We start from the raw sequence: 144,179 nt of genomic DNA, 5'->3' as shown, positions 1-144,179 counted from the left end.
CCTTCCTTTGAACAAGATTTATTGAGGTTAAATATAAAAAGCAACCTGAAAATGGTCACATATAAAGATATATTGAGCAATATGAGTTGCAACCAGCTTATTTTTACATATTTAGGCATATATATAACTTAAATGCACATCCAATATTATGTCCTACAGAAGTTTTTGCAGCACTTTGTGACACACACTCCTGATTTGGATGTAATGAAGGCTGCGAATGGTAGCAAACATGGTATTAGCATAAGGGGGATGTAATGTGGGCTTGAGTCATTAATCAGACTATGTTCTATGATGTAAACAGTAATATAAATCAAACATTCAATAGCAACTCCTTTAAAACACCATAATAAGAATATGTAGACTTGATTTAGAAAAAGGTCAATTAGTAAACACAGGAGCGTTTTCTGGTCTAGTTCAGTTTTTCTTAAGTGAGAATTAATGCACAAGAGTCCAATTTGTGGTCCAGTGACATTTAATATCCTATCATATCCTGAGCCTAAATGATTCACAGGGGGAAATGGTAAAATAATTTACAATAATGTATGGCATGGTGTTTCATTTAGAGTAATTAGCTCATTCAGTAGAGCTGTGAATCTATGCTTTCCTCACGGTTCGACTTGATTACATTTGACTCGTTAATGGTTCGATGCATTTAAAGATCCATCCTGTTATAATGACTGTGTCAGCAAACGGGACTCTGATATGAGATACATCATCTTTCCATTAATTCTATTTATGTTTCTTTAAATCTCACTTTTTCCTTTGTAAATACTAGATTTTTTATTCAGTACTGCAACATTATAATTTCCCTTTGGATTAACAAAGTGTTCAATTCAATCTCACTGTCTTGCATCTTTAAATTAGTTTATGAAAGCACATACCTACATGTTCATTAATGAATATAAGCAGTAAGATCAGTATGAATTCAAGGGCTGTTTTACATTATGATAACACTGTTAAACTATCTGTATACTGAAGATAATTTTCTTTACTCTACTTGGTTGTTTTTCTCAAAAGGCAGCTGACAACCTTTGCAGAAATCCTCTTACATTTCAGTTGCCTCAGTGTTTTATTTCAACTCTGTGCTTTTCTTAACATAAATCAGTATATGCAGTGTAATTCACAACAAAACATAACATACAAGAACCATATAACGCATTTTGCAGTCGGTGCAGTCGGAAAGAACATCAAAAAACAAAATGTGGACAATAACATGCCTGCAGGCTAACATCACTGTGTTGGTAGATTCAGGATTCAGCCATATGGTGCCTATGACTGCTGCCCATGGGCCCAGATGAAGTATGGGAAGGAGAGTAATTGTTTTCTTAATGGCAAAAGACAGAGGAGGAATGCTCAACATGCTATCGTGGAGACAATGTACGAGTCTCACAGCCTCTCAGCTTAGCACAGTGAGAATGAGAGCTGATTTTCTGGTTGGATACATGTGTAACCAGTCTTACCTTCAGGCTATCAAGACTTTATTTCATAACAACACTATGTTGTAAATCTATTGTGGCGGATGTGTGTACTCTCTGTTTGCTATAGGTTATATCATATGCTCTATAACTTGGTCTTTATATATACATGACTGGTAAACGAATTCCTTCAAAGGCACAACCACTAATTTCCCACATTGTCACACCTCAAACTTCCTCCATCACATTATATCTAATTCATTCAGATGAGTTATGATCTATTCAGTTCAATGTGAGGTTTTTTTTAACATTTCCCATTTGTAATAAATAAAAATCAGCACATGAAACGTATTTCAAATGAACAGCTGTGGTTATTATAAAGACTTCCAATGCAATTTGGGCACCTCCATGCCTGTTCTTTAGTTCTGCATCTCTACCGTCCACTTAAGAAAGAGCCTCAGGGATATTGGTGACCACACTATCAGCATCCGTTCCACAACAAGCCAGTCTAGATAACCAGATGACCATCAAACTGCGGCCTCAGACCTCCCTGACCTGACTTCCATTAACCCAGACACAGACTGACTGAGACATGGAGAAAGAGAGATCACAATCATTACCCTCTATCAGCGCTATCTTCATCTCCCATCACTCATGTCTGGCTAGCAACGAAATTTATCCCTTTTTCTCTCTCTTCCCCCACCAATCTCTCTAACCTCTGCATGACTCTGTAAAATCAGGCCAGGTGGCCGGGCCATTACACTGGGGCAATTCATAACCCCTCCCACCCCTCTTGTTTATTTCTCTGTATCAGCAGTAAATTGCTGTCAGCCAAATCCTAATCTCCTCCAGGTTTCAGCTTTTCTGTACGTGGCTGTTGGCCTGTGTGTTTTCTTGTTGTGCGTCTTTTAAAAGAGGATTGACGCTGGGTCGGTAGCACTATGAACTCAGTGAACTCGGTGTGTCATCCATGAGTGCGTGTGTGTGAACGCAGGACTGAATACTGTTTATGCCTCCTACACATTTTTCTTTTTACAGTAAAGGCCAAGCATCTGAAACTGTGCTGTACCCAAGTGAGCCTGCTGCAGTGTGTTACGAAGGCACACATATGATGCAAGTGTAAACAAGCTTTCAGGTCATCAGACAGCACAAATGTAATAGCATACCTGGATCACTTTCATTTCAATCCAGTTCTGAGGGAGTGAGGATCACTATAGCTTTCATATCTCTGGGCGGGATTTAGATTAACAGGTTGGAAATATTTCACCAAAGACCACCCCCCCCCCCATATCAGTGGAAATGCATATCACCAGTTACATTTGAATGTTGTCATCACCGAAAAAACATACACACCTCAACAGAATGCCGATTTATTGGTTTTTGTTAAACACGCAGACTGCCCACACAACTGAGGATAAACCATTATGTTTATGTACTGTGAACGAACACAGCCTTTGTTCTTCTCCTCACTGACCCCACTTAACTTGCAAAAGGTCAGTGCTAATGAACAGGCAGATGGCAGCACTCCACGACTTAGCACACAAGTTGTTTGACCTTTAACCCCACTGAGGAAGTGAAGGAGGGAGTGCAAATGAGGGACGCCGATTCTCAGTGGCGTCCTCGGTCCTAGACACCCTTAGGAAGGAGCGAATCTGGACCGAGTCTGGTGTGGTCTGACTGGTGTGGTCTGACAGCCACATGTATGTGCGTACAAGCGCTTTGTTCTTGTGAAGAAGGAAAACACGTTTTTTATTTCAACTGAACAGATGTGACCATACTTTGTTCATTTCCATACACACTAAAGAAAGAATAAATGTAATCACCTGAATTTAAAAAAGCAGATTATCTGGGGTTATTGAGCTGATGGCAGGGTTTAATACAGTATGTCCATTAATAAAAAGTAAAGGTGGTTCCACAATATTTTAGAATCTCTGACTTTTTCTTGGCTAGACAGTGTTTTTTGTTAGTATTCAATTAGATATCATAACAATAATCACCATTTCATATCATTATGATGGTCCTCATTATTATTGGTGCTATTATGAAAAGAATAATACACAGAAACAAATTATCTAGAATACTGTACTGTGACTTACTGGATAATCCTTGAGGTGACGCTACTGCTTAAAATTTTAATGAGCAACCAACAACTAAGAAATAAGCTTCCTAATCTTGCCTCACAAGAGGGCAAGTAGTAGAGCGGGGATGAAAAATAAGGACTTTTCAGTCTTGTTATTTTTAATGTTCAACATAGAAAAAAAAAATATTATTTTTGTTAAACCTGCAGGATGTTTTCTTGACTGACCCATTTATGGTTTCTTCTAAAAAATAAAAAAAAATAAAAACCCATTTAAGAGTGAAAATGTTCAAAAATCTTTTAAATATCCTGATCCAAGGATGAAGTCTAAAAAGGGTTCAAACTGGTGACTGACTCTCCAAAAAGGTAACAACATTGTCAAATAAGTAGAAAAGCAGCAAATGATCTAATCTCAGAAGCTGTAGAGTACTGTAGGATGCAGCTGTAATTCTTATCTACAAGCTCTCCAGCTAAAATGTCTGTGAGAGCATGCATAGATGCTATCACATGACAAAAGCTCAATTAAAGCAACAAAGTTAGATTCCCTTAAAAAAGTGCAAATAAGTGCAGTCTATCGTCACACTTTTCAGCGCTATTTGAAACAATACAACAGCTCTGAGCTGCATCCTCACATACTGAACAGAATAAATCATCATAAAAATCATCAGAGACAAGGTTTTAGTTCTAAATCTACAGGATGTAGATCCAGCAATGCAAAACACAAAAACAGGCACTGTAAGAATGTGTTAGTTTGTCTACAAAATTCCTATTAAATGCCTTCACCAAATTAAAAGTGTTCACTCAAAAACGTTCCCATGGTGCTAAATTTGAGTAACAGTTTATCGCCGTTCATTCTAAAGTGTGAAGATTTTTTCTGGCTGTTGCCATGTGTTTGCTCATCATGTTTGGCAAATAAATCAACCAACAAATATGGAGCGATGTGTGACATAGATGAAAAACAACAAGCAAACAAAAAGGCAGAGATATTGAATTAAAGAAAAGTTCATGAGTAGTGTCATTGAGTCAGAGAAGACATTTGTGAAACAGCAGTGCCGCATCCATGGATAGCAGTAGGAGTAACGAGGAGTGGGAGATCTTTACTTCAGGAGCCACAGGTCTGTGACGCAGAGTTCTGCAGCAGGATGAGTCGTATAATTTGTCTGTGGTCAACATGCTCCGTTCGAGCAGCCAAGAGCACACTCACGCACGCCGCACACCACAACCAGCTTTAAACATGCCAGGTCACATTGATTGTGACCCCGCATCGTTACAGCTGTAGTGATAACCCAACAGCAGGTGTTTCCTGATGAATACATTTGTCATCCTCCAGTTCATCTTTAGATTGATTTGGAATTGTACAAATTAAAGAATGAGACTGTGCCCTGCCTAATTGGCTAATTGGATTGACTGTTAATGGCTGCTAAAGAAACGTCAAGTTTAATTTTGCATTCAATGACATGCAGTTGGTGTAGATGACATTAATCTAATGATTATTTATATGAATTTCCTATGATCACGTCTTTCCCTCACTCACTGCCATTTCTCTCACCAGGCGTATCATTAAGCTGGAGCACAATCATTAACCAGCATGGTTGCCATGGAAAATTCTCTTGATGATTTTCTACCGACTGTTGAGATGGAAGGGCACTTGTGTTGCACTGGCTGCTCACCACATTTTTTAGAGAAAATGCTGCATTAAAACCACTTAGTGAACGCACCAATTTCTGCCCATGTCTCCATGGGAAAAGCTTGTTAAAGAATTCTACTTCAAACAATCGCCTTGACAATTTTCACTGGCAGAAGAGGGTTTAATAAGTAAAACAATGCACTTGATCAAATATTTATCATAAAAAGGTACACAAAGCAGTGCCACAATAAAACGTTGACAACAACCATTTCTGGAAACCATGAATGTGTATCTTCTCAGCCTCTCATCACATACTGATGCTTTGTGAGAAGACCCTGGGACACACATCAGGCTACCTTTTGTGTATCCAAATAAGGACGTTTCAGGAAGTTGTGGAAAAAGTATGTTTTAAGCCAAGCCAAGGTCTTTTTCTAACCTTACCCAAACAGTTTTAATGCCTCAGGCTAAGCAAGTCATGCTGGTGCTTACACCTCACAAACCGTGTTACTCACATAGGACTCAAACTATAGAGTTCAATGAAAAACTAAGTGAAAAAAACATGTGTGTCCCACACAATTTATTTCATCACCTTCCCTTCAACCTCCTCAAGTAGACTGCCATTCAATCATGAATCAAACAAGCTTGCATGTTGCCAGAGTGTTTGCTCTGGTAATGTATAAACTCGACAATATAAAAATATATGATCAAAACTGAAAATGATTAGTCTCTTTATTGTAATTTAAAAAATAAAACATCTAACAAAACCACACAGCAATGGGGTCTTAGTGGGTCAGTTTTCAGAAGATCTGCCACATCTCTAGCTCCACAGACCTAAACCATTTCAAAAGAGCTGTGTGACTCCAGGATAGAACAAAACTTCAGATGATGTGCTGTCTAACTAAATCTGCAGAGTTTGTCTTTATGCGGCAAACCTTCAGTGACAATAAGAAGATGTTGAATGAAAACGCTCAAATCTTTTCACTTCCACTGGTTTTCATTTTACTCACAGAACAAAGTATTGTTTTATGCTTTATGATCAAGGGTTCCCACAATGAAACCAAGACTCTGATGCAGCATCAATGCCCTGCTTTTGAAGGATTATGGGAACAGTTAGAAAGCACAAAGGATGGATATCTCTCACAGAATTAAGAAGCGCTTATTCATGAGAGTGTTGGCTGTACTGGTTCTTTATTATCTCATACATTTTAAAACTCAGTGCTGAAGTCCCTTTCAGTCCTAATACCAACCCTAACACTTGGAAATAGAGGGGGTTTGCCGGTGAGAATAGGTGAGTGCCATGAGTGTGCTGTGCTTGCTCAAAGAGATAGAACAATAGCCTGCAGTCAGTTTATCAGACTGAGGTGCTTCAGCATGTAAACTCTTGAGTCCCTGGTGGTTTGAGGGATTAGGTTTGGACACTGGAGTGAGATATGGGGACCTTAAAGTGCGGGGGGACCATCCTGAGCGGATGGCAGATGAGTGGAGAAAAAACAGGGAGTCAATTCTATGTGTTACACTCCAAAAACATCCATCGTAAAAGCTTATTTTCTCTTGCATTGGAAAGGAAAATCTTATTTTTCAAGTAACAAGCTAAGCAGAGCTAGTGGGGTAAGAAAATTCAACTTTATTCTAAAGCAAATAAACACCCATGGTTGAAGTGACGTACAAAAAAGCAGTGCATTTATTGCACTCCAAAGGCATATTTTGGTTGACTGATTTAGATCAATGACAACAACTTCCTAATTAATCAATAAACTCATTGATGAACCACTTATTGATGATTAATTAAACATCCAGCCAAGGATACTTGCACGTCTCCATGTGTTGCTACAATACACCATCCAGTCTTTAAAAGCAGGCACACAGGTAAACACCTGTAAATAATGAGCGTGCACAGTATTCTGACTGAGTGAATCAATGCATAATAAAATGATTTTTGTCTAGCTTTGTATACCTAACCAAAGGAAGAGCTTTTAAAACAACAGCTGTCTTACGATAAATCACAGGAGGTGAGGCCTTTGTGCTGCAGAGGCAATAAGGATTTTGTGTTTTTATATGGGACGAGGTTTATGGAACAGATGGACTTCTCTCCTAGAGGAGTTAGAGGACTATTCGTTTTTATTAAACTCTTTAATACTTTAATGACAGAGAATTAAGTGACCAGAGCAGGTGATCAAACACTGGTTAGTGACAATCCATCTGTCTGGTCTACTGAATGTTCAAGTTTTTCATTGGAGTTGCACATAACATCATCTGAAATCAAACTCTGAGAGGGCAGGAATTCCTACCAGTCAGCCAGAACATTAAAACCGCTAGCTTCTGAGATACATAAAATGACAGATTAAATTCGAAAATTAAAAGTATATCAGAGAAGCAGAGATAATCACAGGCACACAACAAGCTGAAGAAAGGCAAAGTCCAAAATGCATGTGGAAACCTAGAGGAAAACCAGCAAAAACAGGGAACAAAATCATTGGGAACTCTTAGAATGTAAAACAACAAGAGTGGTAAGAAAAGACTAAAAACACAAAGTTTAAAGAAAAACTGAACAGAATAGAAGAGGAAGGGAAGAACATATTAACACACACACACAAAAGAGGAAACACATGGGGAAACAATCACCCAAGAGCAGAAAAACAAAACACAAGACCAAAACAACATAAGAACTGAAAACCTAAAGCCTTTAAGAAACATCCGCTGTGATGGTACATGGGGTCCTGGCATTCAAGTTGAAGTTATGCAGAAATCATGCACTTATACATCCCTGAGAGCAGACAGATGTTTTCTGCCATCCAGAATTGCTGTAACTAGGAATTACGGTGGATTCTATTTATCCCAGAAGTCAGAGCTGGCAATGGCATCAGTCCCAAGTTGAGTGTTCCAGTTGCAGGTCGTAAAAAACAGTCCATTTGCTGAATGTGCAAACTGACTGGGCAGCCTATAATGAGCAGGACAAGCAACATTATATAATACTTTGTATTTTGCAAATAGAATCACGAAAGCACTATGTCGCCTGATAAAGGTTGGCGAAGTTCAAAAGGAGTACAGCATCAAACAAAACAGCAACTGAAAACAAGTGTATATGTAAAACAAAAATGAAGAAAAAGACAATTAAAAAATAGACTAGAGATAATGTAAACACAGATTCTGTCAGAAAATAAAACAAGGTCTTTTCATTAATTTTAATTCATTTTTTTCTCTGGTGACAAACTTTCTTCTGCGTTTGTTTCCGTGGTGCCAGCATAACTCCTCTCATTGCGTTATGTGCCTCCACCACATAAAGAGCTGTAAAAGAGATTGCACCTTTTTTTTTTTTTATATGCCTCTCTGTGATTCCGTTGGATGAACTATAAATGCACTTTTACAGTTAAATGCACCATGAATGTCTTCCAAAATATACATGATGATCCTGGTATCTGAAAAGGTATGCCCCTGCTGCCTGTTACATATAAACCAGCTCTTTATTCTTAACTGTCTTGTACACAGTTAACTTACTGATGAATTAACTTACTGTATTGCAAAACATTAGGAAAAACCTCATCAAGGGTAAGTATGCTATTGAGTCATGGGTAATGAGCAATGGCATCAAACGAACCCTTTATCGTTAAAAATACTGAACAAAATGTTAAAAACCATGACTCTTGTGTAATAATACTGGCAAATCTACAGAGAGATCATTTTGTTTCCGGCAATTACATACACTATGTTGAATAATCTTACAGCCACATGACGAGCAAGATAAAGGTTAATTGCTTTCTTCAAAAAAAGAAATACAAAAGAAATCCTTTAACAGGCTATAAAACATAGCACTCCTATCTGAACTCAAGTGGAATGTGATTCTAAGCCAGTGGAAAACTTAAAACAGTGATGTATGCATCTTTAATGTCCCAGGAGGAAAACTCTTCCACAACGGGCTGAAGACTGCACGCAGGACAAATTATGTCATGGCTTTTCAGGATAGGAAAGATGATCACTTAAATCCCTTAAGTTGTTAGAAGGTACTGTGCCTTGATTGAAATACGTTAACACGGGAAAAAAGGTCATGGAGGAAACTCGTAGGATTTCATGGCCTTTTGAACAGTAACAATCTCCATGTGTCTGTGTTTCAAGGCGCTTGCAGCAGAGAAATGTAGGGAATGAGATCCAGCAGTGACTTTTCACCACAGGAATGTTGGGGTTCCCAACAAGAACAATTCAGCAGTGATGGCTTGAAGACAAAGATCAGAAAGGGAGGAAAAAGTGTCAGAAGATACGATCATGTGCAGCGCTTGCAAACATTTGTTCATTTACGACACATGCTTAAAACAGACGAATGTCTACAGCTTTTTCACTTATGACTTACGTTCAGTTTATAACCCAACAACCCTTTCAAAGAATTTGTAACTTTGTCGTCAAATTTAGGTATTGACATTACTTGTTTAGGTTAAGAAAAAGATCATGGTTCTTTTTACAATGCCACAATTTCCCCTAATGGATCCCATTTTGCTGGCTGCCTTCGTTACATGTAAACACAATATGCTAGCATGAAACTTTGTCCCTATCTGGTTGGGTTTAGCCAATAACGTTACTTAATTAAGGTTAGAAAAAAAAAAAACAGGATTAGGACTCACAACAAAACTTTCACCTTCATGGACACCATTTTTACAGTTCCATATTCTTCAAATGTAATTACAAGGTGCCTCGGTCTGCATGAAAAAAAAATCTCCATGGAGATGTGTTTTAGTGGAGGACAGGCTCAGCAAAGACAGGGTATTAGTCTTCCACTCAGCAGATGAAAAATACCTCACAAAAGTCTGAGAATGCACTTTATGTGAGCCGTGGTAATCAGTTTAATCTGAGACAACTGAATGTCATTTGTTCTGATATGCCTCTCTTTGTTGATTCCCCTCTCAGGAATGTCTTTGAAAGAGGTTAAAAATGACTCTCTATTCCAGTCCAAGCAGACGTAATTTAACTGCAATGCTTGGCACAACCTAAAGTTATAAGATATACAACAATCCCATGACATCTTTATTCAGTATGACAGTCAAAAATCAATAAAGATACTAGTATTAAGTATTCTTTTAGTTTATGAGTTGGATATAAATCATGACCATGTAATAAAGAGGATATCCATCACAGGCTGCATAATGCTTCAAAGGAATATTAAGTGAGAAATATTTCCTGCTCATTTAGCAAACATCCCTTCTCTCATTAGGATCCAGATGTACAGATGCTAAGGCTTCTTCCAAATCAATTTGTTTGCATCCAGCACCATGAAAACAAATGTAGATGCTGTCTATAGGACCTGCCTCTTCTGCATGGCACTGAGGTCATGTTTAATGGAACAAAGAACACTCCTCTACAGATAGCTGCTGCCAGAGTGGGCTAAGTAAGCAAAAGTGACACAAACAACTTCAGCTCACAAATGAATAGATATTGGGAACCCCAGAGACCCCACTGTGATGCACTGACCCTCACTGCACTCCAACCTGTTGAACAGACTCATGTAAATGGGACACAGTGGCTTAATATAGGCATCTTTGGCATCAATGGATTTGTTTGACTCCAGGGCACCGTTTGAATAAATCAGACCAGCATGCTGTTCTCAACAGTTCTCGCTCTTCTCATATAGATAAATCATTGGAAGCCTTTACAACCTTCATAATAACTAAATAATAACTCAGTTGAGCCCTGTGTGATTAAATTTAGCTTGCTTTAAGTTGTGCAGGTGGTGACTGACTGATGGATGCATTTCTCTAAGGCTTTTTCAAAGCAGTAAATGTTCGCTGCTGCACTGCAGAGACTGTTCAAACCAGACGTGCAACACTACCCAGCTGGCGCGGACAAACTGACAAACACCAAACGGACTAGTGTGGGTCTTCAGGGTTCACCAGATTTATTCATGTTCCAGAGTCAGACAGCAGAGTTGTCCTGCCAATACATTAAGATAAACTGCAAGCCAAAAGTCTCATTTTCTGTTGGTTCCTTCATGACTCCACATTGAGCTTTACAATGCTAACATCAGTTTCATAATTTTACTACTAAGCATGTTTAGATGACCCTAGAAAAAAATAATGATTGGGTTACTCTGAACAAAATCCTACGAAATCAAGCTTCTCAAAGCCTAAACTAACACATCCAGATAATGCAGTTGGGGGATCAAATCAGTCCTACATGCATCTGCTCAACAAGACTTGAATGAACCTTGTTGTACTGCACACTCTCCAAATTCCCTCCTTTTGCTTCTTTTTGTAAAACAGCAAAGATTTAAGTGTATTTTAATTCACACGTTATTTTCTTTTCTTTTGTCAGGCGGCTAAACGGGTAAGAAATTGTGATTGAAATTCGGCCCATCAGGACTTCGTGTCAAGCACCATTCAAGTAACTGAAACACGATGTTTGTGCAGGGAATTCAGCTGTGCTTTCATGTAAGATGATCTCACAGAGAAACTTAGAAGCGACAGAATGTCTTGAATGATTCCCCACACAGTCCACAGTGCTGCGGCGTTGGACATACTTTAGTCAATAACTCATGAGCATGGGACAAGGTTGGTGGTCCAATTACTTGGACAAGTCTAACTATAACTACAGCTTGAATCATCCATGCTTCTTTATTTCCAGTTAATGTGCGTAAACATCAAATTACGTTAGCCGGTTGCTTGGTGCCAAGTCTGTTTCAGTGACATTTTGTACAGCTACAGGTAAATCTAACACTTGAACATTTAATTGAGATAATGACAACAATGGAATATGATTTTTGATAAATCCCACGCACAGTATATTTTGATCTTGAATCATAAACACGTCAGTTTTTGTACATTGCACATCTAAGAAACTGAAATGATTGTGCATGGAAATAACTAAGTATGGGCTTCAGGGATATGACCCTGCTGGTTGTAAATCCTGCAGCTTTTTCCTTTCAAACAGCCATAGAGAGATTTCAAGCTAGCAAAACGAACAATAAAAACCCTAAATGTCAAATCTGACATTTAATCTGGATCATTTGTTTATCTTTGAACAGAAAACCGGACTTAGTGCCATTTTCCTCTCCTTTAAAGTATTAGGAGTTGTGGAACCTCGTCTCTATTTGAGTCATCTGTCATCAGCGAGAGGATGAGGAGGACATGAGGAGAGTCAGAGCAGAGGACGCTCATCTGCTGCATGCATCTGCAGTAAAGGTAGATGACGAACACATCGGCAAGGTGGGGGACGGTGATGGGACTGGAGGATGGTGCGTGTCAAGTGGTGCAACACTGCCCCCATGTGAGGAGAGGTTTAGACGGTACAGCATATTTTAGCTCGTCCCCTTTATTTTCTCATGGAAATGCAGTGACTGTCTCTCAGTTTGACTCAAAAAGCCACACCGTGCATCCTTCAACAGGGAGCCATGCCCTTTTATGAGTGAGATGTAATGTGGCTATAAACCTGGATCTTATGTCAAGTTTAAATCTCATCTCTTCAACCTTTGACACTTCCTCCTGTTAAAGCAGAGAGCCTTTTGTCAGCAATTACCTGTCAGTCAGCAAAATAAAAGCAATAAAGATGCCAAGGATCTGTCAGGAAGGAAAGACAACAACCAGATTACTGGAGAAGGTCTGCGGATCTGCTTCTTGCCTTAAGATTATCTGAGGAGGAGAGGAGTGGATTGATGTCTTGTTTGGATGGTACGGATGGCTGGTAAAAAGGCAGTGGAGATGGTTAATGTTATTCAGATCCCACTGACCTTTCTTGTGGCATGTTTGCTGGCTTTTATGAAAAGGGCAGCCATGAAATATAAGAACAAGTCTTCCCATGTAAGCTGCAAGCAAAGGGAAAAAGCTTTTGAAATGCAAGAATGTTTGTAATGCTTGTAGAGCTGATTACAACGCTGATCCCAAGTGACACAGCACCGTGAGTGCAAGCAAAACTATAAAGAAACATGGTATGCTAGAAACAAGAGACAATGTATTAAATAACCATTATAAATAAAGATATATAGAAAAGATTACTTGTACTCTCAGATATAATTACATTAATAACTAGACTCTGCAGTTTCAGAAAAACAATTACTGAAACTACCCATCTGTTGTCTCTTGCTAACTAATAAAAAGTTAAAGCCTAATCTTTATGTAAATTGAGCAGAGATGAAAGAAGCTGTTTATTATCAAATGTCCACCAGCAGCAGTTGAGGTTGCCATGGTGATGTTACGTGCAACGCGATCCAACTCAGCCTGAAAATGCACCTTTTTGCCAAAACGCAGTTTCATTAAAGAAAAAACGGAACACCCCTTGTGAGAACTGCCAGGCTTTCACACACACACACACACACACACACACACACACACACACACACACACACACACACGTCTGTGTGATGATCGCCTTCCTACAAAATGGGGATTTGAGGAAGAGTTAAATACAGAGTCACTTGTGGTTGTCACAGAAAATCTAGATTAGCTGATCTAGTTTAATCTAGTTTAAACTCACAGAACTTGTATGTCCTGTAGGAATGTAGTTGCATAGATCCAATGAAAGGGACCAGTGCTAACACAGGGCAAAACAAACCCAACGAGACAGAGCAGTTCCTGCATATGTAGCCTACACTGTATACAGTAAGTAAGCATTCTCTGAAGCCAATGCACTGAATGGAGATACATTTTCCCATTAAGCCACATACTACAAATGTTGGCAGAAAGCTTGTAACACTGCATAGAACTTTAAACATCACATCATCTGTCAGCAAATCTCATTTTTCATAGAGCCATGTAATTGATTCAAATGGCAGTCGCTAATAAGCACATTTCCCCTCCTGTCTACCAAATTTTGTTCTGACAGGGTAGTTCAAGAGCTAAAATTGAGCTCCTCTTTTTCGTTGTTCAGCGCGGCGAACAGCTTTGTTCTTAAAATAGTCGGCCTTGTGATTTAAATTCAGTCTGGAGCATCGAGAGCAATGAGACAAGATCAAAGAGGTCTCTTTAGACTCACTTACCGCAGAAAAGAGAGGAGGAGAGAGAAGAGGCAAGAGAAAATACAAGTCTCGCTGGATCACACGGGGAAATTGTTCGCTCCACATTTCCAGCAAATCATATTAGATAGAGTCACTGTGGCAACTGGAGAAGATAATCTTTAATGTGCTCTTTAATGAGAGGGAAAATGTTTGTCTCCTGTGATTGAAGCTCTCGCTGTGCAAATTATATCTGAATCAGTTCACCAGCATGGGTCTTCCCTGATGAAAAGTGTCTGAGGGATAGCATTCAATTAGTGCATTAGATTGACACAATCAGAACATGTAATGGGTTTTAAGACCCTGGCTGCAGGCTCAAAACTGAGTGATGGTGAATGGCTCCTAAAAGGTCATTATAAGCTAAACGAGGGGAGGCTTTCCCTTGGCGTCACTACTGGGAGATGAGCCTTCTCGTCTGGTTCTATATCTACAATTTACAATGATGTGTTTCCATTTCGAGCCGTCACACATGCTGAGAGGCCGAGACAGATTTGTTCTGTGTTTACCTCACAGGACTCTAGCTGCTGGTTCACTGGACAGTGACAAGTGTTCGAGAAAACATCTAGAGGGACCTTTTTCCCCCCATTTTAGACATGGAACTCGACTGTAGGGACCACTGTGCTTCTTGTAGATTGTTCACGTGTAACGCTGCTCTGTACAAAACTGAAATGTTACATGTAGTGTCTGACTTTTCACTAGTTTATTGTAATGTGAAATGCATGTCACATTTTATATGAAATTCATGCTTGTAAGCTAGCAGCTAAGTAAATGCCAGTGTTTACTACACTGGATAGAGATAAAAAGGAGAATAATGAATAATGAATCAAAGGACATTCTTGAGTAACTTAAGTTGAAGTACTATTTCCAGACAAAGATATTCAAAGCAATCTCAACATTGAACCAGACTGCAAACATTTCTACGCACCTGAAAAGAGTTATGAGGTGTACTTTAAAAAAAGTCTAAGAGGAAAAACATTATTTTACTATTATTGAACTTGGCATCTAATCGCTGTGTTAAATTTATCTTTATGTATCAATCTTAGAAAGAACCATTTCTATCTAGTTGTACAGCAGGTCCTTCTACATCCAGAAAACAGCCATATTACAGCCATGAAAGGAACAAAGAAGAAGAGAAGGGTTCACAGGGTGAGGAAGAAGAACAAAGTGTTTGGGACCGCTGTTTCATGAAAAGCTTAAAGAAATGGAGCATCAAACCTGTTACTCTATGTGAGAACAGGCAATGGAGTGTGAATACACCTCACATGAGAAGCAAAAATCAAGAAGAAGCAAAGCAAATCTGGAACAGGAAAAGGCAGAACTCAAGGAAAGAACATTGCTTTTGCCAGGTGGAAACGGCTGATTAGGAATAAAGAACTCCTTTTTTGTTGTTGTTTTCTCCTGAACATGCATGGACGGCATTTGATAATGGTTGCCATCTTGAACATAGACGTCAGAATTGTTCACACACTGTCCTTTTAAGACAAAATGGGAGAGATAGAAATAGAAAAATGAAAATGCAACGGAAAAATGGCCAAACACATGATGCAAGTCTGTGGTGGAAACGTGTTTGGAGAAATTTGACCAGCCATTTCATCTCGCCTTAAAATCAATACTAAACAAACACTCTGTTGACAGGGATGTGGGGATGATGAATCACAACTCACACACGCTTATTTAGGGAAAGTCTCAAACTACAGTCTTCTCTGGGAAAAATGCAACTTAATGATGGTACTGTAAACCAGCCGCCCCATGAGGCCGTTTAAAATAACAAAATCCTACCCAATAAACTTACAGGTTGAGAGAATAGCCATTCATTTTCCATGTGTTGGTGGATAAAGGAATAACAAATGCAATAATAAGTATAATGGATAATAGCCCCAAAATTCAAATGACACTAGTTCCTACCATTCCCATCATACAATTAATTTGTTGTAGGTGTTGAAATTAAACTAAACTAATGAAACTAAAGCTTTCTATGAGTGAAGAATGACATAGTTGCCCATGAAAAATACTGATAATTTGACATTTAATTTGAACGAACCGCTTTATATTCATAGTGGGACTCCCACATCATAACAGAATACATACTGTAAACAGCATTTCAGTTTTGATAGCAGGAGCCTTAAATGACAATGAGATCTGCTCCTAATGCGGCTGGCAAAACACTACAATTACCCCAAAATCTATCTGAAAGTGTGGTTGAACAGATGTGCACACACGGACACACAGACCCACTCGTGTTCGCAGTAACACCGAAGCTACGGCAAATACGGCGCATCTTCACACACCTAATTAAGGCTCTTAAACAGTTGTTCTGTTTGTTTTTTTCCATTTTCCTCCTCCAAAATGCAAATTAAACTATTGTGTAAAAATTAAACACCTTTTCAAATATATCATGAAAATGCTTTCAAAGAGAAAGACTATTCTTCCAATACATATCTGTTCTGCTTTTTACTTCAGGTGTTACATAATGTGCTTTATATACTGTATGTGCAGGCATCAGTGCTCACTTAACTGGCTTACTATGGATTCAAATAACTAAGTTTAGTTTGATACAAAGCCATTCTCTGAACTTTTTAAGTCTTCACCACAAAGTCGAGCAGGATTGTGACTTTAACAACACTTCAACTAGATGAAATTTTGAAAAGCACTCCAGCAGTTATAAATCTACAAAAACTGATCTGTATACATCCAAATTGTACATTTTCATGGAATTAAAATGGCTTGGGATCTGACTGTACCTCTCCTCTACCCACCGGCAGCTGACACCAGCCTTTCCCATCTCTCCTAAATGGTAAATGGACTGTACTTATATCGTCAATCTGACCGCTCAAAGCGCTTTCACACTACATGTCATTTTGTTTTTAAAAGAAAAGAAATTCAGGAAATTCAACCATGTCTCTTTGAACCAGAGAGCTATTCTCAAGAAAGCTGAAGAAACTGTAAGGTTACATGCATGTGGAAGTATCATAATTATAATGTATTAAACTCTTCATATTTTCAGCTATTAAAGTGTTGCTACCTCCAAATTCAAAGCAGAAATCCTCAGCCTTGGTACTGATGGCAGATTTTGAACATGATATGTCTAGTAACACATGAAAAAGGTCTTATGAACATGTTAGAAAGGGCATCTTTAAGTCCTTATTTCAGGCAAACAGGGTGGGAGTAAAGTTGGAACAACTTACAAGTTACACCAGACATTAAAATTCTTTTCTTTCTCCTTCTTTTTTGATTTGTTATTAAGATGACTTAACACTGTTTGCAATTAGGTAGAATCCCAAAATACTGTGTTAACATTTCTTTGTTTCCATATGATCCCTGCTGGGATGATAGAGCCTGAAGCTGGACTTTTCTACTTCAGACTGAGGCAGGAATAAGCAAATGAAAATAAATAAGAGATAAATAAGAAAAAAGCAATTTCTGCTACAAAGATTGAGCATATCAGTGCTTAAATGAATATCATCATGCCAGCAGTTTTAGCCATCACTACTAATAATATCCACTTTTCATAAAGCTGCTGATTTCTCTTATTTACGCTCAGCCATCTCTGTCGACTGCCAGTGGAAAGCGGGCCTGCATAATCACTGCTAATAAATTAAGCCCAACAGAACTGTCATATCTCATTTGGGCTCATTTGCACATGATTGTGTTTGTTTATGTTCAGTCTCGTAGAGAAAAAAAAGCAGAAGCTTTGACTGGCAAATCGCTGGAATTAATGAATTTCACTGGTGCCGCTCTCCACCCTCCCCTCCGTCTCCCCCCCCCCGACGCTGCATGAGAAATCAAACACTTTCTCTCCGTTTCCTTTGGCAGAAACCCAACATGTTGAGTGATCCTGAGACGAAAACAGCTGTCAAACGCTAACAGACAACCTACTTTGATATGCTGCATGTGTGTGTGTCTTGTATGGATTATTATTGCGGTAAAAAAAAGCAATCAGCTGCCAGAGGAAAATTATTAGGCTAAGGATGATGACAGACACTGAGCTGAACAGTGAGTGACAGTCTGATCGGCAGCTTCACACCATACTCCCTTTGTTTCCACCCTCATAAACATCCTGATCACACGCTTGCTGTGTTAATGTAGAAAAACACTGACATACTTATAATGTCAAGGGTTTCGAGGATGGAAGATAAAACATCGTGAACATAAATTTGTGGATTACAAAAATTTGAGTTGCAAAAACTCCTCATTGGGATATTGGATTAAACCGTCAGCCAACTGAATTTTGTTCTAAGAAGCTACATTAAAGTCTTGTCAATAAATAATGCATCAAAAGATCAAAAAGATTTTAGGATTTAGATGTTTGATCTTTGAAAATTCTGAATTTGTTGACATTTTTCATTGTTAAAGAAATCATTCTGTTTCGTATTAGGGCAAAAACTCTGGTATGGCGTGTGTAGAGAGAATATTTGATGCTTAATTTTTTTTCTATTTTTCCAAAGTAATTCAGTACTAATCATTCAGTTGCAAAAGCAAATAGTCATAACATTACTTGTCTTTCTTTCATCAAAGTTGCTCACAGAGTACAGCAACAGTGTTTTATTCCATGATGTCAGCAGTGCCGGTTAGAGCACATACGGTGCCCAAGGCGATCCTCATCACTCACAACCCAAATACTCAACTAATAAACTGAAGCAACCAACACTTAGATATAAGTGATGGTTATTAAAAAGAAGATGTAAGAATATGATCATGCAAAGAAGAGAACATCTAAAATATCTATGTATATGAAACATTACATAACTGGTGACTTAGTTCTAGCCTCAAAAATCAATTATAAAAACAGATTTTGGTCAATTTCACTAAATACAGAATTTCATACAGTTTAATTTTTTTTTACAACAGTGAAGTTTCAAATAAAAAAGTAGTTTATGTGCCTCCTCATCAGTTATGTTCGGGTAAAGTATCTTTGAATTTTAAAAGCAAATCTAAAATGATAAATAGAAAAACTATAAAACGCAGCCACAGATATACGGTTTTCACTATAATGCTTCAATTTTATGGCAGTTCAACATCATTGGACATTTACTGGATTAACGTTACTGATACAAAATTAAACTAATTAAATATGACTTTATATATGAAAATTAATGATAACTTATCCTGTTAAACAACTTTAAAAAAAAACTGCAGTCTCTCCCTCGACACTGTACAACACAGATCAGCCGCAACATTAAAACCACTGACAGGAACAGTGAGTAACACTGTTAATATTGTTACACCCACCTCCCAACTCAATCACCACAGGAAATATAGTTCTAAATGATCCTAACTGTAACAAACCTTGTACTAACCCACCTGTCTGCACAGCTTAACTATTCAGGTCGAGAGGAAGAGGGAGGCTTCAGCTGTACAAATAAAGTACTGCTTCACAAGGTGAGACATGTTTCCTGCCTAATCAACATGACTTTCTTTGATTGCAGAGTGTGTCAACATCCTTGGCCTTCACTATATGTCTCGTTGAGCTGCTACATCTTCCTACGCAGAGCCCTCCAACGCGGCACGTCAGAGACAGAGAGGATGAAAGAGTTTGAGGAGAAAGGAAGCAGCGTTTTCCCTTCAAGGAAAGAGATCTGCATTAATGAGCAGAGCACTGACAGTGGATTTTAATTAGGATGTTGAAATCTCTCTAGCTTGTGAAGCACTCTAAACATCCTGTACTCCATTTTCTGGCTTACATCTTCTTGATTTCACCCCGGCAATGGCTCCTGGTGGAGTCATCTTAGGTGCCACAGTTGAGAATGAACTCCGAGCCAAAATTACAATCCACCCAAAAGAATGACATGAAGATACTCTGCTGATATAAAACTGAGGGTACAAGAATCTGTGTCTGAAAGGTGTCTGGACTTGTCCTTAAAGGGATAGTTTGCCTCTTTTGACATAAAGCTGTATGACAGCCCATACTACCAATATCATTTATGAACATTGACTTACCCCCTACTGCGTACTGTGAGCCGAGTTCAGGCCTCATTTTGCCATTGATGAAAGTAGTCCGGCTAGTTGGTTGGGGTTTAAAAAATAAAGAGTTTTGCTTCTCAAAACAATATGCAATCAAAAGAGTAATACATTTGCATCACAAAATCGTTCTCCAGGAAAAAGTCAGACCTCACAATCGCTTGGCGCTATTTTCTCTCCCTTCGTATCACTGCGTGCTGTGTAGACCATGCAGACCGAAGTGCAGACCTGCTGCAGGAGACCCCTCCTGCTGGTGCCCAGAGTCAGGACTAAACAAGGTGAGGCTGCGTTTCAGTTTTATGCTCCTAAAATCTGGAACAGCCTTCCAGAAGATGTGAGACAGACCTCAACTCTGACAATGTTTAAATCCAGGCTGAAAACAGTTCTATTTAGCTGTGCATATGACACCTGAAAGTATTTTATCTGCACTCTTCACTTTTAAATTAATTAATTAATAATTATTTTTTATGTTTTGTTTTTTTTAATGATTTTATTGCCTTCTTGTGATTTTATGTAGCTGTAAAGCACTTTGAATTACCTTGTGTACGAATTGTGCTCTACAAATAAAATTACCTTGCCTTGCCTTGCCTTGCCTTGCCAGACCAAGCAGTCCCCTGCTTCCGAGCAGTAAACACCGTAACAGGCGAGGCTGTCACTTTATTAAGAAACAGTAATGGCCCTGTCACACTGTTGCGTATGAGAGAAACATATGAGTTGCGTATGAAAATTATCACTCATACGCTGGTATACGCTGACATACGCTAGGGGAACGTTAGGCATAGGTTGTATACGTTTCAAGCACGCTGGCATACGTTGACATACGCTGAGGCAGAAATAAATTTTTGAACATGCTCAAAACTTTTGTGCGTATGGTTAATACGCTAAGCATACGCTAGGCATACGCTGAATACGCTAGAGGTACGATATAGGTACGTTACTGATAGGTCGAGAACGCTGGACATAAATTGCCATATGTTGGCATGAAGGTGTACCGTACAGCTAGCATATTTATAGCCTCCGCCCGTCTGCCGCCTCCATCTCCGCCCGTCTGGCGGAGATGGAGGCGGCAGGCAACCGACGATTCACGGGAGCGGTCAGGAGGAGGAGCTGGGGATCTTGATCGCTCAGAAGCATGTAACTCATCAGCCGCAGGTGCATCAGGCATTTCAGCAGGTTTGGGTGAGAATGATTCTTGTGGTTTTTTTGCCTTTTCCTCGACCCAGGGCCCGGGCAAACGACGATTGCTTCTTGGGAGGCATGATCGAGATGAATGTCTCGAGAGATGTTGATAGCGCATCGTCTACTGCAATAATGGAGCAAATTAATGTGGAAAGGCTGCTGATATAGGCGCGTTGAAACGTACGCTGGGCATGCGCAGTTCATATGCTACTCATACGCTAGTCATTCTTTATTTTCAAGGACTTTTCGTGCGTATGAAAATTATATTATTAATTTTCATACGCAACTCGTACGCTTCTCTCATCCGCAACAGTGTGACAGGGCCATACAGTAAAGTAATAAGTAATGAAGTTCCTTTTCAAATGCAGTAACTAATAAATTAATTTCATTACAATTTTCAGAAGTAACTAGTAATAAGTAACTAATTACTTTTTTTGAGTAGTGGCCGAATCACCTGAGGTTGCGGAGCCTCTAAAGACACGGCTCCTTTAAATGGCTCCTTGATAAGATGCAGTGGTCCCGTTAAAATGAGTCCGCTTTGAAACAACAGGCAAGAGTTCTGCTTCAAAAAAAATGTTCCAGCAAGAAAAACTAAATAACAGTCATTACTAAATACAAGTCTAGTTCTATGGCAATTTGCATAGCTGTTGATGGGGATCAGACTGCACAGTGCAGCCAGTCTTATGTCAGAAGTAGCTGTGGCACCCTTGCCACCCCCTTAGCTCTGCCCTGGTTGTGTGTCACTAAATGCCACGTGTCGTAAGTCTAATAAACTTGGGTAGCTTTCCCGTCTTGAGCAATTAATTCAATAATTTTTTTTACATGCCCACTCCCTTACATTTAACTGAAAACAGCTGCTCACAGCATCTGAAGACAGAACTAATATGAGAAGTGAGTTCATCAAAAACAAAAAATGATTTAGCTGCAAAAGGCTTATTTTTGTCATTAAAAGGAACCCCTTTGATAAATGTATCAGACCCGCTGTCATAAATATTAACCAGTACACTTTTAAGTAAATAAATCTGTCTTAGTGTGAAACAAACACTGGAGTAAGCATGCATATTCAAACAATAACATGGATTTTGGCCCATTTTTCTAATGTAGCTTCGAGTTAAGTAGCATTATGCAACATCATGCCTGTACACTGCATTAAAATACTGTAATGAGGGGACAAGATAGATAATATGCATTCTATACAATATGTATGAAAGACTTGCAGATATGAATAAGGAGGCCCATATATTATTTAAATTGGTAAAATAACTCTGCAACAACATAAATACTCCAACAACTACCTCCACTGATAAAGAAGCACTTGTTCTTCTGAGGATGTGTGTTCTTCCCATAGGTTTGAATTGTACAGTTGTGAGTAAAAGACATATTGAAGGACACTTTGGTAAAAGAAGAGGAGAGGAAATATTGATCCAGCTTCACAGCAAGTAACAACATATTGTCTTTTACTTACATTTAGTGAGAAAAAGTATTGTGGGTATCGACCTGTGTTCCTCTAAAGATACTTGAGGAGAGAGACATAATCTGGCAGACAGATTGCTCTGGCTCTGATTTTAACAGGCTTACAGACAAACGGAAGAGCAGAAAACATTCTCTTTTCCACATTTTTAGAGTGATGCATTTGTAAATCACAGCTCTAATGGATAAGATACTATCAAAGCATGCTTGTAGTCAATTTCCTGTGTCAGCTCAGTGTTAGATGGCAGTTCAACTACTGATATACATTACAAGTCAATTTATAGAACTGAACTCTCACAAAGACTCGAAGGTTTTGGACGGAGGGAGAAGGAGGGTGTAGTCCTAACACTGGAACAACTGACCGAGTGGAAAGAAGTGAAAGATCGGTATCTACACTCTGGCAGCAGTCAGCAAATCTCCTTGGAACCAAGACATTTTGTTACTGTGGTTAAGAAAATATGATGAAGATCATCACTAGGCTAACGACATCTATTCACGAGACAGCTATGCAATGTTACTGTGAAAAGTTCCTGTTCGTCAAACAATATAACATCCAGATTAACTTTAAAAAATACTCCATAGACTAATACTTATAACCAAGGCTGGCCAAGCAACCTCTGATCTGAATGGAAAATTTCTATTAAGTTCCATTTCGTGCCTTCCAACATCTGCTGCTCATTTTGTGCTACATTAAAATATGAACACATGGGATGAGCTATAGTCGAAGCATAATTGTAGATATCATCATTATGAGATCACAGCAGCCTCAGCTGAACTGTCGAGGCTTGAAATTTGCTTAACAACAGATCAAACATAGTAAAAGCAGTCTTCACACAAAACTAATTAAGGCTGCTGTGTTTGTGGTTTTGTGGCACAAGCTATGTCTGTCTAAAAATGAGCCAATGTTGACAACAAATGCTGTTACTCTCTTTAATCATGATAACTTAAAACCCACACACACACAACAAGAAAAAAGGCAGATGCTCGCTACTGTTTTCATTAGAAACTAAACAAAAACATGTTCCTAAGATTTGTGGAGCAAAAAAAGGATCTAACTTCTCAAAATGGTGGACAGTGGAAACAGTGTATGGGGAATATTGTTCAATCAAATAAAAACCCACCGTTTGGTTTGTGAGTGTCTGACCAATTATTGTTCAATAATGGGAGCTTCATACACGCAGAGGATGGCAGGTGTGAGTTTCTGTGGGAAGTCACAACATGAAACCTCAGCCCTGAGCTTCTTTAACAAGCTAATAGTCATCATCACAGCATGTTTGCTTGTTAAGTTGGAAAGCAACTTTTTCTATAATTAATGATGCACCAGAGTAAAGTGATTGTAAAGTGAGACAGTATTCAAAGGTGAACACCACCACCATGTGGCCAAGAGCAACTTTCACTCTTCTAAAAAGACAGGCAAGTGATCTTGGACAAAATGGTTCACGGTACCATTTCCCCTGCACTGATAGTGAGTGGCAGTGTGGGAGTTCATTTACGACAACCAGCTTTTGTCTGAGTATGATTCTGATGGACACAAGAGAACAGTTTTGTTTGGCAGCCATCAATAAACATCAATGCAACTTTAAACTGACTGTGCTGTCAGAGCTTCTGATGTCTTGGGCTATGAATCAGTACCATCGGCACAGCCACTTCACAGGAAGGGAGACGTGGGTTAATGGCAGCATTTTTATAGCTATTGAAGACACACTACTAAAGAATAATTTAAACAATGACTCATTTTATGAGTCTGAGCGGTGCTCATTGGCTGTCTTAAGTGGATGTATTTAACAACTCTGTGATCTGAGAGATGAATTCAACTATTGATTTTGTTTCTCCACATCTCTCAATTTAATCCCAGGCTAAGCCACCACAAAGCAGCCTGGCACTGTAAGCTGTGGTTCTCATTCATCCACACACTAGTTTCTACACGGGCTCAACCCATGCTTTGGATTAGTGAACTCATCAATCAACAGTGTTAGAGATTTTTCAGCCATTTGGAATATAACATGAATAAATTGGGATTTAAAAGAGAGCCCGAGGTCTTTTTTTAAAAAAAATTTAATTCTGCCTCTTTCATGCCATCATATCCTGTTTCTTTCTTTTTCTTTTGCACAACTCCTGATAGACCAAACCAGGAGAGAATTGTGGCTCTGACTTCTGAAATGTGTGTTGTGGCCTTTGACGTAAACACCGTTTTAAAGTTACAGAAGAGCATGAACATTTAAAAAGATTAAAGTCATCCACAGAAATCCCTTGTAAATCCACTGCCAGTTGAAAGAGAGATAATGAGTTTTCCTATTAAGAGCTATGGCCATCTTGGGATACGTTAAATCATATCTCATTCTCAAAAAAATCACAGTCATCTTAATATATTTCCATGTCAAGCCTTTAGATTTATCGAAACTATAAGCACTGAACAATCCAACTGTAATCATTAAGAAAATACTAAAAGTGCATTTAGAAAATGAAAATTGAAATTCCACAGCTTTCTCATGTCCTTGTATGTGTAAAATTATTTAAAACCTCACAGTATGCAGCAGATACTGTAACGGAAACCTAATTCCATCCAAAGTGACAAGTGCTTCAGCTCTAAACACGCCTTCAACCCACAATTTGTTAAAAAAAGGACAAAGTTCTCTTTGACTAAATTAGCTGCGAGTGCTTCCTTAGAGCTGACAAACATCCTCTCCCTTATCCCTCTGCACCAGCCCTGTGATAAAGCTCCTTACTCACACAAAGCTGATTCTAACAGAAACCACAATTAACTTCATTTGTGTGGTGAACTGAAAGATGATGGCACTCCAATTAGCGCCGTCACCATATCTTCTTCTCACCATACCATTAACGTGGCCAACAGCATTCATGAACACGATTTTGTGATATCAATAGAAAACAAAACAAATTTACTATCAGACTACTTAATCTTTGTCTTTTTAATTTGTTTGGTATCTTTTTGCAGCAATTGAATTTGAAACAAAAGAGGATTTTATTATCAACACAATAATATCATCTTCAATATCGGTATATCTCAGCGTAATGTGGGCCTGTTAGGGTAGAAATTTTAAAGTGGTTTATGGTCACCATTTGGTCAGTCTGGAAAAGGATGAATTTTGTTAATTTGCCTATGGCCTCATCTATCCATCTATTGGTGCAAAAAAAAGGAATCTTTTTTTGGATGGGCTGGATCACCCCTGGATCGCTGTGTCCTTACACACATCAAGCCGGCGACATAGAATCAGCTGAGTGACGTGTGGATCTGAACAATGGTTAGAGTGGCGAGTTCTGCTATGCTGGCGTGACGTGTGTAAGCACACATGAGGTGGGATCGTTTCACCTGTGTTTCATCCTCCCTTGCTAGTTCAGAGGCAAATCAGCGGTAGATCGACTTCGACCCCTCGTTCCGCCCCTGTACTTTCACACATGACACGATGTGCAACAAAGGCACATCAGTCCCAGCTTGAAAAGGTATACGTGAAAGAGGTTATTGAGACAAAAAAAAAAAAAAATGGAAAAAAGGCCAGTGGATGTTTTTTTGTCTCGACAGACACTAAACCAAAGAGCCCCCCAATCATAATGGCCAAACTTTTTGTGCTGTGGACCAGTGTGGACTGAGAAAAGTCCCAAAATGGCAACAGCTGCGTCTAACCCATGTCCGGAAGACTCGGTTAAAACTTGACAGATGTGAATAAGTAATAAATGCAAAATAAAACCATAAGACTTCAGCAGAAAAAAAATTTCAAAGGGAAAACATACACATCACATCAAAGCTTGCGCATTAAACTCACGTAGATCAATATCCTGTATGAACAAGCCTTAAACAAACACACAAGTATATATTTGTTTCTGTTCATAAAAAGGGTACAAAAGCTAAATTCTCCAAAGGATAGAAACAATTTGATGTATGCAGAGTGTATCTCTCTGATCTGGATGAAAGGGGCCTCGGGTGAAGACAGCTGTCAGCCTGATCTACAGCCTCCAACAGCCTAATGTGGGCCAAATTGCCTGAGTTGCTGGAAATGATGCAGTCATTGAGGAGGAAATTGGAAATCAATTCTTGTCATCACTGAACATAACTCCCTTTTTAACAGAGCCAGGGCTCAAATATATTTGTGTAGGCTATGGCAGCTCAGACGAAGATACCACTGTGTGTAAAAATGAAACTGGACAGGAGGAAGATAAAAGGATGAGAAAAGGCTATGGCTGGAGGAGCAGCACCGCTGGCACCGTTTAACCAAAGTCTTCCTTCAAATTTCAAAATGGATCATGGGTGAGTGAACATGTCAGATGTAATAAACCTAACAGTAACAATAGTGTACATTGAAGATGAACTGGAATATATATGTGTGGTTCTATTTTCTGTATAACCCTGAAGCAACATCTGACCCCTGGAATATTAATTCATAAATATAGACAAACTAAATAAAGAGTCCTTTGTGGCTCTGCCATCTCTGTCTTCCAGGTAATAATTGCTCATTAAAGAGGTATTTCTCGCCAGTAATTCTCATTAATGAGTTTTCTTAACAGATTTGCGGAAGGCAAGAAAGGTTTGACTTCCTGGAACTTATCTTGACATTGTTGACGACTCAGTTTATGTCCTCGAGGAGACTTTTACTGTCACAGGCAGAGTGTGAAACGAAAGGCACCAACAATGCACTACAGAACTGTAAATCAAGGCTCTTTCTGAGGACAGATTGTGCATTGATATACCGTGTGTAACTCATGTAGGTCATAGCACGAGCCGTGACACAGTACAGTGCTTCTGCATGCTGAGTGCCTCATAACGACAGTCCCGAAGGCACTCGCACTCAATAAGAAGCAATCACGCCCCCTTCGGCTAAACTCCATCTTCCCACAAGGCACTGCTCTGAGTCAGACGCCATCTATTATGCATCAAAACCTGCGCTACAAATCTTCTCAAATAGAACAGGGTGTCAGGCATGATAAAGAACAATCGACTAAGGGGAGGGAATCAAAGCACAGAAATTCCCAGGATGAAAGATATTCTGTTTTGCTCTCTGATGTCGTTCTTTGTTTTTCTTTGTTTGTCTTGTTATTCGAGTTGTATGTTCACGTCTCTCGTGGGATGCTTGCCGAGGCCAAAGTCATTCGTCAACCTAATTGCTTGTGTTTAGAGAGCAACTGCTGGGTTTGATGGAGAAGCTATTCCACTCCTTCTGGTCAAAACAAAGCTGCAGTTCTGCTATCAAAGATTGATCACTACATAAATGGGAGTAGCCACAGATGTGATTATCCCAGCCTTGTCTGTTCATCTGAAAGTTTTTCACCGCAGTGTATTCAGCTGTTGTAATAAAGCAACCTTTATCTCCATATGCCTGGAGCACATGTAGACGAGCCTGAGTGGAGGCCAGCACCCACTGCCTCTGGTCTTAATGGGATTACATTAGCTATTTGCTTGTTGTACTTGAAAATACAAGGAAAATGGCAGGTGATATTCTCAGAGGAAATAGTCTCTACTCTCTTTTGATCAAGAAAATTCATGATAACTGCAGATTTTTGGCAATGGAGAAAAACCTGTGTCTAAAGACTTAATGCCTTACAACAGGCCAAGGTGATTGAAAGTAAAACTAATCTAAACATATGAAATATGTTGTACTCTGTAAAAGAGCACACAAAGAAGTACAGAGAGAGCCAGCAGTTAGACCTACCTACTAAAAAACAAAACAAGGGGACATTATTATAGATGAGAAAGCACTTTTACCAGAACAAATCTGTCTAAATATGCGATCTGAAATGTAATTAACAAACTGGCTTCGGGGCGGTCTGTGGCGTAGTGGGTACAGCAGACGCCCCATGTACAGAAGCTACAGTCCTCGATGCAGCTGGCCCCGGTTCAAATCCCGCATCGGACGGCCCTTTGCTGCGTGTTATTCCCCCTCTCTCTGCCCCCTGCTTCCTGTCTCTCTCCACTGTCCTATACAATAAAGGCATAAAAAGCCCCCCCAAAAAATATATAATAATAATACAAACTGACTTCTCTTGTTTTTGAGTCAAATGGGCTGATTATGTATTATACTGTATTATATTAGGTTTTGATGGGTCATCCGGATGCCTGGAGAGACGAACCTGCTTGCACACTCTTCCCATTAACCCTTTGTTGATTGAACATGCCAATCGACGGATATGTGACAAGTTAGAAAAAAAACAGGAGGTGCATGAGCAGTAGAAACTGCACTGAAACACCTGAGACGCCAGGTACTGTGACGTCAAGTTTTGAGCAATGACGAGGTCGACAACAGGAAGCACACAATACAATGAGGGACTTCCTTGAACTGTACTCCAGCAACTGTTTGAGGTAGACAGCACTTATCAGGGTTTACAGTGAAGGACAAAGCCAGTCCTGGTGATGTATTAGACAGCAGGGAACTATTGGAAATCCATCTCTGTCACTCCGGTACTTTACATGGTAACAGTAATTTTCACAACGGCCCATTTTTCACTTCATCTAATCTCATCACATCTTCCATTTCCTCCAACCCTCTCCTGTCAGATGGAAATTTAATGGCACAGAGTGACCATCAGTCAAATTAATGTGTATTATCCAAGAAATCACATCACATTTTACATCCTGATTGACTCTGGTCCCAAAGATTTCCATTTCGATCAGGTTTTTAAAAAGTTTTACAATGAACTCTTTTAGCTCACAATAGAGGCAGGACAAGGTGAGAAGTGACTCGCCTCAGTCGGCATAATATTTGTGGAAAGCCCCTTTTCCTGAAGTCGCTAATAAAAAAAATTATAACAATATACAGAATTTAAAAAAATGCTTAAACTCCCAGTCACTAATTCATTTCCTATGAATAGTTACCATAAAAACTTGTGTGAGTCCATTTGAAAATGTTAAGCTTTGTAAATCTAAGCTTTGTTTGTTTCATGACATGCTTAAGATGACCTACTTCACGTTGACATGAATATGGCTTTTTAAAAACGTGTGGATGAATGGTGGCTACAGAGGTGACGTTTCTCATGCCCTGCCTTTGAATCTTAGGCTCTGTTTACATTAATTCATTTCACCATTTCTTCGTGTCGGCGTCTTGCAAACTATTTACATTTACTCTGAAACGGGGATCGGCTGAGTCGCTAGTCACATGACTAATCAGCCATCACATCACATGATCGCCCTTGCATCTGGAGCATGAGCAACTGCTTTATATTAACAGATTCATCAGGGCTGCTCTGGACATTCGAAAGTTCTCGCGCCATTCTTCGGCGACAACAACTTGGTCCACGAAATTGTCCCACCATGCGCTGCTTCTTCCCGGTCTAACCCAAAAGCGGCACTCCATGTACGGCTTGCGTTGCTGCTGTGGCTGGGTTCTCATTATAAAAGCCGAGTGTCTAGAGCTCAGCACTGCGGATCCTCGTTTCTCCCCGTTTACAACTGCTAAAATCAGCTTCGTATGCGAATGCTTACGTGGGCTCCGGCGTATTTGAATCCTTCCACCTATGAAGTCGTATTCCAGTATTTTAATGTAAATGGACAGTGCATCCGCGATAGAAACGATATAGAAACAGATTAGTATAAACGGACCCTTAGACTGTAACTGGGTCCACTGGCTTCACGGCCATTTGCTTACGGATGCCATCGTTCACTCAGCCGTCCAGCTCCACTTTGATTTATCCAATGATAGACTACTTGACTTAAGAATTGCAACTGACTCTGTCTTGCAAGTGAAATAAAAAAGTTGACTTATTGTTGTCAGAGAATACACTTCTGTCTGTCTGTGACATCAGCAGCTAACAACAACCACCTGGCAACACTAAATCTCAATTCATGGTTTCTGCAGACATGCACACTGTTACATTCTTACTGCATTTTGGGTCAGCTGTGCCAAAGTTTCCCACAGATGGGGATGTAATCCCACCACATTGTAAAAGTGCACATAACAGCAATTTCTCCGCAAAGTCTCCAAATAAGCATTCTCCTGCTGAACGTCCTCTTTTCACTGAATGGGAGGCTGATGCAGGCACTGGTGTACTTGGCGCACTAAGTCCAAACATTTGGGTTGCACACAATTAACCGCAGAGCAAACCAGTGGACCCTGGCAAACTGAGGCAAATAATGAAAATGACTTCACACATGCCTCAAGTACACCATGACCAGGACTTTTTGTTATATGTAACTTGGTACAGTATATAAAAGGTACCAATATTTATAATTAATAATTAATCATTTAAGAAATCCTTAACTCATATTTACATACATCATGAATTAGCTCAGGCTGTATCGTTAATTCTAGTTGCTTAAGGTTAACCAATAGTCCAGTTTCTATGACAGATATATCATCTATTAAGCATCTTTATGAATGATATAATAAGCTGTGTTGGATTTCAGCTGCATAAAACCTTATTTCAGCTGACTCCTGAAATAAAACCCTGAAATTTGAGGAATTTATTTTCAAACTTGACATTTATCCAAGATGAGCTAGGTTTAAATTAAAATAGTTCAATTTGCTTTTCTTAAAAAATTCAGTGATTTAGATTTCTGATGGAATCTACTTGCATCTTGTCTTTTAAGTCATACTGTTTTATTTATTTATTGTATCGTTTCTTGACTCGGTCACTTGTAGAGACAGGCATGTAAACAGGGAAACATTACGGTGTCACACAGATCCAAAGCAGAGCATCTGGAAGCCCGCAAGAGCTCAGCCAAGTCAGCGTGGCAGGTGTGCATGAAAATGCACATATAAAACAGAAAGAGAGGCTTAAGTCGCTCGCTCCTCACTGTTGAGCCTACCTTTCCAGGCTGTCCTCCATCTGCTTGGCCTCTACTGCAACTGAAGAGAGGGACTGAGCAGCATATGTTGGTGTTGGGATTGAAGAAGTGGCTTGACATCATTATGTCTGTCTTTCATCTGGTCCTTTGATGAGGCTCCCTGGCTCTGCAGCTGTGTGTGAGAAGGTGGACGGCGTTACACTTGCTTTTGCATTAGGATTATATTAAAGGGGATAGAGAATCAAAATCGTCTTTTTCACGTTTTTGGTGTTAGTTCTGAGTCTCCCCGCTGTGGGGAGTACACACGAAGTGCCAGCAAGTGTCAGAACCTCTGTTTCAAGTACTCCCCTTTTTTGAATATCCCCCAGAAAAAGTGCCAATCCGTGAAAAAGTGATGTCACTTTTTCAGCAATTGCATATTGAGGATTCATCTCCTCTCAGAAGAATTCTTCTATTTAATGTGATTATCTTCCTCTTTTTTGGTGAAGTTCAATGCATCAGTAAATGTAATCACATACAAAATCGATAGACTGTATATAATGATATTCAATTCAAGATATAGTTACATACATAAAATAACAAAGGCTTTTTCTCAAGCACAGATTATTTGTTGGCATTCCAATTCATCAGAAAACCATTCCCAAAATATCATACATTTGCAACTCCACTGTAATACAATCTGTTTAAGCTCTACTGACAGTGAAAATAGATGTTAATCAAGGCTACTTATGAGCAGTTACACTGAGAATTTCCATAGTTTTTGCTAGCCCAAATCATAGCTATATGCCTTGGGTTAAAATATGAGTGAGTGTGTATGAAGGGAATCATGAGAAGTCAATGTCATGACATCAGTGTCAAAACAGCAATTATACGCTGGCCTGATTTATAACGATAAACACAGAGTACTCACAGAAACCATGAAACACTGTCTCATTGCAGCAAGGTCCCTGAATTCAATTAGTGACAGTACCTCACACACACACACACATGCGCGCCCACACATGATCTGAATGTGCTGGCAGCCAAATCAGGTGCAGAAACCTTGAAATTTCCAATTTAATTGGAAGACATATCAAGTTTCCCCTCAGTACTTGTGTGTGTGCCAGTCTGTCTCCAAATCTGCTCGACTGCCCACTGAGCCGTCACTCGAGGCCTCTTCTGGACCGACAGTGAAGTCCTGTGGCGCGTTGACTCTGGTCTCAGGTCTACCTCAGACTTCTCTGCCTTTTCTGCAGCTGCATTCCAGCCGATCCGAGTTAGAGTTGGGGAATAAAATCCGACACAAACCCTTTAGCAAGGTATGTAGACTGTAGTCTTCTTTCACTTTCAGGTCGTCTCACAGATACTCCGGTGCCATAATAAATGCTTTCTATAAGCCTACCGATTTTTCCCAATTATGCACTTCTGCTGGCTTCATCAGGTGGCGATCTCGCGGGGAGATCAGTGGGAACGGATTTTCATAAAGGTCTTCAAGTGCCGAAATCCAATTTACATCAAACATTTAGAACTTTTTCCTGAAACTACCCTATAAATGACTGGGAGCCCACCATTTAATGATAGGTTACAGGCTACAGAGTGTTTACTGTACATGATCCAAAACCCTGATCACAGCTAAGCCCGAATGCTGTAGGTCAAAGAAAAAGACATAAATAGAAAAGTTTTGGGAATTAATTAAGCCTTCTTTTAATTTCTCTGTAATCCTCCACTCAAGACGGACTGTGATCCATTGTCTTCCCTGAGGGAGGCAGAGAATAAAGTCCTACTGGGCCTATCAGCTAGATGCCATGATGAAAAGCACCGTCTGATTTACTCTCGTAGCTAATTGGAGCTCCACTGTGCTAATTAAATCAAGGAGCCACCTGTTGTGTGAAGGGTAGTGTGGTGTGTGTGTGTGTGTGTGTGTGTGTGTGTGTGTGGCCAAACAGAGATGAAAAGCTCCAGCCTAACTTGATGTAGACATTCCAGATAATTCAAGTAGATTTTTTTTTTCCCCCTTTCCATCTGTACAAACAGGTTGTGCCTTGTCTCGTTTGTAAGCCACCGACGTTTGCTTTTAAAACTGCTTTGGTCTCCAACGCTCCCTCTGCAAAATCGGGACCATTTGAAAATGTCAGGCCCCCTTGTTAGCGATTCAGGCGGGCAATTACGCTATTTTCATGTTTCCACCCAGGCCCTGCTGCCTCCGACACTTTTCTGACACAGGGACCGTGTGTTTTAACACCGCCGACAGGAACATCACGTTTCTCAGTTGCTTTGAAAAACTAACCAAATCATATTAATGCCCTTGCCTCCCATGCTTCCATTCCCACCCGCCTCCATCTCGTATCTCTCTCAATCACCCTTATCTTTCTCTCCCCAGCCCTCACCTCCTCTTTCATTTCCGAGACAGTCTATCATTTGGGCAACGCAGCGGCATGATTGTGGCTTCCGCTGGAGGGGGAGAGCAGAACGCTATCATCACTCCCAGGGCCATAATCAATAGTGTCAGTAATGGCGGTGGCGGGAGGAGAACAGTGGATTGCTGCAGAGTCCCTAGAGATCATATTGGAGGGCTTTGTCTTTTCTCTGGCTCTCCCCATAGTGCTGTTAAATTATTCTGCAGGCGTTCCCTCTGTCAGCCTAGCTTAACTGAAGTCTGCGGGAAGGGAGAGTATACTGTTAGAAAAGGTATGGAGCTCGTGTTGCCTGTTGAGTGGCTTCTAAATTTCTTGTTATTTGCAAGGTTGTGATAAGATGTCAAACACATCTATTCTAACAGTGGTTCCAGTCATGCTACAAGCTCAGTCTGATGTGCATTTCAAATCCTCTGATTTACCCCAGGTAAAGTAGTGTGGAACATTCAACCCTGTGTTTATTACTCAGTGACCCTCTTTTCTTCTACATTTTGACAAAGCTTGCAATAATCTTCCTTTTCTGAAAGATTCTAAATTTATTTATTGGACTTCATGCACAGGAATGGTTACCAGGACTTAAATTTAGGTAGATGCAACCTCAAATGAACAACACATGACGAGTGCAATTTACTTTCGCCAAAGTTCTGACCTGTCGATTTCAAGTCCAGCAGATTCTGATTTTACTCTTTGTTAAGAACTAGAATTAACAGCATGCAAAATCATTTCTGTTCCATTATAAAGCCCTGACTTTTTTTTTCATTTTACGATCACTGAATTACATTTTAAGTGTTTCACAGCTTTATATGATGGTAAAAAACTTTTACTGCCCCAGATTACAGATCATCTCAGTGTTTCACTGAAAAAACTAAAACGAAAGTTCCCCAGGTCACAACACAGAGGTCCTGCTCAAACAACATGCCATAAATATGACAAATGCAACAGTGACCAATACAAAAGTTTACACTACAGACCAAAATCCAATATACAGTACATCTATCTATCTAACTAGATATATTGACATTTCACATCTAATGTCACTTTTCCATCATACAACCTGACTGCAAACTTAACTGGATCAAATATGATGATATAATCAAACACACTCTCTAAAACGTGAGGCATCTGGCATTAGTTTGCCTTGTTGGTCAATGGCAGACAACCCAAAACTCAGGTATATGTACATTTCACTTGTTACTGTCAAAAAGCAGCCTGCTGGGTCATTTTTGATACGTCTAAGAGAATCCTCAAACTTTAAAGGTAATTTCATCATCTGGGAAATGGTTTCAGGTAACTTTTGTCATCATTACGTCATTGCCACGGATATTTTCCGTCGTAACCTAACTAATTGTAGGAGGAACCCCAAGTCTGTGCATTTCATGCATTTTTCCTGCGTTTTTATTAATTTGCCATCACTGTTCGGTAGCTGAAGAAAACTAAACTTGCAGGAAACTCAGCTGAGCACAAACACAAAGCACGGCGAATTAGAGCATTTAGTCATTAAACTATCGAGCCACTACAGGACTCATAAAGTAAACAGCTGGACTCAATTGGGTAATTAGCTGTTAAAGAGGCAGCAGGCGCTAATGGAAAACTCAGAATATGTCACTAAAAAGTTCCCTACCTTCCTTGTGCAGCCTCTCGCACTTTTTCTGTCGTTATTTTTTAGCACCTCCAAGTTATTGGGTGCCAATTACAGCTTTGGGTCTTCCTCAATTAGTAAAAACGTGCTCACTGCAGACATGCTAACGAGACATGATGCGTTCACTTGACAAGTCGGAATTCCAAAATTCAGAAGCAAAAGCGTTGAAAGCTTGTAGAACCACCTTTAGCAACGTTATAATGAGGTTACTTTTATTCTTCATGCCGTATCCGTCTCTCACATTATTGTGGCAGAATTCGGCACAGTTTTCTTTAATGGATCACTAAAGAATTTGACAGTTTTTCTTTTGCTCTGTAAAAACAAACTGTCTGAGCCCTGTACGTGCGCAACTATACCAATGAATTTGATGTCCTGTTTTTTTGGAGGCTGACATAGGACACACCCAGAGGCCACCGAGTATGTCAGAGTAAAGATTAAAAGGTTAAGAATACAGACTGCATATTTTTTATATAGGAGGATATAAGTGATTAACAAACATGCTCAGAAAATGCTTATCTTTAATAAGAAGTTTATATAAACTTTTCATCAACTTACTTCCATGTTAGTCTGAAACAGAACCATAAGGCGGCTATCTGAGGTTTCATCTGCGAGGCCTAGGTGATAATGATTTCAATGTCTGATAAATGTCAAGGACGAACACGCTGCTGTTTTAATGTTGTGTATTTCCTGTAGTCGTGACACCGAGCACTAAAGTAAATGTTTGGAACTTATATACAAATTGCATTAGTTTTAATAGAGGACTCGACAATGGCTTCAATCACACCTCTAATTTACAGCCTACACAAAGTAGAGGGAGAAATGATCATAACTGAATTCTTTTCAGAGCCGAGCAAAGCAAACGCGACAGAACAACAGATCAAATCGATTAAGTACTGACTTAGAGCAACAATGGGCCTCAATCACCAACAGTTCTTCAGAACAAATTTGTTCTTAAGTCCTACTTGCGCACTTTTTACGAAGATTGTGGCATTCCCAAATGTTTTCACATACAGGACTTGTTCTTACCTTTACCCACATTTGAGTGCTGACATGTTTGAACAAAATAAGCGTTTGTGTTGTCTTCCTTCGTGCAATTAATTAAAATACAAAAATAGAATTACAGTAATATTTTTGTCAGATATTTTAAAATGTGTTAACACACACCTGAGTGGTCCACACCAGCAAACTGACAGCAAGAAACTTCTGTTTTTATAGAAGTCCTCACACTTACTGATGATCAATTAATCAAGTGTACTTGATTTGCAGCCACCATGTGACAGATGTCACATGTTGTTGTCCATCTGAGGTTGCAATTACCCAATTTTAAAGACTTGGGAAGGCCAAAATTGTTGGTTTTTTTGTGTTGCTGCTGGGTTTTTATTTGTTTAAAGTAGGTCCAATTGTAAAGACTTTAGAACTGAAAGATTAAAGATTAGATAACAACTTCAACCTGACTGACTAATTCTCCCATAATCCCTAATACAATTAGCTAAGACATGTATTACACCTTGTTTTCTGAATCAATAAAAGCAAGTGAGTTTCTGTGGTGCGTGAAGGAGTCTGGGTTGTTTGTTTCTGCTCTTCGACATGTCACGGGCCAGTGCGACTGATGCTCTCTCTCCCCCCTGGCAGTGTTAGAGGTTCAGTAGAGGAATCAGTTCTCACAAAGGAAACATAGAGAAAATGGGGCCACACTACCATGACATTAGGGAAGCCACAGAGGACCTACAAAATATAAAGCAAGCCACCTGGCTCCACTAGCCTAGCGTAGCAGAATCTGTTTAAAATATGGTTAAACCACCTTCTAATGTTAACAGATGGCACCTTTTTGCCGTGCCTTCGTTACATCTTGGTTCAAAAGGCCCCCTGATGAAGCTTTTCCAGCCCATAGTGGGGCTCATTTCCTCTGAGAGCTCTTACAAAGTGACGGTAGCCCATTCGCACAGTAATGTGAGAAATGAGCCGTCTTAACTCATGACAGCTGTTGTACCGCCGCTGTGTCAAGGTGTTCCTGGGGTTTCTGAGCCCCTCATTATTACCTGCACGAGAGTCATGCAGAAGAAGGCACCTGATTATGCAGCTGTGGAGCCGAAGGGCTTCACCTTAAAGAAGCAGAGTTCTGCTTTCTTTAGCGGGGGGGTCAGAGGGAGTAGAAAGTAGCACGCCCGCTTGCTTATCCAGCATGATGGGGGGGGTTTCACACCGGTGGTAATAACACAGTGGAGGTAGAAGATGGGATCAGACTCTTTTAGCACTGATACCCTCCATTTCTCTTCATCAGGAAAGAGGGTCTTAAACTAGCAGATGCTTTAAACTAGCAACATAGCGTCTTACATTCACTTAGGTTCACTTGGGCTTTCCCTTTAGCCATTATTCCTCTGACAAGATTACACTGTACAAGACTTTGTCACTGTCAGTTCTCCTAATTGAATGAAATATGTGATATCCGGACTTCTCTGAACTTAACTTTTACAAGGTCTTTTATTATCAAATGTCATCATTTGACAATGAAGTATTGTAATTTCCTAAATGCTTTCATTTGAATCTGCCTTGTCCATTTGTTGTTTTCACAGTTTGCATTTAGGTATCATGTGTACCATGTCAGCCATCTTAGGTTAGTTTTTCATGGCTTACTTGTGCTAATTTCATTAATCCTGTTTGTATTTGGACATGAAGATAAAACTACTGTAGTTTTGCATCTCCTCCTCCTCTTTCATGTGGTCATTCTTGCTTCGTCAAGCCTGTGCTGTCAGGTCCAAGCCCGCAGGTTCATGAGGTCAAACTGGATCAGGATTACTGTAAAGTACAAAGTTAAACAACAATTCCAGAAAAGATTAATCGGGGTCCAGTAACCAAATAAAAGTGTCACTTTATTTTGATTGTGTGCAATTAATGACCTTGAAACCAAAGAATAAAATCGACCTGAAATTTTCACCTGTCCATCACATACACTCATAAACTTACACTTAAACACCAAGAATCCAGCATAATGCATTAAGGACCACCTCTCACTCTTTAATCCTGTCCCGTTCCATTGTGATGCAGATACCACATCAGCCATTAGGTATCAGCCAGTCATGAGGTTAAACGCATTCCTCAGCTTAGGAACCAATCTGCTGTTTTAATGGGCCCCATCTCAATAGTAAAGCAACACATTCACACCTTATGGTAGAGGATAATCAAAACCCACAATGGCTTTTTAAATCACAACATTAATGACAAGACTTCTCAATTGCAATGCATTGTAATCATGCCATTAATATGGATATGATGGCAGCACTGGGCGCCATCTGCTTTGCTTAGCGGCGCTGGATGTTTTCCAACAGACATACTCATTTCAAGGTCTGTATTTTGGCCAGCGACCATTGGCAGCATAATCTATGTGAATGCCACCACCAGCGCTGGGAATCGAAGGACCCAAATTGATCCGTCAATCAGCTATTCAGACGAATGTTTATTCAGCTTTGCCTCACACCGCAGTTATTCACACTCACAGATGAAAGCGGCAATAAAAAAATGATGGCGGGGAATGGAGAGAAAATAAAACAGGCGCTCCTTACACAGGGCTTCAGTACTCGCTTCATGGTGAGGTGACTGCCTTGGGTTACCTCTGGGTGGAATCAATTATACAAGCTTCTTAAAAGGCCCTCTTTGGTCTTCACAGGAAAGTGTGAAGCGAGCAAGCTCCTGAGGTATCTACCATTATTCCTTTTTATGTCCCAACATCAAACTTTCTATTTCTTTTAAAACTTTTCCTTGCTTACTGCCAGAGTGAAAATGTGGGGCATTTGAGTTGTTATTGCCATCTTCCCGTTTCCTCCCCTCATGACTAATGTATTTCCAGTACAAAAAGCGCATGTTGCTTTTAAAGAAGCTCTGCAGCAACTCCTGGGTGCTGTCGCTGTTTTCGTGGTTGCTGGAGGGAGCGGGGCATGAAACAAAAACACTTTTTCTTTTTGGCTCAGGGCATTTCTGACTGCTTCCCTATGTGTTTTAGTAAGACAGCACAACCCTGACTTTGTTGTGACATGGGCTTCTCCTTAGCATTGTTGCACCTGTGTGCTCTCTTTACAAGTCTGGGGAGACCAGAGGCCGGTTGGGCTTATTTGTATGGGTTATCAGGGGAATCACTGGGAAAAAAACTTATTTGAGCCATAAGATTTAGATTGGTAAAATCTATAAATGAAAAAGGCAGACAGCAGAGCTTAACTGATCAATTTACTGAATGTCTACTTGTATTACTTCCAGTAGTATCAACTGTCTCAACCTGGAGTTCTGACAGGGTACAACTTGGGATGCTATAACTGCTGCAATGATGATGATGATGGATGCAAGACTGACTTTATATGGAAACATCTACGCTCCCTGGTTAGTTGTATTACAAAGAAAACCTCATTTGGCACAAAGCAGAAGCATTATAAGACCTCAGCTTATTACATCCAGCATTTACAGTGTTTCCCTGCATCTAATTTGAAGTAGTTTCTGACAGTTACAAAACTCTTGAAAGTGAACATTTTTCTTACATATTCTTTAGCTCAAAGCATCAGTGCATGCAAACTCCATGCCACTGTCTTTCTATTACATTGCTCACCAGCCAATTTAAATTTGGGCCTTTTTTACCTGCTGAAACATTGAAGCTTTGGGTCTTTTTTAGTCTGTGGTTAATTGGCAAGTCTGACTACACTCCCTCAGAGCAGAAGACAGTCTGCAGGGAGGAGAGCAACCAACGCAACACATCTCATCTCTCTGCAGATTTCTTCATCTCTTGTAATTAATTGCATCTTTAAAAGAACAAAATGTAAATACACCGCTGACATGCCGTCAATTAATTTTCAATCGCCGTCTTCCTGTGGGGGAAATCAAAAGTTTTAGAGGGTGTTATGAAAGCTCTAATAGTGTCCCTTTGTTCCTGGCAACACATTGTGAAAAATGCATTCGGGCCTGACAAAGTGTTCCTTCTCCGTGTAATCAATTCCCTCAGCTTCTCCCAGCAAAAGACGACAGGGTGGAGGGGATCAGAGAAAAACCAGCAACTCACTCGTCTCCCCTTTTTGTTTGGTTAAGGAAAAAAAAAAAGCTCCTTTTTCATTATGAAGAAACATAGATAAAAAAATAACTCATCTGTGCAGCACAAATATTTCTTCACTTAGTCATGTAGCTGGTAATTCAAAGGACATCCGTCTTCACTCAGTGATCCCTTTAAAGCCAATAAGCAAACCAACATGTTGATGTTTTTTTTTATACCCTGAAGCACTGATGCACAGTGTAGTTGGGTTTCTGTAACCACTGTGTACATACACTGCTGTTGTACAGTGTTATTTCTCCCGCTCAGAGGGAGGTGTAAATATCTCTCTAATCTACAATATCAGCACAGTTATTTTACATTAGAGCAGATACAAAGATCCGAAGGCTAATAGCCATGCTGCATGTGTTTTCATGTCAGGAATAAACACAAATTACAATGAGGGTTTAAGAGAATTATTTTGGATTTCTCAAGGTGTAAGGCTGAAGAGGACCCAAATGACAGAACCCACAGGAAGCCGGAAGAAGGGCAGAAAAAACCCTGAACAAGCTGGGTAGACAAGATGAAACAGACAGTAGAAAAAGAAAGATTTCTCTGTAAGCCCCTCAAAAGATCTTCAGCTTAAAGGTGTTGCTGAGATAAAAAGTGGAGTGATCACCAGTTTATTCAGAATTCATGAAAGTAATGGCCTCGTTGTAAAAAAAATTATTTATTTTAGCCCCAACCATGAAAATTTTTAACCCATAACCATGTAGTTTTGATTTCCATCCTGCACTGCGTGATGTAATTGCTTTAAAGAAACCAAGGAGGTTTTCTTGCCCTCACTAAAAAAAAATATGGTATGAACAAAAGTTCAGAAAAATACAACAAGAACACAATGATTCATACTTTTTTAAGGCAGTATTAATGCAGTTTTTACACACAAAATAGCATTTAAACCATTCTTTTCTTCTTTCAGTGTGGGTACACTCGCTAAAACAAGCCAATTAAATCCTTTCTCATTACCAGTTGCAGCTTGTTGACTCTCAGTACTCTGAACTTGGATTGTACACAAGACAGAAGTAATGTTCAGTAACTACAACTGCCTCCCAAGGAACAAGCCTGTAAGCTTTCTGAGATCATTAAGTTGGTTTCTCATTTTCGAATGGACCACTGAAGTCAGCCCACTTCAGTGAGACTGAGCGAGCGCTTGATGGGTCAAATCAATTAAGCTCGCCTCTTTTTGTCTGAATGTTGATGCTGTCACACCTTAGAGTCTGGTGTGAGGGTGAAACATTACAGTTGGGAAATGCACGTTTATGTAAAGAATAAGTTAGCTGTGCGCACTCTTGTAGCCCAGAGAGCAGCATTTCCAGTTAAAAGTAGCACATACACCCAGGTGTTGCTTTTCCATCAATGCTGATCAGAGCTGGAGCAGACAAGGCAGACTGATTATACGAGACTGAATTCCATTTTGGATTATAGCGTATTATAGCATATGACAACAGGAGGATTTTGGTTAGTTTAGTATCTAGTAAAGGTGCATGCTCGTGCATGTGAGATTGTTTGCTAAAAAGCATTTAGATTTCATTCATATATGGCATACTGATTTTTCTTGTCGTGGTCAAAATTGTACAAACTTTGGCTGCATGAAAGCCGTACCCTGCATTGATTATTTTCAATATGGTCTGCATAAAAAGTTAGTTTTTAATAATACACAAGATCCAATCTCTTAGATTAATACGTGTGTATTAATGTACTGTACGGTTTGAAGGACCCACTATTCAGATTCAAACAGCAGTCAAGTCAAACATAATCTTTTACATGGTTGATTTTTCAGAAATCCCAGCAGTATGTGGGAGTCGAACCTCTTTTTAACTGAAGCACCATTCTGTCAAAGAGCAACCGAGACCACAAAGGGAAAGAATGGCTTACTAACTGAACGACTTCAGTAAAAACCTGAAGTGGGATTTTTGGCGACCTCTTAAGCCTTTTATCACCAACAAGTAAACAGAGGCAAATAGACCTGCAATGTGAAGTGGAACAAGCTGAAGTGCAGCAGTAATGAACAACTTGCGACACCGTCTAAGTGATAACCTTAGATGATCTCAGGGAGGGTTTTTAAGGAGGGAAAAGCGCTGTTGTGAAACTTTACCAATTTAGACTGATGTCTATACATCAGCAGTCAACACATGAGGCCCAGGAAGGAAAAGAGACACAATAAGTAAGAGATTCAGAATTCAGTTCAACGGTAATAAATACTGTTACACTGAATCCCAGTTACCACCATGAGGGAGCCTGGTTTCATCTGTCGCCCTGAAAAAAAGGAGTCTGTTCTGGTTTCTATTCGTTACCGTCTGGCTAACCAACAAAATGTTCTTGCATTTTATTGAATCAACTGCAAAATATCTCCCACACTTCTCAGCGAGAGAATTTAAGTTCTGTCTTACATTCACAACTCAATCAGCTTAAACCGTCAACAAAAAAAAGATGTCTCATTTCACTCTATGCACCTTTAAAAGATCACGAGGGTCACTCGTGCCTGTCTTCGTGTTGAGCAGGGTGGATGCATCCCCTGAACCTCGGTCCATCTCCTTCACAGCTTCGTTTTCCCCCCACCCTCTTTTTTTTTTTCTGAAAAGTTGTATATTTGGAAGCTACATGTTGGAAGCTCAGTGGAAATGTCGGTGCAAACAAATCTGTTTGTGATTTCGCCCCGACTTGCTTAAGGCATCTCTCACAGCATCTTAAAAATGCTGCAGCCCAACAAAATATTGCAGAGAAGCTTGTTAAATGCCTCCGATGAGATATGAGAAACAGAGCTCTGGATGCAAGTTACTCCAATCTCTTCACATTAAAGACTACTGAGCATATCCCACATCATTTTGCCATTTGTTTGTATCTTTTTTTTCTTTATCCGTATCTTTCTGTCATTATTCACCAGAGTCTCTGTCAGTTCCATCTTATATATACGATCATTCTGGTTCCTCGTGAGAGAATAAGTCGCTCAAAGTCACTGTGTAGCGAGGCACATAAAATATGAAAGTCAAAACAATTCCTCTGGCAACATTTAACTGTTCATAAAAACTGTAAATCACGTCAGCAATGTAACTTGTAAAAGTAGTGGTTTTATATTTGTGCTCATCTATTTTACAAGCTCGTTTAACCATTCTGTGGCTCATCGTTACTTCAGGTTGTCTTTAAATAAATGAATGGATTTAATCCGAAAGGACAGGTTTGTTGTTAAAGTGTGGCAAGACTGCCCTCTGGTGAATTACCAGGATATGTGTGTCATGATATCAGGTTGTGGTATCATGGTAGTGTTTAAACTTTATAAAAATATACATGTATGTGTGTGTATGTCCAATTTATGAACAAAAATGACAATGGCAGCTACCTAATACATAGAAAGGTAAATTAAAATGCTGACAACCTGACTGTTTGGGGTAAATGAATATTGAGATCACACCAGAGAAATGCTGCCTTCATTGTCTAGAAAAAGACAAAGCATTGCGTAGGAAAACATGCACTTATAATCAAACCAAGTAAAGCAGTATCTTAGATAAAAGTTTGGCCTTACTAACAAAGCAAACCTCTTGAAAAACCGTCAAAAATGGACCAAGTTCTCATGATTTTAAGACAAAGCGAAACACAATTTAATGGGGCGGAGAAAATGCGTTACAATTGTAACATGATTTACTCGAAGTACGCGGGAAATGGTCGACAGGTCCCTTGTTTTAACTTAGTCTTTACGTGTTGGTTACTGATATATGGGAACCGCCAGCACTGAAGTGAGGTGGGAAGTCGCTAACTCCGCACAGCTCAATTAGTTATTAATAATACGTTTAAATCTTATTCAAATATCCAAAAGATACATTGTAGATTACAATATTTCATGGAGATGCAATTGAAGAAAGAAGAGAGATTTTGGGTGAAATCTGGGGGAGTTTTTAGAATAACTTGTTGCGGTTTCCTACTCCTCAGCTGGACAACTGCCAAATTAAACAATGTCTAATGAAATAAGTGCTCCTGAGGACTACATGGAAGAGCGTCATGGTGACACACAGAGTCAAGAATAAAAATTAAAAACTCAACCAGGACCAGACAACAGAAAAACCACAACAAGGCCAAGAACTCAGATTTCTGACCAAAGGATTAATTAACTCTGCAGAATACGAATTACAATCAAACACTTCCATTGTTTTATTACAAACAAATACAGTACAAAAGCTCTACACATTTCAAAGCAACATTTTTACTGAGCAGTTTGAGAAAGAAATGGTCACAACACATTAGAAAAATAGACTTGCAAGGTTAAAAAAAATTCTGACCCGTTTAACAGTTTCAATATTTTACTTTCTACAAGTTGTGACAAAGCACATTTATACATTTCCCCAAATACTCTTCAAATCCCGACATATTTATTTTCACAACAAAGGCTGTACCCTGGGTTATTCAGTACTTTAGTCCAGACAGGGCTTACTACAACGGATAGAGCCAACATGTGACATCGTGTGCACAGAGTGAGAGGAAGACACAACATGTCATTACCTGAAAGCCCTTTAAAAGGGACAGAAGAGTCTGTTTGTTGATGATGACTGATATCTGTTGAGCCTCTTAGGAGAATCTCTCAAAGGCAGTGTTTGGAGTTGTTGCTTCAAGGGAAGTCCCTCTGCTCCCACTAGATATCTACATGTGTTTCTACTCTATTTTCCATGAAGGGTGGAGCTGATAATGTCCATGAATGTTGCTTCGATGCAGTAGCAAAGCCGGACATCGGGGTCAGCGCCAACCAGCTCCTCTGCTGTCTTGTTGGGTAAAGTCAACTTAGCGGAGCCTCCTCCTGGAACCAAAGCCTCCCGAGGTTTCTCCTTTAGATTCTGCAGGCCTGATATTGGAGAGTTGAATTTAAATTATAATCTTTATTAGCTGTCATTCTTTACATTTTCATGAATTTCTCTGGTTTGTAAAAAAAATAAATAAATAATGCATAATGCATTTAACCTGGACAAAGAGATCTGAACACATCACAGCAGTTTTAATATCTTTACACTGGCTTCCAGTCAGTCACAGAATAGATTTTAAAGGCCTGCTGATGGTTTACAAATCCCAGAACGGTTTAGGCCCAAAATACATCTGTGATATGTTCAGAGAATATAAACCCAGCAGAGCTCTTAGATCCAAGGACTCAGGCCAGCTGGTCCAGTCCAGAGTCCAGACTAAACATGGAGAAGCAGCATTTAGCTGTTATGCTGCAAACAAGTGGAACAAACTGCCAGTGGAGATTAAACTTTCACCAAATGTAGACATTTTTAAATCCAGGTTAAAAACATTTCTTTTCTCATGTGTCTATGCATGAAGTCTGCATGGTACCTTTTAATTTATCTAGACTGTTGCTTGTTTTTAAATTCATTTAAGTTATTTTTTTATTTGTTTCTCTTTATCTTATTTTATGTATTTTTAATGCTTCTTACACTCCCTGCTGCAATGCTTTTATTTTATGTAAAGCACTTTGAATTGTTTTGTACATGAAATGTGCTATACAAATAAATTTGATTTGATAATGACACCAAATAAAATCAGTTAATCAAATAAACACATCCAGCTGTACGGTTGCCCTGTCTTTGTTTGTTTTGCTTTTATCCAGATGGAAAACCATCTTTTCCTTAGTTTCTTTTAATTTAATAATCCGGTGTAAGACTGTTTGTGGTTTTCCAAAATACCACTTCTTAAAACTTATATGCCACCTAATAAAACAACTATACTTACGGGCTATGAGTGGGTCAATGTCCCTGGCCTTGGTGGCCACATCAGAAGCACAAACCTGACCCACTTGTACCAACAGAGCTGCCACATCATCGTAAAGAGGAGGGAAGGCCTGGCAGAAAGCCACCAGACACGGCAGGGTGGGCATGAAGAAGGAGAAGCGCTTGGTACGAGTCAGCACTATTGAGTAAAAACAACAACCAAAAACAAACACACACAGTTATAGTATACACATAAAAAGTATGCAAACATTGGTTTCAGTGTCTAATAGACTGGGACACAGTTCACGTTTTAGAAGTAAGGAAAGAATGCTGCACTAACATCTAAAGACCAGATGGTGGCACCCAAATAAAGGGATACACATTTCAAGGCTGGGATTTATAGTACAGTCAGTCAGTTTGCTGCGACCGTAACGAATGATTAAGAAGCACAGACAGAATGTAAGAGCCAACAAGCAAGACTGTGAGTCGAACAAGATGTAAGGATAAGAAAAGATGTTTGCTGACCTGTTAGAAGGGTTCCCATGACACTAATGGCCAACCTGGCCACACTCAGGGATTTGGGTAAGGCGTACTGGGTACACAGGTATGACAGCAACTGAATTGCAAATATCTGTGGGAACAAACACAAGAGCTACAAATGTTACCCCAATTATTTACAGAGCAAAAGCTCAATAAAGAGCCCCAGTAGAGCTCATAAAAAAAAGGCCCAAAACTGTAAAAGCGGCTCCTGCACAAAAGCAAGTTTAGAATTGAATGCCAGAAAACAGAGGGGAGGGAAAGTTGGAAGGCCTCACCTGCTTCTCCAGCTGGGGCTGGGCCAGCAGCTCTGGGATGAAGTCCAGACAGATATGGATGGAGGGGATGCCCGCCACGGTTAGAGGCAGAAGGGCCTGAGGATAACCCTGACAGACAGACAGACAGACAGACAGACAGACAGACAGACAGACAGACAGACAGACAGACAGACAGACAGACAGACAGACAGACAGAGAGAGAGGAAAGGGAAAATTAAACTTATAATTAAACCACAAAGACGAGGGAGTACACAGGAAATTTATTCCTGTATTCGTTAACCCACGCACGTGCTATCTTAGACATGTGTGAGCGCATGCATTCACCCTGCAGCTTCTGCTCAGCAGTGTGGATAAGGGTGGATTAGTGTGACAGGAAGGATTGGTTTGATGAAGTCCACCATATGTGCGTCTGATAAGTCTGGGAGAGCTGCAGTCACTTATTACTGATGCTGTGACAGAATGTGATGACTAATGGGGTCAACATGACTTGGCTATTCATGGAGAACTCATAAGGTTTCATCTACGATGTGGCATTAATGATGAGTTTGCTTTCAAGTGAGACGATGCGGTCATGTAGGGAAAGCACAATTCATCTCTTGTATTTACCTGAAAGTGAACTAATTTGGCAATGTTGGGGTCGGCAATGAACATCTGATGCAACAGACAGCAGATGAGACACTGCACCTCCCTCAAGTCGCTTAACAGGCCTCCCTCGGGCTCAGGGTCCTCCACATCCTCCCTGGCAGTCGGCCCCACACTTCCCCGTTTCGATTTCCCAGGCACGGGGCCCCGAATGCTCCTCAAAAGGCTCTCTGTGGTGGCCCCCAGCTGCTGCTCTTCAGAGGTTGGTAGACAAACCTCCAAGAGTATCTGGACTGCTGCGCTGTCCTGGATTTAATCACACACATGTGGTTGCCATGTTTTTTACCTCATGCCATATTTTCATTAATACTCACATAATCATGAAACTTCCATAACGCGTGACATCAGTAACGTCTGTGAAAGTGTGTTTTTTTTAGTAATTAAAATACCTGTGCAGCAAGAAGGGCGTTCTTCAGCTCCTCCCTGGTGACTTCAGGTGTATCTGGCTGTCCCGGAACTCCCAGGTTTGAAACAGTCTGACTCTGCCGATCAAAGTCTGCCGTCTCCTTCAGGTGAGACTGCAGGTGGGCTTTGGAGGCCAGCAGGTAGCCATTCAGCATGTGAAGGACAATGTCCATTAAAGGAGGACACCTGACCCAAAAAAAAAGTAGTCAGCATCTGTCGGGCCATGATGGTCCACATTACCCTGATCACTATTATTCTGTATGTCCACTCTATAGTCCATATCAGCCTAACTTAGAGTGGGATACTATTAAGTTACCTGTAAACTCTCTGATCACAGCGCAGCACAATCAGAGGATCAATCATCAGGTCATTCTGAGTGTATTTCTGCTGCCTGAGCAGCTTAGCTGAAGGCTGGAGGGCATTTACCGTCATCACCCACAACCTGCAACATACACACACATTAGTTGTCATTTCTATTTATACCACAGATCACAAGTTTTTTTCAGAGTAAGATGTACTCTGCCTGACTTCAAGCACTGTTTTTATCCCTTGTAAGTGGTTTGATTTTGGAAGAAAAATATTGAAATACATCAAATATCATGGTATAAGCACAGTTCTGTTTGGGTTTAATGACCTAATGTACTCCAAGATTGGCCTATGGTAGCATTTCAACCTCAGTCCCTCTTATCAGACAAATATGGATCTCTGAACAACAGGTTCCTTTGGAGCTCCAAGCCTTCAGGCAGCCTGCACAATAACATCAATCAGTGGATCTATGTGAAATCTGACATTGCTGCCCTCCCTCTAGATTCACCAGGGCCTCCATTTGTCTTTGTCTGCAACACTCAGCATAGGAAAGAAAGCCAAAGAAGAGTCAAAGGGAGGCAACAATCCCCTACATCTACCCTGTGAAGACTTTGTTCTGCCCTGAGCTCTTTTTGTTCTCGGCCTCTTCAGGATCGATAGAAGGTCTGCTCAGAGCGGAGGCTCCTTCAAGCCTTGGGGCAGAGTGAGGGTGACCCTCATTTCTTAAGAGAATTCACACAGGCTTCCAGAGCCGCTTTGCTCAATACTACTAATCTATGCATAAAATAAAAATCATTGCGCGAGCAGCCTTCAGTTAAGACCAGACATAAATCTGCCAGCTAGTTTTCACAGTCCTGGGAGACTGAATTGGAAAAAACTATAAAAGTAATCAGCACAATATAATAAGAAATAATATATATTAAGTAAGAATTTGATACTTTTTAAACCCCTTTAATAAACTGATGTCATTCATGCATTAAGGTACAAATTAAAGGATAAATTCAGCAACCACAAATTCAGCAAATCTGATAGCTTCCTTGATAGTCACTTATCCATAAGATGTAGTTAGGTACCTGCGTGGCATCACAGTGTTAAGGCCCATCCAGAGCTTGTTGAGGGTCTGCAGTATGCGGCGAGGCACAGCGGGCTCCAGCAGCAGAGCCACACTGGCTGTAAGGGCCTCCGCATACGGGATCAGGTCTCCGGGTGACAGCAGTGTTAAATGCTCCAGGATCCGCATGAGCCTGGGGCTGCTGGACGGCAGCTTCTGGAAGGCTGGGGAAACAATACGAACAACTTATCGAACAATCACAGAGCATCTTGTTGCATTTTTCTTTCCCGTTGAGACATTTCTGGATCGACTTTGTCCCTCTGAAACGTTGTACCCCAACACAGCCCCATAGTTCCCAACCTGCTCACCCTGGTGGAGCTGGCTCTGAGTGTATCTACAGGTGTTGGTGGGAAGCATCATCCTCCTTAGCAGAGGCAGGGTGCCAGTCACCTCCTCTTCACATACCCAGTCCTCCACTAGACATAGGTGGGGGTAGTTGGTGGCAAGCAGTCTCAGCAGCGCCGAGTGCAGACCTGAAATAAGCCACAGGTTGTTTTTCAGTCGATTACCCAAAATAATTAGCTTTTGAGAAAACGGTTCACTTAGGCTCTTATCATTCATTTGGTCGACTGAACTTGGATATAGATTTTTAACCTCACCTCCCAGCTCCTGCTGCAGCCCCTGGGCCTGAGTAACCAAGTACTTTATGGGGATTTGGTCCATCAAAGCTGCAGAGTAGGACTTTGGCTTCCTCTGCATGAGTGCTTAAAAGTGCATACAAGTGAGTGAGGCACAGATGGTGAAGGAGTAAACAGAGTAAGAGAGTACATAAAACAGAACAAGGACGAGTATTCTATTTGGTTGTGTAAGGACACCAGAGCCACTGTGCAAATGCTTGAAAGAAACGCAGAAGTGATTTTTCATTGGTGTGGGTTCATTACCACTGCTGATGGGCTTCATTACTCCCTCCTCGAAGGCTAAGGGAGCACTTGGGTTAACACAGCAATTAAAGAGATGAGCATAAACTCTCAAATAAATCTAACCTAATGAAGGGCAAGAAGAGAGCTCGTTGTGTGAGCGGATAAACACAGAGTCGGCTTACTGTTAATGCTCATCTAACCTGCGACTGTCCCAGTTAGCTTTGCTCCCGCAGCCATTGTACTTGGCTTTTTGTCAGCTCTCCATTTATTGTCTATGAAGCAGCCAACATTCAGTGCCAAGAGACAAAAAGATGAATGACTGCTCATCCAGAGTGAGAGTGTCTCCTACAACTTAACAGAGGACAAGAGCTTCCCTTCTCTTCTCGCTGCCTGACAAATTCTCTCCAAATTGCATATAAAACATTCTTCGGTGAAAGAAATGACAATGCGTTCGCTTCAGAGACGCACAGAGAGAGAAAAGAGATTTTTTTTGGAGCAAAGTTATTGTCTCATACATACCCAGCTGTTTAGTGCTAGCCAGCAGGTTCTCCTCAAAAGACAGGATGTAGTAAAGGATAAGCAGCTGTGTGGTGATGGAATAGCGCTGCCGTCCTCCTCGAGTACTGTCCCCTTGCTAACCACGACAGAAGTAAAAATAACATCTATGGGTCAAGGGCGCTCAGCATAATAAGGCTCTGTATCATCAGTAAATGGGTATTTTAAAAATAGTTCCTCTAATACAGAATCCCAATTTACATCTCTCTTCAGACTGAAAGAGAGATCATTTCAGACATTAATAAATTTAACTTTATTTGTTTCTAAATTTAAATTGAACAAATTAACAGATTTCACAACAAAATACATTCAAAATGATTTTCCTGTGACTTTACTGTTGTGTTTATAGTGCTCTAACTATAATTCCCATCAGGCTCATGTTGTTTTTAATATGGTTACATAATGCTAAACACCCGTAACTCCTTAATTGTATACAGACTAAAAACATTTATTCAGCCTTTAAACATCAAAGCAAAAGTAAGTATTAAGTATAGATTGTGGTTCCCAAATTCCAGCTATAAAAAAAAAGGTGTAAACATTGGGGACCATTAAATTATGAACGGGGAAAATAAAGATGAAAATTAAACCACATGGAAGAGGAAGTATAAAGGATGACTCACCCCTGCAGAGCTCTGGAAGACATTAAGAATTTCCTGCTCAGTGATAGGCTGATTGGTGGCCTCAGGGTTGGCTTTGGATGCTGGAGTGAGGATGGAGTTGATATAGGCATCAATTAGAGGAATCAACTGGGTGTGGATGGGTGTGGTTGTCTCACAGAGTTGACGATAAATCCAGTCCTGAAAGATTCACACGTGCACAGCACCAGGGGGCAACATTTTTCAATCAAATAAATAAACTTTGGTCTATCTTGTTCCTTTTAAGGGGGGCGAATTATGTCATGAAGTGTGTCGTACCTTGATGGACACTTTGTGCTTGGTGAAGGCTCTGCTTCGAAGCAGCTGGTATATACAGTGAATGGGGAGAAATCCTGTGATGTTGGCACTTAAGTTGTTGGTCACAGCAACCCTAACCGCATGGGCTGTAACCACCTTCGCAGCAAAAGAATTAGACACGCCATCAACACAGCAACAATGAATAAAGGACAAAGATCAACTTCAGACTCTTTACAGTTTGATACCACTTCACGTCTCCAGCCATTTACCAACAAGCTTCCTGTGATTTTTAAAGTGTCAGCACTTTCACTGCAACATCTATGTGAACCAACTTTCTGCATCAAACATAATGCTTTTTTTTTTTCCCTTTGTTGTTACATAAAGACCATTTTGAGACTTTTTAAACTATTACACCACCTAAAGATGATGCAAAATTTTCCAAAAACAGGTATATCCAGTTGTGTTTCTCCATGTAACACACTGTGAAATATTATCTTTTAATTAGATTGCATATATGATGATTAATATATTATATTTCACAGCCATATAACACAAAATATAGAGTGGAAAAACTTATTGTGAGCTTAAAAGCTTACAATCAAATGATTGAAATTAGCAAGATGGCTAATAAGTCAAAGTGAGCAGAAACCTCTCATGGATGGATTCTTTATGTACCTGTTCAGTAAAAATCTCCTGTGTGAAGATGGTCTTCATCTTGCTCAGAGAGCTGGGCTTGATGGCAATCTGTAAGAAGTTAAAGCCCCCACCCCCCAGAAATAAATAAACAATGACAATCATGGACAGTGGTAGGCTTGCTGCGAGTGAAAACAACCTGCAGGCAGTGGCGCTGGTATTTTGTAATTCCCTCCTTTCATATTTCATAAGAAAATTCTACATGGCAGGCACAACACTCAATTGAAAGGATTGCCTTTGGGGTGGAAACAAACAGGCTCTGAATCCAATTACCTTACACATCTTAGTGGAAAATACACTGAGACAGGAAAACTACTTAGCACACAGCATGGAAATAATAGTGCACTTAATAAGTAATAAAATGGCAAATTGGCCGCAGGGTATGGAGTGTCTCACTAGATATGTGTGTGGTGCAAGTGTTTCATTAGTGTTACGGTGCTTATATGCGCCACTGCTGTAGTGGGGAAGTGTGTCCAAGACCTGGTCAGCCAGACAGATGTATTGATCAATGTCTCCCTCCCACCTACCACCTTACCTTCATCCCCAAAGTAGAGCACACCAACTCAATAATGGAGCTGAGCTGGTTGCTATGGAAATACATGGCAACCAGTAATAGCATCTCTCCAAAAGAAGCAGATACGCCTGCAGCACTATAAGGAGAAAGACACGCATACGGAGAGACATTTAGGCTTGTTGACAATCCAGCATCTAACATCGTCGCATTGCTCTTTTCTAGATCTCTAGAAGCTCAATTTTACTCCCGGGGCACAAGAGCAATGACCAACTCATCGAGTGTAATGTTAGGCTCAACAATAGAGAAAAAAAACTTACCAAGAACAACAAAAATGCTTGAAACAAACAGTTATCCGACGGCTGTTGTAAGTGTGTAATACAATATAAAATACAATAATCTAAGACGTTTTGCTCAGTGAGTTTGCTGTAAGAACTACACGTTATGGACTAAATATACATGTGAAACATTAAAAAAATGACCTCACATATGAACCACTGTTGAATTAAGGGATAATTACTACTTCTGTTAGAGCATCATTGTGATTGCTCTGATGACATAAAATGTTAATGTAAAAACATTTGCCCAAATATAAGATACAATATGCATCAATGGGGTGGCTGTAGCTTAGGAGTCGGTGTGGTTGTTTGCTAATTGGAAGGCCAGTGGTTTGATTCTTGGTCTCAAATCTTTCATTATCACAGAGATTTTCCTACCTCTCAAAGTATTCTTCCTCTTTGATCATCCAACTGAGCCACATAACCATCAGCTGTTCCTGCTCCGGAGTGCTGCACAAACACACGGATGAGAATACATATCAAAGGATAAATCTCTCCAATGCCGAAAGACACAGAGAGGGCTTTAGATCGGCAGCGTCCATCACCAGTAAATCAAAATTCAGGACCACCAGTGGCTGAAAAGGCTTTGCGAACCTCAACCTTTTTGTGTACTGACTAACAACAAAAGCAAATACAAGCAGCAGATAATAAGACCACCTTTATGTACCTGACCAGGGTAGGGAAGGCCAGAAGCTTGCAGAAGGACAGAGAGACAAAGCGAACACCAGCAGGAGTGGCTGGGGGCCGGCTCGTCATCAGCTGCAAAAGCTGCTCTGCCTCTTCATCTGTAGGTCTACAGGGTAAAATCACACTCATTACTTTAACTTTTTTTTAAATGAAGCTAGCAAATTAAAAGAATCTGTGTAAGAAATATGAGGCAAAACATTTACTCAGAAACCAGGCTTCAAAAAACAATCTAATACAAATCAAAATAATGATCCCACAAGTCTGAACAGTTAGGAAGGTGACCCATCCTACCTGAGGCCTGCAATGCCCATGAGCGCACAGTACAGTCGGAGCAAAGCGCTGGCCTTCACCACATGCTCCTCCCTGAGGCCGGAGTACCCCGAACTGCCTTCAGTGTCCATGCCGTCGTCATTAGGACAGTGGGTGCTGCGTGAGCGTGGCAGGATGGCTACCAACTCCAGCAGCAGCTGTCTGCGCATCTGCCACAGCACTGAGCTGCTTTCTCTCTTACGCTGGCAGCACAGAAAGAAAGAGAAAGGAAGACAGGAGTCAAGGGTTTCCATACAAGGGTTGATATTATGGCTCCCATCAGTAAAATGTTTGGCTTTCGTATTTCGTCAATAGACTTAAACAAAGTCCTTTACGGTGCAGCAGACAAGCCATTACTAGTCTTTGCAGCATCTTTAAACACACATTATAATGCAAAACAAGATCATCTAAATGGGGATGAAGCGTCTCTGCACATTTCTTCAATACTACAGAGGCCTGTCCTCGCAGCTCAAGGAGAGCTTTACTTTCTGAGGGAAAAGTAGACTGTAATTATCTGTGTGTGAAGCACATAACTGTGGAAATGTTAGCAGGCACTCAAACCTTTAATAGTTTTTTTTTTTTTATAAATGTTAGCTTAAACTTATGACATTTAATTCCAGAGCTGACAACCCAGAAAGGAATGTGGGTGACATTAAACAAAACCTCCACCTGTACATGATGGGGAACTCTGAAGACAGACATGTATGTGTGAGTGTGTGACTGCACTGCGATATTTGCTCGGGTTCTGCTGTGGTTTTCAGCCATATAAGCATCCTAAGGACATTTTGGCAGGTACTATAAGACAAAGGGCTGTCTAAAGGACCTGTCTAAAGTTGGCATTTTAATTACATTTGGACAAATATTTTGTTGCTATGTTTGGAAGTAAATTACACCTGTTAGGGGACTGACAACCAAAGAGTCAAGCATGGCTTTATGCAGGAGAATCATCCCATCATTTTTAATCACAGGTTAATTATAAGACATGCTCATTAAAAAAAGTCTTAATCCAACCAACCTGTGTTTTTTTTTTTTAAGATTTAAATTCTGCATTTTATTGATAATTTTATACATTTCTTAATGGTTACTAACTTCCTCATGTTCATGCCTTTACTTCTACCATTTGTCTTCTACTGTACGGCACACCAAGTTTGCGAGCTCTATCAATAAAATGACCATTGCACACGTGCAGTACTGTGTCCGATTTGTGTCGAACACATGAAAATATTTCTATTTGATCAGTAGCAACAACGCAGATGAAAACCCCTTGAACATTTACCTGTTGTCCATTGCGAATGAACATGCCAAACCAGGTGCGCACTTTGCTGTTGGTGCCCAGCAACAGGCCGCTGACATAGGACACAAGAGGGCTGACCGCCTCATCTGCTGCATCGGGTTTGTAGTCCAAAGTAAGAGCCACACCCAGACCAGGTAGGTGACACTCCTCTACCTGGGAACACACAGATTAATCTCACATGGTTATTCATAAAAAATAAAAATAAAACTCATATTTATATGTATGTTTACTATTACTGTGATCATTGCATCTTTGAAATCATTCTTTGTATAATCCACTTTTCAATGTTGGTGTTTTTCTAAAATATTCATTATATTTGAGGACTCCAGAATAACTCTTTCCACTCGTGCTCTTAAAGTGGAAATTACAGAAGCATCAGCGCAAGATTTAGAAGCACCGCTTAAATCAACTTCACAGCAGCCTGTTCACATGTTTTCCCATCTTGACTTCTTACCGATAAATACGGGATTTGGGTATATAAAGAATTACCGATCTTCTATCGAGTGATGTTGTGCTTTATGAGGAAGAAAAATAAATCAGTGGGCAGAGTTCATTTTTACATAAATGCCATAAAACGATCCCATAATATTAATGTACTCCTTTGAAATAAAACATTTTATTGATTAGTTGATTCCCGTCTTAAAAATGCTACATGCAGGCAGGCTTGCTGTTGTTGGAGATTAAAAAAAGAAAGAATTTTCTGACTTATGTTCAGCCCATCTTTCTTGGCAAGATTTTCCCCTTATAAACCGCATAAATATTTAATGTCGGGAGAGTAGATCACATCTCTATCGCCTGCTCATTCCACATCTTATTGTCATCATATTTATTGAGCTGTTGTCTGAGAGGAGGGTCTAAATGGGTCTTCTGTTTTCAAATACGTATATAAAAATAATCAACGGATAGTTTAAAAGGCCCCACAAAGCGAGAGTGACAGTAAGCTGCTTATTAACCCGACTACGGAAGATGACAACCCACGCAGCTTTGACCTGGCCGAGTGGTAGCAACAGGCTCACAATGCATCTCCAGCCTCTCACAAAACACACAAACACACACACTATTCTCACTCCCTCTGGGTGTTTCACAGCATATAAAATGAAATATTAACTGGGGGGGGGGGGGCACAATCCGAAGTCGCTCTGATGGTTCTAGCTGCATTGACCCAAAACCAGGTCACAGTCTAGAGCTTTTGTAATCCTTCTATACCAGGTATGGTTACACCTCCTTTGTCTTTTGTCTGAGATTAGAAAACATCTCAGACAATAGAGACATAAAGAATAAAAGGCATAAGCTTAGTGGCACAAGATCCATATGGTAGCAAACACCAGAAACCAACAGTCTTGCTGACAAGTCCATGCTCTGAAATATTTTCAGCTCTGCAGCACATCAACAATCAAGCCCCACTGTCCGAGCATTGCCATGTAAGAGTCCTGCTGATGCATCGTTCCACAAGGCAATGAATTTCCACCGCCTCCTGGGGCCTTGTTCAATAACTGACCCAGTGCTGTAACCTCCTTGAGAGAAGGAGGAAAGCGAAAAGACAAATTTCTCCCCTCAGGGTTACCACCACAAAATATATTACAAAATAAATCAGTGAAGAGAAAAAAAAATCTCTTTCACCAAGCATTATGATGTGAATTGATCCTGGTAAGGCTGCAATGCTGCCTTGAATTAATATGTTAATGGGAAAAACTGTAAAACCACTAAAGATGTGTGTTAACAATAAATAATTATGTTGACATCACACTCAATATTTAATTCATCCATGTTTCTACAAACACAGGCATCCTCCGCGGCAAACATTTCCTCTTTGAAGCATTTTACTACAAAGAAGAAGGTGCTGACAAATGTATTAATTTGTAGTTTACACATGCATAATTAATGGTGTGTGTGTGTGGGGGGGGGGGGGTAGCAGGGAGACAAATATATCTCAAATTGAAACAGGCAGTTCAAAGATTAAAGAATCCATTTCTTATCTAAAATAAATTCATTTTTGGCACACTGAGGATAAAGTCTGACTCTGGCCTCACTTTGGAGCCCTGTGATTATATTGACAGTGCAACTTACCGCCATGGCTCTGATGTTGAGGGCTTGTGAGGGGTTCATCTGACACAGCTGCCTGAGGGCCTCGGTCCTGCGCCGACCACCCACACTCTCCTCATCCTGACGCTCTCCATTCTTGATCAGACCTCTACAAACTGCAGCGAAAGATAGACACATTTACAGACCTAACCCTTAGGACGTTCGCTGGAAATTTACACATTTTCCGTCAGGTGGTTTGCTGACAACCAGCAACATGTTCAGTCAACACAAATTTTACACACGTAACTGACAGTAATGCTATCAGTCCTCTATTGCTATGGCTGGGTCTTTTCCTCGATTAGAACTCGACCCCTCGGAGTCATGACTTGCCAGGGAACAGAATCCATATCTTATCAGGGAAGTATTAGCAGGCTGACCGATGTTTAAAAACTGTATTAGTTTCTATCTATTAAGATCTCTTTTGTAAGTTTTGTAAAAAAAATAAAAAATCCGGTCAAGTTAAAATTGGTTAACAGTTCAAAATGACTGACCTTGATGCCTCCTTTAGACACAGCCATTCCTCACACGTTGTCCTTGGATCCATTCATTTCACATTCAATTCAATGTAACAAGGTCTCTTGTCGGAATGAAACTAAAAGGATTCATTGATGTTGACTGCTATGTAACACATAAATACACTATTGACTTAATGCTGACCCTGCGTGTGATAAGGAGGCAGCAGTAGGTGTAGGTGACGACAGGCATTATTTTCTATTTCGTCTCTCAAAGCGCACACACAGCACTCTTTGTGACTCAGAGACACGAGTGTTTATCATCAAAGACGAGTGCGTTGACCCTTGGGCCAGATGCATGGCTATAATTAAGAGGAGCAATAGCTGAAGCTAAAAGCATGAGGTCTCGCCTCAATAACTACCTGCCTATAATCATAATAATGCCATCACAGAAAGTTTCTGAGATAATTTGAGTCAAATCATGTCTCCACAGCAGCGAGCACCAACCATGACTAACCATGTGAAATTAGTACTGCCAATTAACCAGCCAGCTTATCTTACACTGTCTGCCGACAGCCTGTGCAGTGCCGTGGGGCAGATGAATTACCTTCATTGAAGCTGTCGGGCACGTTGGCAACGAGCAGACATAGAAACCAGTCGCCATTGCGCACATGAAGCAACGCCTCTGCCACATCCACGATGGGCAGCAGAGAAGGCAGCTCTAACATGGGGACAAAAAAAACATACAAGATATCAGCAGCGTAAAACAACACCTAATTTGATTATTTTCCAACCTGGCTTCCCAGAAATGATAAGTATTTATGGAATTTAATATAGAGTTGGTAGGTATTGTGCGTAGGTATGTACTCTGTATCAAACATCATCCCAACTGTGCATCTTCTCACATACGATGAAGAATTGTTCTTCAACTGCACAAAAGGTCCAGTGACATTTTAAATGTGGCACACTGCTGATGACTGACGGTTACTACCACACAAAGTCTAAAATCTCAGCATATCACATAAAACCATGACAGCAAACTGTATCTGAGCTTGTTAATCTCGCGCATGCTAGCCACTCTCACTGAGCATTCTGCACATTTCAGGGCTAATACTTAAATATTTCACCAGTGTATTTTAACTGGAACAGTCGTAACTTAAAACAAAGTACCAGTAAAGCCCTCATCTTCTATCATTAACGGGTTTTATTCATTATCTCCAGTCTCCTCCAGACTGCTAAATAGGTTCAGTAGTTTGGCGGAGAGGAGATGTAGATAAGAAGCTAAACTGTTACAAAAGAAGGAAAGTTTTATAGCAAAACACTTCAAGATAACAGCTTTTTTCAAGAGTCCATTACCCTAATGCACAATTAAATGAGTGCCCTGTCATGTCTTAAACACTACATCAGTGAGATTTTCATTTAGTCATCTTTATTTGTCTGCACATATGTTATAAAAACTTGTACATATTGTTCTGTGGCTACCTTCACTTGCATATAATTATCACCATAACATTTTTTCCCACTAATATTTTAATATAACTCTACTTTTACAGTGACTTAAACTCTTATCATCAATATAAGATTTTGGCATATAAATCAATGCATGTTTCTTTTTGGGGGAGGCAAGCAGTGAAGATACAAATACAAAAATGAGCCTTCTTGCTGTCTTTGTCTCTCTTACTGGCAGTTTGGCACTGAAGGATCAGACAGTTTGTTGTTGTCAAAGTGAATAAACTGTAACCCTAAACCAATCTCGTTTTCTCCCCGTGGAGCTCAGCTCTATGGATAACGGACCAGAGAGGAAAGAAGAAAAGACCACTCATAAACTACCTTTTAAGTGACATCTTTGCTACCGCCTAACGCATATAATAACTTGACATGACACTTTCAACAGCCCATAAATTCAGTCACTAATATAGTGGGCTCTATTACCTTTAATAAGCTCACCTGTGTACAAAATCAACTGATTTCAAAACAATCTCCCTGTAAAACACCTCTAAAATAACTGAAGAAAAAAACAAAAAAAAACAAAACAGAGGAGTTGCGTACCTGCTTGTAGAATGCAGAGGACATCTGCCACCTCTTCCAGATACACAGGGCTTTCAAAGAGTTCAGAGGACTTTAAAAAAAACTCCCCATTGGAGTCTGTCACCTGAAAAAAAACAAGGGAATAGAAAACAGATTGTGTGGATCTGTCACTGAATGTCATCCTAATAAATGAAGATGAAGCTGCTGAGAAATATCCAATTTCAGTCAATGAGAGAGCAGCTGCCAGAGTAATTTGAGATATCCACTTTTGACAAACAAATAAAGAAAGCTGTGTTTAGCTCTGTTGCTCCGAGACCCATTTCTACAAGCAAGAAATTTCAATGTCAAGCTTCTTTCACACACGTCTTTTCAAGTTGGGACCGATGCACCTTTGTTGTGCATCGTGTCGTACAGAGGTGTGAAGGGAGGCTGAGGTTTATCCGCCACTGATACGCCTCAAGCGGACAATTGAAGTAGCAACAGATACGGGTTTGGGTTCGTCCTTTTTTTATACATCACTGAGACCAGACCTGTACCAGATGCAGCACTGCACAATTTGTTGAATGAATGAATGCCTTTATTGTCATTGCCCAGGAATATACAACAGAGGCGAAACGAGCCTGCTTACATACAACAAGTCAGCATGGTGGAACTCGCCAATCTAACTGACGGTGCTGCTGTCACTCAGTTGATTCTGCTACGCCGACTTGATGCGTTTAAGGAGCAAGAACAGCGGGTTAATGAGAATGTCTTTTTCTCAAGTTAGAGCTGCAACCGATAAGTGTAAGAGGCTACTTACTCAATTTATCATTCCTTGTTTTATTCCTTTGTCCTCTGTACTTGCTCCCTTAATATTCATGCAGTACATGTCTGTCCCTCATCTGTACGTTATACAAAAGGCAGCGACTCAAATCAAGGTTGATACTAATCAGTGAAATCCACTATGAAATATGTAGTTTTCAACAATTCAAATCAACAATGCTGGTTAACCAATCGGGAGGCAAATGAACCTTTAACAATATTTTACATCCACTGTTGTTATTCTTAATAGAACTGTCAATGTCCTTTCTTTCATTGAATTATGTAAGGATTGTACCTTATTCATGATAGCCAGGAGTTCACTGAGGGTCAGACGGAGTCTCCTGAGGGGGTCACTGTGTTCAAACTCCAGGGTCAGGCCATGCTGTAGCTGCGACACCAGAATACTTTCTCCATTGGAGCCACCAGCCTTGTGTCTGGCAGAAAAGACGAGATATGGTCTTTATATTGTGTCTGAAATTACTTGATAAACAAGAGAAAAAAAAGGGCAAACTTTAGCTTTAGCCATTCTTGTCATAGTTAAATATGTCCTTTATACCTAAGCTGCTGTTCCTTGCGTGCATCCTGCTCCAAGGCATGGAAGTCCACAGACAGCAGTGCAACAATGGAGTTGACAGCTTCCACTCCAGAGAGCAGGCGCAGGATGAGCTTCTTGTCTTGTGCCCAGGACTCGCTCTGATCAGCAGGAGCACATAAAGCCATCCTCACCAGACAGGGGAGCAGAAGCCTCAGCTCTGGGTCACTTAAGGCAGCCAGGCGTACCACATCCACCTTTTGCATGGCTTCAAAAGCATAAGAGTTGACAAACTGCAGCCCTGCGCTGTCTGCCATCTCTGTAGCTGAACCCTGCGGGAACATGCAAAACAAGCCATGTAAAGAGCAAACTCGGATGCCACCTGAAACACGGCTGTTAAGCTTGACGTGGGACCTTTGAGCAGTTATGTTAAAAAAAAAGTAAATAAACTGTCCAAAACCCCACAAAGCCGGGAAGAGTTTCACTGATAGATGCTGGAATTAAAGATTGTCATTATGTGGCCATATTAATTTGTGAAACTTAACGTTTATATTGTTAAATATCAGGATCATAAAAATGTGGTACAGTAGTTGATTTGCCTGCGCGATTTGTCAGTCAGCTGCCACAACATAACGATTAAGTTGTTATAATCACGTTGCTAACAGAACAAGGTAACGCTGGTTAAAGTGTATATCTGCTATTTCTGTGAGGATTAACTATCGTTAACTTTCAGCAATGTGGAACTTACTGGACACAAGTCAAAAGACTGTCACGGTTCACAAGTAGCACTCAGAAATATTCACCTTACGTGCTTCAAAGAACAAGCAAAACCGTAAAATACGCCAACATCTTGATATGGTGGTTTGTTGAAGCTAGCTACTAGCCGGCTAGCTAAAACAGTCACTGCTCCCATTGCTTTTGCAGAAAGTCTTTAGCATGCTAATGCTAGTGCTAATGCTACGCTAAGCTAGCTTGTCAGAGGACAATACTTTCATGTGCTGCATGCAGTCTCTGCGGATTAAAATTCTATGTTCATGCAAAACTTCAAACTCCACTTACCTTACTTATGGAAATTATTCAGAGTCTTTCAAGAGAAAGTTCACCACCGAGGCCTCCTGACCTCGGACTGTGGTGTGCAGTCAGCCCAACGGTCTAACGCTAGAGCAGAGTCCTCCTGAGCCAAACACAGAGCAGCTTGTCCTGTGTGATGCCGGTTGGATTTGTGGACAATCTTAAAACTGTTTTTTAAAAATATTTTTCCGTACTTGTCCTGATTTTTTTCTCGCTTCTTTTTTTTTTTTTTTTTTACTACGATAAATATAATGTGTAACAGTGAGTGCTGAGCCACTCTTTACTGCATTTGTAAAAATATGGATCTAAATGTCGAGGGATTCGTATATACAAGTTTTCATATATTTATATATATTCAGCTAGTAGATGAAGTTTTAATTACCTACCTTTTGTGAAGTATTCAATATTTGTAATGGATGGAAACAGTATGCTGTATATAAATCAGGCTTCTGCGGTAAACTGACCTGTTTTTATGTTTATTTGTAAAAGCTATACTTTTATGACAGAATAGCTTTTAATGAATATCATTTCCATTGACGCTGATATGGTTTTTATAACTCTTAAAAAGGCTTCAATTCAACGTTGAGAACTTTCCAAACTACTGAGACTAGTCTGTATCCACTCATTTCCAAGGGCACTCTGTCTGCAGCTGCTGATAAATAAATAAAAGCAGCGCAGGGCCAGTTTATTTGAAGGCTGCAGACAGCAAGGGGAAGAAAAAACCCAGAAGAATCAACTGACAGCTGCTACTTAAACCTGATGCAATTTAACAATTTACAAGTAAGATATCTCACTCTTATTATTATGCGGTGTTATTTAAATGCTTTTACCACTTATGGATAAAGTGTGGTGGCACAGCTGCAGATCTATTGTGAAGTAGAAATGGATGATTGCAGCAAACCATGATTTTACTCAAAGAGGACATGGGGGAAATTCATCTTCAGAGGTTTATTAATTATTGATTGTATTTATCTACACTCAAAAGACCACACACATTTCAGTGATCAAATTTTTCAAGCCAACAAATGCTGGCAAAAAGAGGTGAAATAAAGATAAAGAGCTGCGTCAATGGATTTTCACTAGTAAAAGTAGTTTTCCTCCAAGGAGGAATCCAGACAGCACGTCTTCATCTTTGAGCAAACACTGCATGTCTAACAGGCAGCCATCCACAGCTGGTTAACGTTCATTTACGCCACATATTTACTCACACTGAAGTTAAATGGGACTGCTCTAAATGCACCAGTAACCAATAAGAAGTGGCACGAGAACAGCCAGACCTCAGCCCATCTTGGTGAGGAGAGGTGCAGCATCGTCTGCCATCTCTTCTTCCAGCTCTTTTCTTTCTCTTAATGAAAAAACCAGAAGCACAAAACTGAGGTCCGCTACTTCACGAGATGCGAACAGCTCCTTCCACTCCTCTGTTGGCGTCCTCGTCCAGTAGCACATTGTAATCCCCCTCCCAAAGCAATGAACACAAGCACAGGGAAATAAGTTGACGCACTTTATTCCTAAAACAGAAGCCACACCACCAACTGCTGGCATGGCCCTCATATATAATTATATATATATATTGCCGTTTGGTTTTTGTGTCTAAATGTGTGGTATAAAATACTATATACAACAATGTACCTCTTTATTTGAACACAGTGAAGTTCATTGCTGTACAAGTTCTCTGTAGCTACAGCTTTGCTGTAAATCCTTCATGCTCAAAGGCATGGAACATAATTCTCCTCTCTAATTCTTCTGTACAATGTGACAATACAAATATTCTGTCTCCATTACAAAAAATAATACTCTAAAAGCAACCTACTGGGACTTTCATTTAATTTTTCATGGGCTTTTTCCTGGTTGTTTTTATTAAGACAATTAACATATATCTTAGACCAATTGCTTTAAAGCAGGAAGGTGATATAAACCTTCTCCATTTTTATATATAAAAAGAAGTTAAGAAATAAGACAAATTATACATTTAAAAACTTACAATAAATAAGATAGATGCAGGCATTTCATTTGGATTCCATTTCATCCAAAGCGGTAAAAAGGAATTTCATGTCTTAATACCAAAGATTCATTCTTGAGTTTTTTTTCCTTGATCAAATATGTCCCTTTTCTTCCAATAACTTTACAGATATACTCTCCAATACAGACTGGCCAGTGACTCTGCTGTCATGCCACATACCATGACAATCAATCTGTCATTCTCTCACGTTCATTAATTACACCTCCTTCCTTCTTCTTATTCCCTTGTTGCTATGGGAATGTCTTTAAAGCACAAGGACAGGTTTGTGTCAACCAGTAACAGCCACAAGGTGATGGGAGCGGAAAGGTTTCACACGGCCAGCCAATCCCCATCTTGGTACAGGATCCAGCTCTGTACACTCTGGTGTTCTCTTCTCAATGATGAAACCTCGTTTGGAATAGTCACTTTGCTCTGAAATGTTTCCCCTACGTCCCTCCTGTAACAGGCTGTCGGTTACAATATGTTCAAGATAAAGTTGTACATCTGGTTGAGCACCACAAAGTGAATGGGCAGACACGATCGTCGGTCCTGTGTGGCCGGGTCGCATGTTAGCCAGGAGAGGGCATTGTACTGCTCCAGCACGAATCTGTTCAAACACAAACACACACACACACACAAAAAAACTCTTTAATTTACAGTATTTAATAGACTGACAAGCTAATGATCAAGTCAATCTGCTCACAAAGACCACCTGACTCTGGAATTAAGCCCACCAATACAAAGCAGCGAGGAGGGTGGTCACAGTGAGGATGAGGATGTTGCTTACCTGAGTACATCTGAGGTCTGATTGGAGTCGAGGGGGTGGGAGTGTTTGCTATGCAGTAGTTCATCTGATTGCACTGAAGACACATGTAGGTGCAAAGAGGCCTGAGAAGGGGGGAGCACAGAGGGAGGGGGGGTGTCAGAGGCATTCAACCGAAGCCGTTAACCCGTTTATTCAATCTCGTTGAAATAATTACACATCTTTATACATCAATATAATAGCAGCAGCGAGTCTGCAACAAACGTTAGAAACGACAGATATTGTTACAAATCCTTTGCACAATTTCACACAAAGGTTCAATTGCACTTGCTGAGGCGCGGACACGAGCAGCTGAGGTCATAAAATGAGATAAAAACAACCCGAGATGAACAACAACTCATGACTTATTGCACCACCGTCATTGTTTGTCTAATAAAAAAATAAATCAAAATGCAGAAGTAGAGGAAAAAACACAGTCCATCCCATGATTAAAAGCTTTGAAAACCAATTTTAATGGCAATAACTTGAAATCATCATTTGCTGTATGAAGGTATGAGTCTTTCACATCATGGAGGAATTTTGGTCGTCCTTACAATGTTTGAGATCATTGAGGTTTGTGGATTCTTTTTTTTTTTTTTTTTAATGCAAAGCTCTTTTAAGGTCACAGCATTTCAGTTAGTTTAATGTCTGGATTGGATTCTTTTCTTTTTCAGACATTCTGTTGTAGATCTGCTGCTGTGTTTGGGATCATTGTCCTATTGATGATCCAGTTTCAGCCGAGCTTTGGCTGTCAGACAGATGGCCTCACATTTGACTCTAGAATACTTTGGTATACAGAGGAGTTCATGGTGGACTCGAGGTGTCCAGGTCCTGTGGATTCATCAGCCCTCCACCACCATGTTTGATCAGTTTTTGCTGATATACTGCGTTTGGTTTTCTCCAGATGTGCTGTAGTGCTCTCCACGTTCGTCTCATCTCTCAGGACATTGTTCCAGTTTTTCTTTTTTTTGTGGTTTGTTCAGTTTTTCTTCACAAACCTGAGCTGTGCTGCCATGTTCTTTTTAGAAAGAAGAGGCTTTCTCCTGCAACCCTTCCAAACAAACCGTACTTGTTCAGTCTTTTTCCTAATTGTACTGTAATGTACTTTAACATGCTAACTGAGGCCTGTAGAGTCTGAGATGTAGCTCTTGGGTTTTCTACAGTTTCTCTGAGCATTGCACGGTCTGACCTTGGCGTGAACTTGCTGGGACGTCCACTTCTAGGAACATTGACAACTGTCTTGAATGTTTTCCACTTCTGAATAATCTTTCTCGCTGTAGAATGATGGACTCCAAATAGTTTAGTAATGGCTCTATAACCTCTCTCAGATTGACAGGTAGCAACTGCTTTACAAAGATCCCCGATGATGTCTTTCCTCCATGGCTTTGTGTTAACACATCTGAATGCTCCAGCAGGCAAACTGCCAAAACTTCTGCTTTTGTAGAGGTGCTCACACCTACTGATTAATCAGGTTCATTTGATTCGCTGCACCTGGCTGCCACTTACCCTCTTATGGAAGCTGGAAGGTTTTACTTAGTTGAACTGTGCAAGCAGTGAGGGGACAAACTGAGTTTTTACTAAATAAATGATAACACAGTGTAATATTTCATGTGTTGTTGCTCTGAGGTTGTATTTAACAAATTGTAAGATAAGGTCTGCATTTCAAAAACAGTTTAAGCGTGTTAAAACAGTTGTGGTTTTATAAGGTGTTGCACACTGGCTCGTCGTGGCGACTCCAAGGCCACCTGCAGAAAACCCTAATCTACTTTCATCAGATCAACCAGGATCGTTCGTGATAGATTATAATATGAACATTTGAGTTCTCCCTTTTCTGAAAGCCAAATATTACAATTTTATCTGAAGGACCTTCTAATTTGCACAGGATATGACAGCCTGTCATAAAGATTTCAAATATTTTTTTACAACAAAGAATATCAACGTATTCGTTCCGGTTTCAATGACAGGTTTGGAAAAGCTAAATAATGTTCACTCAAAGAAGAAAGTATCAAGTCTAATTGGTCTGCTTGAGTTGTCAAATTTCTATCTTCATTGTTTCCAAAAAGTGTGTACGTGTGTGTAAAGACAGCCCTGTGTCCTACAAATATTTGCGAGTGGCAGAGGGTTATACCTTGAGGAAGAGCGGACACTGATTCTGAGCCTGCGGACAAGCTGACCAGAACCAGTCGGGTAGAGGGCCGGCCTTCGCCGTGGAGACAAAGTAGCCAAGAGCCAGAGGCTGCTGCAGGAGGTTAGGAACCTCTTCATGAGACTCCATCCTGTCTGTGCTCTGACCCTGCAAAGAGGAAACTCAATATTACCATGTCAGAACGCATCGTATCACATGCTGTACTTCAAATCTGTTGATGGACTCCCAAGTGTGTGCACGCCGTCTCACCTTACTGCCATCACCTCTGTAATGAGAGCCGGGGGAGTGCACTGGTGAAGTGTTGGGTGAGATGATGATGTCTGGGTCCACTAACTCATTCTCCTGGTCCAGCAGGTCAAAGATCCCGATACCATCAGACCCATCTGGGGCGAACAAGAGAATAAGTCTTTAAGTGTGCAGCTTTTGTTTTAGTTTCTAAAATGTTTTCCCCCCTTTCGAATTTGTAGTACAGTGCATGATGTCTATTTTATTGGCAAGAGCTTTTATGGTACAACTTTCATTGAAAGAAAACATGCTTTACATTTCAGGCAAAAAAGAAATAGGCTGAGGACTCTTAAGAGAGCTGTGGATGCATTAAATATGCACGCACAAACAAAACTACAACACAGACTCTAAAAGACTATAGAAGTAAACAGATGGGATTGTACAGAAGAAAAAGAAAGTAGTAATTTGATGCAAGTTTGTTTAGGGTCCTACAAATGAGATGAGCTGCGATGAATTCTAGACGCAGGGTGGATCTCTGGGAATGACTGAAAGGTGGAGGGGAGAGCACCGCTCACCAGTGGTTGCATTGAGAATGTCGATGTTGGTGTCGATGTTGGTGTAATTGGAGCTAGGGAATTGGACTAAGGCGGAGGTGGGGAAAACCAGGATGTGGGTGCAGGACGTGTCCTGTGGGGTGCTGAGCTGCGACGTCTGCATGTTCAAGGTGGTGCTCCGGCCAAACACAGAGCCTGTCGACACAGAGTCTGAGAGGAGAGAGGAAGCGTGAATAATCAGTGCGATAAAAGAGAATCAATCGTCTCACACTCATTAAAAGTGTTAAACTGAGCAAATACCACGGTTCATTGCGACATAATTATGCAAACCTGTAAAATCCTCAACTAAAAAACAAAGTTAAGTGATCGATTTGATTAAAGCTGAACTCATGGTGGAATGTTTAAAATGCGTTCAAAATAGTCTCATAAGTACGTCATGCGAGAAAAATATTCAAAATGTCACCACAGCTGTTCCGTTTAGTGCCAACCTCCTTAGTCACAGTCTTCTGAGGCAAACAGCCTTGATAATCTCTCTCAGCTTGAGAGCTTTTCAGACAGGAGATGCCCTTAGCCTAGCGTCTCAACAAAATCCTGGTGTGATGCTCTGACCATCCACCACTACTTCTCAAAGATAAACCCATTGATTTGCCTCTCCATCACACTGCATTGAGATCAATGGGCATCTGAGAGGTAGTGCTTTATGAGCATAAGGTACACAATCTCCCCTGCCATCAATCTGCTCTGGACAAGAAGGGGACATGCATTGTGATATGTGGTAGCCATCCATCATGCCACACACACACACACACACACACACACACACACATCCGTGCTGCCTTTCTGAGTTGAGTAATGTTCAGCGATGTAAAGTAACAGATATAAGTGTATCTATAATATTCAAAATTCACTTGTTTTGTACCTGGCATGATGATAAAGGATCCCTGTGGCTCCATGGCGACCAAGCAAACACTTAGGATGCTGGGAGTGTCTGAGGCGGAGATCCCGCACATTCGACACATGTCCTTCAGCCGCCGACTGAGTGACTGGAGGTTTCTCCTGCTCAGCAGAATACTCCAGTCTGGGACATCAAGAGAGGAGAGACAGGGTTGACATAGTACGAAAACACACGAATACTTTGTTGTTTTGGATATTAAAATGTGCCATGACAGTGTACAATTACCTTTTAGCTCTCCGTGCCCTATCCTCCCCAATCGGCCAATCACCACTCTCCATGGAACTGATGTCATCTGAACCAATCCTAAACACCAATCCCACAGCTTCTGCAGACCGAGCCGCCGAACTGACCCCTTTTTCCTCCGCGCCCTGTTGAACGCAAAGATATTCGATTAGATTTACTACACAAGGATAACTTAAACAGTGTCTAGTGGCAAGTGATGTACACTGACGGAAATACAAGCTGTGGAGATGGAGGGGATTAAATGTAGTTGGGATTACAGTCCTACCTGTTGGGCACATCTATGTTGATGATGCAGGTCTCAAGGAGTTCCCCATACAGGTCAGTGCACGTGGCCAGAAGCCACCGCTGGTCGTGGGATAAACAGTATCCTACAAAAAGCACGTTGTATTTCTGCGATGCTTCACCAAATGTCTCCCCCAGCTCTGTCTGCTTGTCCTTTACCGGTGCGAGGATGAACGGAGGTGTATACAGACGCGGACACTCCGGCCTCTGCACATGAGAGGGAATAAAAGACTCAGATTAAATGCTCAACCCACACAAAAGAAGAAAGATGCGCCATGATAAATTCAAGTTTGACTGGCTGTTGAACTTCAAGATCTACTTGAAATCTGTTCTTAAAAATATGAATTCTGCTTTCTTTTATTTACATCTTTAAATACAAAATATGTATTTGACTCTCTCTCTCTGTTTCGTCCCGTCTTTATTCACAGGTATTCTAAAAAGGCTGTTCAAGGTTAGCTCATCTGTTAAAAGTAGAGCTTGCTGCTTGGAAGGAAGTCGACTTAGGTGCTGTTTACACATACCCGGGTATTTTGATAAACGCATATTTTCTAACCTTCGTTTGCAAAAAAAACTAGGTGCACACAGCCCTGTTTTAAAAAAAAAAAAAACACGTCTACATTGATACGCATAAATACGCTATCAAGAGCTGTTAAATTACGCCAAGCCTGACGGTGGCAGTGTTAGAACAATGAGAATTCCACACAAGCCAATCAGAAGCCTAATAGAGAACCGCTGACAGGAAGAACTTCCGGATCCTTTTCAAGAAGAAAATATGGCGCCAGGCTCATGTGTGTGGACTGATAGCGAGACTGAGCTACTTTTACACGTTGCGCTGGACTATAAAACTGCTAAAGCCGTGAAAAATGTCTTTGTTGTTCAATACATTGTATGACTGTAATTTTCAAGAATGGCGTTTTCACGCTAGCATCCTGCCAACATGACGGATAGGGGCGCGGCTCTGTACTATGACGACAACTCCTCATTCCATTCCCAAAACTCCGTTTTGTCTCTTTCAACCAGTTTACACACAAACGCTAAACGGAGTTTTTAAAAAAATCTCCACTTTTGCCTGAGTTTTTTTTTTAGCTTCGTTTTCGGAGGAAAAAACTCCATTTGTGTATAAACGAAAGGCACAAACGAAGGGAAAGGTCTTCGTTTATCAAAATACCCGGGTATGTGTAAACAGCACCTTAATCGGGTCTTGATCTAAGGTGTTTGTTTGTCTAAACCGAGAGCCAAGATCCCATTATGAAGGTCTCAGGAAACTAACCAAGCAGATAAAGTAAACTATAGAGAAACAAAGGTTGTTTTGGTCCTGTTCCAGAAATAAAAAAAGACTAACTGATGATGGTTAGTTCTAAAAAATAACTCTTTCTCTCAAGTGGCAGACTGAATAAAGCAAGGGCAAGAGGCTGGGTCAGGTTCATGTCTGCTTGAAAAGCTGTAAGTAAGTAAAAGGCTGCTGCTGGGGCACGGTGTCAAGTGCCTCTTTGCTTACCAATCCATCAGAGTACTGAAGACGCTAAAGTGCTAATGCTAAAAGCTGAAGTACAAACAACTGTCACTGCCGTGCAGATAAATCATGTCAAAGCAATTAAGGGTGTTAAGGTCACAGCTTGAGTCCAACCTCTGGGCACTTCAGTGAGGTGTCAATGGCCAAGCCTGGGCCAAAGCCAGTCAGGGATTTGACGTTGGTTGAGGTGGGCAACGGCCGTCTGGACTGAGTGAAGACAGAGAACGCTAGAGATTTGAGGTGCTGGGCATAGATATGACGGTCTTCTCCTCGTACTGGCTGGAGCAGATACTGGCACGGGACAATCTGAGGTGATTAAGAATAGAAAAGAAAAAGAAAAAACAAGTTTTTAGATAGCGGTCATCAAATTATATCATCTCTCCAACTATTCATCTTCAAATAAATATTTATATTTAAAAAAAAAAAAAAAAAAAAAAAAAAAAAAAAGGAAAGTTGACATCAATAATACAGACAAACTTTTTTTCATATACTTTTCTGTTGTGTAACTTTAAAACATGTGGAAAACTTTGCATAAACCCACAAAATAACTGTACTCAAAACTAATCGCTGCAACGTAATAAGATGCAACCAAGTATGAATCAAGGCTGTCCAACAGACACTGATGATTCAAATTATAACCCAATTAAACGTCATTTATTCAGTTGAATCCCTGCATTTTTTTAAAGCTTCGTCAGAATGCTGCTGCCGGGGAGGTCGTGAACTTTTGCAAATGGACTCGTGACGAAAAGTACTTTCAAAACTAACTGAGAAGGAAACAAAAGGGAGAGTGCCTAGAGCAGTGCGAGTAATATCTGTAATGTGTGGCAAAGGTTTTCACAGATCTTAAATATGGAGAGGTTTGATGTGAGGTGGCTGCTCTTCAGCTGCACGAAACTGCTGATTCATCTTTGCTAATATGAAAAGCTACAAAAGCAAGGCAAGATGAAGAAGCTCCTGAAAAATCTAGTATACACACACACATACATATATATATATATATATATATATATATATATATATATATATATATATATATACATATATATATATATATATATATATATATATATATACATATATATATATATATATATATATATATAATAAATAATAAGCAAATACAATGTTTAAGTCGCACCTACCTGTACAGAAATAGAATTGCGAATGTGTGGGGGCAGGAACTGAAGCATCTCAAGGTAACAGCGCAGTAAACCCGGTGTCCACACGTTGGAGTGGGCTGGCACTGGCCCTGAGCCTCCGTCAGTCTCCTCATAGCTAAAGGGGTCCACAATGTAAACAACGATGGCAGGTGGATACGTCACAGCGTGGGACTCCCCGTCTGTGGGCACGCCAACCTTTTCTCGTTCCAAAGTGCTGTGGAAAAAAAAAATAAAGCTTAGTCTTTAGAAAAAAATGTGCAAAACTATTCTGAATGTACGAAGTTCAGTTCTTGGCTTTGTTAACAGACTTTAAAAACTTCCAGACTACTGGAAAATGCTAAAATGAAAATTCTAACTTGTTCTTAAATGTTGACCAAATATTAGCCCTCCCCCCCTTTTGTGCATTGGATTTTTTTGTTCTGGAGTACCTCTCAGGAGGCTCTGTGGGCCCCTGGGGCTGGCTGCTGGAGCTGTCCCCTGAGGTGCCAGAATTCTGGGTACCGGCCTGCTGTCCCAGCTGTCCACTCTGGGAGCCCTGGCTGCTCATGCTTCCAAAGGGGGGGAAAGAGTTGGGCTTGGCAGACGGTATTGTGCTGCCAGGCTGTCCTGAAGATGTCCCAAGGCTGTTGGATGATGTAGAGTTGTTCCCAGACCCACCGCCACTGCTGCTGTTGTTGTTGGGAAGGGGGGGGCCCTGCTGGCTGCCGGTGCTGGTGGTGCTGGACTGTGTGGATGATAACTGGTTGGATAAGGGAGGAGGACTGGGTTGCGTGAGGAGGGAACTGTCTAATGGCTGCGATGCGAGGTATGGAGCTAAAGTGAAAAAAACAGATACACCAAGTGGAATTTTGTCAATAATATGAAACAAGCATGAAAAAGAAAAAAGAAAAAACAAACAAAAAAAAAAAAACTTAAAACAAGTCACCACTTTGATATTGCACTACTCTGCAAACCAGTCATGATGCAATTTACTCTTATCATACTGCATATGTATTGAAGGAAAGCATTGTTAATGTGTATTTCCTGAAAACGAACCTCATAATTCTACCCAAATATACATCTGGGATAAATTTAGTCATTAAACCCATTAATTCTTTGGCAAAATTTGTCTGAGGTCAGTTACCTTTGACTACCAAGTTCTAATCTGCTAATCCTTCAATTCAAATGAATGTTTTTGCCAAAATTGAAGAAATTCCCTCGAGGTGTACCTGGGATATAACATTCACAGAAATGGGAGAGATAATTAGAAAACATAATGCCTGCAGCTACTGCTGTCCCTGCTGCAGAGGCATAATAAAACCCCCCAAAAAACACTCGGTTCACTACATTTCGACATTCTCCTATGCTGATCTCACTTCTTTGGCATTTCAAAGCATTGCTCTTTTCAAGCAGTCAAGGTTCTCTAGCTTGCCTTTTTTTTTTTTAATAAGGCTTTATTATAGCAAATAAACCGAGAGGTGTTGAAAGTGGAAATTGAGTAAGAATGAGCTGACTGAAACATACGCCGAGCACCAGACAAACCACGGACCGTGTAGAATAATAAGTGTGGCCGGTAAAGAGCAACAAATGTGACTGTACATGACACATACCGAGGTTGTGGCGGCACACTTGTGCATAGAGCTTGAGCTTAGCGAAGGCGTCGTTGTTGCTGCTAGCAGCCTTGAGGAACCAGTCGCTGACTGGCTGATCCACAAGGTTCTTGGCTCCACTGCCACCAACAAGGACGATGCCATCAGGGTAGCCTCTCGAAATGGGCCGGTGCTGTCCCAGTCGACAAGACTGTGGAAAAACAGGCAAAGTGTTAAAGACAGTGCATGACTTGGAAAACAAGTGACAGAAACTTGTTTTTCTGTCAGCCATAAGTTTGAAGACATTAACTGCCAAGCCTGCGTTATATTTGATACGATTGACAATGAAAGATTTGCACTATGCTTTCTCTACCTCGTAGACAGCGGTGAGATCCCGGAAGAAGCTCTTGGCACCAGTGAGCAGGGCCTCGTTGTCAGGACAAACGACTAGGTAGCCAATGTCCCTTTGGGAGCCAAAAGGATCCAGCAGCAGTTTCTCCCAGTAGGGCAGACCAAATGGAGACAGCACCACAAAGTCATACTCATAACCCACAAGGAAGGTGGGTATGGGCAGAGGCTCTGGAGACTCATCTGTGCCTTTGGGAGTAATGGGAAACCAATTGTGGTAGAAATTGGAGAGAAACAGGGCAATAATAGTGAGAAAGTACAATTAAATATCTGACAGTCCATCCCACCAGATGTGACATCTGGACAACACCAGAGGGAGCACATTGCTACTAATCTGACAACATCTTTTCTACCCATAGAGACCAAATATCATGAACACAAACACCAAAGATGACATTAAAAAGCTTCACATCCTTTTAATTTTAGAAAGATTTTCCAGGAATCCTATTGTTGGCAGTCTAAACTAAAATCAACTCTGTATATGTAGAGCTTTACCATAAGATCCACGCCCGGCCATCTTGTGAAACTGCTGCCAGGTGAGGGGACCCTGAACACCCCACGACCGTATTGTCCTCTTCTTCTGGATTGCGTCCTGGAGTACAGGCTGGAGTGACATCAGCACCCGCAGCACATCCTGAGAGCACAGTGCACTCACGTCCACTGCTGAGGAGCAGAAGCGGAAAGGAGAAGCGCATCAAAACACGGTATGATTGCTGACATTGTTTCATGGATGCATATCTGAAGAGATTCCTGCTACCAACATGCTGTTATGCATCTTAACCACTGATAATATCTCAAAGCAAAACCACAGAGGGCAGAAAATTGGAATTTAAAAACATTCATTGAGTAAAATTCATTTTTGAAATCACTTCGCTAAATCGTTTCCATGCAAGTGAATTTTTAATGTGAGCTGAAAAAACAAAAAAAATACTACGTAGGCCTAAAAATGCTTTTCTGGATGCAGCCTACAGTTGCTTTCAGACTTCTCACCATTTTGTTTGGCCCAGTGGTGCAGGCAGGTGCTCTTCACCAGCGCTTCGTCCACCTTGCCGCCGGACATGTTGTCCATGAACTGCCTGCCATGCTCCAGGGCCATGTAGCAGTCGCTGTGGAAGTCTCTCTCCTCTACTCTTACACAAGGGGGTACAGGGGCCCCGCTTGGCCCCTGTGTCACGATATCATGCTCCAAGACTGAAATGGGTGAAAAAGGGTTGGTGCACTGATCCTGCATGAGCAGAATCAGCTCATCCGGGACACGGTCTCCTCTTCCCACCCCAGTTTTCTCCAACGAAGAGAGCCGCAGCTCCTCAAAGCGCTTTTCTGCCTCCCTGCTGACGTCCGAGCCGCGGCCAATGATGTCCAGCTCGTCCTCCAAGAAGAGGCCCGAGCCATTTCCAAAATGCCGGTTGACCACGGCGCTGAAGCCGCAGCTGCAGATTTCCTGGGCCTCGCCGACAGGGTCGCTCAGGTATACGCCCACATCAACTCCTTTGATGTTCATGTTACAGACGCAGATGCAGCAGCTGTCAAAGTTGCAGTCCTTAAAGAGGTTCATGACCGATTCCGAGAGGATGAGTGTGACGTAGAGGCTGTGGGCTTCGGGGATGGAGGGTACCGTGGCTGGCTCCACTGAGTTTAGCGGTCGGCAGGTGGATGGGGTGGATGCTGGCGAGTACAGATCAGAGTTCTCATACTTGAGCGAGCCCTGGACACTTGAGGGGCCACGGGGTGTGCGTGGGGTGCGAGGTGTACGTGGGGTGGGGGCTGAAAAACGCGGGGTGGCAGGTGAGGGCAGGATGCCAGCGCCACTGTTACTTGGTGGAGCACTGTTTGACATGAAGGGAGTGTGGGTTTGGGGGGTGTAGCTCTGATCCTGATCCATGGTGCTGCCCACACTGGGGATGTTACTGAGGGAAAACAGATCAAAAGAACAGGAATTAGAAACGAATGGAAGGTACTAAAGTATATCTGACAGTGGGAACACAGCAGCACTTCTCTGTGTGAGGAGGATTCCTGCGATTTGTGGCGGGTCAAAACTATTTCCAGATAAAAATCTCATCCCATGTACTGGACAAGTCCTTGTACTGTACGACACATCCAGTTTTGTACAAAGAACATGCCCAGCATAACACTTCCCAGGAACAGCAACATTCAGAGCACTGCTTTAGAGAGAGGGATGTCAAACTCAGGCCCGCGAGCCAAAACTGGCCTCTAGTGGAATTATATTTGGCCCGTGAGAAAATATTGGTTGAGCTGGCCCGCCGGTGGACAGTGCATGCACTGCTAATACTACAAATCCCAGAATGCTCTGCTGATGGTTTGGCACGTCAATCAGGACTGACAAGCGCCCTCTCCTCTGTTGACATTCATTAGCGTATCCATACGAAAAGGTTCATCTTATATCTGAAGAGAAGGAAAAACTTCTTCAAATTGTAGACCTTTCTTCAATAAATATCAAGGCTGGCCCGCTGTGTATTTGAGTTTGACACCCCCGCTTTAGATAAACCATTTTCCAACTGTCTAGGTGAATTTGTCAAGACGTTTCAAGTAATAAGGCAGTAGGGCAAAACGACATTTACTACGGAAGGAATTTGGAGTGGGCTTCGACTGCGCCCATGTTTACACATGAGAGAAGAAGAATGTAGAAGAGAGACGGAGACAAACGGGTTGCTAAAAGATGAAGCACAGGGGAAGACATTCAATAAACATTTCAACAAGCGTCTCTCTGAGGTAAGGGTTATTTTTGGGCTGGCAAGCAACCATGAGGAGGTAGGGAGAGAGAGAGAGTGTGTATGGGAGAGTAGGAGAGCCAGAAAGAGGGGGAGGGTGGGTGAGGACATCGTGTCCCTCGCTGTGTGAGGGGAAACAACTCCTGGCACAGGCCCATTAGAAGGAAGTCCCAGAACAAGCCTCTCTCAGCCACGGCACATTTGCCATGGGATTGAGATCCGAAGGCGGCACTGACACTACATTTTAGGGTCTTTGGGACACCGTGTAGACTTCTGTCCCATCCTGCACAGCCCACCATAGGTGCAACATACGTGTGTGCAATTCCCTTTCAGAGCCAACGTGACATTTCTACGTTTCTCCTTTTAGAGTCCAATACAAATCCGGAATGTTTTTACAGTATCCGATGTCATGATTTTTTAAAAATAACCCACTATAAAAAGAAAAAAACATTTGACGTTTCTATCCAGGTCAGAAAGCTTATACGGTCGTTTTAAAGGTAACTTAGGTCTTAGTGCATGAGGCACGTTTAGGAAACCATCAATGTACAGCCGAACAAATAGTATGTTCCCACATATTAGGTATCGAAACTGTTACTTTTTCCCCTCTACATTTCCTGTCATGCTTCAGTACGCTCAAATTTGAAATCATGCTCTAAAATTAATCTCAATCATAAAGCAGGAGTAAAAACCTGCAGTTGCAACCAGCTCGGGTAAGTATTTACGGAAGAATCAGTAACCAACTCCAGCTCGGGCTGATCGTGTTTGTTAAACGGTATAACTGACGTTTCACCTTTCAGTTCAAACATTTTCCGATCACGAGCGTATCACAAAGTAATGCTGCATTGTTTATTGAGCATTTTATAAAATACACTGATTTTAAACTCGATGAGGTTGCAATGAATGAAACGTGATGCGTTTTAATGTGAAAGAGTAGTATGCAGAACAGCAAACGCAGGGGGGCAATAAAGCCAGATTTTTTACATATGCTGATAAGAAACTGTAAGTAGCGGAGCTGTAGCTGTGTATTTAAGAGGAGCAGCCGCAGATATACTAAAGACACCAAGCTGCTACGAGCAGCAAGGTGGCATGGATCCGCTGTGGGGGACCTATCTCATCACTCCAGTGATAATCCTCATCTTCAACCAAGAGGGCATTTTACACTCTTTTCCCTGCTCCGCCTGAGGCAGCCATGCATGGGAAATTGAGCTGCCTGCTACGGTGGAGTCCAGAGAGAGAACAGTTGGTGTGTGGACAGAAACAGGACAGGCTCTCTACCTCCTGGCACACATAACAGACACGACCTGGCATGGACTTGGCATGTCCTCCGCAAGTCTAAATTTGAATACCTCTATTACCAGCTGCCCGATTCATCATGATAAATTAAAAGGAATATTTGAAAACTGACGTGCAATCATCCTGATTTAAATTGTATCAAAAGCAACATACCTGTCTTTGTTGAGGAAGCTCATTACAGGCACAGGGTTGAGCATCTCCCTGCCCATGGTCCAGCTTGATCGGTAGAGACAGTCCTCTGGTACTTTGATAGGTGGGAGACACTGGCTGGGCAACATCTTCAGAGGGGCAAACATGGAGCAGCCTACAAACGCCTGACACAACTCTGGCTTGTACACAAAAGAAAAGTCCTAGAGGATGGACACAAAATAAGACCCGAAATTATTCATGTCTTTATAGATCCTTGTAGAAAAAAAAAAAAAAATCAGTTCAGGAAATGAAACTAAGAGCCATGTAGAAGAGCAACCTCATGAATAAATAAACAAATATATAAATAATACACAACATTAATCTAGGCTTTACTTTGCAATCTAATGAGAGAACACATTATTTACAACTGACAAATAGCACATATAGGTTCTCACCTCGTAGCTATTTTTGCATGCGTGCACAAACTATTATTACTATATCACTTTAAGGCTGAAGAAAACTTAGGATTCTGATAGAGTTAGAAGCGAGAAGTGTCTCTTTTTCATTAGTTCTTAATAGATTTAGCTAAATGAGATGAGATAAGAGGAGGTAATTATTTTCCCTCAAGTGTAAGAGACAGTGAAACCAAGAATAAATATTTCGTTCCAAAAACCCAGAACGCATTTCTTTTAGAATTAAGAAGTCTTATTCATGGGCACTTGAGCTGAGCAGATGTTTGTTGTGATGAAGATATCTGGAGGGCAGTCTCTGACCCTTTGGCCACCCAGCTGCTTCAAAATGAGCTCATCAGTCACTTCTTTTCGTGACATCCATTGCTTCTGGCATTAAATCCACCCTTTGTATTTCAGTCGGACATCTTAACAGTAATGTCAGTCTTGTCGGTTGTGTTGAGATAAAGAACCAAAGTATTTACTGAATCCACACCCACCTTGATCTCAGTTGGTTTGGGACTGCAGAAGCTCTCCTCCACCTCAATCTTGAAGTGGCCTCCCAGAGTTGAGGTGCCATCCAGCATGGTCATGACTGTGTTGGGCTCCATGCTGCCGTACTCCTTGCTGCCCATGTTCATGGGGGAGTAGCCCATGATGTGCTGCTCCAGGGAGGGAGGCGTGGGAAACATCTGGTGCAAGTCTGCTGAACCTGGTTGAAGAGAAGACCGAGAGGCTATCAGTGTGCACAAGCTTCCAGCACTGTTTCTCTCATCATACAACACGTGTTGACATCAGGAGAAACTATATTTGTACTGCTCTTATGCTGAATGATAAAAACTCTGTGAATCATGTGGATGACTCAATGCATGATGTATCATTTTATGCTTTCAGAGGTACTCCACAAGTCGCGTACTGTTCTGCCTACATGACAGGACATGACAAGCTGCTGTTCTAATCAGCTACATGGAAATATGAAAAAAAAAATAATGATAATTACATGAAAGTCTAACGAGCATCTGAGCCAGGACTGATCAAACGTTTACATCGTTAATCACAGTTTTCTTGGCATTTTCCCAGAGGTTTCCCTTTTTCCTTCACGTGTTTATGAGTCTGTCTACAGAATCGTCGGCGCTGCTGGAGTTTTGCCGTCGCAAAGTTGAAAGGCAGATAAAAAAGCATGAGCTCCCTTTTATATACTGCTTTCATCTAAACAGAAAAAGCCTTCACTCGAATGACAAGGTTCCTGTTGAAGGGGCTAGATGCAAAGATGCCACAGCTGATGTCGAGCCGTTGCTGTCAAAAAATGTTGTAACTGCAAGATGTATTTAGGGGGATACACACTCTTTAAGGGAAAGGAAAGGGGTAAAGACAGTGAATTACCTTCGATATGAAATAAATTTGTTTTATGGTGAAAATATGCAAATATGTGTCCTTAAATTCCTTTATTAGCAATTATTGGAAACAAATCCAGACATTACTAATAAGGTTGGGGTTATTGTCCTGAGCTCGAACCAAACAAACTAAATAACATTTTCTGGTTCAGATGTGCTCAAATCAAACAAACTGTGTAACTTTAAGGAAAGATGGCCGATAGCACACGGAGCGTGCAGTGGAGCAGCACAGGAGACAAGTCCACAGTAGCCGATTGATGAGGAGCCAAACAATGATGAACTGTCAAGTCCATTACAAACATATTGTTCACCACTAGGTGGCAAAGCCAAGTGTGAGCATCAACTGTGCTTGAACAGTAGCAACTTTCATTTTAATGAGCAGATTAAGGAATATCATGCCAATTTGCTTAACTGAACCTGTGAGCAAGTGGAGCAATACATTTGAAACTAAAAGGAGATTCTGGCAAATCTGAAGAGTACCATTCTTAATTCTCAATAGGTTTATGGGCAGGATAGATCTGATTCTAGACCAACACTTGTAATAAATCCACCCTTGTGGGTGCATGGGATTACATAGCAGAAGTGACATCAGTAGAGACAGATGGACAGATACATACTAATGCAAGATACAGGGTCCAAAGTGGATGGCTTTGGTTCCTTGCTGCCGAATTTCTCGTCTGTTCCATTCACTGCTCGTCTGGAACCAGGCTGTAGAAAGAAAAATGAGACGTTTTAGCACCTGCCTGTTACTTTCATGTATCAGTTAGTAAAAAAAAAAAAGCTCTAAATTCACTCCCGTTCTATCTCTCACATCTGTTAGAGCTGCAAGTCGGGAACACAAACGACATCTTTTAAGATTAATAGCAGTTGAAAGTGAGTGTTGTCAGCTGATGGAGGGCAGAGAGGAGACACTGCTCAAGCACACAACCGCCAGATAAAACACGTGCACACCGTGCCAGACCACTCTCTAATGAGATACCCATTGCACTGCGAACCAAGGCCTCCACTCACCAGATCGTCCTCGTCAGAGTTGAAAAGGTTGTCCAGGTCGTTGATGGACACCACCAGGTCCGTCTCGTGGATCAGGCTGGTCGAGGCCATGCGATTGTGGGCAGCCGCACGTTGAGCATCTACACAAACACAAGAACAGATGACTATTTCTGAATTCAAACTCTCATAAGTATATTCTGGCTGCTTAAGAACTCAAATGAAGCAAATAATTTTGCTTTGAGCTATTTTTGTTTATTTTGACAACCCAGAATGGACTCAAGTAACATCGATTTCCAGCCAAACGGGAGCTCAATTTCCCTCCAAATTTAATTTTCAAAATCCTTGGAACAGGACAAATCTGTTACACGAGATTTAAATGAGAAATAAGGGAGAATGAAAGTAACTTAGTTAGGCAATTAAACTCTCAACTTCACTGACTTTCTGTGGTAAAATAAGGGTTATAACAATAGAGTATTCGTCTGAGTGACAGTCACAAATGTAACAGCTTGGAAATAAAAAGGCTTCTCACCATCTGATGGACCTGCTCCTCCATCATCACCCTGAAATGGAGAAAAGAAGATGGGCGGGTTAGAATAAAGAACTAATAAATACCCACATAACCATAAAGCTTAAAGAATTTATCACAACTTGAATATTTTCTTAATCATTACAGTCCAGCAATCCCCTGGCCGGACAAAGTCTGCTTCATTAAAGTGTTCAAATTTGAAGTTGGACACATTACAGAACAGAATTTGAATTTAGGGAGAAATAATAACAGTATCAAAACAGCTTCAAGAAATCAGCAATTTCCCAATTAATGTAACAGATAAATAAAAAAATAATAATACAGTTATTAGAGCAACAAGAGAGAAAATTGGACAACAGAAAAGAAGCTGAGTCTGTATGTCTCTGCTGTGGCAAATGGAAAATCTAGGAGATACAAGAATGAAATCATGATCTGAGGAATGGCGTCTTAACTCTCCTACCCAGACTTCAATATCTGGGAGGGCTGGCCTTCCATATAAGCGTGTGCTCTTATGATGGCTTGTGTGTACTTTGTGTACTTAGCAGATCTAGTTGGAGAACAGGACGTTCATTTCCTCGCCATTGATTTCATTACGTTCCAGGGCTACTCTCTGAGTAACGTAGGTTTAACCTGTCTCCCTTAAAGGCCCACTCCACGGCAGAGCACAACATCCACAGCAAGGTCACAATCTATAGGTAATAACACCTCCGCTCCTTATCGATAACTTAGCCTTGGGTAGGAAGAGTCTTTGCATATTGCAACAGCTTGTTTGACTCCAAGGATGTCTGTAGGAGAGCATCCCATCACACTTGCCTTCCTTCACTTATCTAAAGCCACTTCCATGCTTGTATCCTCTACTTAATTCAGCAGGCGTACCTATTCCATGCGGTGATCAGATCATGCGCCCATTACAGCACATGTCACATGACCAGCAGTGCAATCAATAGCTCTCCAGTTGAAAGATTGCTCGATGGCCTCTTGATGCTCATATATGATTCACACAAGACCTCAACAGTTTAGTGAGCCATGAGAAGCCGCTTTAGTATGCTGATGAGTGGTGAATGCAAGATGTTTGTCGAGCTCCAAAACAACACCAAACAAAAAGGATGAAATGGCTTATTTGATTATGGAGAGACTCGAGGTTTAGACAGAGCATTAGCAGGTAGGAGTTTGCTGGTTTTCTCAGGTAAAAGAGCTCCAACACTTCCAGAGATTGCTAGTTTAAGTAACAAAATCAGGCATGTGGGAGGTGTACACACACACCATATAAAGCAGGCTGACAGTAGAAGAGCTCCCTTGCACAAAATGCTCTTCAGGGAGCCTTCACTCCACTGAGAACTGCCTTCACCCTAACACCGCAGCACCAATAGGGGGAACGCAGCGGGCTTCACCAGACCGAGGAGAAGGGAAATATTTGAGTGTGCGTTCCATTGTTCAGTGAGCCATGTTTTGTGGCTCTGTCAAGCCTGCTGCAAACATGACAGCTAGGGGAGAAATATAAGAGAGTCCTTTTCTAATGTAGGGATTATGCCAGCTATGAGGTGGCTCTCCTCTGGTGCCAATAGCAACGGGGGCCATTAGCAGAGCAGAGTGCAGTTAGGGGGGGAAAGAGGGCAGATCTAACAGGAAAAACATAACTTAAAGAAAACTGGACATGCTAACTATTTAGTGTTCCTTTGGGCAAAAATAACAATAGTGATTCAGCAATGGTTTCCTGTTCAGTTAGATTTGGCCAGTGAAAGCGGATGCACGTAGAAAGTGGTCGCACTGTTATTTTTAGTGCAGCGTTGCTTAGGATGCCGATGGCCTATTTTCTACCTCGCTGGCTCCCAGATGTTCAAAATCAGCCCCCATGTCCCCTTTTGCCCCGAGAAAAGTGTGAGAAGGGCGTGGTTAGCCTCTCTGCTTCCTCTGACAACTCACAGCTCTAACAACTCTCAAAACTACGCTTCCATTTTTTCACTGCTGTTTTTGTCATCAATCTAAAGACTATGGTTGCAAGAAGCCCGTGCATAGCTGATTTCCAGACAGAGTGGAGTTTAAGAAGTCACAGTTAAGATCTGGCAGGTTGCCAGGTTGCACACAAAAATATTTGAAGAACCAGCGGCCTTAGAGGAGGCTGCAGACCTGTGTAAACCTCCAAAATAATAATCACAAGGTCTCCAGGTGATTTATCTAAAGCAGAAATTAGATTTTCTTTCCCGGTTTTTACATCGAAGCAATTTCTTGCAGGGTTTACCAACTTATTTAACGGCTTTAAAAATAAATAAATAAATAAAAATATGAATCATATGTGGTTCTGAAGTGAGACTAGTTGGGGTCCAATATCTGAGAGAGCTTCCCCATCGGCTTAAACTTTGGCATTGATTTGGTACAATCCTTTGAGTGCATTTTGAAAGTATGATGTCAACTACATTTTGACAAAAGTTGACAAAAATTAGAGTTATAACGAGAGAAAAAGAGACATCAAGATGAAAAACCCAGACGGCGTGAGGAATCTATTTGTGCATGTTCACTAAGGCTGCTTAGAGCAGACATGAGAGCTGGTGTAAAGCTTTTGTTGTGGGAGACGCAGTTTTATGTTTGAGTCACACAAAGGTTAGGTTTGTCAGCGCAGAAATGTGCTGCTGTTTGTTGTTATGGAAACAAGTGGTAAAAACTTTCAGAAATCCAACAGCCTCTTAAGTTGATAATTTAGTTGGCATATGGGACAAGGCAGAGCTGTTATGCCATGGTCATTCAGCCTCTGAACATATTTAGAAAAAAAACGTAGACATAATAAATCCATTACGGCATCCAACATATTAAGGCTCAGACTGGAAACATTCCTCCTTCCTCCACTTGGCTTGCCTTACCTTATGTTTCTTGCCTTGCTCCCGCTCTCCTCCTGCCTTATCTTTCTTGTTGGAGAATGTGAACTTAACGTCGCCTTCCTCGAAGGCATAGGGGTCCACCTCTGGCTCATGATCTCCATCCGTTACAGCAGCGGAAAGGTACTGGTTCCTCCTGGCTCGATACATTTGAACCAGTTCTTCAGACACCTTCAGTGGGCATTTTAATGTAGACATCACTCTAAAAAGAAAAATAGGAATTTCAGAATTCAATTAAAAATGTATTTATATAGCACATTATAACAACCTCAGCTGACTAAAGTGCTTCACAATAGCAACTGCATCACATATTAAGAGAGTGATCAATAAAATAGCAATAAGAATAACTTCATCAGATAAAAATAAAATTTGAGATAAAATTAGCAATAAAATAACAATAACAGTAACAGTAACAATAAAAGTAGCAAGCCAAGGTAAACTCCATTTCAGCTAAAAGAGATACGTTTTCAGTCTGGATTTGAACTGTTAAAATGTGAGGAGACCGCATAAAAAAGAAAGATCTACTAAACAAAGGCCGTAGGTATCATATTCATTTCTAATGTAAATGCCATGTAACCAAGTGTTTGTGACAGGGAAATTCATTAAAAGGATTGCTCTCTTTGGCCAATGGTAGCTCTCAACATATGTCAGCGTTGCTGCCATCTTTACATGCAGTAACATAAATGTCAGTGACTGCAAACAGTTCTGACAGCTGTTAAGATGCAGAACCAATACTTCATATTTGCTGTCAGACAATTATATTCCTGTTGGATCTCTTGAAAGCATGGTCACTCCAGTAATGCCTGTTCATACACTTACAGTTATCACCTATTAGAGTGGCATCACTCTTCAAATTCCCATATGTAGCTATGACTGTGGCCTACTTGTTCCTCATATGTAACAGACCAGTGAAGGATGGGAGGGAGAGAAATGGGGGGGGAATTAAAAAAATAAATAAATAAATAAATAAAATATAAATAAATAAATAAATAAATTAAAAAAAAATAAAATAAAAAAATAAAAATAAAAAAATCAGGCGCTTAGCAGGACTGCAGGGACTGACCCAACTTATGTGTCATCCCACCCTGCCACTGGCTCCAACATTTCTCTCTGCTTCTGCCTGCTCGACATGCTTGTCCAGCTATGATACAAGGTGATGGTGTGCAGTGACCTGAGCAAGAGATTAGTCGCCATTCAGAGCTGTGGCTGGAAGGATTACAGCTCACTAGAAAAGGCCATCCAAGTGGCTGGCCCCTCGGGATTGCCTAACCCCACAGATAATTCTCCCAACACACCCACCCTGCATCCTGCTCCTCTCCCTGCCTTCCTTCACTCTGGACAAACCCCCCACCTCATACTTTCCACTCAGGCTTCCTTGCCAGCAGCTTTTTCTTGGTGAAAGTGTCTCGTCAGGGCATGCCAAACTGATAGCAAGCAAAACTAGAATTCTATCGGCTTCAACTTTATCACAATAGCCAACGTTTATCTTTGTCTAAAACCCATCGTTATTCTTCCTCCATGTGAGCTCCAGAGAGTGTTTATGTGTAGGAATCAATGAGCAGTGCTGGCCCTGCAAATTGGTGACATGATGCAAAAAGGGCAACCAGAAAGAGATGGTGAACAAGCTGTGTGCAGGTAGGAACTTCAGTGAATATATTAAAGCTGTTGGAAGGGAGGGGATCAGAGAAAAAAAAGTGGCAGAAAGAAGGAAAAGGTGGGTTTCACCTCTTCTTGATGACTGAAAGCTCTGATGGCCACTCTGTAACAAAGGGAGCGGTCGTACCGCCCGGTTGCCCGACTGAAGCCTTAATTAGCACGTGTCTCAGAGAAAGATTAAAGATGGCATTGAATAGTGGTTATTGGTAGGTGACACTCACTCTGTGACCGACACTATATCCTGTGACGCTGAGGCCTCATCCCTCAGCTTGTCCCCGGGTAGCAGTGGCGTGGGCAGTTCGGGTTCTTTCCTGCGGGGTAGGTTGAATAACCTCCATGGTGCGTGGGAGCTGTCGTCCTCCAGGTTGACCGCTGCGCCCACATAAACAGTGGGCTCGGGAGGTTCAGAGTAGGCAGAGGTTCCAGGGTGAGGGTGGGGGTGATGGGTGTGGAAGTGCTGATTCAGACACTCTGGCCCTCCGTGCTCCTCGCTGCCACCCTTCCCCAGACAGGGCTCTGGGGGTGGCTGGTAAAAGTGTTGGCTGTTGGGGGTTGAAGGGTTCTTCATGCCCTCCCCTGAATCCTCTCCTCGCTCACAGGGGTGGGGGCTAAGTGGTGGAGGTTGGGGGGAGTTGGCCTGTTCTGAGGGCCCAGCACTGATCCCCCCACTGTGAAGCTGGGGGGCTTTTGGGATGGCAGTAACATCTGCCGAGCGAAATCTTCCTCCATCCTGACCCCTCATGGAAAGCCGTTGGCCTACTGTTGCTTCCGACTCTATTGACGTTTCGTCGCTGGTCAGGCTGCGATGATGGAAAGGTGTCTGAGGTCTTTTCTGCTGCTTTTCACCTTTCTCTGGCTTCTCTCCTCCAGTTTTGTGCTTGGTTGGAGGCTGGGAGGGCTGGCCTGCTGACTGAGGTTGGCCTGGGGTGCTGCCTGCTCGCTGCTTTATTGATTTATATCTGCAGGGGAGAAGACAAACAGAGAAAGAAAGTAGGATCAGACAGTGAGACACCAAGTAAAACATCAGCAAAGCACAATCAAACAAACCAGGAAGATGCCCAAGGAGGATTTCTTCATTTTCCAGACATACAGAGCGGTGCTGCAGCTCATGTCAAATCTGATGCTAAAACGCCACATCTGTTTCATTGGAAAAGCACTGATTAACTCAATTACTCTCTTCTGCAACAAAGGCAGACTTACTGATCAATTAGTACCACCACACTTCACATATGAAGAAAATTACTAAAACTGCAACGTCAAATCCACACTTATCATTTTCTTTACAAACAAAAAACATGCTACTTAAAAAAAAAAAAAAAGTGCTCTCAGAAGAAATCAATGATATTGATATCTCACCATCTACATTCTTTTTCCTTCTGGCTTTTATAATGATGGGTTTATAGTTGTTTTGCTATTTAATACCACAAACAAAGGCTTCATCGTGTTCACCAGGACCTGCCGCCAACTACTTGCCATGACCACCCAACTCATCCACAGCCAAACCAATCCTTCCTCTCTTTCTTTGTCTGACTTCCAACTTGTGCAAAGATCTCCTACATCCCTGCAGACGTGTGCCAAAAAGTCTTGGATCACTGTTGCATTAGCCTCTGTGATGGGTCACTGCTGAGCCTGCTGTTGCAGTTCGATTGTGGACGGGAAAGCTGCGCCACTTACTTGTGAGCCATCACAATTGGATATCAATGCAAGCATTAACACAGTGAAGGTTTCAGTTACACAAAAAAATTAAATATTACAGCCATTAAACTAGTAATGCATTATCACCCACGAATCTACAGCAATAACGGTAAACACAGGCTGTCCCAGACGCCTATTTCAGTCCCATGTGAAGTATGCATTCAATCAGATAGCGTTTGCTAAGTAAATCACAAACCTGACATTTTTTGACTCAATTAAATCGATCCACAATTGAGAGGGATTGCGCATGCAGGCTAACTGGTCAGTCGAGTAGAGCACTGGCTGGTGTTTACATGGATTTTCTGTGAATTTAACATCTGTCTGCAATAGCAGTTGGTGAGGAAATAGCTCAGCTGAGAGACTGAGGAATGGGGTTTCATTCCAAAGCTATGCCCCCAGAGACCGTCACTAAGGGAAACGAGACAGACGAGGGAATACGGGTGCTGCCGAAATTCTGACAAATGGGAAATGATAAAAGAGTGCAACTTTAAAAAGATAAAACCATCACAAAACCACTATCAGCACATTCAAAACCCCATGCTTGGATGCTCAAAACGTGTTGGTGCATGCAGTAACGCACACTGCACACTTTCCCTTAAGAGTCCAGGCTTCATAAAACAGTGGCATTTGAGGAGATTCACAAAAACTTATTAAAAAAAGGTTTAAAGCCCATGTGCCAACATTAGGAACATGCAGCAACAACACACACTCCTTCAACTACCACAGCAAACCTGAACAAGTCCATCAGAGGACCAACTTTTGATTCTCCCTTAAATCATTCCCATCAGTGTGAGAATAAAAATGTCAGAATTTCCTGAAACAAACAACCCAGCAGCGGTCTCGGCCCCCCACAGCTGTCACTTACACAAAATAGTGATAAATTCAAACCGATGACTAATATGCTTGTCAAAGTCTAGACTTGGATATAAACTGCAGATATTTTGCTGACTGAGGCCCCCTGTGTCGGTCTTCAAAGACCTGTCGACTCTGTGTACCCTGTTTGAAATGTCTTTGAGCTGACATGTATGAGAAATACCTGCACGTACAGTGCATCAACACAGAGAGCGACTTACCTGGAACAGCTGCAGTATGACCTCTGTGAAGACTCCACAAAATCCCAGGCTCCGACTTTCTCCGGCACCTCCTCCTCGCAGGTACCATTGGTTGCAGCTGAAAACTTCCTCCTGGGGGAGGAGAAAACTATTGTGAAGCTGAATTCCAGCTTTGAATCCAACCACTTCCTCAGCTCTTTCATAAAATGCATTTCATGTGAGACAGCCGCCCTGTTTTCGAGGACAAAAAAAAACTAAGTAGCATACAGAGAAAAGCAATAGGTGCAGCGAGGCACTCCAAAGCACGCCCCCCCGCCAGATGAGTTAGCTTGGTAATAATGGGTTCTGTGAATGTGGTAAGAATGGTTGGCTCTTACAAAGGTGGGTCGTTTTGACATGTCATTTTGAGGCTTCATTAAGACAAAAGATGTTGATCACTAAGAAGAGAAAAGTTCTGTAAATGTTAGAAATATACATAAAGCTGCATTAAGCTAAGACGAGAGTGAAAAACTGGCAGAAAACTGTTTAACCCGGAAATTCATAGGTCGGTGAAAGCTGTTTATTTTAAACACTCAATGCTAGGCGCCTTTAAGTCTGACGCTGTCCCATAATGGAGACCAAACATTGCAAATTGGAGTGAGGTGATTCTATTTATTGGCTTTACAATCTGTGTTTTGTTTAGGCTGCAATACCAGCACCAACCTGATGAAGAATTCAGGGTGAAACTTCATCCATTCTGTTTTAGTCGCATGGCTTTATTCCATGGCATTACCCACGTACGGCTCAATAAGTTTGCATATAGAGCAGCTCCTCAACTCAGAATCTACACTGCTCTTACAAGTTAAAGCCAGAATAGTTGAGATTTAGATTATACGTTGAACAGGTTGTCAATAAATCAAGCTTGTATTGCGGTCAAATGTGACTATTAAAATCCCAACATTCAATTAACATCGCCTGCACACGCTGCACACTGAGCTGCAAATTTAGATGACTCGATATGGATTCCCCATCATCATTAGCGAACATTAATGCAACATCATTCACAGTGAGCTTTGAGTTTGGTTAACATGGATTCAACACTCCTGCTGTGACAAAAATGTAAACGTTCCTTCGGTCTGATTTTGCTGTCTGGGATATAATTAGGATATTAATTAGCCAAAGTGTGTCACTTTCTACAGTTGATTTTAGTTGCAATCGTGATCTTGCCAGGTTAAGACAAAGCCTTTTTCAAGATACTGAAAACTCAGATTTTAGACTGAAGAGCATTTAAGTCACCAAATTAAGAAATGTAAAAAGAAAAAAATAACATGGCTTTTAAGTGCATATTTAAGGGAAGCGTCCAGTTCTACGTCTACTTTCTTTCAGGTAGCACTCGGCTTAAATCACACACTTGCACAAACTCACTTTTTCTGGCTACAAAAGACAATAAATCTTCCAACTGCTGACACTAGATGATTAAAATAAGTAATACAGAGATAACATGGTGGTTAATCATTTGCTGGAGGAAGGTCATAAGTGCCACTTATTGAAAGAATCTTAAAAGTCCATGTCTAAACATTATTCACACTCCATTGATTGAATTAATAAGACGACTTAATAGCACTTTTCATTTATATTGTGAAGCAATCAGGGCCACTTGTGAGACAGTGGCAGACTCACTTGTTCTGGGCTCTGTTGATATTGCACTCTTGCCAGACATGCTCCACCAACTGACTGGCGAGCCGGCGTGGAATCTTTCCTCCGTGGTGACTTGTTCTGTCTACGCTGAACACATCAGATGATGCGGGCATCTTAACCCACTTCTGGGCCGAGTGAGAGTCCACTGGAGAGATGAAAGGAAAAGTTAACAGACCATTTGACACACCAAAAACAGAGCAGTTCACCTGACTGTGTCCAGAGAAAGCCTCAACTTGAGACTTCACTGAAGTCCTCCAGTTGTACACTCCGTCTGTGCCACTACCTGTGTGCGCCTCTTCAGGTGATGTGGGAGGGGTGAGGGTCACCAAAGACATGGCAGGCTCTCGCTGGGAAGTAGGCACTTGGTGGCCACCCGAGTAGACGGCAGTGCAGTGGGAAGACCCCACAGGGGCCACAACGGGGACATCTGACTGGGGTACCAGCACCAGGCAGGCTGGGTAAACCATACGCACACCACCTACACATGCCAGAGACACACAAAAGATGAACTATCCAGGAATCAAACCAGCCAAATCAAACACAGGCAACTCCACACTGAAAAAGGGATCTTAAAAGCTTTTTATTAAAAAACAAGAACTGACCAACGAGGACCTCCACTGAGGCCAGAGATTCATCCTCCCAGTCCATGTCCTCCGCCTTGTCCTCGGACACTCTCTCCTTGGCACTGGGGCCGATGGGATAGAACTGGTTCCACTCCTCGATCAATTTCTGGGTGGGGGGGTCTGACATCTTGAATGACTGGCCCGTCAGCGTTCCGTTCAGGCCAAATGGACTTAGGATTACTGGACAGAGGAAAGAGTGAAGGGGAGAAGAAAGGAAGCATTAGTGCATTTGCTCTGCATCATCTTCTTCCATCTCTGCATTCATTTCCTTTCTCATTGCCCTTCTGTTCATCCTAACCTGGTTTCCTTCCATTTACTTTTTGCTCTTACTTTCTCCCACCCGTATCAGCAATTTTCTACACCGTTACACCTTAAAATTTTAAAATCATCCACATCTTTCTTATTCTCCTCTCAAATCAACCAGTTTTTTTCTTTCTCCATTTTTGCTCACCTTTTTCTCTTCGTTACCTTTCCTCTAATCATCGTCCCATCCGGGCCTAAATTCCTCAGATTGTCTTTCATTCCTTAAAACTTTTCCCTCCAACCCTTAAATTCACACCTCCTCCTTCCTGTACTCGGTCTTGTAGTAATCACATTCGTCTTATCTTGCCAAGCTTTCTTCTTACACATGCTTTCTTTCACTCACACTCTGCCATCTCCAGCCAAATCAGTAGCACTCCGACCTTTTTCAAACGCCAATTATAGGAAAGCGGCAGCCTCCCAGAGCCCATAAACAGCGGCTTATAAAAAGGGCCACTCCTTGGCAAACACACAATACCTCACAAATGCATCAGAGACACAGAGAGAGCCAATCACCATGCTTATTGAACAGCCCAGCATCCATCAGCCAACGCAGATAGCCCCATAAAACAATGCATAATGCATACATGTGAGCACAGCATTGAAACCAGCAACATGCATTCAAATAAACACTGTGTATATCACGCATAGGAATGTGGCGAGGGGTTATAATGGTTCGACTAGCTGAGTGTCTGGGTGGGTGTGTGAGTGAGCATTTGTTAATGTCCCTCTATGCTCTGCCTTTCCAGTATGTCATTACTAGACTGGATAGCTTCTGACCCCAGGTATTGATCCAGCCCCTGGACCAGATGCCCTCAAAGCGCTAAAACAAGCATGATGCGTTTAACTAAGAGGGGACAAGTTCACCGACAAAAGGCAAGAAGAGTCAAATGAATACATTTCAAAACATCCTACCACACCGTAGGCATGTCCCAGTGAACACATCAAGTGAGTCCGACTCTCAGAACCAACAAATGTGTTACACGTATCCTGACATATTAATATTCATTTAATGTTTAAAAATCATCTTGGATAAAAAAATAAATAAATACGTGGTATGTAAATACCAAGATTCTGTTGTCTTCACAGGAAACTAGGGACTTTTAGCTTGAGGAACAACCAAAAACTTCCCTTGACATCCACAAAAAAAAGAAGATGAGAGCTCTTCTTCGGGAATTACTCTCATGTCTGGGAAGACACCTGCCAGTCAGTGCTGTGAGTTTATCGTTTACAGTCAGTTCCATCTTTGCCAGCTCGGACACAATTGCACAGTTGTCTCCGTTCCCCTTAATGAGTACCAAGTCTTCATTGAAATGGTCAAAAATCACCTCAAGTGCGCATACAATTTTCCCAAATCTTTGTTGTTCCCATTCCCGTCTTCTTATGCGCAACCTTTAACTGCGCATCACAAACTGGAATGGAGACTCGGCTAAATTGTCCGTTTATTAAATAAAATATATCCATTTTTTTTTAACAGTATTGCAGACAAGATATTCAAAAGTGTTGAATAAAAGACTGCTCCCAAACTTTGTGATGGTGCTCCTAAAACCTTCGTTTTGGAGTACCACTGCTACTCGAGCCCTGCAGCTGGTGCGTAAGGAGCGCTGTGCTATTTAACTGCACCTGCTGTTACTACGGTAACCCTACTTGTTGCCAAATCGACCAGGAGGACCATCTCAAGGTATACAAGTTTAAACGAGAAGGTTTGTGTTTGGATTTTTCATCTGAAAGAAATTTTTAACATACAGAATCAACACCTGTGGGTATTTCAAGGACCATGCTGGCAGCTGGTGGTGAAAGATAAGTAACAGTAGTGGACTGAGAGCACTGTTGAGCTTTACCAGGCCGAGTCTGGAGTCTGAAGAAATGTTATTTACTCTTCGTTATTTAAACTATTATACAAATGGTAACTCGCTGTACACAACCAAACTTACACACCAGACTATCACAGCAGAGAGAAGAATAAAAGGTTACTTATGTTGCTGTTCACACTAACGTCCACCCATGTTGACCTTGATTGAATTCAACCTCAATGCCTTTTCCCTTCATTTCTGCATTTTCTTGCCGTGCAAAGACATTCACGACCTGGGGCTAGATATAGAGAAGATATCAAATTCAGCACAATTATGGAAATGGTTTAGCGTTTTCTCCATCACCACACCACCTTCTCCTCCTCCGCTTCCACCATCCCTTCTGCTCCTCTCTCTTTCTATGGCCGCGAGTCTGTCTCTGGCTCCCTCAAGACATGTCAAATGTACTCAGATCAGTGTAATGGGCTGAGAGTTCATTACATCCACTCTGCGCCCTTTTATGAGGTCACATCCTGGAGAGGTCTGCGTGCCGGAGCGCTCCGCCGAACAGTAAACCAAGCTTGGCAGAGGTGAACAGCGAGGGAGAAGGGAGGGGATGGATGAAAGGGGGTGGAAGTCAGCCCTTCCTCGACGCTATGCTTGGTTAGCCTGGAAGAGATACACTGCAGCAGAGAAAACACACACCTGCGCACTGATCGTGAAACACGTTCCAGAGACAAGTGTGCGTCATCTGGATACATCAGCGTTCGCAAACTGTAATGGATGCAGGTTCCTCAACGAGTGCTTGAGGGTGTTTCAGCAAAATGAGGATCACAGCATCATCCCAGCAGATCAATATCAAGATAGTCCTCAATAACGCAGTACTCAAACCATAAGTAGCTTATCTCACAACAGGCAAAAGGGAGGACTGTGTGTGTGTGTGTGTGTCGAAAGAACAACACTCAGTACTGAACTACAGTGCAGAGCAAAGGCATGAGCATCAATCAGAGAAATAAATATTTATAAGCTAGTGAAAATAGGATCACTTTAAAAGACAAACAAAGCCCATCGGCATCCCTATACGGATCTATATTCCAAGAAACAAGAATATTGCCATTTTGATTCAGTTCACTAGTCTTTACCTGAGGGGTATTATCACCTCTGTTCAGATGGGCTCGAGAGACTCTAAAGGGGTTGGCTGTACAGAAATCACTATGCTGAAGGGAGGAAGTGATCACTGTTATTATTCTGGACGGGGGGGTAACAGACAGATGATGGCTGAATCACTGGATCTATAAATGTCTCCTCTGAGTTTGAGTAATAACTTTTTCTGAATAAAAAAAAGGTACGTTCTGAAAATCAAGATTTCCAGACCACCTTTTTTTTTTTTTTTTCATGACTTTTTGTGTGTATCATTTTGAGTGTGGGGCACATTAAATCAAGGAAGAGAGCATCTATGTGGCTCAGTGCAGCAGTGGAGATATTTAGGGCTAATAGTCCTCTGAATTTCATTTCATTTTCTGGTTTTAGGTAGGTTTTTCATATCCTGCCAAACCAATGCTCTGCTGAAAAACACTACCAAAAATGTGCAACGAGAGTAACTAAATTTACAAAATAATACCGGTGCCGAGCACTCTGGGGACTTCTAGGCAGTCAGGCAGCCTAACAGAACAGTGTGTGGGGGATCATTTTGGGTTTAATCTCCATTAAAGAGCAGAGCATGTTAACGAGACTGAGTCCAAATGGAGACTTTTAGTGGAAATACAACTAATCCAAAAGGAAGACTCGCAGAAAATCAAGGAACGAACAACTTCCTGTAGTCTCCTTGCCAATATCTTCCAGAGTGATTTCTTTTTAGTGTGAATAGCAAGTCTTGTTTATTGTTTTCATATTCTAATATGCTCTACATCTACAGTGCAGCAAGCCACAATACACAAATAAAGGCCCAGTCAAGTAATAAATAAATAAATAAACAAATACATACATACATACATACCGCTCTATGCAGTGGAACCTACTTCAAAATGTCAAGACATCAAAGTAAGTGCAGCTTCAAACCTTTTCTCTGACATGAACATCAACAAATGACTGAGTGCCACTTGATATCAAATTATGGTGTTTGTAGAAGAATGTATATTACAGTAATTACATTAACATGTCTGAGTGGGAGGTGGAAGTGCAAGCAGCCAATAGTTTTGGAATAAAACACTTTAGGTTTGGCCCAAAGCAGCCAATGATGAAATATCATTAGAGCTGCAGATTTTTAGAATTACAATACAATATAATTTCCACTAACTATGTAGGCTTCTATTTCAAATGGCTGTAAGCCTGTTTCGAATGACAAATGATCATATGAGCATTATATTGGCAACAGCACAAAACACAGCATATGGGGACTGCTAATATATTTAATTAAAAAAATTTGCTTAGCCTGAAAAAGTTTGATTTTAAATGTATACTTTGCTTATTTATCATGTCTTTTTGAGCCAAAAGGTTTGAAGTAAGTATAAAAAGGGAAAAAAAAGGCTCCGCAATAAATGGGGTGTTTGAATGTTTAGGATTAAACTGTAATTGCAGGAGGTAATGCATGAGCAAAAAGAAGAATACAATGTAGAGAAGTTTGATTCTAGATGAGATGAGCTGAGCTTCCAAAAAGCAGCAGTAAACTAAATTCATTGTGGCTTGGACTGTTTATCAGACAAAACTGGAAGCAGCTCAATGCAAACACCACGATCAACATACATAACCCAGTACTGGAAAAATATGACCCCATGTTTTAACATTTCAAAGTAGAAAACAAAAACTAAACAGCAGCCATAAGCCACCAGCTCCTATGGCTCTCTCAGTGGAAAAACAACCAGGCTTCCAGTGGATGGTGTCATCTGACCAAAGCCTTGTTTTGGTTCTGTATTGAAATGGGAAATCCCAAAGCAGCAATAAAGAATCAAATTAAAAACAACACGAGCTAGTCCAACACCGCTGCGCAGCTTGCCTGAACTCGAGGGAAATGATGCCTACATCGTAACTCTGTGTAAATCTCCACTTGACGGTCAAAACCCAAATGACACATAAATGGATGACTCAGTCCACGTGTTCACCCAGCCACTGACCATACTTTGAGGAAACATGTCGGCAGTGAGTGCAGCAGTGCTGGATGTTTTTTTAAAAACACATCCCAAGACAAACTAACTATTGTTATCAAACATCATAATGAGTTTATGACCCACCTTGAAATGGACTGGACGCCTGCTGGGCCAAAGTGAGGTGCTCCTCTGTTAGATGGTAGATGGGCTGGTGTTGGTTGATCTCCACACTGGTGCAAACATTACTATCACCGTGTAAGAAGAAGGTGAAGGCGCAGGACAGGTGCTCACTGTGAAGACCAAGAGGAAGAAAGAGTGAGTACATGGGCTCGTGTGACTTTGATATGCAATGAATAACACCAACAGCATGAAGGGCAGCGTGTTTAAAAAGAGGGAGCTGATCGGGTAGTCTAGTTCAAGCTCTTGCTCGGAGACGAGGTAAAAGAAGAGGCGGCTAAGCAAGCAGAGTAGAGAGATAACTGATTTTTAAAATCTGGCACAATGAAATATCTCTTCTCACTGAATTCTGTTCTCTCACTCTATTCTGTATTCTGCTTCAACATGAGAAAGACTCATGATGAAGCCAGAGACGGATACAAAGGAGTAAAAGAATAAGCTGCTGCTCTGATACCAAAGTGCCATATTTGTCAATGTCAAATCATTCTGAGAGATGGATCTTTTATTCCCATGTTGTTATCGATACTAATGAAGTGTAGTAATCAGATGGATGACAAACAAGGGTGGTAAATTTAAATTTTAAGGCTATACAGAGGTCGGGATACTAACTGACAATAAGGCAATGCTCACAGGTGGTCTGCGAGTGCAAGTGTGTGTCTGTCTGCTTAGTGTCTGGCGCTGTGTGTGCAAAACAAAGGGGCAAGAAGTGACTAACTCTGGCGTCCAAGCCAATACGCTCGGCACAAAACAGTACCTCCACTCTTTCACACACAAACGCACAACAGCTCCTCTGCCTACAATGCCTGCCTGTGCCAGCCTGACCTCAACAGCACACAACAAAAAAGACAAACTACAGAAGGAAAGCAAGGACGAGCAAGGAGGAAGGAGAAGGCAGCAGGGGCAAAATGCAGAGCATTGTCTGTGGGCTTCCCTCTCTCTGCCAACACACAGCCGTGCGAACGCACCCAAACACGGAGAACGAAGGAGACAGCGCAAGTGACAAATGACCGAATGAGAGTGGACGTAGTGAATTTGGAAGTGGATCAAAGAGGGTTGCCTTCTCAGAGGATTTGGTTAAGCAAATATCAGTCTTCTCTCCCTGGCTGTGGTGCTCTGACACACCTACTCTGCAGGGGATTAAAGAAAAGGAGCACAGAGAGAGAAAGTGAGGCAGATGGAGAAGGGTGTAGGAGGAGAGGAAAGATCTTCAACTGGATAATACCACCTACGTAGAAAAAAAATAAGAGACTGGTGGCTCTTGTTTCCCACCTTCACCCAGTGTCAGCTGGAGCAAACTCGGGCCCCCCTGCAACCTTTTATGGCATAAAGTGGGCACAGCTAATGGATGGATAGGGCTGTCATTATTATGAAATCTTGGTTCATGATATACATGTATTGTATTAATGATATAATACAGAAACATAAATCTAAAAATTATGTCCGTGTGTTGTTTTAAATAAAAATTGCACATTGTTAATAATGTCTCTGCTGTGGACATAACATATTTGCAAACTGTCTCTTCCATCCAGCTCTTATCATAAAGGTGAATAAAGATCATTACAACTGTAACACGGTCACAATCTCAAAAAAATATCACAATTAATTGTTAATTGTGACAGGCCGACAGATGGATAAACTGATATTTTGGAATGGCAAGGAATAGACAACATGCAGCTGAAAGCCTTACAGAAAACACCAATACAGCGTAACAGTATTAAACTCACTTTACAAGTAAACATCGACCTCCAATAAAAACAGCTTCACACAGTTAATAAGTAGAAGCAACACCAGGACCGGGCACATGGCTAAATAACATATCACATATGTCACACTCATTTCCCAAGCACTGTGCTCCTCTTCAGTTAAGCACACTGGACGGACACTAAACCTTTTATCCAACTTTATCAGAGTGACGCCAACTATGACGCTATGAGTGTGAGTTGCTTATGTTAAAGATGTTAAGTTTTTGTTTTTTAGTTTTTTTTGGGGGGGCTTTATTGGACAGTTCAAGAGAGACAGGAAGCAGGGGGCAGAGAGAGGGGGAATGACATGCAGCAAGTCCGATGCGGGACTCAAACCGGGGCCAGCTGCAGCGAGGACTGTAGCCTCTGTACATGGGGCGCCTGCTTAACCCACTATGCCACCGACCACTCCAGATGTTAAGTTTTTAAGACAAGTCAATTTTGTGCTTTCTTACCAAGCTAATAATAGTCTTGACTGAATACATCTTCCATTTTCCCGTTTCTGCATCTAATGAAGTTAATCAAAATCCAATCCTTGCTTTATTGTGCTGTATTTGTGAACTCATCCTGCTAGTTCTTTCATTTCCACACTTGTTTAAAACAGCCAGCCTCCACAGTGCAGACTTAAGTCAGCAAATGCAAGTAATAATTACTGTAAAAACCTGAAAAATTAGGTTGCGGTCTGATCTGACACCCAGGCCAGCAAATTACACCAATTCTCTACATCTCTCATTAGTGAAGAGCAGTGCACCGAACGTTTAGCTAGCTTCTCATTTTTAGCCAACAGTGACTGATGTTTTCTGTGGTTGAAATGGCAAACATGGCCGGTGGAAGGTCATATCAGAAACCACCAAATTATGATCAATGAGTAACTTGATTAGAGGTTAAAATTACACTTTGCTGGTGTTTGTGAAACCTGTAAAATAGGATCTTGGTGGCCGTCACCTTATGGGTGTTAGTTGGGAATTGAAAAGGTGAGAGACATGCCAAACTACATGATAATTACAAGGTGAAGCTTCACAGAAGACTAGCCCCAAGTCAGAACAACTAAAAAAAGATTCTGTGGTTTGTATTGCTTGTAAGTAATAGTTCTCATATTCTTGCCTTTAATTTACTTGTAACTTCATTTAATTGCATTTCATTTATATGGCGCTAATTTGCAACAAAAGTGATGTCAATCCAATTAAGATAAAGACAGAACAAGTGTTTCAATTAAATACAACCTTTTATAAATTGTCGTCAATGTGCCTATTCTATTAAGTTTACCTGACCAGTATGACAGGCGGAATTAAAAGATAATATACTGACGGCAGAAGCTGGAACGAACAGCAGTTACCAGAAGTCACCTGATCAGAAGCAGAGCTAAATGCAAACATAATAAGAAAGCACCGGTGCACAGCCAGGTGAGGCTGTGGAAAAACATCTGGGCAATCTTGCCACATGCTGGCACAAAGAGCAATGACTCAGGTGCCTCAGTGTAAGCCTGGGGTGTAAAATACCTGACAAAACACGGACAGAACAAGTCTCCAACCGGCAGGGAAAGTATAAATTGGTTTCGAATGGGTTGGTAAACGTGCTAGATGGTGGAAGCAGTGGCAACTTTGGAGTAAGACATGCGAAGCCAGTGGGAATATTTCAGACCACCTTCACCGATGTCACGAATCAACAGGCCATCCTGTGGTGTGTTTGGGTACATGGAAGGGAAAAAGAACCAGACGCTACACATTTACACACATCTGTGTTGACAGGGCACTCATAGGCTTGAGATAGTGGGCTACCATCTGCGGCTCAGCAGGCAGAAGTACAACAAGCATCTCACACACAGTATCATACCGGATTGAAATCAATTTCTTTACAAATGTGATTGTACAGATTTCTCCCCTCAGTCAGCTGGTACGTTAAGAAGATTATCAGCCATGCCAGCTGTTGACATTCAAACATTCTCAGTCTTGTCTCCACAAAATGTGACTTCAAATGTTTAAATGTTGCTTAACAACTGATTGTCGACTTAAACCCAAACAACTTAAACTTTGTGATTTTCATCGTTTGCAGAGCGACTTAAGAGAGTTCAAAAGTCAACAAGTGCTCGATCAGCACCCGGCCAAGTTGGAACTGCAGCATCAACAGCAGCGCATTTCCTCACTACCGCCTCACCCTCTGACATGCACACAAAGGGGTGGATTTAGCAAAGCTCGGGCTGTGACAAAGTACAGCTCAGCTTGTTGGACCTGTCCATCTGTTGGTCTACAGGAGTGTTCAGAGTCCTGTCAATAAATATGACATACACAAGCCCAAGAGCACTGCGTCCCTTCGATTCTTCAGCAAACATCTAAAGCCTCCTGCTACTGCTACAAACACAAGCTCACACACACACACACACCACAGTGTGTGGGAAACTTGCAAACCAGCTACCATGTTTCTTCGTGGGCTAGCTGAGGTGAGCAGTTCAAGTGTAGGTACTTGGAAACCACAACTCTGATTTAATGAGTATTATACTGTAGATTTTTTAAACGTCGCTGAATTTGGACTGAAAAGAAGGGGAAAAAACATCCAGACTGTTACGACAAAGGTACAACTTGGCCTTTTAGAGGGGTTATGTGCCATTGTTTCACACATTTTCTTCTAAAGAAACAAAACAAAAAAAAACCATCCCCAATCGGTTCTCCAGGAATTCCCTGAAGGCTCTTATTCGTAGCACATTGTGCCTCTTATAATGTGTTAAACCTGCCTAAGGATTCAGAATGCCATCTTCCCTGCAGCAGGATACTGCTTGCACTTCAAAAAAAAAGTGCAACAGAGGACTGTGCATGCCTGCAATTTAAACAACCTGCCAGTAGCACAGTATACATGAACTGAGGGATCCGGAGACGGTTGTTAAAGTAGGACTGAACAAATCTCAGCTTGTTTGTTTGCCGAGTTATTAGATGAATGCAACCACTTTTGTCAAAGAATTATAAGAAAACGGTTGTTCAAAACAACTCAATGGCACATTATGCTTTATTATATCATGTTAACTCAATTTGTGGGATTTCACTTCACACTTTACCCCTGTCTGTGTCGGTTTTAATAAAGAGAAAAGAAAAAGGGTTGCTTCTGCTGACTGAAAAACATCCACAAGATCGTTAAATCATCTCTCTCCTGTCACCTGCTTTCCTCCCACTTCCCTCTCCTCTGCTCCTCATCTATTAACTGGAAAATGGCTGAGGCTGCTCTCTGATCTGCTCTCTCCTTCCCCATCACACATGGTCTCGCACTCCGATTGTCCACAGAGGCACTCCCCGCTCCACCTCTCAGATGCAAATAGCCGGTGGCCTTTAGCTCGGAAAGGAGACAATAAGATAATCTGGGGAGGATTTGAAGTGGAGGCACATACAAAGGAAGGCAGGTGGGTGCATTTGCCTTCAGCTGGCACGCCATGTCAAGTGGAGCGCCAGAGATCAGCGGCGACCTGTGCAGCAGCAGGGGAGACCGGCGCAAGCAGCAGAGTCTCATTGTCTTGTGAATGCTCTGCTATGTAGTACTAAAGGATCATCCGATGGATATTTACCCATCAAAAAGTGTTTGTCACTAATCAATGTGTATTTCGGCGTATTTCTTCGTGACTTCTTCCCATTTCAGAATTGTCAAGATTCCTCCAACAAATCTAAATCTTCAGGGCTTTTTCTTTATCAATAACTTTGTTAATCATTACTGTAATTGATCAATTCTTTTATTTTTTTTTCTTTATACAGGAACAATCTCTTATCAGACAAACTGACAACGGACCACCGTGATGGTGGGAAGAAACAAGAATTTTCATAGTGAATAATACGATTACTATGTGAGCCACACCTTCTCATTGTCCTCTGTATGCAGCCTTCCCAGCAGATGAAACTGCGGCTTTCTGTTTGAGAAAATGGTAACAAAAGCAGTTGCCTAAAGGGATAGCATCAAAACTCACTCTTCTAACTCCCATCTTAAGTTGTAATCACATTATGTATGTTGTTTTAGTTCCCCAGAGGATTATGGCGTTCCTAAAACATTTTTATGCATCAGTGCCACTTTCATCAAGTTTTATTTCTGTAATTTAACCCCTTTTATGCAACCGGCATGGCATGACATGGCTGTCTTCTTTGTTTTCTTTAAGGGAAGATAGTTTATTTGATAACTTGAAAGCTTTTTTTTGTTTTAATCTCTCCACGTATGAAAACAAAAACCCATCATGGCAGTTAAAGGTTTTTAAATGAGCCATTAGCTCCTGAGAGTTGGGTTTTCTTTTGTTCAGGTTTGTACCTCCACCCTGCGCAAAGTTTCAAAGGTAGATATGACACTTGATCTGAGGTGTATCAAAAGTTAGTTGAAGACCATCGACTGTGTGAAGGAATGGGGGGGGGAAGCGCTGTAGAGCTGTGACATTCCACAGATGTTTGCTGGGCTTGGCTCTAAAGCGGAGTTTATGGTCGGAAAGCAGGTCGTCTGCGTGTGTGTCGCAGTTAACGCAGACATGCCCCCCCGCCCCTTCCGCAGACACTCTGGTGCACCTCCCCAAAATTGTAACTCACCACAGACAGTGCCGCAGACATCGTCGCAGGGAGGAGAGAAAGCAGGCCTCTGATTGGTCAACTCTACATCCGCTCTACACTATGCGTATTTCCGGTTTGCTAACCGGCTTGTTTTGTTTGTATGACCGCCGCCAGGGCGTACAGACCATCTTCTGTGACGCTTCTTTCGCCTCTCTGCCAGCTCCAGTAGTAGCAATATTTCTTCTATTTCTAGATCGATCAGCTGCATCTCAAAGTGCGCATTCGTCCAGTCGCCATTGTTGTTGAATGACCTCCGTAACCGGAAGAGAAACACACCACCCACCACACCCACAATCCTAGCTTGTTCGTGATTGTCCCTTTTGCGTTGTGGTGTGGGATTAACATAGCGCAGACCGCGCTTCAAAATTGGGCATAAATCAAAAATAACTGCGTCATACCTGCGACAAGCTCACTGCGACACACTGCTGCGAGAGTATACACGGCCCATAAGAAGTGACCTTCCGTTTAGCTGATGCATACATCCTCAACACAACAAAAAGTGTGTTTTCCTCTGAGAATAAGAGACTCCTCTGTTGCAGGACATTTTGATTTACTTTACAGCAGTCCATGGAAACATGTTTTGACTGGTCATGTGCTGCTGCTCTGGCAAGACATTAAAAAAAACGGTAATAAGACACAGGATGACTGTTGATAAATCGCTCTGGCTAAGTGATAGAGAGACGTGAAAGAGATTTGCCAAGACGTAAGTTGGAAAACTTTTTTTTTTTTTCCTGGAAAGAGCAAGGTGGAAATTTTCCATGAATAACAGTATCGCAGTTTAGTTGGCATGACCGTTTACGTCACAGGCACAATCGTAAGAAAGATATTTAACGCTGTTTTTGATTTTCCTATCAAAGGCAGCATTGGCACAGAAAATATGATGAGGGTGGTAAACAGCAGGGAAACAGAGGACACGTTTCCAGGGTGACATAATCTTCCCTACTGTCTAACCACTGGGAAACAACAGCACTGTTTCCTGCCAAAATGACACAAACACAAAAAACACACAAGGCCCGGATGCACACACCAGCTAAAGCTCGAGCGCACGGTTCAAACAGGAGACTGAATGCTGGAGAAAACACTTGACTAAAACTCTTAAGCCCAGCACTTCCACACATGCAGAGCTCTATTACTTTGAATTGATTTCTCTCTGCCGCAAATGGAGAGGAGGCTGAGCCTCTTTATATATGTCAGATTAAACTTGGAAGGGAAAGAGAAAGAGGCAGAGATAGAACAGCACGTCCGTAAAAAGAGAAGAAACCCGATCCACAGCAAGTGGATCATAATCACGCACGGATACAGCCGGAGCCGAATAAAGATGATTCCGACATAACCCCGACAGGAAGTCAGGTTCCAGCTCCTGGAACCGCACACAAATCGACATGAGCTTCAACGTCTTAGTCAGATACCTTTTGCTGTTCTTTAAAAAATTTATTTTTTTCCCCCCACCCATTTATGCTTGTTATCGTAGTAAAATAATCACAATGCAACTGTGCCACAACTGGGATGCAGCGTGTGCTCTCTCTTGTTAAAGAATTGGCACATAACTGCAGTGTAAAATGCATTTCATGCACCTAATCATTTCACATAATATTCTCACAATTACCTGGAATACGAGACAAACTGCAAACCTAACCAAAAACAACAAATAAATCATAATTTAAGGCCTGTTTAAAAGTCTTTGAGTCATTACATAAGTAAAGTTGTAGTGACAAAGATTTATTATTCAGAGCAGTGAGCAATTAGTCAGCTTTATCCAGGATTAAAGCTGGACTTCTGCGTTACCCCAGAAAGCCCACCGTCCTTTCTTTTCGGTTCGATAAAATGTTATTGTCATAGTAATGTTATACTATTTGTTGACCCATATTTACAGTTTTTCAATATCAGCTGTGACACATTCAATGTAGAAACTAATACAGAAACTAAATGCAAATGCCAAATTTGTGTTCATGAGAAATGAGCAAAGATGAAAAAGAGGCATAAAATCCAGTGCAATGAGTGTGGGGACTTCAGTGTCCGCTGTGTTAACAGCTCGTGGTGCGTGGGCAACGCAAAGGTTTTAGGAGCTTCATCCAAGTTAAGATTCCCTAAAACACGTCCCTGGTCACATTCGATAGCATACTGCACTGTTTGAGACTGTATACTGTTCAGAGTCCAGTGCAGTGATTCGTTGCAAAAACAACGTACTAAGAAGAACGTGCTTTATTTAGACATCAAATGAAGCATTAGTCGCTACGTCAAATTGAGGGCAGGTTAAAGGCACAGCATATACTATTTTTCACATATACAGACAGCTCCACCGCATGATAATCTTGCAGCTTTCTAAATCAGCTAAATGTGTTGACATTTCCTCCTCTTCTTGGAGGAAAATAAATAAATAAATAAATGAATAAATAAAAATTTCAAATTTGCAGGTAGACGTAGACGATCCCTACCATTTATGTCTATTAGCAATATTACAAATCTAGACTGAGCAACTAAGCTTGGTCGAGATGCAAAGCATGGGTCTGGGTGGCTTTCAGTTAAGTTTTAAAACGGGGGAATTTGGTCTCGCCTGTTTTTATGTGCCCCTCCACTTGTTGACAGAAGTTGTCCTTCATGCACGATGGACGGCAGTGTTAGTTGAGTCTTTGAAAACATCTTTTACACTGATCACACTTATTCTGTTCATAATGCCACACTGAAAACAGCAGGTCTTAATCCCCGTTTAGAAAAGGCATCTTCTTCCTCTGTGGTCTTTATCTATGAAGGGGAAACAGGACCTCAACAAAGCTCAGTAGTCTAAAACTGCCTTTTTTTAAAAACTTTTAAAATGGTTCTTGAACAAAAACTACAAATGAATTTCCATGTTTCTCTAGATGTTTTGTAGCAGTCTGTAGCTTGTGAAGTCCATAAAACACAGAAGAGATTAGCTTTAAATACAACCATCTGTTTGAACCTCTGGATTAAACACACTGCCACAGGAATCACAGTTTCTTAGAAAAGGACACGGAAGAAGGGAGGGGTGGACAAGGAGGGAGTGACGCCTGATGGATTAACTACGATGACTTCTTCAGACCTTCGCTTGGCCCCTGTCTGCCACAGCCTCTGGTCACATGGAAAGATGGGAGGAATGGGAGGAATGCAGGGTATAGCGGCTGAGGAGGCGAGAGGGTAAAAAGGACGGGGGGGACACAGGATTCCTTCAGTGTTGAAGGAAATTTGTCCCAGCCTCAACCTCTTGAATTTCACCACTAATAACAAAATGGGTTTCCTCAGTGCTACAACACCTAAATAATGCCAGTTAACTTCAGTAATGGAAGATTAATTTTTTGTTCTCCCCAGGCTATTAGCTGGTATAAGAGGAAATGAAGAAAGCAGTCAGAGGGGGAAATTAGTGAATAATCTCACAAGGTGCTAGGAGTATCACCTGGAATGTTTCATCGCATTATTTGACATATTTCATAATGTTTTTCATTGCACCCGGTGCAATATGCCGCTACGTCTTAGTAATTCATGTTTTAAACTTGTTTCTTCCAGGTTGTAATTTATTGTGTTTATGTTGTATGAATAGATGCAGTCAACTTAAATAATAAATATACCCCTGACAGTTCAAATCGACTGCTATAAATAGTAGGGTCCTTCTGCAGTGAGTGCTACAGAACAGTTTGCCTTCAATTGGAACGCTGTAGCAGAAAAAGAAATAATAAAAACATAAATAATTCACGATTGTGTATTTTAGTCAATGAATCAAACAGTTTAAAAAGGTTGGTATTTTCCTTTAAGCCACATTTATCTTCTGCACAGGCTCTCTCCAGCAACATGATATATCCAGAGCGCCAGGTCACATGGTCCTGCAGCCCAGTCTCCTTAGAGTTCATGTTGCTGGAGACACCAATGAAGTACAAGCAGGAGCAGGCGGTAAGGGGTGGGAGAGTTAGGGGCAGGGTATTTAGTAGTGGCGAGTTGGCCTGTATGTCCATATCAGTGTGACTGCTTTGTTTGCACAGTTGCACACTACATTGTTATGTTCACAGTTTCTCTCGACTGCATTTGTTGTGCGTTCCACCGGCGGTTTAAGTGAAAACACTGGGAGCCAACCGTGCGACTGCCCTCGATGTGGACCGACTTGCAAGACGATTGTTGACAAGCATGCTTGTGTGCCCGTCTCCCTCTGTGTTTGTGTTGTGCTGGGAGCAGGGGGAGGATAAATTTAGCACTTTAGCCCCAGACTGAAGGCAGTGGCCCTTTATCCTGCACTGTCCTACTTATCAGAGTGCTGCTCTCTGCTTTCTTGTGCCACCAGGGCTCTCACGCTCACCTCCTAACACTGGGCCAGACAATAGAGGAGGAACGTGCACATCAATATAGCCTTTTGTTGTGTGGGGGGGGAGAGAATATAGAAAAAAATGCAGACATCTGCATATGATTCTGCATATTTGTCAGTGCATAAGTATACATTCATTATCAGTCACTCTTGTGATGCAGGTTGCAGCAGAGAGGCCTTGTTTCACAACAGCTTGATTTGTTGATGCTTTCTGTGAGACGCACAACCAAATACACACATTTACAGTGGAGTGGCAATCTGAGGCTCCCCTGATTGCTAGAGGAGTTGGAATACATTAGTGTTCCCATAAATGCTGCCTTAAATACACAACGCCTGCCAAGCCAGATCATTTCTTTCCCCTCTTTTGTGCTGATCAGCTTCAAACATTAAAGCATGCAGGATGTAACGTTGCTCTGAATTTCACTAACGCAGCCAATTAGGATCAAGTCAACGAGTTGGTCTGTCTGAAACTGACCAATAGACCATGAGCATCCCGCTTCACCTTGGTAACACACAATCCCAGGGTGCATTTCCCTGCTGCCATGACAACCAAAAGGAGCTCTCCCTCACTCCCTCACTCCCACCCTTGTGTTTTCTCCCGCTCTTTCTCTGTCTCCTGAAGGCGGACTACCTAGCAGTGGAAGGTTCACAGAAAACCACCAGCCTGCATGACTTGGAGCTGCCTGTCATCCAGACAAAGAGAAAATACTGACAAAATATCTTTTTTAATATCAAAGGCTTTGACCAATCAGTATGTATTGGTTTAGGTGAAGTAATACCTTAAAATTGTAAAATCGTTCGCAATATCGACCTACAACAATCTTTAAATTCCGTTCTTTTGATAAATTCATAAAAAAAAAATAAGAATGTGCAGGATTCATAGGGTCAATTCCCAAAATGTCCAGCTTTGGGTGGGAAAAATAAATAAAAATCAACACCTCCAGGTCTTAAAAATGTTGTTTGTTGTGCACTGCTTACCACACACATCTAAAATGAGAAGCATGGGAGGGGAGGGGTGAATAGATGATGTAAGCATTTCAGCACAGGCTGAGGTCTGGGGCTGAGGTTATGAACACTGTCAGCTGACTACAGCCCCCACCAACTGGTGACTTTGGATGCTGCACAGCAGTTGCCTGTTTTCCCCATTTGCAGCCTTGATTTGAGCTGCACACCCAGGAAGGATATTGAGGATTCATTGTTAGTTTTTGAGTGACTGTGGGTAAGTGTTTTTGAAAGCTCAAGCTGGTGGCTGATGGAGAGTAATGGAGCACCGATGTTAAATTCAAAGCTGGTAATTATTAAAGGACTAAATATTTGCAAAAACCACTGCAACTAGGAGCGCATTTCATGACTGGTTCATTTTCAAATTTACTTCATTTATCATATCCTCAGAAAATGTCTGCCAGTCGCCTTTTTTTTTTTTGTCAACGTCATCAAATGTTTTCTTTTGCCGAAGCAACAATCAAAGACACGAAAAAATGATCTCTCAAGTTAAGAAGAATGTGTGGAAACATAACAGTTATGTTTTACTATGTTATGCCATTTCATGGACAAAACAGTTCACTGATTGGGGAATATAATCCGCACATTAATCAGCAACTAATTCAACTTTTAGCCGTGTTCCTGCAGTCACAGGAACTGAGGACAATATGCTGGCTCAAAGCAGCAAGCTGGAAATCCTTTGTTCATATAGGAATTTGAGGTGCATTACCTGGACCGTCATATGAACAAAGTGTGACAGCTCAGTGGTCACATTCAAAAAAAGATATGCTTTGAGAAGCATTCAAACAAATCCAGGAGGCAATGCGGCATAATTCCTCAAGGCAAACCAGGTGCTCAGAGGACAGGTGTTGGCAAACTCTTTAAGTAATCAGCCGAGTGAGAACTTCAGCACTAACGGGGTGAACCCGAGAATGGTGGATATAAAACAATGGAAAGTCAATAAGAGAGGGGCTATGCCTAAGAAGTCACGCCACCCATGAGGGCGCAGTCTCCCTAAAAGTAAACACTATGAACATGGATATGGAAGAAGGTAGTCTTTGGGTTTAGTTGCCTAGCAAAATGCGGCTGTATATTTTGGTTTTACACGGAGTCGAGTCCCATGAGAGCTTTTGAAAGTTCAGGGTTTAACCCAGGAAGGCACCTCGCTTTGTACACACCCCCACCTGACTTCTCAAAGGCTTTCTGGCAAGAGGAACACGGACGATCTCTGTGTTCAGCATTATTTTCTCAAACAGAAACAAAGACCAGCATTCCTCGAGCCACACACAGACGCACACGAGGGAATTTTCCGTCACAGTTTTGTGGTGCTTTGATTGTTGAAATCCCAGCATGGCTGTGGCGTAGTGGATCACACGAAAGGAGAGAGGAAAACCATCCTTGACGACAACAGAGATTCAGGGTGGTTGCGCCACTATTTATAACCTGCCCAGTCTGCTCTGTGACAGCAGAGGGGAATGGAGGGAGGGGCGGGGTAAGGAGAGAAAGAGAGAGAACCAGACACACTGACAGAGGGTGGCCTGTGAATTCCAGAGCAGAGGAAAAGACCATTGTTTTATTTTTTTTCCCCTCTTGACTGAGGTCCTCTGTGATCAGCGCACTGGGTATACAGGCAAAGAAAAAAAAGAGCATGTAGACAGCTTTAAAGTGACCCCGTTAGATTTTCAGCATTACTTATCTTTCATTAGATAATTACAATAAGAGATGTATCATAATAATCCTCAGATGCACCGTGAGGGAGTCGAATGCTGCTCCTCATTGTTCATGATAAAACCAAAAGAGGTTTGGCCACCTCTACCCATAACAACACGACTTATCAGCAAATTAACAAGCGTTTGTGCGCACACACACACACACACACACACACACACACACACACACACACACACACACACACACACACACACACACACACACACACACACACAAGCCTGGCGGCATGTGGCCTTCACAATAACATAGGACTGGTAGATCTGGGAACAACATCGCAAAACAACTCCAAACCAACAACACACCGATCACATGCAAATACAGCTAGAAAATTTGATAGCTGAAGAGTAAATAAACCTATGAGCTTAGAGCTTTCATTCTCCCAAACAATAGCCGTGCGTTCAATATGGAGACATGGTGAGGGTAGGAGGAGTCAGGTAAAGGTGCACATAAAAAAAAAACAAAAAAAAAAAAAACACTGCTATTGCAACCGCTTCTCAATGACCAGCGCACTCCATCTGTTATCAATAAAGGCAGGGAACTGATAACAAGAAACCCAGCTCAGCACATAGCGAGGAGAAGCAGGAAGCCTCAGTAAGAGTAATGGGAGTTCTTGGAGGCAGACAGTGCCAACACAACATCTCCTATCACAACATGAGGATCTTTTTTGTTTAAAGATTCACAATAATTCCACAATTTAACTGTCGGGCACATAAAACTAACCAACATCAGCCAGCAATTGTAATCAATATCAATACGCAAGCAAGCCGAGATTAACCAATCAATTGGCTGGAGTATGCCAGTTTTCAGCTTGTTAAACCGTGACCTTACACAGTGCCAGTCAAACGTACACACCAGCCTCAGGGTGGTTCACACCACGGCGCAGACTGTATCATCACAACCCACGAGGGAAACATTGTTAAATCACAAATGACTCGTCTGTCCAGTTGTAGTAAGGCACAATGTTATTTTCATCCAAATGAGCCATTATGTCGGCTGGGCAAGAAATACTGGTCTGTGTGCAGCCAGCCGTGCGGGAGCTGTCTGAAGTGCAACACTAGAAAGACCTTTCTGCCGGAGAAATTCAGACATGCAGTTTATTTGACTATAAGAGAACGCTACGAGACTTTTAACCGACAGTTTTATTTTGGAGAGTCGCAAAAAAGGTTTGCGTGTGATGTCAAAAAGAGTAGTTGGATAGAGAGAAAAATACAAGCTGGTCAAAATCAAAGCTCTAGTGTCAGACTTTATGAGCTGCTTTGGGGTCATTTTACAGACATTTCCACAACACTTTGCAGGCAAACCATACCTCTCCACATCAGTCTCAGTCAACCCTCCACAGACAGCCCATTTCACTGGGCTATATTTATCAAACAGGTTGTAATGTTTTATCAATTTTCTCTCGCAGACTTTTCTCTTGACAGAACTGCAGCAGCTTATGCTTATACTCATTGCAACACGTTATGACAAGAACTGCGGCTCTCTAAGGACTTCAGAGTTTTTTTAGACATCCTGCACTTTTTCATCCAACACACCAGAGTGACTGACAAGACAATGAAAACATTGTACCGAGTGACGCAAAAGATGATGTTTTTAACATGTTGACAACAATTATGTTTGTTATTGTAGTGCAAATAAACTCATAAGGATGCCAGTCAGAGTTCTATATAAAACCTAGCTTTTAATCAGCTTAAGCATGTAGAAAAGTGAGATTTTCAGCTGTTTCCATCCACTGCTAAAATGTTTTACACGACCTCTGTACTTGACGCGCTACTATGAATGGTTATGGGATGCGACATGCTGTGAAAAGAGTCGCACTTGAAGGCTTTAGTTTAATAAGAATACCTCCTTTGTCTTAAAGGTTTTATATAGCATGCCATTTCTTTTGTGCCACCACCCGTTCGTGTTTCAGATGCAAATCATCAATTGTAATTCAGTGTTGAAAATTCACTGACTGGGTTTTACATGCACATGATATTTTAGTATTTCTCATGGGAAACTAATAGCTTTGATCCACTCTTTGCTTATTACTGCTGGGGGTATAACTTACATTGTTCAGCTAAGAATTACATAAAAGAAAAAAAAGATCAAACACAAATATGATAAAATAATCGCTGTTATGATCTAATAAGAGAAGAATAGGAAATCACTGATGCAGTCAGTAGGGTTTAATAGCTGCCTCGACCCAAAGCAAGTCACATGAATACATTTACTCAAGTCAAATGTCCACAGTGAACAGAACCCATGAGGTGAAAGTGTTGGTTTCAAAGTGTGCACACCGACTATCCACTCTGGGACTGCTTGGCACCCTCAACTGCACCAACCTAACAACAGGTACACCAAAGCTAAAAAGGCAGAAAACGGGGAAAATGCCTTCTCCCACAATGCAGGTACAATGTGCAGACTGCTACCATAAAGAAAAGAAGATATCAACAACTGCTACACGGAACGGGTAGTGCCACGTACCTTTTGTTGATAGGCTTCTCATCCTTCTCGTAGGGTTTCACAAACCACTTCCCAATGCGAACAAAGCTGCGATTCATGAGGCAGCGCTCCAGCAAGTTGTGGATAGCTTTGAACAGCAGAGTGCGACACTCGTAGGACAGGCCGTTCTCCCACAGACCATTATCCTCGGCTGGAAAAGGAAACAGAAATACAGAGATGTGAAAACCTGGAACGCTTCGAGTGTTCTTGGGACACTTTTGACTCAACGCTAAGAACTCTCAGGCAAACATCTGCCAGTCTTCAGAGCATGAAAATGGTAAATGTTGCTGCTGTGTCGGGTAGAAGCACAGCAGAGAACAGCCTCCCACTTGATCAGATGGAACAATCCCTAATGAGGCTATTCATCAATGTTTACGTGACGACACTCAGGAGCTCCAAATGTTCATCAATGTTTAAGTTGAAAATGGCACAACTTCAGATTATGCACCTTTTCTGTTGAAAACTGAACAGTTTCGCAATGAAGTTTAAAAAATTCATATTGACAACAGACAGCATGAAGTACCCGATAATTTCCGGCCCGACTAAGTGTGTCAAAAAAAAAAAAAAAAAAACAGCCAATGAAATACACAGATATTTTGTGCATTTACTTTAGATGTGAACATATAGAAGAACTGGAAAGTATCCCTCTCTTGCAGTCTGATTAACTTGACGTTTAGGAGACTTTGACGATGAGAAATTGAGCATTTCCTGAAATGCAAAAGCAGCAAATTTAACGTGACATTGCGAGAAGATGGAGAGCAGGCCATGTAAATGAAAAGAAAAGCGTGTTCACCGAGACAGAGAGAGAGGTTAAGTAGAAATCTGCTGTTGCCTGCTTTCAGGCTGTGGAGGTTTCAGATGCTTTCTGCTGCTACGCACACCCAGTTTAAGAGGGTAAAAGTAGAGAAGAATCGCAGTTCAATGGCACCCTGATGTTGTTGTCACATGAATTCCTTTTCATATTGCTGTTTAAGGAAAGGCACTCAAACACTTGCAAACAGTCAGTAATAATTTGTGTGAGGTAATACAAAGGCCAACAGGTAGTTTTGTGCACATGCAGGAGCACTGTTGCATTGCTCGGACAACGAGCGTGTACTGAGCATGACGACATATCTGATGAGAAACACTCGTATGAGAAAGGTCTCTGTTCTTGTACCTCTTTCCACAAACAGATCGTCTGTTAAGGCAACAGGAGCGGTAAACCGTTTAGTTAACCAATGGTGATACTAAATATCTGCCCAATAACTCACGGTTCAATGACACTATAATTTGCATGCCATGTTTAAAAAAAGCAAAAAAAAAAAGCACCTGAAGCAGAGATATTTTTTACACATGAAGAACATCAGTTCAGGGTTCCTCTCATTTTCCGGTTGTTCAATGTTTTATATTGCCGGTTGGGTATGCGAACGCCGCTCAAAGCGTCGCAAAGAGCTACGTTCACTATTGGCATTTTCAACTAAATTTCTAAATATAATATATAAATCACCGTTCATTGATATTGATTTAAAAACTACACCAATGAAATTAAGATTTGCTGGAAAAACTAGACCAACTCTGTGATCCGTGGTTGTTTATATGAAGATAAACTGTATCTCTTTACTGTGGTCTTCCACAGAAATTAAGATCACATTAAAAGGAGGGTCAAACATGTATTGGAGGAGACCTTTAAAGTGACATAATGATGTGGCTCTGTTGCAGCTCTCTGGCTGTGGAAAACCAAACCGGCTCTTTGTTAGAATCAACTAAAAAAAAATAAAAACAGCTTTTTTCACCAGCCCTGTAACTGCTTTGGTGGGAACATCAGACTACCACAGTTTAGCTAATAAAACACAACCAACACACTGTCAAAGCTCGGGTATAACCTGCATTCCTGCCCTTTTGAATTCATGGGACAAAAAAAGATGTTTGATTGGCACTGAACTCCAAAACAAAACAAGTCCCACGCCAAACTCAGCTTAGAATAAAGAACTGTGCCATTAGACCCGTATCAGACTTGCTTTCTGAATCACATTCTGTGCTGGCCTGAATGCTGGTCTAATCTCATTAACAGCCACTGCTCACATCTTACAACAGTTAAGCTCCTTTCAGTCAAGTCCGCAGCAAACATCTCCCCAAGCGTGCCGTCTCTGCATGAGCACAGACAAAATAAATACAGAGTGTGACCGACCCTTCGCGTCAGCTTGCCGCGTGCCAAGGAGGCACAAGCCAGCCCAGAAGTGACTTAATCCAAATTTGACTGAATTATTAAGAGAACCCTTGGCTTGCTGTTGAAATAGGAAGGTAGGTGACTGCCATTTAAATCCAGACGATTGCTAGGCTATCAAAGCAGGAAATTGCCCTGGTTTCCTTCTCTGAATAAGAAATGCTTTATGGGGCCTGTAGCATCTTGGCAGGTATGAAAGGCTTGTTTAAGGAGATGCTGGGAGTTTTTATGCTTTTTCTGAGTTTAAGCAAAGAGCCAGATTCTAAACATCTGATGGAAAAATGTAAATGAAACGGTGTGTCCTAACTCCTAACCCAAAAAGGAGCAATGTAACCCCGGCCTCTTTCAACACACTTTCAAACGCAGTAACTCCATTAGACCTAGCAACTTCAGCTCGCCTTTTAAAGCTTTACAACCAGCCGAAGGAAAAACAACCCCAGGCCAGCTGCAAGAAACGGGGGCTACATGCCCGGCAAATTCGAGAGAAACACACCAATTCATCAGGTGTAAACATATCACAAAGGCAGGAAAAGAGAAGGAAAACGGCGATTCCCCTATTAAAAAAAAACAACAACAACAAAATAAGCCGTTAAACTTCATATAAATTGTGAATAAAGCAAGCGAGAGGTCATTTTCTTCTTCTTCTGTTTTTTTTTGTTGAGTGATTTAGCAGCTGGTGTGGCCATCTTGGGGGACATCGCAAGCAAGAGGGCAAAAAGTCAACAGGCAAATAAACTTAGCCCTCTGAGGCCCTAACGGCACATTAGGAATACTAAAAGAGGAGGAGGAAAGGCCAAAGTCTATGATGCAACAGACATATCAGTGTCTCTGATAATGCTAAACAGAGTGGGGAACAGTGTGAGCAGCCACAGCTCATATCTATGACGAGAAAACCAGCAATTAAACCTCCAGACCTCCTTCAGCCCTCTGTGGCTCCCCATGTAACCCAGCAGAAACCTCCCTACTTTTAAATCAACTGCCTCTCCCAGTCAAGACCACATCTACCCTGTACGTGGTCCTCCCTGTCGCCTGTTCCTCCTCAGCCCCTCCCTTGAGCAATGAGAAGCTCCAAAACAGGCGTCTGGTTTCCATCAAATGTTCTTAACGACCTCATGTTCACTGTGCGGGGGCCGCTGCAACACTCCACACTTCAGACAGACACAAATTATGTTACAGTCAAGAGCAAAGCTTTGGTTTCTATGTAAACAAAAGGACACGAGAAATTACAGTATTCCTCTATTTAGGAAAAAAAAAGGGATGGGATGGGGAAAAGGCATCCAAGGTAAATGTCCCATCTGATTACAGATGGGACTTTGCAATGTTTAATGGATTCTCCAAATGTCTCTGCCCAACCATAAGCTAACAACTGTAGAGTGCTTTCAGGGGGAAAGAATACTACCAACTCCACAACACTTAAAAATTTGAATCCCTGAACATGTTTGTTGACCTTATTGCACTTTGTCTGCTCAAGTCCCATAGTAACAGCCATTAGCCTTACGTCTTTGGGACAAAAGCAAGAACAGAAGCCTTAGCTCGCATTAACGTTAATCCACATCAAGCATCTCAACATGAGGCAGCTTATGAGGTTTGCCTGAACAGGTAACTACTTTACACTCCCATAACATTAAAAACAAATCTCTGTGCATTTACTGTTAATTCAACAGAGTACCGTGTCACTCGAGCCATGAAACGGTACTGCTGTTCCTTTACCACAAAGTGTGCAGGGGTCACAGCCAAGGTGCTGAATAGAAAAGTCAACGGAAATAATCATTAAGCAAACTGTTGGCAAAAATAAGACATTTTCCCACCTTTTGCATTAAATCAATCCAAGATTTTAAAACGTGAAACAGAAGATATTGAGTTGACAATTATGTGAGGAAAGGATGCATTAAATCCTAAAACACTTACAAATGGAAGCAGAACTTGTACTTATCTTTTTCATTTTAATGCTTAGAGTGAATGCTTAAAAATCCCAGCTCGCAGACAGATCAGAGAGAGTGCGTGTGGTCGCAGGGTGGTAAATGGTGGGAAGTCGGCAGTGCAAGGGGCAAAAGATGAGTAGCCTCATTTAGACAAAGATTTATGGGCTCAGGTGATGGTCGGGACACTTTCATGTATCTGCCTCTTGTGAAGCAGACCCAGATGAGCTGACCTTTATAAAAGCGCTTAGGCAGGAGCACAGCAGCTCTATAAAGAATTCTCACATCTACAGCATGGAAACACAATAAAGACCTTTCTCATAACCGTACAATCAAAACATTCCACACAGATGGTTATTTTTTTTTTTTATAGTTAAAAAATATATATAGATTAAATGTTTAGGGGTATCAACCCCCCCAGTTGCTCATCTGTGTATATGCAATTAGAGTAGCAGTCAGTTATTAAACAGCAAGATTAATGCCTTGTGATCAACTGTGCTCAGGGGGATTCTACCAAGTCTGGTCAAAAGGTTTTCTCCTCTCCTCCACTTCATCCTCCTATCCCTACTTATCTGCAAGGCAAGGGAGAGAGAACTCTTTGTAAAGTCTCCATTACTAATTAATGAATATTTCTTGAGCAGAGAGGGGAAAAAGAGTGAGACAGGAAGAGAAGAGAAGGAGACTACACCCATGGGCCAGAGCTGCATGCATGGCCGAGTCCCTGCGCTGTGCCAGCCAATGGAGATTCATCAGAACGCGGGAGAGAGAGCGAGAGAGAGAGCGAGCGAGCGAGCGAGCGAGCGAGAGAGAGAGAGAGAGAGAGAGAGAGGGATGGAGCAGGAGGAAAAGAGGAAAGCGGAGGGTGGTTCACAGGCAGGAGATTAGCCCTGGAAAATTGATCCCCAAGCACAAAAGCCATTGGCCTCTTCCACTTTTTCCTCCCTGGAGCTGTTGAGGTTTATCTATTCATCAATCTCTGCATTACACACTGAACTTCAGAATCATCTTTGAAGGGGAATAAAAAGAAGAAATCACCTAAAATCCTGAATTAAGGTTAACCAAGTGGATCAAATGGTCTTTGATACACCTCACCGGCCGTACAAATCCAGTGGAAGGGGGCAAACTAACCTTAGACATTCTTTCCATGATGTTTACAGCTTAAGTGTGGAGAATTCAGTATTCTGCTTGACTTTCACAGGTTGTCCAAGTCAATGATATCTGGAAACTCTAAAGGGGAGTGGCATTTCTCCTTTCTGAACCCTTGCCTGGGGCATCTACTGGGCTACAGTGCTTACAACAGGCGTTACATAATGACGGGACTCAATCTGCACCGCAGTCATCACTCCTGCCACTATTCAAAGGCGCACATATGCCAGTACAATCTGTAAAATGGGATTCCAAGTGCCGAGTCAGACAGCCCAGTACCAGCTGTTTGAAGATTAAGGCGATTATATTCACATACCATCTTAGGTTTCAATTTTACTAAAAAGAAAGAGGAAAAAAAAACAACTACTGTGCATTTAATGGTCTTCATTTGCACCCCAGTTTAGATTCAGAAGTCACTTACTATACTAAGAAAATACAGCCATGATTTGTCTTTTCACGTGGAGAGAAAGAAACGCATCTGTCACTTCATACTGAAGGTTTGCTGATGATAAATGCAAAAAGCAGGTCAAGTGCAAAAGCAGTTCCTGCCCCAAACGATGTTAAAACAAACAGCAGCTCTGAGGATCCACAACAGTTTAACTGCTATGAGACACTCAAAGAAAGTTTAATTCAAACAAATTTTTACAAACCAAAGTTTATTTTCTACAGCGAAATATACAGGTGCTCTAACATAAAGCCAAAAGTGTTCAAAGTGGTTTATCAGTAATGATCAGTTATGGTCTACAAGCACATTTTACGTCAACAAACATCAGTATTGTAAAAGCAGAGCTTCAAACGGCATTTCTTGCTGATGTGAATTAAAGTTAAGTAAGTTTCAAGTTGGAAGATCTTCAAAGAACAGAGGGACCAGTAAGAAAGTGAAACTTTCAACAGACTACTGAAATATGCCCTTTAGAAGTGGATATTCTGCCCAGAAGTGTGAGACATGGTTGTTTTTACCCGCCCACCATTATTCAAATGCAGAGAAAAGTCACAACAGTCACAACGTTCTTCTTCAGGCCGCTAAAGCTCAAGATACTTCGCAAATTACTGCACATCGTAGTTAACAACATCGCTGTCAAAACAGAGTCCCATCCCCCAATCACAGCAAAGATCTCAAAAAATGTGTTCATCAAACAGGTGTAGATGGACATTTTATCCCAGAGATTGGCTCCAACACCCCATAATGAACAGATGTGGGGACTCCAATGGTCCAATGGAGTAGAGACAGCATACTGATAACACGTTCTGGGTGAAAGATGACCGTCTCACCCGTTTCACCTTCCCCTTCACATCTACCGGGAACAATCTCAGCTTTACTACTCAAAGACAGGCATAAAGAGAATATGTGCTGCACGCACAGCCAAGATGGCAAAAATGCTGAATGCTTTTCTTAAGGCTTCCCCTAAAACTTAATCTGCAATACAAGGGATAACTTAAACTTGGAGAGTAATATTCAGTTGAGGGAACAGTGAACGAGGAAAGACCCGTGGGAGAAAAGTGGTGTTAAGACAGCTGTAAGATTTCACTGGGACTTGTGTTGCAAGGGTAATCAGAACAGGGGCAAACTAGTCAGAACTCAAGAAAAATGCGGCACTGGCCAATTACCCTTATAGACTGATATCAACGCCTTAAAAAAAGAAAAAGAAAAAAACTCAAGAGTCAGAGAGGGGGGGGGAAAGCAGCCATTTATCTTTCGCGTTAGATGCCCCCAGTCAGGAGACTTTTGAGGGGAGAGAACGATGAACAGAGCATGTCATTTGCATAAGAATACATGCCTATACACAACCACTGAGATGGGGAGGCATGCTGTTTAATTCAGCGATGGTGTTCACTTGTTGGGAATAATTTCTGTCCATGGCCAGGGGAAGATTAGAATTGGTTTTCTTTTTGCTAGTGTGAACTCGGCGGGTTGTCCAACAGTGTAGAGAAGAGGCTTGGTGGTTTGCTCTCCTTACATTCCTTCAATGGTGATTAAGAGTGTGAAGTTAAAAGATCCCTTAAGTTGTCTGCCCTTCACCACTCCCATCTCTCTAGCTCACTCCTTCTCCCTTCATCTCCCTGGGGAGAGGGGATTACTGGCACACTGGTACACACAAATGGCACTTGCTCAAAATTAAAAGACTTTCACAGGCTGCTAATCTAATGAGGGTGGAAGAGGGGTGTGTGGGGAATGAGCGAGCACCATTTCAGTTGCCGAATTGAAAGGACGAGAGCGGATTTTCGTGTTTACCGCCAACATTGCGCTAAATACTTAAAAGAGGCTGAAAAATACAAAAAGAAAAGAAGGCTATCTGAAACTCCCAAAAGGTTAGGACCAATAGCAAAAGCAAACAAACAAACAAAAAAAACCATCAAGCTACTCGCAAGTGGGGGAAGCTGAAAAGCATCAACAGTTGAGTGCATTAATTGCACCTGTCCTTCAAAAACTGGTTGGTATTTGTCTAATTGGACCTCCGCAGGCAGAGCACCGTGAAGAGTTCATAAATGTCGCCAACAATGAATCGATAATCCTATTTGTGAGGAGGACAAACACATGTCAGTTACTCTTCTATCAACAGTTGTCTGACATCCAACCCGTTACCGGTGAAGCAGAAATCCACAAACTTAGAAAAGACTTAGAGGTATACTGCACTGAAGGATACTGGAGAGGCCAGTAGCAACTGCTCTCATTTTGAACTTGCATTTTGACTGGCATTAGTCCTCTTCTGCTTTATTTCAATGGCAGAGCCCCATCAGAGGGGGAGAGTCTTTATAAAGGGTGATGTCGATATGGTCAACAAGCAAGAGAAACAGGCAGAATACATTTGGGAAACAGTTAAACATGAGAAGCAAGGAATGTGAAAAACACCTTAGGATACATCCCACTGCAAAGGGAGTAGATGCAAAGCCTCGTAAAGGTTTATTAAACAATGAAAGGAGGATAATACCTAAAACCAGACCCAACACAAGTCCTGCAAAGCACGATTAATCTTTTTGAGATAAAATACAGTGCAAGTCAGGTCAATATTTAATTACCGAATTTATATCTCTTGAAACACTAGAGATATCGTGTTTTAACTCCCCCAAAGCAGCAGTGAGAACATAGTAGCATCTCCAACAATTTCCAAATATAGATTCTCCATACCACCCCCTCCCGCTTGAAATGTAGCACACTCCATTAGAGAGCCTGAGCCAACTGCTTCAGGTTATTACCAGGACCTGTTAGGCTTGAATGAGCTGCCCATCGTACCCTTCAGCTCACATTTTGAGTCCACTTTAAGCACAATGTCCCGTAATGAAGCAGGGTCACAGACGGGTTGTGTTTCGCTCAAACTCCAAAGTTCCATCTACAGCAGAGACCGTGCATAAAGATGGCGTTTTCCATCTTTCACCGCAAAGGCTACTCTTACTCAAGAGGAAAATGAAGAAAGTGGGGGGCAGATGCATTTGCCTCATTTCTGCATGGCTGCCCATGCATACTGCGACACTCACTCAAATTATGATGGGACTGAGCTCAGTATCTCATGCCTTCCTCTCTTGTTCATCCTCTGTAGAGCAGCGACACGTGACCACAGTTCTACTTTGTTCTACTTTATTAAACTCAAATGCAAGGTGCTGCTTCAAATGTCATAAGGCAGCAGCTACTTTTTAACCCTTTCCCCAAGCACACAGACAAAAATAACACTGCACAATGCCAAGTGTTTCCAAGGAAAGGAGATGCCCTGTAGATATTGGCACTACCAGTCTGGCTGCTTAGATTCCCAGTCAGCGGAGGGTAAACGCAGGGGCATTAGGCAGGTATCAGATTACACAGATAACAACACCTCCCTATGGTTCTCACTTACAGGACATCCCTCTGGTGCCTGCCTGACAATCACTGTGAAATCATTTTTCACTGTGCAATCAATAACATATCTTGACAGCGTGATCCATGTTCAAGTGTTTCTTTTATAAAAGCTCTGAGCTCTCTACACTTTCTCTTATCTTTCACAGCCATCCCTCTTTCACAGCAATATAACCCTGGCTGGATCTTAAAGAGATTTAACATTCTTTTGCTGTACTAATGCCTTAGTCTTGCAGGAGCAGGGTAAGTTAACTTCAACTGTTCTTAAACGTTTCTTTGCTGCTCCGTTCCATTGACGTCATTTAGACAATCTCAACAAGCAGCCTGCTCTACGGCTGACCCTGACCTTTACAAAGTGAGGAGGCATCATAAAGAGAATCTACCCACACAGCTAAATAAACATCTTTCTTTAGAATATATATATGATATGTATATGCCAAGAAGGCCCCACCTGCAAGTTCATGATGGATGAGATCAGCGAAGTTTGGGTCGTCCCCCCACCAGAAGAGCCAAAGTTCCCTCCGGCCCTGCCGCTGGCTGCGCCGCCACAAGCTTAGTACGTCTGCCTTCAGGCAGCGACTGAAGCTGCATAGGATGGGGTCCTCCTCCGTCACCGGGAAGAGGATGGGAGCGGAGGTGGGACCCTGCCCCACAAACCTCTTCCATTTGATCCCTGTCAAGTCCGCCTGCAAGGATGGAGACAGGGGAAAAAGAACAGTTAGTCCAGGATCCACTCAGCACCTCCAAGTACACAAGTGCTGAACAGTGTTAATCCTCTTTTATGAGTAAGTTCAACCACTGACTATTTCTAACTAGAGCCAACGCTGTCAAAATTGGAAAAAAAGAAGAAACTAAGGACAGAAACGGGAGGATGGAAAGACACACAAAAGACAAAAATGGAGCACCATTGTGTGTCCACACAAAAGAGAAATAACCTCAAAGCAAATTGGACTGTTTCTGTAAGGGACTGTGAACTGGCTTCAGGTGCTTTCAATAGCAACATGTTCAAAACACATATTTTAAAAACTATTGTTTGTAACTGTGGTCTCACCACCTTAATCCTCATTACTGGTGAGTGCTGGAGAGAGAGAGAGGGGGGGGGGGGGGCTGCCTAACGATCCTGTTTATAGGTTCTGCTAACGTCCGACGCATTTGCGCGATGACGTCATGTGCACGCTTTGTATTTTGGCTCATAATGTTTCCAACATGGCGTCGAGGCAGAAGTGCTCCAAAGTTTGGTTATATTTCAACAAAAAGGACAAAACTAGGGCCAGTTGCAACACGTGCAGAGCTTTGATCACATCAAATGGGGGAAAATACCTCCAACATGCTGAAACATTTGACCACACAGCATGCAATTACTTAGCACGAATGTAAAGTCTTTGACACACTGCTAAGCGATGGTGGCGACTCTTGCGGGGGAGCTTGTGGCACAGCGTCTTTCGTCTCAAAAGTCGCAGGTAAGGTAAAACTTCCAGGTACTGTTGATTGTTACAGGGCTCTCAAGTCTCACGCATTGAACGTGACAGTCACGCTTTTCAGCCTTTTGTCACGCACTCCCGCCACATATTGTATTTCTCACGCTGAAAAAAATATATAATATAAATTTCTCTGGTGCGGCGCCATCGCTATGGAAATGACAAGAAACAAGCACATCCCCCTTGATTCTGAGCAGAGCAGTTATTAATAACAACAACACTGATAATAATATTATTAATGGAACGGGCTCGATTCCTGCGACCCGTCCAACTCTTGAGAGCCCTGTAACGTAAAACTTACAGGTCCCGTTGTTTGTAAAAATGTTTGCAACATACTGTATGAATAATTTCCATCTGATTTTAACATTTAGTTGACGACGACTGCAAGAGTGAGGCAGGCTCAGAGGCAGGGAAAAGTACAATGACAGAGGCGAAAATGGATAAAATGTTGGTGCATAGTTGAAATTAAAGTGTTACTGCAAACAAAGCCATTTGTACTATATATATATATATATATATATATAACTGGATGAGAATCAATAAGAAAACCGATAAGGAACCGAATTGATAAGCGATATCGATAATGGAACCAGAATCATTAAATTCCTAACAATTCCCATCTCTACACACAGGAGAAATCCTCACAGGCAGTAAATCACAAGCAGAGTTATTAAGTGTTAAAGCAGGAACATTACGATCCCCTGATGGCTAGTGTTGCTGCTCATCAACCAGGTGCCGACAGACTACCCGTGTCGACCGAAACACATGCAGACATGCACATGCCAACTGTATTAGAACACACACACACAATGCCTGAGGCGTTCGTATCCATTTCGACCGCAATCTTGATTCTTGATTTATCCATGTAGACACTGCAAGTAATCTGCGAGAACACGGATGGTTAATTTTCCAGCAGTTTAGCTCTATTCGGTTCACGTTGAGTTAGCGAGTCGTCCCCCTGTATATTCAACCAATTAATCCATTACAATTCAGGGGATATCTTAACTCAAGTGCAGAGGCACAGAGCCTGAACAAATGATTACTCGTGGTTGTGTCGAAGCAGTGGTCTTTCGCCTGACTAGGGATAAGCTGATAGATTTGTGATGTTAGCTGGAATGAAAGTGAAGGGTGGGGGGGGCTTTAAATGGTATTGTGTGGCATCAGCTGGAACAATTGTGGACCACGACAACAAGTTAGCAAACCATGAATAAACAACTTTCCTGGAGTGTTTTTATGACCCTAGCATTTGTGCATAATGAAGTAAAGCATACGGCCAACTGTTATTCTTTTCAGAATTAAAATGTAAACTGGGGATAAACACAAAGCATGCGATTGTTCGCCACCGCCAACACAAACAAAGAAAGTAAGCAGCTTCTAGGAAGTATAAAAGGGCTCATGTTGCTTTATATTCTCATCTAATCATAAACAAACAGTAGTTGTCAGAGTGCATGATCAAAACACCAGGATCTTTGGTAAATCTTCCTTCTGAGGAGTTCAAAAGCTGCGACGCAGCCCGACTACAAGCTCCATGTTTCAAAAAGCAGAGCCGGGCCTGCTTGTAACGGCAGAGCTGCCGCAGCTGGGTAGCTCCTTCCTGCTGGAGTGTGAGAAGCAGTACTTTACACCTGCATCTCGCTCGGAAACATCTGTGCACACAATGGAAAGGGAGGGTGGAAATAACGGTTAACTGTGAAACCAGATCATAAGCAGCTTTGATAAGACAATTAAGAGGCAAACACCCCAATCATCTCAATGACCACGTCCAGTCCTCGATGACATTCTTCATTTCATCTTATAAAAGGTTCTGCTCTTAAGTGGAAAACGGATTTCATCATGTCCTCTCCACCACATCAACACTGGTTTCATGCCACTAGATGCGATTATGTGCTGCAGACTGAAAGGCATGAGTCAGGCTGTTCCCAAAGCACCGATACCCCCAGTTTGAATAACATGTCTTTTATTCAAATATGGGTTTCAGTTCATATTTTCTTTTTCAAGCCAATTTCACACTTAAATCATTAACTGATTTCACGTAAATTACTTTTTTTCACTCCTTTTTTTTTCTTCCACAAACTCAGTTGCATTGTCTGAAATATCTCTCATGATGGATTCAATTTTATGTGTATAATAAGCCTAAAAAAACATTTTTTGAAAAAAAAAATAAAAGAAATAAAAAAATAAATGACAATAGTGAGAAAGACACTAATTACCATATCTCTTGGAAGTAAGATCTAAACTGCAGTTGATAAGAGGGGATAAAGTTAAAGAGTAATTGCCTGACCTTTAATGACAATAAAAAGCCTTTCACATGTATAAAGAGAGTGAAAGGACCCCACTAAATAAACACCTTTTATGTGAAAATTCCATTTAAAAGAACAATGCGAACAGCTCGCGAACAAATAAAATTTGAGTGCAGCAATTAAGCAGCTGTAATCTTTCCTGAAACCACCGGAAAATCAAATGATTATTTAAGAGAAAACTAAATGTCTACAACTTAGTTTGTCAATAAACAGTTTAATGTACTTAATGTAAGAATTAACAAAAAAGGGAAATTTGCTGCTCGCAAAGTGTTGCGCAAGCCAGTTCATTTGCAAAAAAAAAAAAAGCATGTATGCATCTCCACGAACACGTGGTCATAAGAAAGTTAAATAGCTTAATTATCCATCAGCCCGGTGCCATGTGACTTATGAAATGGCACTCGGAGAACACGACATGCTGCTTGTAATTATCCATAGTTTCTGCAGAGCAACTGTACACACAAGGCAAAGTGAAGCAGCTGACTAAATCCTGTGGGCACAGAGTTTGACCTGGTTCATTGCTGAGATTTAGCCACTGTTACAGCAGTCACAGCTAAAATACTGATTAACGCTGCTGCTGGGCTGCTAACCTGCAGGAGCAGCGGGCTCCTCTTCGCATCTTACATTTCAGATGTAGTCAGGACCTTTTTTCAGACCATAAAGGACATCCGCATCCATACTGTGGTTCTTCTGCAAAGGAGACCGAGTAGAGTAGAGTGCATTGAGAAGAGGTGTAGACACATCCACACCACACTAATCTAAACTTAGCGACACAACTGTATTGTCAGAGTAACTAAGATCTAAAATATAGAAATGTTGACATCTTAGAAATACTGTTTGTCACAAAACTGACAGTACATGAACAGTAGTAGGAGTGTAGTAAAGCTACACCGAGGAAAGCAAGTGCTGCATAAGTCTTCCACGGTGTCATGACAAGTTATGCAATATGTAGAGTCTGCCATCTGTGAGCTGAAGCTGACAAATGTCACCAACTTCATTATGTTCTTCCTCTCTTTTCATTGACAATCTCTGCTCCGTACAATAAACAGCTAATTTTACCCAAAGTGCCAACACTTTGTTGTGTGACTAATCTCAAGCCTGTGAGGATGTAGCGACAAGGTGGAGTCAACCTGACAATTTTGGTTAAAGGCTTGCTCTCTTCTGTTTTGGGTGTTTATTTATAGTAAGGCGGCAAAATTGTCATAAAACATAAATAAATAGTCAATGATACAGGACTCTGAGCCAAGCTTCTATACCTGCTGAGTCTATTTGGGAGAATCAGAAGAAGATGTCGCCTGAAGTCGCTCACAGTGAAACTATTCTCCTCCGACAAGATTTAAGCAGCGCAGGTTTTGCTTGAAGAAAAACTAAGCAAGCCAAGTATTTCCACTGCTGATTCATATTGGATGTACCTGATAAAGACAGCCGTTTGCGCAATCAATTATTCTCCAAACAATATAATAACACCAAATGTCAGAGCGGGGAAAACTCAGTTTATATTTGCATTTGCAAACTATTAAATGGACACAGAGACGATTTGATACAAGTTTATGCACCACAGAGGGATGGAAACATTCAGAGTGTGAAACACAAAAACAAAGTATGGATGCTGTTATTTATAAGAAAACTTTGCTGTAGAGATAACTATTGTATTCAGTACATCTTTCATGCGTAACTTTCAGTTTAAAAAATGCACAACTAAGCACTCAGATAATCTTTAAACATGCTTTTAAAAGGACTATTCCTTAAAAAAAGAGACATCTCTCAGCAGATTAACAGCTTGCTATATTTATAAATTACAAACGTGTCGAATTATATGCACCTTAAAATGTGACGTAGGCCAAATCTGGAAGCCTGAAGCCATCCTGCTGACAGTTTGTATCTCTGCTTCAAGCAGTCACAACCGTGTTTATTCTGACTTTGCACCAAAAAAAAAAACACAACAATGAAACCAAACAATCTTTACGTGTCGTGGGAGAAAGCACTGAAAACCCTTTCCAGCAAAGACTGCACACGTCAGGCTGCTCCATCAAGGATAAAAATGTGTCTTCTACAGTTGTGCTCTTTGTCCTTTCTAAATAAATTAGTTACAGACTGTGTGTAAAAAGTCAGTGCCAAAGCTTCTGTGTATTTCCCCACCAACAATCATGCTTCCCAGGCCGAGTGTATTCTGTGCCTCAAACATTTTACGTGCCATGAATCGACACGGTCTTCTCTCCCGACTGTGCATTAGTAAATGTTCAGGTATGCGAGCGACTTCTTATAAAAAGGGTCCCAGCAGGGCAAGCGGGGAGAGGTTTTATCTTTCATATGCCAAAGCCAAAACTCACATAGCCACATAAGCAGGGAGTCTAAAGCCAAAGCCACTGGATACAGGCAAGAAGTTTTCTTGAGGTGACGCGTACTCAAAGGGGGGTTATGACCTCGGATTTTGCCAGCTGCTCACCTTCTGGCAACTCATGGTTCTGGGTCTGAATGGGGAACAGTGTGTTCAAACAGCTGCCTTCCTGACTTTCAAGATATGAGACAACAGGTGAAGCTGCTCAAATCCTGCCACAGATGCTCCTCTTCTATCAAGTCCCTGTCTCCCTTCCTGCCAGTAACCTCTCTTCCCCAGTTAACCTCGTCATGAAACAATCCTGAAACTAACAAGTGTGCGTTTGCATTTTTGGGCTGAGGAGAATGCAAATTTGATCAGTTTCATTTGAGCTCGTTAACACAACTCTCTGCAGTTTAGTGAATCACACACCGGAAAGAATTCATTAGAGTGGAAAGCAACGGAGCTCTAGATAAGACAAACTTGCACTTTAAGGTAATCCCGATAAACCCACTATCCCAAAAAAGAAAAACTATGCAACAAGTAGTATCATAATCCAGAGAGGGCTATCCAAAGAAGAATGAAGGGGGAGAAAACTACCAAAATGTGTTCACATTCTTTCACCATAAAACCACAAAGTGGAGTCTGTTCAGTAAGTGAGTCATAACAGCAGTGGTGTTATGCTTAGTCTCAGTGTGCAGGAAAATGTCAGCCAGACGGGCAGAGCACCACGACTACCAGCCTCTCTCGCCTGTCCACTGTTGCCAACGCTGCCTTCAAGTGCTGTCGTAAACATTGTAATTACAAGTTCAGCACACAGAATCGACCCGACAGAGCAGTATCAAGAGTGTGGGGATTTTCTGCAGTGATATGTTACCTTTAAGGGGGCGGACAGCTTGGAAGCTGTGTCAATTTGCACTTACAGCAGTGTAGTATTTGACTACATTATTATTATACTACATTTCCAGTCAGCATTACTACTGAGGCGTTTCCGTTCTCACTTCTTGTTTAACTTTTTTACATAGCTCCATCAAACATCTGTGCATTTTTGTAGTGTTTTTTTTTTAAATCTTTTACTGCATTGCAGTGCGGTTGTGTCATTTCATTAGTAAAAACCTACATTTTTCTGTGGGTTACCTTCAGTGCTCCACATCTTTGCATTAAGGACTTCCTACTGTGGGGGCCTGATGTTAAAGAGGAGTCCTTTACACTGCGTGGCTACTAAACAAGTGTAGTTAAGCCTGTTGACAAGCCAATTAACTGCAACAACAAACATACTCCAACTATGTTCCTGATTATCCGGCCACAGGAAGGACTGTACAGTCAAGCAGCGCCTCTACTTTTGCTGTTGTGGCTAAGAACGTAGACCACGCCGTGACATTTAATGCATTATTTTTCTCACGGGGGATTAAAACAACATCTGACAACTGCAGAAAGATAAAAGCGCAACCACAACTATTTAGGGTGGCGTTAACCAGCCACGACTGGTAACATGACGATAAAAGAAACAGCTATTCAGAGTAACACAGTATAGGTTTCAGTCTATTTGAGTTGTAGCTGATGCATGTAGCTACCTTTTTGTTTGTAATGTCCAAGAATGAATGCCACAGATTATATCAACAGCCTGGGGCCTGTGCCCTCGTTGCTGTGAAAACTTGAATATGTCCAGGGAGATAAAGCCACTAATAAACAAGTAATGCCATAATGCAAACAGTTCAGGTGTGCAAACAAACCCTGTAGCAAACAATTATATCAAATGCTTGTTGCAGCAACAACAAACTAAAGCTTTCGAGGAAAGACTGAAGGGGCGGGCTCGTGTCCAGGCTGTGCAAGTTGAGAGGTGACAGTCCTCATTCGGGAGTTGTCAGCATTTTACTAAAAGAGTATCAAACAAGCAGATGTACATAGGTCTCCCAGTCTCCAAATTAAAGCTGCGAAGTGAAGTGCAAGACGTGTTCACCACTTAATAGATAGATAGTAGAAATACGACGAGAACTAGACAGCAAGTTCGTGATAAACAATGCGTTGAGACGAATGGGAAAGTGCCACAACAACTCACAGGGACACAGGCGTGCTTCTGACAATAAAAAAAGCACATTTATCTAAGCCCAAGCATACAATATGCTGATGTTTTTGCCCCGTGAAGTGGAGTAAATTAAGCTTTTAAAAGCGAGGAGCGTTAATCTCGCTGTGCTCTGTTTGTGATGACAAAAAACGGAAATGAGGAAGATAACGGACAGCGCACAGGTCTTTACAACCAAAAGAGAAAGTGTTGAAAAAACAAGAGTAGGTGTTAACATGAACAAAGTGGAATATCTTGTCTTAATTGATGCCAGCTTGACAGGGCCTTAAGCCTGGCTAAGCTACTATCAACTGATGTCTCTGTGGCTAACGTTAGCTTAGCTCCTGTTCAGCTAGTTAAAAATGGCTGCTTTCCTTTAGTTTTAAATCTCTTACCAGACAGAATAGATTGGAATGGCAATCCTCCAAGCTGGCCCCGTTTGGTACAAAACAAGAACTCATCCTTCTTCACTGCAAGGTCCAACTCTCCATCGTTTCACTTCCCGGGAAATAAAGAACAATACGCGGATTTGTGTTTTCGATGATGTGCAGGCTTAATCAACGAGAAATATTTTTTGTAACATTTGGCTGGAGGAGAGTTAATTCAACAACCTTCCGACTGCAGTTTCCTCCGCCGCAGCTAAAAGCGGATAAAAGAGACTGGGGGGTCTCTATGTCGACATCTCAAAAGTAGACTGTAAAACCAAATAAAAGGAAGCGTAAAATGTTCATAAAACAAAAAGAAAAGGAGAGCAAAGAACCAACTCTCCCCCTCCCCCTTAGCCCTAAAACGGTCTCCACTTAAAAAAATAAAAACGTCCTGTCTTACTCCTCCATCGCAAATTTGAGCTCTAAAATGAAATACATCCTGTTACAACCTCTCGAAATCTGGCACCGGCCTACGTTTTAACGATTATTTCGATCATAATTTCAGCCTCGGTTCCTGTTGGTTTCCATTTGAATTCATGGATTCCTTTCTTTAATGGCGGCCACAGGGACAACTCTGCCTTCCACAGCCTATTGGCTCATTCGTGGTCATATCTTTGTCAAGCCGGCCGAAGACCCGCCGACACACACAACACAGCGGGCAACATTTCCGGCAAAGTAAAGGTGTTGCATTGCTTTTTCTTTAAGGCTTTCACGAACAACATAAAAGTGTTCAATATTACACCTATTCCCCCTGCTCTTCTGTCTGTCTGTGCTCACTAAATGTAATAATTGCTACCTTTAATGTCCAGTTTAATTCTTATGTTCAGCACAACTGGATGTGACTCCCAGATACAGTCAATTGACAGATATTAAAACCGACATTTGCAACTTTCTATCAGTTGTTTTTTTTTTTTTTTTTACCTCAGTGCAGTTTTGCTCTGAGCCAAATACTGGTCCTTGTCCTGAATGTTAGTACTGCAGGTTCGAAAAATGTTCAAAAAATAATTAAGCTCTCACATATTATCACACTTTTCAAATAATAACATTTACTTTTCTTCAAGTGCGACTTGTCACAAACAGATGTTTCCACGTGCTATCATTTTGACAGTCCCAGCAAAGACTTCCGTGTTTCAGTGTTGTCACCTTGACACTGTCGTGGTCATGAGGGCTGTAATAACACAAGACTGATAGGTATTGCCGCTGGGCCAGCACAAGTGGCGCTACTGAGCAACAGATTTTGTTTCTAATGATCAAACCCTTTAAACTTGCTCACTTACACAAGGCACCACCTAGCGCATGTGATGTTGCACTTGCAATTGAAACGTGCACCCGAAGATGTGTGCAGGCGCTCTTTGTTTACCTTTTACTTCAAACTAAATCCGTTCAGTTGACCATAATTTTTCCAGCAATGCTGGGAAATCCAACGGGAAGAAAACATTACCAAATATCTAACAATGAAACAAACTAAATAAATGCACCACTTGAATGGAAATACGAGGATATATAAAACTAAAAATCATGAAAGTTATACTTTTATTGATTTATTTCACAGGACTTTCACTTTATGGTGATATTAGTCATCAATTTAGGGTAATTCTACTCTCTAATGTCACTTTTATTTCCCAGTTCTTTATCATATTTAAATGAGGACATGTGGTTTCTTGCTGAAGGATCAGATAGGTTCAGGCTGTCCACAAGGCACATTTCCACCATCGTCTTTGGTAGCGTTACCTTGTCTGACTGAGTTCTTATGAGACATCCACTCAAATTGTTAAGAAAAAAAAAGTGTCATTAGAAAATATATGTAACCTCAAATATAGAATTATAAAAGAAATGTCCAATAAAATAGATAAAACTTTGCCCATTTGAAATGTTCATTTCTGCAATAAAACAACTTATTGATGGTCCTATCTCAATCCTACGTTCACTGGCTCACTCATTTATCTATTTCTTCTTTAATTTATCTGTTTTATCATGGTTTAAAATGTTCTTCCATACAGGAACATTCCAATGGATGAACAGAATTTTTTTTAAAAAAGTCTTTGTTGACACAGTTACATGATTGCAAAGGATGTGCCGCAGTGCTTCAAAGCCAGATAACGAGGATGCTTTATCTTTAGAGGGTCAAAGTATAGCCAACCATAGATTAAATGTTTTCCAAATATTTGTATATCTTTAGACCGAACCAGTTTCAATCTGTACTCTGATGCAGTGTCCGTATTTGTAATTTGGGTTTACAGCCTCAGCATGCTGTAAAACACTTGTTTTCCTACCTCTTTGTTGGCATAATGCTTTAGGAGAGTCGTATCTTATCCACACCAATCGTGCAGCTACAATAAAAACAGAAATCAATGCATCTTAACTGGTCGTTTCATCAGGTGGGCCTTGATTTTTTTACCAATTATATTATTTTGCTTGTTTTGTTTGATTTGCTGGAGCAGTTACGGCACAACTTGCAAATCTATCAAATATAAATGATCAGGTTGCATGGTTGTGCTTTCTGAGTCAAGCTGTGTTGTCAGGGATTTTCGGTTTGATCATCACACTACGCGACAGGCGGCCCTGATAGAGTTTAGGTAGAAAATTTGATGTGTACACAAAAGCACCAAAATAACCGAGCGTGACAATGTGGTGATTAAAGATTCCACTTTTTATATTTGAATGGTACAAACAGGGGTTTACCTTGGAAGGTCACACATCATTGTCTTTAGGATATTAACCTCACTGCATTTCAGTTAATTGCAGTTAACTGTCCAGTGATTTGCAACCATGCGTTAACTTTCTGTTGTCAACAGTAAATGCCATTTGTTTTCAGTGTTTAGCATTTTAAAAGTGTTAAACACTTTATCCTCTATTGTCGGGTCCAGTTTCTTCCATTTAGAGTTATAGCGAAAGTAAAGACCCATCTCCCCTAAACATCTGGAGAGGGTGATTCATGCCTTCATAACTTCTCAGCTTGATTACTGTAATTCTTTGTATGTCGGCTTAGAGCAGTCATCCATTCAGTGCCTGCAGTTAGTTCACAGAACTGACTGGACAGAAAGAAAGGGGCCACATTACACCTGCATTGCACTGCCTCCATTTCCTCCCTGTTTGCCAAAGGAATTGAGTTTAAAATTCGGTTGCTTACTTTTAAATGTCTTAATTGTGGAGCAGCGTACCTCTTTTATAATAGCTCTGTTTCCACTGTTGAGCAGTTTTCAGTCGTCGGGACAGACGCATCTCTTTTTCTCAGCCTTCTTTTCCAGGCGAGCAATTTTATCTTCCCAGCAGGTTGTGCAGTAATTCTTCTGATGTATTTGTTTGCTGTGATTCGTGGTTCTTGTATTCTTAAGCTGTGAAGCACTTTGGTCATCCTTGGCTGTTTTTAAATGTGCAACATGAATAAAGGGGACTTGACTCGGTTTGACTTAAACAAAGCTGAGAATACTCAGAAATTTCACCCAAGGCACACTCTCGACTAAACTATTGCCCCTTCTCTTTCTGAGTGTGAGCACTACAGCTTCATGAAACATTAATATCTTAAAGCTTTTAGCAAAGGCTTGTTGCTAATTATAATAGAGTGTAAGCAGTCTTTAGAAGTAATTTCATTCTAGAAATGCATGGCAACTGCTTGGCTGGCAACCCCATATTTTTGTAATTTATGCTGTGATTCATTAAGGAGTAATTACACGCCCTGAGTGCAACTTTTGTTAAGTACTTTACTTGCCACTATCACAACTGTTTTTCGCTATTTAATCCCAGAATGTCGTTGTTATTCTAAACTGCTACAGTATATCCATTAAGTCTTTTCTGCCTTTGTAATTTTGAGATGTAAACATTTGGTTTTGTGCACACAAATCAGATCTGCGCAATCATCTGTAACAGATCTTTTATTCTTTATGCCCAGGAGAAACATGGGCGATATTTCCTGTTTGCAATACTCAGAATTATGAAAACCATAAACGAGATGATGACAGCACTTCCTGAAGCCAGAAAACAGCTGGCTGCTCCTGAAACACTGATGGAGTCATTAAGACGTAGTTGCCTAAAGACAACGAGTGATTGATTTGTTCCAAGGGAGGGAGGATAAAATATTTTTTGGCGGTTGAACTCTTTCTTCATTTCCAATTTACAGCGATGTTAACATAGATAAACTTAGCCCTCTCCAAAATGTCTTTGCCCCCTGTTTAAGGTGGACCTAAATAGTTTTACTTGCTGTATAGATTCCTCATAAACCACAGAGGCATTGCTATCTTTGCCAGTCAAATACAGGAAAAATGCCAGATCAGCACAATTTGATGTGACAGATATATGGTAATTGCACAACCACTTAAACGCATTACCCATACAATACATGACAAGAGATTTTGCTTGAGTTGTGCAGTCTCAAAGGCCTTACAAAATCATCTTTGTGTATTTCATCTGATCCTAAAGGAATGAACAGCTCTTTAAATGTTAAATCTCCCCATATGAATGGATGATAATCCCACATCCTGTGCTCCCCCTAGCCCTTAATACAAAAAACAATGGTAGTAAGATATCATCTGGATAAGACAGAAAAAAACACATCTAATAGTGCAGTCGATGAGCACAGCTGTCATAGCACAGTAAGTAATGTGGAAACCAGATTGCTATCGTTGCTGTCGATGGGTTTCCCACATTTATCTCAAGCTCCCTCTTATCTAAATCCCACAGAGCCATTCTGTCATGTATATTCTATCACAGCAGCGTTCAACAATATTGGTGAAATGAAAGTGGAAGATAGTTTGAGGTTGGCCCACTGCTCTTTTGACATTTGATTTGTCTTGCTCTGCGGTTCCTGCCAGTCTGCTTTGGAAGCATTTGTCAGACGACCCTGGCTCACTGCATGAGAAAGTGAATTATAAGTCTGAGATTTAGCCAGAAAGCAAACATGGGCTGAATTTAATGAGACCCTTTGGTCAGATAACAGGGAAACACGTTGATATGGAGGATTACAAATTTGACTCGGTCATCTTTAAATATGCTTAAATAGCAAAGGATTAAAAAACACTGAAGGTGATAGTAGATGTGAGGACATACGCAGCTTCAGGCTTGGGTATGTTTCTGTGCGTTGGCTCATGTAGCTCATGTGTGACCTTAGACACTAGACCACCAGAGCAGCTACTGAAAGATCCCAAGACTCAGGAGATATATTTGAAAGGTTTTCTACAAAATCATTTAAACTGATCATCCAGATAGGTTTTAGGCTTTACAGGTGAGGTAACCAGCAAGTAAGACTATAATTCCAGGGTCCATGCAGTAGGTCAACAGCATGCCTTGTGTTTAAAGCGGCTAAGCTGGTTAATGTCCTTCTCTTTGCCTCTGCAAAGGAGGAGATAGTTATGAAGAGGTTAACAAACATGCCATGCTCTAATGAAGTAGGCTGAAATGTGTGCTCTTCACTTTCCCTCTTACTCAGACATACACACCAATTCAGATACACTCATTATTATTTTTCAGTATTTCTGTGAAAGCACTCACAACCCTGGTCTGCAAAGATGAACTGAGAAGCACTTGGCTCATTTGAATAATGACATTTGGCATTAACTGCAGAGTTATGGGGAGTAAAATATCTTGAAAGCAACAATTGTGCATGAATTACTGTATGATAATATTATGTTTTAAATGCTGGGTTGATCTAAAGTGGAAGTGTGTGAAACTAAAGAATGACTGCATTTGAATCACACTCCTCATATGGTAATCATCTCTTTAATAGGAAACACAGAGTGAGAAAAATTAAATTAGACAAGAACGTGTGTTGTCTTTCAAAACAAAAACGCATATCGCATCTTACTGAATTCAACAAAAGAAAGCTGAAAACTGAGAATAAAAGCCATACAAATCAAAGCCTTCCGCTGAATGAAGATTTCAGAGATGTAATAGAAAAAATAGGAACAAATCATGTGTCTTAACGACAGGCTGCTTAGTAACAAAGTGCAAAAAGGAGAGGATTTATAGTTGGTTATTTGCTAAGTTGTCTGTGATGAACACTGGTTCATCCCTTATTCGCTCCCATATTCCAAGGACTTGACTAAAAATGAGTGAAAAAGCAGCCAATGTCCAAAGAAAAACTGGAGATCTTTTGCTGAAGACCACTTTAAAATGCAAGAAAGTCTGGCTGCTTGGAAGCAAAATATAAAGTGATAATTGGTGGCTCGAGACTTTTGCACAATACCATATAGAGGATGCACAAAAAACAGTATGTAGTTGTTTTTGGATTTTATTTTAAAAGAGGCAGCCATGCCTTCATTCACAACCATAATCAAGAGTGCAGCATTTTTAAAGGAAATTCTGTGGAAACTTGACAATGAATTCATTATTAAAAGCCGGGGATGTGGAAACATGGTGGAAGGAATACTTTGAAGATGTCCTTAATCCAGCTGACACACCTTCCATAGTGGAAGCAGAGTCTGGGAAGAAGGGGAAGGACTCTCCCATCAAAGGGGCTGAGGTCACTGAGATAATGAAAACACCCTTTACCGGCAGGGGTAGAAGAGGTTCAGTCTGAATTCCTTAAGACCCAGGACATTGTAGGGCTGTTTATACCAAATTTGACCAATCTTGGACCATGAACCCTCTGCCCTGCATGTTCTAGATGTTTCCTGTTTTATCCCACCTGGCTCAAATTTATGGGCCATTAAAAGGCCTCTGATGAACTTAATGACAAGCTGCTGAGGTGATCCGTTCATCTGAGTCAGGTGTTTTGGAGCAGGGAATTAAATAAATCATGCAGGGCAAACGATCCCGATAACAAGGACGGGGAAACACTGGCCAGACTTGGCTGACACACCTGACCAACACTGCATAGAGGTGGTAGACAATGCGTCTGGACAGTGGTGGTTCCACCGACAGTGAGATCACACTTCTTGGTCTCACCAAAAAAAACTGTAATTGGTATATTTTTCCTCTTTAAGAAATAGTATAGTATAGTCGCAAACCATGGCTGTAAATTGTGTGACGGAAACATATCACTAGGTTGTTGTTTTTTTCTGTTGTTTTCTGTAAGAGTTGATGTAAGTAAAGTTTATTTATCTGGCACCTAAAACATGAACATAAAAAACAAACAATGAAAGACAATAAAATGTAGTAAAATAAAGGAAAGTAAAATGCATAAAAATGAAAAACTAATCAAAAGTTTTCTTAAATAGAAAGGTCTTCAGTTGCTTTATAAGAGTCAAAACAAGAGTTGATGTGCAACTGCCTGATCACGCACACCGATTTCAATCCTCACAATTTACTTTTAACTCCTAACCCTAACCTTACATGAGTGAGAGTGCAGTAGAAAAGGACCGGCAAATGGGAAGAAAGTAGAAAAGTGCAATCATTGTGGAAAATGTTGTGCAGAATGAGTCTCAAACTAGCCATTTCTTGCATGAAGGTCTGTGTATTACAAGTGTTTGTGGCCAAATGAACACTAAAAACGTCTGGAAAGTGGACTTTATTAGATAGGGAAGTGTATGAAGTCATAGAACATTAATGTTGACAAATAGAAACTGAAACTGCTTTCGTGTAGTTAATAGAGAAAGGAAGACTTCGTAGTAGTGCTGTGTGACAGCAACATTTTTCACTGTGGACCAACAAAACTATTTCACCTTCTGTCGTGATATCAGGTTGCCTGATCCTTCTCTGGACACCTTATACCAGGATATTGAAAACGATAGTAGTGTCATTAGTTGTACTTCAGATTCAGCAACAAGTAACATGCCTTTTTTGTAAAACTGGACAAGCTCTATACCCTCTAAATAATATTGAAAGGTGTGGAAATGGAGAAGGCATAAGTGCATCCCCAGGGAATCCCTATGAGAGTTACTAGGGGGGCCACTCATACACAAAACAACTGAAGTTAAAGTTAAGTTTACCTTTCCTGGAGTGAGTTTGGCCCTTTGTCAAGGATCCTGTTAACAAGTTTCAAAGGCAGATTCTTTTAGGCACAACTAAGGGGCAGAAGCTGTTCAGTTTGGTCTGCTCAAGATTGCATATCAGCTTTACCTCAAGTTGTAACCTCCAGCACATACTATGGCGTTTATCCACTAAGTGTGAAGAAAACAGGATGAGAATCAGCACCTACAGGTCTGAGAATACAGTTCTCAGCCAGAACTCTGGCTTGGTGATGAATTTGGTTCCTCGAGTTGAGGCATTAAAGTTTCTCAGAGTTGTCTTCATGAGTGAGGTTAATGTGTGGATTGGTATTGTATCTGCAGTGATGAAGATTATAGGTATAAGCACCTTGTAAATGAGCCTATACCAGAGTGGGTGCCTGGGCTCACCCTGAGAAATAAGGTGACAAGCTGACAGCTGAGGAGCAGGCTGTTTTGGGAATGCCTTGCTTTCCTCTGGGGAGAATTGGATCAAGGTAGTTCTGTTTGGTCCCATGACCTGGGTCAGATAGAAGTTAGATGGATGGATGAATGAATTTCTGGCTGTAATTGTGTGTGCAACCTGAAGATCCAAAGGTCAAGTAGGCGTTGATGGGATTGACCGATCTCTGTCAGAGAAGTTTGTGACACAAAGGCAGGTTGGCAAGTATTTAGGGAAAATCCTGAAGATGTGGTGACACCCAAATCAGCAGGTTCTGAGCTTGTGGAATGAAAAGCAAAAAAAATGTTTTGAAAAGGGTCCTAGGCACACCTAGGCACTTAAATGCTAAAATGAAGTGTTTTGTGTGACAAAGAGGGAGCAGCCCCTTCGTCATTAGCTTGAGAGGACTGGAGAGTGCTGAGGATGCAGAGCGATTGGCATGGTGCCCTCGCAGTCAACATCAGAGCAGCTGAGTTGGATTGTGTACAAGCTCGCTGACTGAGGGGTCATGTATAGCTGATTGTAAACCTGAATTAGTCCAACCAAAAACAGCCTGATGTCCTGTTAGCATTGCAGGGAAACAAGGCATATATGCTGTCTTCACAAGGCATGAATAAATAATAAATAATACCACCTGCTCACATCCAACTGTACAACCTGCTTTGTACCAGGACCAGCGCGCTACAACATAAATCTATTCAGAGCACCGTCAAACAGTGTTATTCAAAGGCAGCTAGGCGGACAGTTTCTCTTTGTTGAGTCACTTCTGTAGTTAAATAGTGTGAAGTCCTTGCCAGTTGTTGCAACAATGCTTTGCTTCTCTATCTGGGGTGAGGTTAGCGCCATGTTCCCTTCGTGATGGAGCTGAGGGTTAGTTGTTCAGGTGCTGCCCCTGTGCACACAGGAACATTCCAGGCACACAAATAAAGCCGGAGCTGTGCCTTTGTTGCAGTGCTGACTAGACAAGAGCCTTTCTGCAGGGCTGCTGCCTTTAAAAAGATGAAGTCGTGTATCCCTGCTGGTAAATAATCTGACACACTTTTTACCGCCGCAGTCTTTTCACAAACCCTTGTTGTGAGGCCGTGTTGTTATTCCCCCTCTCCTTTCCTGCCCTCTTGGTTTCTTCATCATCCTCCTCCACCTCCTCCTCCTCCTCCTCCTCCTCCCCACCACCACCACATCCCTCCCTTGATACAGTTGTGACAACACGTTGCAAGCAGATGGAGCAAAAGGTGTCCATATAGAGGATAATTTTCCCCTTCACAAGCAGCATTCCACCCTGCAGAACCAGCATGGGATTAATAAATTCAACATGAATTAAAAGCTAATGAAATGTGCACCCCCACCTCTCCCTCCTGACTGCCAGCCACTGGGAAGAAAGCTGAGCACAGAGCTCCTTGAGATCAGGCAGAAAGAGAAAGAGAATGAGATCCTTGTCACAATTACACCATGAAAGCAGCAGTCGGTAAAAACATAAAACTGGCTTGCTGTCAGAGGGCTGACCTGGGTGACTGGCCACAACATGTCCGGCATTCCTCTGTGACATGGTGCTTTGTCATGTTCTTAACACTGAGGGATGGGCCACATCAGAGGAAACAACATTCACATTGTCAGGGTGGCTTTCAAGGTCTGCCTTTGCCTAGCTGAAAAGCTGCATCCAGCACCAGACAGTCTGTCGCAGCAATCCAATCCGGAATTCTTCTGCTTATGGAAGCTTGTGCCATAAAAAAAAAAAGAAAAAAAGACACAGCCGCCACAGGAGTTAGTGATATACAGGTTTGCAGACACTGCAGTTTTCCCACGATCCATATGGACTGCTACAATTAGATCAGAAACAGAAGCAGGAGAGGAGAGGAGAAAGAGAGAGAAGGAGCAACATGGAACAGTGAGACACAGAGTAATGGAGATGTTAGAGTTCAAGTCAAGGACATCCTGAGTGGCACAGAGTGGTGTCTGCAGGGCTGTTGATGCATCGGCAGCTCTTGTTTGGCAGGGGCAGCTATGTTTCCAATTTGAGCAGCCCCTAATTGTTTAATTGGAGGCTGTGTGGGATGGCAGAGGCTGTAAAATCCATGTGTTCTCCCCTCCTCATCAGCCAAATAAAATAGGAGGCCTGTTTACTTCCCACTAGGTTCCAGACCTCTTGATAGGATCTGACTACCCCATAAGCACTGTCACCAGTGCACATATTACCCCCCTAAAAAGCCAACAATACCCTATTGCTTCCTGCACTGAGCTCATTACAATAATTGAACCTGCTTGAAAATATGCAACACTTGCAGAAATGTGTGAGTTGTGATTGATTAATATTAACGTCCTCTATCTAAAATAAACAACAGATATGATGCACAACAGAGCTTGTTTGAGTCACTTACAGTTATGTATGAGGTCAGTTTTAAGCTCATGAATGTCATCATCATTGTGATGAAGGCATCAATCAAATTTTGACACAGATGGGGCCAAATCCAGTTGTTACAAACCAAACAATTTGGAATTAATTTCCTCATTATGTCAATCATCAACTAAATTGCAGTTCAACAACCATCTGTTATGGATCTCTCTGCATCTCTACTGATTTTGCAGTGGCAGCTAATTGTCTTAATTGCTCACACCTGTGTGGATAAAAGGCATACCTGGGAAGGCCTCATATCCACATATAGGCATGTTTGGTCTGTAAGTCCATCTTATATTTGGACTATGCCCTCTGGTGTTTAATTTTTCTATTTTTGCCTTTTTTTTTGGGGGGGGGGGAGTCTAATGTTGGCAATGTGTGAACATAAGAGGACAAGTAAGTAGGTTAAAAAAAAGGTTGGTATGTTTGGTAGTAAATTTCAGAAAAAGATGTTAAAACATATTATACTGCTTAGAATCACTTAAATGTTGGCTAAATATAAAATTTTCGCTTGAATGTGTTCAAAACGCAATGATCAGTTTGACTGTACATCTAGCTGTAAGTTAGCTTGCTTGCTACTAAGTTACTAAGAAATTCACCACAAAAGTTAGCCCAACGTACTCGGGTTTCACATATCTATCGGAGATTACGGGTATTCCCATCAAAATAAATGGACTTCCGGTTGATTTACATACGAACACATAGATATATTAGGCCCTCATTTCCTCTGACATGTCTGTTAACTCTGTAATATACAGATGATGCCCCCTGGTGTTCAACATGTTTTTTCACAAAAATGTTGGCAGTTTCCCATCCAGTTTTATGGAATATGTGCACGGAGTTACTGTGATAGAACAACACTAATAATACAAGGCACAAAGAAAGTAAAAAGAGGTCTGTCTCCCTGGCAGGAATTCTTTTGTGAATGTATAAACTGCTATCCATACATTCCATACATAACACAGCTCCCCCTTATGCAAATGCCAGCGTTGGCTACATATGACTGAAGTTTTCACTTGACTGTGTTCAAAACGTAAGGATCGGTTTAACTGTGAAGCCAGTAGTTAGTTAGCCTGTTCACTACTTCATTCATCAATCTTCCCGGGAATAGAGTGCAGTCTCTTTCCACGATCCGCCGGGAAAGTTTCATTCTTTAAGCACATTTGAGCCAAATTACAGAGGGAATAAAAAAATGGAAGGAGTAAAGCACATCTTTTGGAGATTATGGTGACACTCAATTGAATGAATGGACTTTCAGTTGACTCGCATACAAACGCATACGCTGTGGAAATGATGCATAAAGTTAGCAGGTGTGCATCACTCTCAGCTCACAGTTGTTCATTACTCTGGACACTAAAAGTTTAACTCAGTTTCTGTTTTTACATCTATTAGGATCTTTGTTTTTCTTAATTCTCCCTTTTATGTTGCAGCAATAAACAAAAGGTTATAACATCAACGGAGGCTCGTCTGCAATCCTCACTTCAAGTTTTCATCGATTTAGCATTCAAATGTTGAGTGAAATTTGAGAAGGAAGTGTCACTGCAGGTTTACAGACTGTATTCACATTATTCATCATAGGAAGCAGCATCACCCAGTTCTTTTTAAAACTAACAAAATCACAAACCAAAAATTTCGAAGTCTTTTTCAATTCAAGTTTGTATTATTGTAGCAAAAACATTGAGACAATTTACAGAAGACTGGCATTCACTTCTTCTTCTTAAATTCCATGTATAAATTTGTCTTCAAGGAAACAAACAAAAACAAACAACCAAATATCCAGCACAGCACACTTGTCAATATTTTATGGGATGCTGGTCAATATTCATGAGCAGGGTATATTTGAACATCTTAGTTACTAGTCAATAAGTTTACCAAGTGCAGCATCCAAGGCCTCTGTAAACAGCCTCTTCCCTAAAGAGAAATCTGACACATCCTCCCTCACTCAGTGATCAATAGATGGAGTTTACTAAATCGGCTCTGAATATAAATAACAGCAGAATATTGGTAAAATGCAACGGACCAACTAGTGAGTACAGTAAGGTACATTTCTGTTAATGTAGGTGTTAAAACCGTGTTCATGTCATTACTTGCTCAGTGCAAGCCAAGCAGGTACTTAGATACAGGTTAGAAGCTGCCAAGAAGACATTCATCTGCGCTGCCAGCTAAGGCTGTTCAGCATGTGTGTATAGTGTGTGGGTGTCTGTGTGTGTGTGTGTGTGTGTGGACAGGCCTTTATGCATCCATGTGCAAGAAAATGTGTGTGCACATGTGTTTGGTGCAATTATTCACAGTGCACAATATCATACATACTCTCAACACAGCACAATCTCAGTGGAATGTGAACATTTGCTGAACACTCATGCATTATGCATCTCTGCATCTGTGTCTTATATCTACTCTGTAGAGTGTCTTGTTGTGAGGAGCAATACGATTGGCATAGTGTGTTTGATCAGTTTGCACTATTTCCTGTACTGATATCAGTACCCTCTGCCAGCCTCAGTCAAACTTTTGTTGTATCTAAAAAGACAAAAATGTGTTGTTTTTTTTCTTTTTGTTTAATCTACTTGTGATCAACTGAAAGAGATTGTTTTGGTTGGGGCCAAGCATGCTTGTACACTGTCATGATATCACTTACAAAGCTTGAGAAGGGTGCGGCTGGCTGAGTGTGCTCCATTAGTATCATCACCACTGCCACCGAGTCAAAGCTGCAGGTTTAACATCCCACAACAGGTGTAGCAGGCAACAATGGTATATTTGCTGGAGGCACTCTGTAATAGATGACAGATGATAAGAATTTGCTGTAATCTCATTGTGTTCGCATTGATTAGATATAAACATCTGCCACACAGTATCAGCCACAGAGGCTCTGTGTTGATGTGGTTTTGAGGACATATTAAACCTGTTTATTGCACTCTTGACACTTCCACTCACAGCCTCCACACGCATACAAAGTGTGCACCCTATTCAGCGTGCGACCTGATGAGTCAGAGTTGGATTTAGTAAAGCACAGATAAGGGGTGGGAGTTAGTTAACTTCTGTGCCACTGTGGTTTTTCAACCCTAAGAACTGCTTCACTTGATATCTACCTACCATATAAGCAATGCAGTGTGCAGAGTGGAGGTTAATGCACC

At 41.3% G+C, this 144,179-nt stretch overlaps 2 protein-coding genes across 4 annotated transcripts; both read right to left on the bottom strand.

Moving 5' to 3' along the window:
* Positions 1-44,635: 44,635 nt before the first annotated feature.
* ints2 (integrator complex subunit 2) lies at positions 44,636-62,759 on the bottom strand. Of its 2 annotated transcripts, none has more exons than XM_075486455.1 (25): positions 62,577-62,759; positions 61,542-61,849; positions 61,281-61,419; positions 60,206-60,308; positions 58,764-58,877; positions 57,690-57,820; positions 55,605-55,775; positions 54,311-54,531; positions 54,000-54,125; positions 53,711-53,782; positions 53,019-53,133; positions 52,466-52,534; positions 51,812-51,946; positions 51,518-51,694; positions 50,862-50,976; positions 50,082-50,186; positions 49,791-49,955; positions 49,445-49,646; positions 48,382-48,507; positions 48,050-48,251; positions 47,625-47,906; positions 47,019-47,126; positions 46,729-46,834; positions 46,226-46,402; positions 44,636-45,344 (listed from the first exon to the last, which is right to left on the bottom strand). In XM_075486455.1, exons 2-25 carry the CDS (start codon positions 61,832-61,834, stop codon positions 45,163-45,165), a joined length of 3,636 nt encoding a protein of 1,211 aa, XP_075342570.1. In that variant the 5' UTR covers positions 61,835-61,849; positions 62,577-62,759; the 3' UTR covers positions 44,636-45,162. The 2 variants fall into 2 exon arrangements, with proteins under 2 accessions (XP_075342570.1, XP_075342571.1); XM_075486456.1 differs by having other exon boundaries at positions 62,582-62,759.
* A 1,317-nt stretch (positions 62,760-64,076) lies between these two features.
* Positions 64,077-130,943, bottom strand: med13a (mediator complex subunit 13a). Of its 2 annotated transcripts, XM_075486453.1 has the most exons (30): positions 130,323-130,943; positions 122,225-122,459; positions 112,662-112,830; positions 96,844-96,989; positions 91,506-91,706; positions 91,187-91,381; positions 90,886-91,048; positions 89,248-89,358; positions 86,701-87,438; positions 84,809-85,025; positions 81,957-81,987; positions 81,449-81,567; positions 81,055-81,145; positions 79,544-79,755; positions 78,619-78,815; positions 75,434-76,350; positions 74,939-75,106; positions 74,409-74,632; positions 74,057-74,246; positions 72,896-73,280; positions 72,450-72,681; positions 71,422-71,613; positions 69,778-70,001; positions 69,495-69,637; positions 69,234-69,392; positions 68,336-68,524; positions 67,785-67,918; positions 67,518-67,682; positions 65,375-65,475; positions 64,077-65,194 (listed from the first exon to the last, which is right to left on the bottom strand). In XM_075486453.1, exons 1-30 carry the CDS (start codon positions 130,386-130,388, stop codon positions 65,062-65,064), a joined length of 6,447 nt encoding a protein of 2,148 aa, XP_075342568.1. In that variant the 5' UTR covers positions 130,389-130,943; the 3' UTR covers positions 64,077-65,061. The 2 variants fall into 2 exon arrangements, with proteins under 2 accessions (XP_075342568.1, XP_075342569.1); XM_075486454.1 differs by lacking the exons at positions 112,662-112,830; positions 130,323-130,943 and having other exon boundaries at positions 122,225-122,315.
* Positions 130,944-144,179: the final 13,236 nt, after the last annotated feature.

This window comes from Odontesthes bonariensis, chromosome 16 (assembly GCF_027942865.1).
Source record: "Odontesthes bonariensis isolate fOdoBon6 chromosome 16, fOdoBon6.hap1, whole genome shotgun sequence".
In the NCBI taxonomy this organism is placed as follows: Eukaryota; Metazoa; Chordata; class Actinopteri; order Atheriniformes; family Atherinopsidae; genus Odontesthes; species Odontesthes bonariensis.
This window is presented reverse-complemented; position numbering and strand designations above follow the sequence as displayed.

Coding starts and splice junctions, on each gene's coding strand:
- ints2 (XM_075486455.1), bottom strand. CDS start 61,834: ATGGCAGACAGCGCAGGGCTGCAGTTTGTCAACTCTTATGCTTTTGAA. Junction 52,535..53,018: donor GCTCTACTTTGGGGATGAAG/GTAAGGTGGTAG, acceptor AACTTCTTACAG/ATTGCCATCAAGCCCAGCTC. Junction 50,977..51,517: donor TCTTCCAGAGCTCTGCAGGG/GTGAGTCATCCT, acceptor TGTCGTGGTTAG/CAAGGGGACAGTACTCGAGG.
- med13a (XM_075486453.1), bottom strand. CDS start 130,388: ATGAGTTCTTGTTTTGTACCAAACGGGGCCAGCTTGGAGGATTGCCAT. Junction 74,247..74,408: donor ATCTCACCGCTGTCTACGAG/GTAGAGAAAGCA, acceptor GTTTTTCCACAG/TCTTGTCGACTGGGACAGCA. Junction 71,614..72,449: donor GCAATTCTATTTCTGTACAG/GTAGGTGCGACT, acceptor TAATCACCTCAG/ATTGTCCCGTGCCAGTATCT.